This window comes from Rana temporaria, chromosome 10 (genome assembly GCF_905171775.1).
Source record: "Rana temporaria chromosome 10, aRanTem1.1, whole genome shotgun sequence".
Taxonomy (NCBI): Eukaryota; Metazoa; Chordata; class Amphibia; order Anura; family Ranidae; genus Rana; species Rana temporaria.
The window spans coordinates 59,581,373-59,701,783 of record NC_053498.1 but is presented as its reverse complement, the minus strand read 5'-3'; the positions used below and the strand labels follow the sequence as shown (position 1 = coordinate 59,701,783).

Below are 120,411 nucleotides of genomic sequence, written 5' to 3'. Positions count from 1 at the left end.
TGCGATTGAAAAACCGCTGAGCAAATACGGTGTGACATAAAATATTGCAACAACCACCATTTCATTTTCATGGGTCTCTGCTAAAAATATATATATATCATGTTTGGGTGTTCCATTTAATTTTCGAGCAGAAAATAATTATTTTTTACTTGTAAGCAACAAATGTCAAGAAAAGGTTTGGTCTTTAAATGGTTAAACTTCCTTCATCTACACACCTACATTCTTTCCTTTGATAAAAGAAAGAAGAGATACTTTGTTTCCACTTATTATGCTGTTGTATTGAAATTTGGCAGACTGCCTGTATTTTGTTTATCCAGCTGTGAGAACTCTCTGCACTTGTTAAAGAGAACTGTGACATGCTGTTTTGAAGATCGGGAAGGGAAAAAGATTGTGTTTGCGATCCTTAACGATTATTAATCGTGCAGCTTATATATATATATATATATATATATATATATATATTATATATATATATATATATATATATATATACATACATACACAGTAAAACCTTGCGAGCATAATTTGTTTCATAAACATGCTTGTAATCCAAAGCACTTGTATATCCAAAGCAAATTTCCCCATAATAAATAATAGAAACTCAATTGATTCATTCCACAACCATTTATGATCGGTCCTTCAGTTTATAGTCCTATAAAAAAATATATATATATATATAACAATGTGACCAGGTTGTGTAACTATAAAATGTCCATCCACAAATTTCAGCCTCCACAAGGTGTTTAGAAGCAAAATCCAGCAGGAGCTACAGAGTATAAAAAAGAAGAGAGGGGCCTCTAAGTGTAACAATAAGTTGCATAATGTTGTACCTTCATTAAATGTAACCATATTGCTACACTTAGAGGCTCCTCTTTTCTCTTTTATACTCAGTTGTAACATGACGCTACTTGTATATCAAGTCAAAATGAATTAAAAAATGTAGCTTGTCTTGCAAAACGCTCTCAAACCAAGTCACTCTTAAACCAAGGTTTTACGGTACATTTATTCTGTAGAAATATAATCTGTAAACCACTATTCTATTTTTTAAAAGTCTAAATTTAATGATTGTAGGGTTCAAGAACACGGAAACATAAATGTTTGTGCCAATTTGATTTTTGGATCCATTCCCCAGAATAAAATGATTCATAAATATGTTTTTCTTCCAATTATATTTGAATCTTTAAAAACACTATCTATAGAGCTATCTAGAACTATTCTGACTCCGACTGTTGTATTAGTTACTTGTCCCTTGCTGAGACCTCTATGCCTAACCTGTATAAGAAGATACAATCTCCGCAGACAGTCTTTATCAGATAGATGAACTGACCAAATACCTTTTCTCATCCACGAAGATCTTTATGAATGTAGCAGATTACAGCAGTCAAGGAAGTGGCAGATGATTGAAAAGGTAGTATTTGCAGGTCTAAACATGGTAACCTGTTCCCCCAAGCGAGCAGATTAGTATGTGGTCATGAGACAAGCGGACATTTTTATGCCATAAAGTCAATGTGAACAAAAGGGAAATAGATCATAAATTGGGAGGGAACACAGAAAAAGATGCAAAAACCAAAATGACCACAAGATGGCAGTATTTAAACCAACTATATTGAGGCCAATAAACAATGACTTAAAGGGGTTGTAAAGGTTCATGTTTTTTCACTTTAATACATTCTATGCATTAAGGTGAAAAAACATCCGAGGATTAGCGCCCCCGAGCCCCCATTTACTTACCTGACCCCTCAAACGTCCCATACCGTGAACCCGCTGGCTTCTCGGACCGGGCTTCTTGGCTCATTCATTGGTTGATTGATAGCAACGCAGACATTGGCTCCCGCTGCTGTCAATCAAATCGAAGACGTGGCGCGCCAGGGGGCGGGGCCGAGTGATACGATCCATGGGTATGGCCGCAGGCTGTATCACGGGAGCGCGCCCGCAACAACTAACCCCCATAGGAGAGAGCTCCCATGAAGGGGGTTAGTTATTGTGGGGAAAAGCAGAGACAGCCGCTGAGGGACCCCAGAAGACGTGGATCAGGGCCACTCTGTGCAAAACGAGCTGCACAGTGGAGGCAAGTATAACATGTTTGTTATTTATTTATTTTTTTAAAGGGAACCTTTAAATAACAAACATGTCATACTTACCTGCACAGAGTGGCCCCCAATCCTCCTGTTCTGGGGTCCCACGGCGGCTCTCGCGGCTCCTTCCCGCAATAGCTAACCCCCTCTGGGAAGCTCTCTCCTGAGGTGATTACCTTGCAGGCGCGCTCCCATGTAATACACTTGGCGTCCATACCCGCCGATTGTACGACTCGGCTTTGCTGCCCCAAAGCCCACGTCATTGGATTTGATTGACAGCAGCGGGAGCCAATGGCTGCGCTGATATCAATCTATCCAATCAACGCCGAGACTCCGTGCAGAAGAGGATGCCGGGGATGCGCAGAGCAGGTGAACGGGCTCAGGTAAGTAAAACGGGGGCCCGTGATTGCCAGGTGTTTTTTCACTTTTAGGGCCGGTTCACACATGTGCAATGCCAGACATCGCATGTGATTTGCAGCACACTGCTGTTCACATCCCATTCGATGTCTGTGCGATTTCAGCCATACAGATAGTATGGCTGATATCGCACTGCGTTCGGTTCAAACGCGCACAGGACCATTTTTCTGTTCGGACCAGAATTGAATCGCATGGGTGTTCACACATATGCGATCCGATTCATGTCCGAACTGTCAGTTCGCAGTGCGATACACAAGCGGAAATGGGGGTGTCGTTAACATATAATGACACTCCCCAGCAGTTTGCATATGGCAGTGTGAACTGCCATGCGAGTCGGGTTTAATGCGGGAATCCGCAGTGGATTCGAAGGGTTCTCGCATTGCACCAGTGTGAAACGGGCCTAATGCATAGGATGCATTAAGGTGAAAAAACACAAACCCTTACAACCCCTTTTAAAGCTGAAATTCAGTCATTTTTTTCATCTTTACATCTATTTAGTCTTCTGCCCTGGTTTTAACTTTGTATAATATAAACTCTTTCTGTATGTGGAGGTTTTCTTTTCTTTTTCTCCAATGGCAAAGAGAGCCCTGTGAATGAATAACTTTCCACCATATCAGTGGTGTCAAACTCCAAATCAGCACTGGTTGCCATCAAAGGGCTGGTTGTATCTGTAAGACAGATATCTACCTCATATGGGGAGAATCTGACTAATTAAAGATTTCTAAAAGTCACATGTATGTGTTTTGTCATAGTAAAGCCTCGTACATACATACTTTGGATAAGTCTCTATGACCTTGCCACATCTTACCACTGGGATTTTTTCCCATTCCTCCTTGCAAAACTGCTCTAGCTCCTTCAAGTTGGATGGTTTGCACTTGTGATCTGCAATCTTTAAAGTGGTTGTAAAGGTTTGATTTTTTTTTTAAATAACAAACATGTCATACTTACCTCCACTGTGCAGCTCGATCAGACTTCCATCTGACTTTTCCGTGGATTTTGGTCCGAAGGTCGTTGGCCGTGAACTTGGTATGCATACACACCGCACAACATTTTCAGCCAACTTTCACCAAATCACGTGGTTTTTCAGATCTTTACCGCCACCCTTTGGGCAACTTCTTCTATTGTTGTCTGATCTTTAGCATTGGTTCTGAGCATGCGTGTTTGAAATTTGGACTTTAGTCTGATAGACCTGTGTATACACGATCGGATTAGCTGACGTAGGACATTTGTTGCCGAAAAATGTGCATTCACGCGGTCTGATTGTCCGATCAAACAAGTCCGTTGGACCGTTGTAGTCACAAAGTCTGATCGTGTGTATGGGCCTTAACTTTGATTTGAGCACATGATTTATTTGTAGGGTAGCACTACACTATTTCATTCATTACATTATTTCCTAGGTGGTGTGAAATCACTTTTTCTGCATTGCTTGCAACTCACATTAGATAAGCGATTGACTGTGTGGATTGTTTTTTGTTTAACCCCTTCAATACCGAGCACTTCCACCCCCTTCCTGCCCAGACCTCAATTGAATAGAAAATATGTGGTCAGACTTAAAGGGGTTGTAAAAAATCCTGTTTTTTTACCTTAATGCATCCTATGCATTAAGGTAAAAAGACATCTGACGATTACCGCCCCCCATTTTTTTTTACCTGAGCCCTGGAAATTCCCGCTTCGAGAATGCGCTGGATCTTTGCCCGGGGTGCTCGGCTCTTCATTGGATAGACTGATTGACAGCAGCATGAGCCAATGGCTGCGCTGCTATCAAATCCAATGACGCCAGCACCGGGGGGCGGGGCCGAGTCCTGCACTCAGTGGCTATGGACACCAAATACAGGACTCAGGAGCACACCCGCAAGGTAACCCCCTTGGGAGAGTGCTTCCCAGAGTGGGTCATCTGAGGTGGGGAGGAGCCGAGAGAGCCGCTAAGGGACCCCAGAAAACGCAGTTCGGGGCCACTCTCTGCAAAAACAGTGGAGGTAAGTATGGCATGTTTGTTATTTAAAAAAATAATCGAACCTTTAGCCCTGGTTCACACTGGGTACGATTTGGAACGATTTGAGATGCGATTTGACATGTCAAATCGCATCTCAAATCGGCGGCAATTGTCGGCAATGGCACTGTCCTAATCAGTGCGACGCCGCATCTGCAATTTCAAAAAGTAGTTCCTGTACTACTTTTTGCGATTTCGGGCCGCGATTTACATTAAATTGCGGCCGAAATCGCGTCAAAATCGCAGCCGCAAAATCTCGATTTTGAATTCGCAGCAGTGTGAACCTAGGCTTACAACCACTTTAAAGATTGCAGTTCACAAGCGCAAACCATCTAACTTGGAGGAGCTGGAGCAGTTTTGCAAGGAGGAATGGGAGAAAATTCAGTGGTAAGATGTGGCAAGCTCATAGAAACTTATCCAAAGTGACCTGGAGCTGTGATAGCCACAAAATGGGCTCTACAAAGTATTGACTTTAGGGGGGTGAATAGTTATGCACATTGACTTTTTCTGTTATTTTGTCCTATTTGTTGTTTGCTTCACAATAAAAAAAATTAAAAAAAAACTTCAAAGTTCTTCTGTAAATAAATGATGCAAATCCTCAAACAATCCATGTTAATTCCAGGTTGTGAGGAAAATGCCAAGGGGCACTGTAAAAATGATCTGTGCTGAAATGTTTCCCCTCAAACTAAACAAAAACTGTGGATGTTTTTTTTTTATTCTGTCCTGTTAAATGCAGCTGCCCTAAGCACAGGCCATATGTGCCTCCCCCCCCCCCCCCCCCCCCATGGTAAATATAGCCCTGTGCAAACACAATCAGAATAGTTTTACTTCTTCATTTTCTCTATAACAGTTCTGTGTAACTGGCAGTAAAAATCACATTACATTGATCTGTTTCACAGGTAAGATCTAAGACACATTCCCAGAGCCTTGGAAATTGGAAATAATACGGCCCATTTTCACTATAAATGAAAATCCAAAACCTGGGTGTCCTGTAATTGGATTTTAGCTGTAGTTATCGTATGTTATGGAGCTGGAAGACTTTGCAACATTACCTTGTACAGCATTCATCTTACATAGTCAGATGTCTGTCATTGTTTTGTACATACAAATATGTACAGTACCAGGGTATAGGCAGCTCCCCCAGGTCCTCCCCCTTAATGGACAACAAATAGCCCACATTTGTTTTTTACGGTTTTGTTACTGTTTTTGTGGGGTATTTTTTTTTTCTTCTCTAACTTATAGTAAACAGGTATAGGGAATATGTTCACTGAAATAGGATGCGTGGGAATGGGGGGCAAAGGATATGAGAGCACGGTATCGGAAGTGATGGGTAGAATCAGTGAGGTAGCCACATAGGGGTCCCCCTGCTACTTCCCTCTTATTATAAATATTTTACACATGTTTTTGGTTAATGCTTTGTTATAGTGGTCCTCCCCTTGTTTTTTTTTGGTGGTGGTGGGGGGGGCTAGATTGAGAGTTGGGTGCATGTCAGGCTACAGTTGGGAGGAAGACTGGATAAGGTATCTATGTTTCAAAGAGCCCCCCATTTGTCTTATACCTCTTTTTATGCATTGAAAGTCAATATATTTATATTCTGGGGTATATGGCATCCCTCTGGACTTTAAAGCCTCGTACATGCAACCGGATTTTCCGACAGAAAATGTGTGATGACAGGCTGTTGATGGAAACCAGTTGCAGACAATTGCACGGTCGCGCGACGTGGCTCCCAAACAAAAGTGGCGTCCTTTTTTCCCACAAATAGAGCTTTCTTTTGGTGGTATTTGATCACCTCTGCGGTTTTTATTTTTTGCGCTATAAACAAAAATAGAGCGACAATTTTGAAAAAAATTCAATATTTTTTACTTTTTGCTATAATAAATATCCCCCAAAAATATATAAAAAAACAACTTTTTTTTCCCCCTCAGTTTAGGCCGATACGTATTCTTCTACCTATTTTTGGTAAAAAAAAAAAAAAAAATCGCAATAAGCGTTCATCGGTTGGTTTGCGCAAAATTTATAGCGTTTACAAAATAACACTTTTTGGAATTATAAGATAAGAAAATATATTTTGCCTAAATTTTTTATATATTGTGAAAGATAATGTTACGCCGAGTAAAATGATACCCAACATGTCACGCTTAAAAATTGCGCCCGCTCGTGGCATGGCGTCAAACTTTTACCCTTAAAAATCTCAGGTTGCATTTTTTTAGTGACAGAGTAGGTCTAGGGCTAGAATTATTGCTCTCGCTCTAACGATCGCGGCGATACCTCACTTGTGTCATTTGAACACCGTTTTCATATGCGTATGCGTTCGCTTCTGTGCGCGAGCTCGTCGGGACGGGGCGTTTTAAAAAAAAAAAAAATTTTGTTTTCTTATTTATTTTTATTTTGTTTATATTTTTTTTACACTGAAATAAAAAAAAAAATATCACTTTTATTCCTATTACAAGGAATGTAAACATCCCTTGTAATAGAAAAAAGCATGACAGGTCCTCTTAAATATGAGATCTGGGGTCAAAAAGACCTTAGATCTCATATTTAGACTAAAATGCAAGAAAAAAAAAAAAATGTTTTAACTGTCATTTTTTCAAATGACAAAAAAAAAAGACCGGAGTTAGGCTTACCGGTAACTCTGTTTCTAGGAGTCTTCCAGGACAGCCTCTTGAGACCTTGGGCTCCTCCCTCCGGGACAGGAAACACGTACACCCTTTTCTTTAAAGGGCGGTCCTCTAGATCTCCTCCTCAGTTTGCCCGAGAAATACCAGAAGATCCTGAAAGACATAGTCTACTAACACATCGTTAGATCATTTTATATCTTCACCACAATTACAGTTCCTTAACAGACACCGGGTGGGAAAAACTCCGGCTGTCCTGGAAGACTCCTAGAAACAGAGTTACCGGTAAGCCTAACTCCGGTCTTTCTCTAGTCGTCTTCCAGGACAGCCTCTTGAGATGACAAGCAAGAACTTACTGGTTTTTAGGGTGGGACTACTGTCTGGAGGACCCTTCGTCCGAAGGCCTGATCCTTGTCTGACAGCAGGTCCAACCGGTAGTGTCTTGCAAAGGTTGAGTAAGATGTCCAGGCTGCCGCCTTACAGATCTCTTCCGGGGACGCTCCTGCTCTTTCTGCCCAGGAAACCGCCACTGCCCGAGTAGAATGTGCTTTAACTGTAGGTGGTTCCCTACCCCCTAACGTATATGCTTCTACAATCAACATCCTGAGCCATCTGGCAATAGAGGATTTTGATGTTCTGTGACCCTTGCGGGCACCTGAGAAGTTAACAAAAAGTGAGTCACATAGTCTAAATTCCTTTGTGACTTCTAAGTAAAATAAAAGACTTCTTTTAACATCCAATAAGGACAAAAATTCCCCTTCATCATTTTCTGAAGAGGAAAGCAGGGTTGGTAGGACAATGTCCTGAGTCCTATGAAAGGTAGAGGCTACCTTGGGTAGGAAGCTAGGATCCGTCCTAAGAATTATCCTATCATCAAATACAGATAGGAAGGGTTCCCTAATAGAGAGGGCCTGAAGATCGCTGACTCTCCTGGCTGAGGCTATGGCCACTAGAAAGACTGTTTTAAGGGTAACATGTTTCAGAGAAGACTCTTCCAGCGGTTCAAATGGTTTGTTAGTAAGAGCCTTTAGTACCAAGGACAGATCCCAAGAGGGACAGGCTCTAATCCTAGTTGGATTAGATCTTGTCAGACTTTTGAAAAAGTTTTTGACGAAGCGATCCTGTTGAAGAGGTACATCCAAAAAAATACTTAAGGCAGCCGCCTGTACTTTGAGAGTGCTGACTGATAAGCCTAAGTCCGCACCTGCCTGCAAAAATTCTAGCACTACTGGGATGCCAGAATGATTCATTCCTTGTTGTATCTTCCAGGAATTGAATTTTTTCCACACCTTAGAGTATATTGCTCTAGTTACCGGTTTGCGACACCCTAAGAGAGTCGTGACCACTTTATCCGAAAAACCCCGTGCTTTCAATAGTTGCTCTTCAGAAACCAGGCAGTTAGTTTCAGGTTCTTTATCTGAGGATGAAGGACTGGACCTATAGACAGTAGATCTACTTTCTCTGGAAGTGTCCAAGGTGGATACAGGGCCAGCCTCCACAGGCTGGCGAACCATGGCCTCTTGGGCCAGAAAGGCGTGATCAGAATCAGATCCGCGGGTTCCCTGAGAAATTTTTGAATTACCCTGGGAATCAACCTCACTGGAGGGAATGCGTATGCCAGGCTGAAATGCCAAGGATGTGAGAAGGCATCTATCCCCTTCGCTTTGTCTTGTGGGTGAATGGAAAAATATGTTGTAACCTTCCTGTTCTCCTTTGCTGCGAACAGGTCCACCTCTGGTAGTCCCCAGAGTGAGACTATCTGGTAGAAAGTCTCCTGGTCTAGAGACCACTCGTCCTGACATACTACCTGTCTGCTGAGGAAATCTGCCAGGGTATTCAGTGAGCCCTTTAAGTGGACAGCTGAAAGGTGTACCAGATTTTTCTCTGCCCAGATCAAGATCTGTGTAGCTGTTGCCTGGAGGGCTGGGCTCCTTGTGCCTCCTTGCTTGTTTATATAAGCTACTGTGGCAGCGTTGTCCGTCCTGATTTGTAGATGCTGACCCACTAGATAGCCGTTCTAAAAGCCATTCAGGGCTTCAAGTGCTAACAGTTCTTTTTGGTTTGATGACCGAAGAACCTCCGAGGACGACCACTGACCCTGGGTCCAAACTTCTCCCAGGTGGGCTCCCCAACCCCCCCTGCTGGCATCGGTGGTCATTACCAGAGCCACTGGCGGATCCCAGAGAAGACCCTTGTCCAGGTTTTCTCTGGCTCTCCACCACCATAGGTTTCTTTGAATGCTCTTTGGGATAGGTATTGTGAGGTCCAAATCCTCCTTCCTGCCACTCCAAAGTTTGAGCATATGTGCCTGGAGAGGACGCGAATGAAATCTGGCCCAGGGTACCGCCGGAAAACAGGCCGACATCAGACCCAGAACTCGCATAACTTGCCTTATGCTGATCTCCTGATTCGTCTGGAGAAAAGCAACCGCCTGATCCAGTTTGAGAATTTTTTCCTGGGGAAGGAAAATCTTCTTTTCTACTGAGGATATTCTGTATCCCAGGTACATCACCTCCTGTGATGGTTTCATCCTCGATTTTTCTTCGTTGACCAGCCAACCCAGGGAACGCAGGAAAGACAGGGCTACCTTCAGGTCGCTCTCTAACTGATGACCAGACGGGGCTATGAACAACAGATCGTCTAGGTAAGGCACTATTGTTACTCCTTGGAGTCTCAGTGGTGCCAGGGCTTCTGCTAGGACTTTGGTAAAAATCCTTGGCGAGGAAGACAGGCCAAAGGGGAGGGCCCTGAATTGCAGATGTTTGGTAGCAGAACCCAGTCTTACCGCTAGACGCAGGAATTTTTGGCATTCCTGACGGATCGGAATGTGTAAATATGCGTCCCGTAAGTCCACGGTGGCCATATAACACTTTGGGAAGATCAGACTGGTGACTGAAAATATCGATTCCATTCTGAACCGTTTGTACCGGACCCACTTGTTGAGGGGACGAAGGTTTAAAATCAGTCTGTACTTTCCTGAGGGCTTTTTCACCACGAAGACATGTGAATACACCCCCTGACCTTCCTCCTCCTGGGGAACTTCCAACAGAACCCTCTGATCCAACAGGTCCCCTAAAAGGAGACCCAGGGCCTCTGCCTTCTCCCGGTCTCTGGGAGGTTGAGTGACCAAAAATATTGGGGGAGGGGGAACTGAGAATTCCAGCCTGTAGCCGTTTTCTATGAGGTCGTGTACAAACGGACTGACTGTTAATTCTGTCCATTGTGAGAGGAACTCCCCCAATCTTCCTCCCACAGGGACCTGAGTGTCACTGGGTTTTGGGGGGAACCTGAGGAGGGTTAAACAAGATTCCTCCTCTTCCACGTCCCTTTTGGCCCGCCCAATGTTTTTTAGGATGTGAATCCCGGTCTTTCTGGTTTTGCCTAAACCCTCGAAAAAAGCGTTTATTTTCTTTCTTTTTTCTTTCCGGGAAGGCTTTCTTTTTATCTTGTGTCCTTTCTAGTGCCTCCTGGAGACCCGGACCAAATAAGTGATCGCCAGAAAAAGGTAAGCCGCAGAGTTTTAATTTTGATGCGGCGTCACCCGTCCATGTCTTTAACCAGACCGACCTTCTGGCTGCGTTGACCAACGCTGCGGATCTGGCTGCAAGCTTCACCGATTCTGAGGAAGCATCGGCTAGGAAGCCAGCCGCCTTCAAGAGCAACGGGAAAGATTTTAAGATCTGCTGCCTGGATGTACCAGCAGTGATATGCGCTTGGAGTTGATTAAGCCAACACTCCAAGTTCCTGGCTACGCAGGTAGCCGCCAACGCTGGTTTAAGTGCAATAGTGGAAGCATCCCATGCCCTTTTTAAAATGATGTCACCCCTTTTTTACAGCACTACCTTGATAAAGTTGGTCGTGCTTAGATAGCTGGACCTGTTCCTCTCGGATCTCTAGGGTTTCATATATTGCTTTAAGCAAGTCTCCCACATCTTCTAGAGACAGTCTATATCTAGTCCCCCTGGAAGAGTCTTCTTCTTCTTCTAGCTCAGAGCCAGAAGCTGAATCTACCTGAGAGGAAGCCTGGGACCGAGTGGACCCTCCTGCTTCCTCCTCCTCATGCTCATCCCCTTCGACCGGAGTTGCCAAGGACGGGGCACTAGGGGTCCTATATACCGGGGACGGCATCTGCATCCTATCCATCATTCCCCGGAAAGATTTGAAAGTGGATGCTAGCTCATCTTTTACAGATGATAAGACTTTTTGGCATTCTGCCACAGAGTCATCTTTGACCAGACTGGAGATGCACTCTACACATAGAGGCTTTTTCCAGCTGGAACCCAATTTTTCCCCACATACAGCGCACTTTCTTTTAGGGGCTTGTGCTGGCGTTTTGTCCTGAGATTTGACCTAAAATCAAACACAAACACCATGTTTTAGTATAAAAGACAATGCCCCCTGACAACCACCCGTGTGCCAGAAAAGGTAAGTGCTGGGGAGCCCTCCACCACAGGCCCTGCCCAGGGAGGGAGAAAAGGTCCTGAGATAATTCAGACCATGTCCCCCAAGGTAAGTGAAGAGTCAGCCTAGCCCCCCTTACCTGGGAGACGCCGGAGCCGGTGGACCCGGAGTCTGTGGCCTGCCTCGCTTCCTCCATCGGTCCTGTGTCCTTAAACAGCCCGGCTGCGTATGGAACACACCGCTCCGTGTGCCTTCCTTCCACTGCCGCGCCTAAGTCGAATGGGACTAGGTTTCGACAGCGCCCCTTGATGACGCCGTTCCGGTGACGCACTTCCGCCTTGTGGAACGCATCCGTCCCGCCCCTCAGCGCCGCTCCGGAAGAGGATCTGCAGTGCAGAGCGGCATGGCCAGCCAGCGTCTCTCGCCGCCGCCATAGCTGATGTACCGCGCTGTGCTCTGAGAAGGAGACCAACGCAACAGGTACTGGGTACTGCGGGGGGGGATGCCGACATCAAGGGTTCCCACTCTCTCTGAGCTTTAGACAGCAGTGAAAAACGGTGACCTTTCTCTTCCTAGCAGGAGCAGAGGGGTACCAGGCAGAGAGGGAATCCAGCATTTTAAAAGTCCCTTAAAAAACGTGCTCCTTCCCTTCTGGCAGGAAACACAATAACTGAGGAGGAGATCTAGAGGACCGCCCTTTAAAGAAAAGGGTGTACGTGTTTCCTGTCCCGGAGGGAGGAGCCCAAGGTCTCAAGAGGCTGTCCTGGAAGACGACTAGAGAAAAAATGTTGCTTTAAGAGGCTGAGCGGGACTGACGTTTTGACGTCACTTCCGCCCAGCAGAGCTATGGGGACGGGTGAAAGAAATTTTTCCCTCACTCGCAACCCCAGTCAGGTGCCGAATGGACCCGATCGCCTCCGGTAAGCGGCGGAGGGCGCGGGAGAGCGGCGGGAGCCCCTCTCCCGCCACCGATAACGGCGATCTCGCGGCGAATCCGCCGCAGAGACCGCCGTTATCATTTACAGGACCGTTGGCACTAAAGATGGACACCTCGGTTGTGGCAGCAGCTGCTGCCGTTACCGAGATATCCATCTTTAAAAACAGGACGTCATTTGACTATGGGCCAGTAACCAAGTGGTTAAGTGGTTAAAAACGATCGTGTGTGGGCTCCAGAGCCTTTTTCACGACGTAAAAAAAATGGGCATTAAAAATTTAGAACATGCTCTAAATTTTCACGTTGTTTTTAACGTCGTAAAAAATGATTGTGTGTGGACTTTAACGACGTGAAAAAACCGCACATGCTCAGAAGCAAGTTATGAGACGGGAGCGCTCGTTCTGGTAAAACTACCATTCGTAATGGAGATAGCACATTCATCACGCTGTAACAGACTGAAAAGCGCAAATCGTCTTTTACCAACACAAAATCAGCAAAAGCAGCCCCAAGGGTGGTGCCATTTGAATGGAACTTCCCCTTTATAGTGCCGTCCTTCGTCACCGCGCTTTGCTAGAGCATTTTTTTTTTTCACGATTGTGCGTAGGCAAGGCCGGTTTAACAATAATCAGGTTAAAAAAAACTTAGTTTTTTTCTAGACCATTAAAAATGGTCGTGTGTACGCGGCATTCGATTGCGAGGGCATCTCCTGTGCACAGCCCTCTTCAAAATCGCCCCATAGATTTTCAAAACGTTAATCTTCTTCTGGTGAAGCCATTCCCTTGTTGATTTGGATGTATGCTTTGGGTCGTTGTCATGCTGACAAATGAAGTCCCTCTTCATGTTCAGCCTACTAGCAGAAGCCTGAAGGTTTTGTGCCAATTTTGACTGGTATTTGGAACTGTCCACACTTCCCTCTATCTTGACCAAGGCCCCCGTTACAGCTGAAGAAAAACAGCCCCAAAGCATGATGCTGCCACCACCATGCTTCACAGTGGGTATGGTGTTCTTTTAGTGATGTGCAGTGTTGTTTTTGTACCAAACATATCTTTTGGAATTATGGCCAAAAATGTAACCTTGTTTTTTATCAGTCCTCTTCTCGGGTCCCTCTCTGCTGCTCCTGGCCCCTTCCTCCTGTCGAGTGCCCGACAGCATGCAGCTTGCTATGGTGGCACCCAAGTTGAGCTGCAACTTTGTGTCCATTCAGACATGGAGCTGCCGGTCGGCCCCGCCCCCTCTCTCCCCCGATTGGCCAAATGACTGATTGAAAGCTGTGGGAGCCAATGGCGCCACTGCTGTTTCTCAGCCAATCACAGGGGAGAGTCTTGTGGACATCGCTGGATAGAGAGGGGGCTCAGGTAAGTATTAGGGGGTGCTGCCACACACAGGTTTTTTATTTTAATGCAGAGAATGCATTAAGATTAAAAACCTTTTGCCTTTAACCACTTCCCACCCAAGGATGTCATAACGTCCTGCACTTTCAGTGGGGCCATCTGAATGATGCCTGCAGCTACAGGCATCTCTCAGACATCACCGTTTTCTGCCGGCGATTCTGTGCACCATAAGAACGATCATAGCGGAAGTTCCGCCGCTTGATCGTTTTTATAGGTGATGGGAGGGGACGTCCCCCCCCCCTCCCGCCACCATCCGGTGCTTCTCCGGGCTCTCCCGTAGCATCGGGGACCGGGAGAAACGATCCGCCGGCGTCGGATGAGAAGCATAGAGATGACTGGGGACCAGATGGTCCCCAGTCATCTCTATGGCCGTCTGAGGCCCGGGCGCGATGGTATGACGTCACGCCTGGGTACCCGGAAATAAAAGCCGCAATCGCGGCTGTCGGCATGAGATCTGTGAATTTTTTTTCCCGATCTCATGCTTTTCAGCCTGAAGGAGAGATGCGGGGTCTATATCTATACGATATATTCCTATTACAAGGGATGTTTACATTCCTTGTAATAGGAATAAAAGTAATCAAAAAAAATAAGAAGTGCAAAATAAAATAAAAATTTAAATGCCCCTGTCCCCGGTAGCTCACACTCAGAAGCTAACACACACGCAAGTCCTGCCCACATAAGTAAACACCGTTCAAACCACATATGTGAGGCACCAGCAAAAATTCTAGCCCTAGACCTCCTCTAACTATAAACTGGTTAACTAAAAAAAAATTAAGCTTCGCCTATAAAGAATTTTAAGTACTGAATTTTGGCGCCATTCCATGAGTGGGCGCAATTTTAAAGCGTGACATGTTAGGTATCTATTTACTCGGCGCAACATAATCTTTCACATTATACAAACAAATTGGGCTAACTTAACTGTTTTGTTATTTTTTAATTCATGAAACTGTTTTTTTCCCCCAAAAAAAAAGCATTTGAAAAATTGCGCATATACCGCACGAGATAAAAAGTTGCAATGACCACCATTTTATTCCCTAGGGTGTCTGCTAATAAAAAAACATATATAGTGTTTGGGGGTTCTGGGTAATTTTCGAGCAAAAAAAAGGATGATTTGTGCATGTAGGAGAGGAGTGCCAGAATAGGCCCGGTATGGAAGTGGTTAATCAAAAGAGACAATTTAATTTTTTTTTATGAATGTGCTTGAAATGAAGGAAAACATTTTCACCTTGATAATAAAATAAAAAAATCTTCACAATGCCTGCACCGACAAGATCTATTTCAATAAAAGCTGAAGGCCCCTCGCATTTTATTAGAAAGGCATGCTGATTCTGACATTTAAGCCAATCAAGAATTTTTTTCTCCCCATGTTTTCAAGGTATGCTGGGTAAAGGAGATTTCCTTTTAGGGCCAGTTCACACCAGACACAGCGCCGGAAACTGACTTCATGGTGTTAGCTAGAGCCATTGGAATACATGGAAAACACTGTGCATGTATTTTTAGTGCAGAAAAGAAATGCACACAATACTGCGTCTGGTGTGAAATGGCCCTTGTTGATTTGCCATTACCTTGTTGATTTGGATGTATGCTTTGGGTCGTTGTCATGCTGACAGATGAAGTTCCTCTTCATGTTCAGCCTACTAGCAGAAGCCTGAAGGTTTTGTGCCAATATTGACTGGTATTTGGAACTGTCCATTCTTCCCTCTATCTTGACCAAGGCCCCCGTTACAGCTGAAGAAAAACAGCCCCAAAGCATGATGCTGCCACCACCATGCTTCACAGTGGGTATGGTGTTTTTAGTGATGTGCAGTGTTTTTGTACCAAACATATCTTTTGGAATTATGGAATTATTTATGCAGGAGCAATCATTTAAGGAAACAATTTATATTTTCAGTGGCAGATGCCTCAGTTTCTCAAAATGAACGCTACATAAGTGCAAATTAGCTAATAGCCTAAACCAAACAACAAAAACAGTGGGTTGCACATGCCCTCTCACTTGTACAATTACTGGGAGTCAGGGAATAACCACACACAGCTCCTATTTTCTAAGTCTTATGTTTTGTGCTATGACCAGCTTGGCCTTCAAGTAACAACACAACAGATAAATATATAAAGTTCGGAATAATTATTCTGGAAGAAAATCGAAGGCATAATGCTAAAACATTAGAATGGGTTCCAACTCACTCTACCACAAAATGTAAATTTCTTTTGGAAAGATCCCCATCGCTTCCTATAAATGTATTACAATGTCCCCACTTTTCCTCTCTCTCCAAGATGGAAATGTTTTGTGGCTGAAGTTGGGCTTAAAGGAATGTGATGTCACTTTTGTTGCAACATTACAGCAAAAAGAATAGTTGAAGAGCTGGAATAACACATAATAGAAAATGTTCAACACCCATGTCTGTTTCAAGGAAACCACAACTCCATTTAAAAACAAAGGACACATTTAATATATTACAGACCTGAATCCAATAAAATACAACACAAAGTTCTTTCTTTTTTTAAAAGGGTGGTAAATGATATAAAAAAATGTCTTTACCCTTTAAACCTCTTGAAATCCTCCTGAAGTATAGAGGAACCCATGTAGCAGCATGTACCCATGGGGTAGATAGATAAAATGATATTCCTGCATTAATGAGTGAGACAGACTGTCATGAAATCTGTGGCTTTTAAAGGAATATTCTTTACCTGAATACCTGTTATTGAAGTAACACAGGGCTGCCACTGCCGATCTCCTTCTGAAAATGTTTGCCGCCTGGCTGTAATACTTCCAAGTCATAGACCCAGAATAATTCCTTTCCTCTATGCTTGTTCTCACTCAGTGGCTCAAAGTAGTATTTTAAGAAGGCCAGCAAAGGTAACCCTATATACCTATACAATACACCCAAGCATAACCAGTTACATATCAAACATATTGAGAGCCTAGTGTTGAAAATAGGGTTGAAGTATAACTAAAGACTTTTTTTTTTTTAGCTTAGGAAAGAGTGGAGAGGGATTAGAACACCCTGCATGTTTTTATTGCCGTCTGTGCCCGTGTTGGGCACTCTTCCCGTTGGAAAATTCTTTGTCAGGTTTACAGTACCACCAAAAGTAAACATAAAATGCCACATTTTGGGTTGCCCTAGACAGGAACAGAGGGGAAATCTTCCAATTGGGGGACACTCACTTTGGGGGTATTTTCACCAACTTCCTGTTTTGGCTGTGGGATAGGAAGTGAAGGAAAATCTCCCCAATGGAAAGCATGGCAGTGATTACCCTCTCCTTTACTCCATCTAAAATGAAAAAATAAGTTTTGCCTTTAGTTCTACTTTGGTACGCACAGGTCAACTGCACTATGGGAATCACTAGACAGAAAACAGCATAGAAAATGTTGAGTTTCTTTGCATCACATGTTCACAGCGGAAGGGTCCTTTCAAAGTTCCAGGCAAAGGTGGCACGTTCACATATCTTCCACACTCCACTTGTATGCAGTTTCTTCCACGGACTTCTTTTCTGAAATTCTAGCAAAATACTTGTTTTCAAATCCATTAGACCTACAGGACAAACAAAATGTTTGAATGAGGAATCTACTTAACATTTATCATTTATGTTTTGTAAAATAATTCTACAGGAGAATTTACATTTAAAATGAAAAAACTTGTAGACACATAACATTGCATTGAAGTACTTACTATTAAACTATAAATGACTACTGAACCTAGTTAACAAATCAAAGCACGGAATGTGGAACTGCCCTTTAAGTCTGTCTGAAAGTACTTAATTGCACCCAAACAGATTACAGTGCTGGAGGTTTAAAATGAAGGCTCCTTAGGTGTGTACCAACATGTTTGTGTGTTAATTTTATAAAGTGATAAGGTGTTTGGTAGTGGACTAAAGCCAGCCATAGAAGGTTCAAATTTCCTGCTGAACCAGCTGAGATTCAAACCCATGTATGGGCAGGCTGAATGTACCCAAGCTAATTAAACTTGGGTACAACCAGACTGTCGGATTTTACATTTTATGATTGTCATCGGCTATTATAGCTGCTAGTTGTTCCCTCAAGAACCAGGACTGTGTTGATGGGGAAAATCAAGCAAACTAAAAGGATGGATGAATACAGCAAACCACAGATTGCAGGAAAGAATATCACTCCATCTATAGCCAGCCATAGACAGTTTGAATCTCAGCCGGTTCAGCAAGGACTGGACAGGATTCAAACCAAGGCTGATTGTACCCAAGTTGATTTCGATCAACTTGGTTACAACCAGCATTTCTGATTTTTTCATGCGCTTGTAGCCAGCGACTATAGCCTTTAGCAATAGCCACTGTGTTCTCCTGGCAGGGACAGCTCCCCACTGACCGTGTTCATGAGGGAAACAAGCACAATCTTTGGACTAAAGAAACAAGAAGAGAAAATATTTACAACAGGTTATTGGTCTGGCCAAAGCCTAAGTACAACGCATAATGGTAAAGTACAATTCTGGAACAGTTGCAAACCAATAGCAGGGATTGTACAGTACAGAAAACGTATACAGCTACATCTTTAACCACTTGACCTTTGGTAGATTTATCCCCATTCAAGTCCAGGCTATTTGCGATACAGCACTGCGTTATTTTAACTGACAATCGCGCAGTCATGCGAAGCTGTACCCAAACAAAATTGATGCCCTTTTCCCCACGAATAGAGCTTTCTTTTAGTGGTATTTGACCACCACTGCTTTTTAAGTTTTTGTGCTATAAACAAAAAAAAGCAGGGAAAGAAAAGCAATTACTTCCCCACTGACAGGACAGGGCTCTGCCTTGTTTACATAGGAAGGCTCTGTCCTGTTGTAAATTCATGGGATGATCACCAGGTGTCGGTGGTAATCAATTGGCTAGCATCCGCTGAGCAACATCTGCTGTGTTTAATCCCAGCTAGGGCTGCAACTAACCATTATATTCATAATCGATTAATCGGATAATAGCCTTTAAAAAAAAAAAAGAATATTGCATTTTTTAAATTTTTTGGGCCAATTTGTTGTTGGGCAGATTACAAAACACAAATTGCCGCAAAAACACATTACATGCTTTTCTGCAGATTCTCCATTGAAGTATATTGAACCAAAAAAAAACAAAATAGCACCGTTTTGCGTTAAAAAGTCCTTGCCCTTTCCAAATACGCAGCAGCTGAAAAAAAATCATGGATGTGAACGTGTCGCATAGGAAAACATGTAAATGAACTGTATAGTGTTTCTGCAAAAAGCACCAAAAAACAGAGGTGTGACCCAGGCCTGAGATGTTTAGTAACATAATGGGGTTAAAAAAAACAAAAATAAGTACAAAAAGAGCAAATAGTTGCTACTGTAAGGGGTTCATTTTTTTACTGTGGGACAGTGAAAGTAATAATTACAGTAGCCATTTGCTTTTTTGTACTATAAAGGGTTCATTTTAGTTTTTTTAACCCCATTATGTTACTGGCCAATTAATCGATTCTGAAAATTGTAATCAATTCATTTCATAATCGATTAGTTGTTTCGGCCCTAATCCCAGCAAGGCTGGGTCGCCGGCGGCAGGCACACCCCCCTACCCATAAGTCTCAGATCACATACCTAGCACGTGATCTGGCGCAGCCAAGCCACCTTGCAGTCATATATCTATGTTACACGGTCGGCAAGTGGTTAAAGAATAAGCCTTATTACACATTTTTTGCTGCTCGGAAGCAATACCCGGAAAAGAGGCGAAAGAGGCTAGTCTTTCATACCACTAGGGGGGAAAGAAAACTTGAATACAGGTGTAGAAAACTCAGCATCTTAGAGCTCAAGTAAAAGCCTTTCAACAACCTTACAGCTTTATATATACACAAAAACACTGGGGAAGATAAAAAGTACAAAATAAAAATTTAAAGTGGTATTAAATTCAGTTTAAAAATAAAAAATAAGATATGTATAATATACTTTTTTTATACTATGTATTATGATAATTGCTGAATATCCAATTAGTTAAAACTCTAATCTAGACAATCACCCAAAAGTGGCTGTTTACAGACCTTTCCTGGTACTGTTGTAAACAGCACAGCACAGGTCCCATCTATGATGTCATATGTCACACTAGTGTCCTCATTTACGAGAGTGCTCCGACAGAAGGAACAGGAGCAAGGAGATATGCCCAGCAGCTGCCCTAGCTGTATGAACAAAGGGGTATGACTGCAATGCATTAGAATGAAAAAAGGGGCATAATGATGGATTGTTTAACTGAATGTGGGGAGTTCAATGGAACACAAGCCTTTCCAACTTTAAGCTCTAATTTTATGCTTGCCATGTTTGGCTCTGAATGTACACATATTAACGGGTAACAGGGTCAATGTTGACCAAACATTACATAATATAGTGTGTATATGAACTTGCATACCTGTCAACACCGTCCCAGCGGTACCCTGGCCAGATATTAAATCTGTTTAAGGGAGGATTTGAACCCTTATATCTTGGGCGCTCTAGAGAGTAAAAAAAAGAAAAAAGCATTTCATCTCTAATTTGCTGTCACACAACAAAACAATAAAAATAAAATGTGTCAAAGTCCTAACACTAATTTAAACAACGAAAAGAATCACTGAGGTACTCAGACATCTTAGAAGGTAATGCCGAGTGTCCAGTTTGTTTTTACAGTAGGAAAAAATACAGAAAACACAGCAGCCCATTTCTGTGGAGAACAATAGACATAAGAATTCATACCTTCTCCATCAAATCTTTAAATGTTGAATCTTGCCAACTATGGCTTAATCAAGCCACAGTCATCCCATGCCTATGGGGGAAGCTGGCCATACACCGATAGATTTTTTTTTCCCCCATTCATTTAGCGGGATGAATGAAAAAAAAAAAATTGAACAGATTATGCCATCCATACTAAGCCGACAGCCGGTGCCAATGGCTGCCAAAATAACTGAACAGTGCCTGCCTGTATAATTTTGGATGGAGGCGCTGTTCGCCTGACAACTTTGCGACCTCCTCCAATGATTTTGCAAACAAAGGATGTTGGGAGGCACGGTGCTGGCTCATCAAGAACTGGGAACATTCGCTACATTCATGGCCAGCTTAATTTTACATGGTACAGTAAAAAGAGCATGAAACCGTTACATTTTGGCAATTATCTTTAAGCAGCTGTAGAAGAGATCTACCACATTTGAATTTGCTATAAGAACACATTAAAGAAAGCTACCCTCAAGTAAACAATCATTTGCAATCCATATACACATTTGCTGCTTTTTAATATACAGTACATAGAAATAAAAACAGTTTTATACCCAATAGACATGTGCAATTCGTTTTGTTTCTAATTCGTTTTTTTACGAAAATTCGTTAATTACGAATTTTTCGGGGGCGTGGCTTGGCGCTTGATGGCGACGGACGCACACTAGAGAGGCTCCGTGAGGAAACCCGGCTCACAGCCTAAAACCCTGCCAGATCCACGCCAGAAATGGGCAAAAAGCTATTCCAGACCCCGCAGACGCGATCCAAACGTGGCACAGCGGCGGTACCGGCCCGGAACATACCAGACCTCTTTAAAAACAGCGCGGTCTCCAACAGCAGCATGGCAGGCCACAAAATGGCGCGGCCGCAGCGGGAAGAAGACGACTCGAGCGAGGACTCACTCTCGGTGACGGAGGACTCGGGTAGGGGATACAATCACCCCAACCACCCCCTGACTTATGCAGACATGTCAGGGTTTGCAGCGGACATTAAATCCACTTTCTCAGCTGCCATCACCGACCTCAAATCCAACCTGCTTGTCCTCACTGAGAAGCTGACAGCAGTGGAGGCAGGTGGACGGCACAGAGATAAAAGGCTGCAGAGACTAGAGAGTGCAGTGATCTCCCATTCCTCCCATCTTATTGAGATAAATCGGCACCTGGAGGACTTGGACAATAGAGGGAGAAGGGCAAATATTAGGGTAAGGGGGATCCCTGAGTCCGTGGAGAACGTGCAGATCATTCCGGCCCTACAGAGAGTGTTTAACAGCCTCCTAGAGAGACAAGAAGATGCAGCTATTGACTTTGTCCGCGCTCACAGGGCCCTCAGGCCTAAAGGCCCTGATACGGCGCCTCCACGTGATATAATCTGCTGCATGCAGAATTACCCACTTAAGGAGGAAATTATGAACAGGGCACGGAGAAACGACAGTGTTGTGTTTAACGGAGAGACTATCATGTTATTCCATGACCTATCACAGATCACTCTCAGGAATCGCAGGGCTCTGCGGCCTTTACTGGAAGCGCTAAGAGAGAAAGAACTGACATACTCATGGCGATTCCCATTCGCTCTAGCCGTAACACGCGCCGGCAGACAACACGTGTTGCGCACTCCTGCTGACCTTCCTGACTTTTTTGAGGCGCTGGACATAGAACCTGTTGCAGTCCCGGAATGGTACCAGGAGTTTGCTCTCCCTAAAGCTGAGGGAGGCCAGCTTCGTTCCCCGCTCTCAACTCCAGAGAAGAGGCCTACCAAACGCCCTAAACAGAATCGAGGCCACGGTTCACAAAGCGGAACACCTAGGCCCAGGCAAGGCCCGCTTAGGGCTCAAGAGGATGAATAAACGCAAGTTCTGAACGGACTGGATTCTTTTTCTCCCATTTTTTATCTTTATTTTATTAATATTTTTCTCCCACCATATCTCAAGTCAACACCCTTGTTATGCGAACTCCCCAAATATGATCTGGAAAAGCTCTAAGGACAACAGTGAGCTGCCACGATCACCCTCATGCAGGCCTCAACAGACCCCATGGTCATCTTCCGCCATCTACTGGCCATTCAGAGGAATGACGCTTAGTGTAGAGCGACATGAACATGATAACCTACTGACAGTTGCCAATGATGTCTGTTGATGGGAGAAAGCCAGACAGGGTCATACCACGTGACCTAAAGTGGTACAATGCACTCACCACCCAGAAGGGTGGATACCGTACTCAGGGTTATTCCGCTAGCCTGATGACGGAACCACACGGCTTAGTGTTGTCTACTTCACATGGGGCTCCATGAGAAAGTGCCTAGTTAGAGGAAGACACTTTATCCGAAGTAGCATAATACCTGAGATTCACCGTTCTTTATTTTATTTTTTTATTTTGTTCTCTTTTTTTTTTCCTCCTCTAGGTTGCCTGTTAGTTTTGTGTTCTGCTCTACATTGATGGCTGATATACTCTCCATGTCTATGCTTACACCACTGAGTGATATAAGGCCACAATATCTTGATTTACCTACCTATAATCAACCCTCGCAGGGTTTATATGTCACCACTCCAGCCTCCATGCTCCTTGAGTATGAAGGCTGGACATACAGCATTAATCAAAGGCCGGGTTTCCTCTCTTCTTGCCTGAGCTGTGAGAGAGAGTTGTTATAGTTTTTTCAATTTGTTTAAATTTTTATTTTTCCTTTTGCCAGATTTACTTCTGCTACAATAGAACAGCTTTTTACTGACAGTAACGGATTCCACGGACTGCAGTTTATTGGCAGCGACGGTGAATCCTGTGGCAACCTCCTACGGGTGCCACAGCGGCACCCGCCTCCGTTGTTGTCTTGTTGCCACGCTACGACCTCGCAGAGTGGGCCCGCGGTGATCCTTTTTTTACGCTGCGGACCCATTACTTCTAACCTCGGGGTGATCATCACATCCTAATTGAACCCTCTCCTTACCTCACCTTCCCCTCTCCCTCTCTCCCCTCTTTTCTAGCTCTTTCCTCCACCCTGTCTTTCCCCCTGGTCCTCACTCTTATCACTGGAGCATTCGATAGTGAGCGAAACGGCATATCACCACACCAGTACCTGTCTAACCTGTTGTCTCATTTTTCAGATTCTGTCAGATAAGACACAAGTGAACACTCCAGATGGCGTACTCAACACTAGGTAACGGACCCACGATCATCTCACATAACGTTCAAGGTCTGAACATACCAGAGAAACGGACCACACTGCTTAGGGAATTAAAGAAAGGTAAACCACATTTCGCTTTTTTGCAGGAGACTCACTTTCAGACCAATAAGGTACCAAAACTGACTAACCAATATTTCACGATGGCTTTACACGCGACAAATGACCTGAACAAGTCTAAGGGTGTTTCTATCCTAATAAGCAAAAATGCGCCCTTCCAGATGACTGAAAGGCTGACTGATCCAGAAGGCAGATACATATTCGCCAAGGGTAGCTACGCTGGCTCTCCAATTACGCTGGCGAATGTCTACTTCCCCAATTCTGCACATGTGAGCTTTTGCCAACGTATGATACGGGCCCTGACAGGTTTTATGTCCGGTTGCCTAATATTGGGGGGGGACTTTAACATCCCACTGCACCCACTGTTGGACACATCGACAGGTAAAACTTGCATATCCTACAAAATCCTTAAAAAAATAAAATCACTCTTACAGTCCTTACATCTGGTGGATACGTGGAGATTTCTCCACCCAGCAGATAGGGACTTCACTTTCCACTCCATACCTCACAACCGATACTCACGTATCGACCACCTGTACATCTCCCAAAGGGATTTGGCCAGAGTGACCGAGGCTAAAATAGGACTCCAGACCCTGTCGGACCATGCACCCACTTCTTTGACGATCATTGAGTCCACACCCCCGACCTTGTCAGCCTCCTGGAGACTAAACGCGTCGCTCCTGACGGTACCCAGAACTGCTACCTCAAATAACAGACGACATAGTGAACTTTTTCAAGCAAAATGAATCTGAAGAGACTGACCCTATGATGGTATGGGGAGCTCACAAATGCACAGTCAGGGGTGTCCTGATTCGCTTAGGAGCCCGACGCAAGAGACTACAGGAGGCTGAAATTACTAAACTACTGAGCACAATCTCCACGTTAGAGGCCAAACACAAACAATCTCTGTCTGAACAAACGGCCTCAGAGCTGTTAGAGGCCAGGCAAAAATTACAGGCTGCTATGGCCATCAAAACAAAGCGCTTCCTCTACTTTAGGAAAAAAATATACTATGAGGCAGGAGACAAGTCAGGTAAATTGCTGGCGAGGGCCCTACGAGATCCTCACTCCTCCGCTCATATTGCTGGGATCAGGAATGATTCCGGTGCTCTGGACGTTAGGACGGAGGACATTGCGAGACACTTCCACGAATACTACACGAAATTATACAACCTGCCACCGCAGCACAGACCGACAGGGGTGGAGGGAGATAGGAGTCAAGCCATATTAGACTACTTAGAACAAAGCGGCCTACCCAGACTGTCGGCAGATGCTACATCCGCCCTAGAAGAACAGATCTCCCAAGCAGAAATACACGATGCCATCAAAGCCTTGAAGTCAGGGAAAAGCCCGGGTCCCGATGGCTTCACCTCGATTTACTATAAGACCTTTAGCAATATCCTGGTGGGCCCTATGCAGAAGGCTTTCAACTCCCTAACCAACCCCAGACCCCTCCCACAAGATTTTCATGCTGCACACATCACGGTCATCCCGAAAGCAGATAAAGACCCTGAGGCATGCGCTAGCTATAGACCCATCTCCCTCCTAAACATCGACCTGAAATTACTGGCGAAGATCTTGGCAAACAGATTGAGGCCACTCCTACCCAATGTAATAGGCCCGGAACAAGTGGGCTTCATGCCGGGAAGGGAGGCGAAGGATAACATCATTAAAGCCCTCCTGTTGATGCAGGCTTCCCGTACGCAACATGTCGAAAGCCTTCTCCTGTCCACCGACGCGGAGAAGGCTTTTGACAGAGTGTCATGGGACTTTATGTTTGCGACGTGCGCCCACATAGGCCTCAGTTCACGGATGATGGCGTGGATTACATCCCTATACCACCACCCTTCTGCCAGGGTCAAAATTAATGGGTCATTATCAGACGTGATAGAGATTCGGAATGGGACACGTCAGGGTTGCCCACTGTCCCCTCTACTGTTCATCCTCGCCCTAGAACCATTCATCCGTACGGTTAATAAGGACAACGCAATACAAGGGATCTCGGTGCGAGGTAGGGTGTATAAAACAGCGGCGTATGCGGACAACCTCCTTTTCTTTGTAACGGGTCCACATATCTCCATCCCAAACCTTCTGAAAGCATTTGGCCACTATGGGTATCTCACCAACCTCAAAATAAACTTGACAAAATCAGAAGCGATGAATCTTACGTTGCCTGACCTGACTCTCTCCAAAACACAGACCAATTGTCCCTTCAGATGGGAAAGCAAAGCCCTAAAATATCTGGGAATATGGCTGACTCCATCCCTAGCATCACTATACGACGCAAATTTCACACCACTACTACTCAGAATAGAGGCAAACCTCAAGCTGTGGAATACAGGATACTTTTCGTGGTTTGGGAGGGCAGCCATCATCAAGATGGTGATGTTGCCCAGGCTCCTGTACCTTTTGAGGGCACTGCCCATAATTCTACCTACCAGATTCTTTAAAAAACTCCAGACCGCTCTTCTGACCTTTCTATGGTCACATAAAAGGGCAAGGATTAAATTCGCTCTCTTGACCAGGCCAAAGGAAGGGGGGGGGTATGGGATTGCCGGACTTCAGGAAATACTACATAGCGGCACATGTTACTAGAGTGGTGGACTGGCACTGTCACAAAAGGGCTAAGGATTGGGTGACTCTGGAAGAGGATCTTAGTCCTTGCCCTCTCCTTTTTTCCCCCTGGAACCCTGGAGTAAGAAAATCGCGCTTGCTGCTCCACCAACCCCTTATAGCTAATACCCTGAAGGTGTTTGACATGGGGACAAAATGTTCCCCCATTTCATCAGTAAAGGGCCCGCTCACACCACTCTCAGACAACCCAGACTTCCAGCCAGGAGTTGGTACGCGGACGCTTAGCCATCCACTTTCTAAAGCACAACTCAAGGCTGGAGACTGCTTTAAAGAAGGGACATTTCTGGAATACCAGACACTTAAACAAACCACCGACCTGCCTACCCTACCGTTCTGGACGTACCTACAAATACGTAGCTATACTTGTGACAAGATGAACAAACCGCATTTCACCAGACAGTTGACTGATCTAGACGAGGTCTGTCTCAGAGGTGATCTCCTGCAAAGAACGACGTCAGTCATATATAAGTGGTTGCAAATATCCTCTACTACAACAGAGGATAGATTTCAAAAGGGATGGTCCAAAGCATTAGAGAGGACTATCTCAGAAAGACAGTGGCGAAATGCTTGTATCCTTGCACACAAATGTTCTATTAGCACGAAAATGCAGGAAACGTCCTACAAATTACTCACGGACTGGTACGTTACACCAGCTAAGCTGAATTCCTGGTATGCTCAGACACCTAGCGTCTGCTGCAGATGTGGAGAGGGAGTGGGCACGCTGATACATATCTGGTGGTTTTGCCCTTGTTTAGCTAAATTTTGGCAACAGGTCAAAGACCTAATCAAACAAATCACAGAGACCAGTCTGGAGCTGGACGCTGCGTGCTGCCTACTCCACATCTCTACCTTTTCATTGCAGCGATATAAGAATTCGCTGACGAAACATTTGCTGAACGCCGCCAAAGCCCTGATACCGATTCTTTGGAAGACCCCGAAGGCGCCCACGGTTAAGCAGTGGCTTGGAAAGATATCGGAGGTCTGTGAAATGGAAAACACACTTGCGCAAGCCTCGGATAGTGTAGAGAGATTTCACAAGACTTGGTCCCCCTGGTTTGAGTTCCGCTTCTCTGAGACGTATGGGACACTTCTGGATGGCTGCTGAGCACCTGAGAGTTGCCCTCTAGCCACACGACTAGGTGCTGGTGTGGTAGATTGCCTGATATAGATAGTGAATGCTCCTCACCTCACTGCTCCTCTCCCCTCCCCCCCCCCTTTCTCCTTCATCACTGACCCCCTCCCCTGCCTCCTTCCCCCTCTACGGCCCTATCTATCCGGCCCAGCAGGATGGTTAAGCCCAACCTCAGGGTATGGTAGTGAAGAGTACACACCAAAAGTTACGGATGTCTCTTTCACAATACAACATTGTTTAACTTTGTATTGTCGAAGCTTAACCTATAGTTTACAAATACTGTTATGTATTCAAACATTTGAAGACCGAATTCACTTTCAATGTTGGTTGAGTTTAGCTTTAATACATATCACATCAAGGAACATGATGCCTATAGCTCACCGAAACAGTCCTGATTGTCAACTGTGGATGTATAAAAATTGTGTGTAACTGTCATTATCATCCTGTACTGTTATGTTGGCTGCATTTGCTATTCTGTTCTTTTCTGGAACACTAATAAACTTGGAATGTTTAAAAAAAAAAAATTACGAATTTTTTATTTAGGAATTTTCGGACTTCCGAAAATTTGAATTTCCGAATTTTTTTTATTTACGAATTTTCGTATTTACGAATTTTGGAAATTCTAATTTTTTTCACTTTTTCCAACTTTTCACTTTTTCCAATTTGGAATTTTTCGAAAATCGAAAAAAATCGAAAATCGAAATTTCGAAAATCGAAATTTGAATTTTTCAAATTTGGAATTTCTCAATTTTCGAATTTTTCAATTTTCGTATTTCCGAATTTCCAATTTTTAAATTTTAGAATTTATCAATTAGAAAATTGAAAAATTTCGAATTTTTCGATTTTCGGAATTTCCAATTTTTCAATTTTCGAAATTTCGAAAATTTAAAAATTCCAAAATTTGAAATACGAAACTTCGAAAATTTAAAAATTCGAAATTCAAAAACTGAAAAAGTCGAATATTGAAAAATTAGAAAATTCAAAATTCGTAAATTTCCGAAATTTTTTTCTTTTTCGTTTCATTCGTTTTTTTCCGTTTCATTGGTTTTTTGCTTTTTCGGAAATCAGAAAATGTCCCGAATTTAAGAAAAAAGCAAAAAAACAAAAAAAATATATATATTTTTTGGAAATTTTAGAATTTCCGAAAAAAAAAAAACTAATGAAACAAAAAAAACGGAAAAAAACGAATTTTTCGAATTTACGAAAAAAAAAAAAAAAAACGAAAATAACAAACGAAAAAAACGAATTTTTTGGCAGTGCAGGTCTAATACCCAACAGGAATTTTATTAAAAGGGAGTCCAGTCTTTATATGTATGCACTTCTACTCTGTCTCTACAATTGCACTATACACGACTGTGCAATACTTTCAGTTTCATGAATACAAGGGAGTACTGCTAAATGTATCAATAAGATTTGCGATAGGCAACAGACAAGAGTTGCACCCAGATTCTGTAAACTAAATGTACCCAGTCACCTCTTGCCGCATTGTACCTTTCATGGTTCTGAAGATTGCTACAGTTCAGTTTTTTTGGGGACATTCACCTTTTTTGCTCTGTTCTTCATTCTTCTTTTTCAGGAACTTAGCCATTGGATCTCCATCCCTTTCCTGTTCACGTAACATGCGATCTAGGTCGGTGTCATCAATGTATCGAGCCAGAGGCTTTGACATCTCGTGAACTGCATCTTCCACGTTTTGACGCTTCTGTTTCTGCTGCACCAGACTGAAAGAAATTGCACATGGTCACCTCACAATTTTGCTGCCTATTGCCTGCATCATAGCTGCTTGCAGTAATAAAAAGTATTAGGTCTCATACCCTTTGCCCCACTGGGCATACTTCTCATCACGTTTATCTTGTATGGCTTGTTTCTGAAGCTGCTGCTCACGCTCTGCTTCCAAGTCTCTCCGTTTTCCGCTTTTGTCTCTGAAAACCGTTTCTGTATTTCTTGAATCCTCTGCACAGAAAATTACATTACAAATTTTGAGAAAAAAGCCATTATAAATATAAAAAAACAGGGAAAAACTTAACTGCTCATTGAACCCCAGCCTTTGTGTAGTTTTCCCAATTGTGAATTCATCTCTTTTTCTACTTGGAGATTTTTTTTTGTCAATGTCACTGTCACAGGGGTGAGGGGTAAACTGCTCAGTGCTGTAAACAAAAGGCCTTGCAATTGGTACTTATTGAACTGGGAAAAGTGTCCATCATCCGGAATCAGAAACTGACCCTAAGAATAGCTATAGGTGATTTGCATTTCTTTTCAGCCTGTGATCTGCTGAACTGAAAAAGGGATCGCTCACAGACTTTAATTGTGTATATTATATGTGCTATATAAAATTGTTTAATGTATTTATTTATAAATGTTTATTCAGGCATTTATTTAGAGCCGGTTCACACACAGGCGGCACGACTTTGGGGGCGACTCGGCAAGGTGATCGCAAGACGACTTGAGAGGCAACTTGCAAAATGACTTCTGTATTGAAGTCAATGCAAGTCGCCCCCAAAGTCATACAGGAACCTTTTTCTAAGTCGGAGCGACTTGTGTCGCTCCTATTAGAACGGTTCCATGGAATAGAGCGGACCGCGACTTGTCAGGCGGGTGAGTATCGCCTGACAGGTCGCCCCTGTGTAAACCGGCTCTGAGGGGTGATATTGAGACTATTGCATGCAACGCCCAACGTGATGGATGTAACGGGACACTCCTTGTTGGTCATTACAAACAAGGAATCAGTCTCTGACCAGTCTGATAGAGCTGGAGAACAAGTCTGTAAATAACATCTACAAACCCTTATTTGCCCTATGCCCACTGACAATCTGGTAGCTCTAGATTTTCACATAATACAATTTTATTCTTGTAGTCCTACAGTGCCTTGAAAAAGTATTCACACCCCTTGAAATTTTCCACATTTTCGCATGTTACAACCAAAAACTTAAACGTATTTTATTGGGATAGACCAACACAAAGCGACACAATTGTGAAGTGGAAGGAAAATAAAAAATGATTTTCATTTTTTTTCACAAATAAATATCTGAAAAGTGTGGTGTGCATTTGTATTCACCCCCCCCCCCCCCTTTTTGTAAAACCAGCTTTTGCAGCAATTACAGCTGCAAGTCTCTTTGGGGATGTCTATACCAGCTTTGCACATCTAGAGAGTGGCATTTTTGCCCATTCTTCTGTGCAAAATAGCTCAAGCTCTGTCAGATTGGATGGAGAGCGTCTGTGAACAGCATTTTTCAAGTCTTGCCACAGATTCTAAATTGGATTTAGGTCTGGACTTTGACTGGGCCATTCTAACACATGACTATGTTTTGATCTAATCCATTCCATTGTAGCTCTGGCTGTATGTTTAGGGTCATTGTCCTGCTGTAAGGCGAACCTCTGCCCCAGTCTGAAGTCTTTTACAAACCAACAGGTTTTCTTTTAAGATTGCCCTGTATTTGGCTCCATCTTCCCATCAACTCTGACCAGCTACCCTGTTCCTGGTGAAGAAAAACATCCCCACAACATGCCTCCACCACCATGTTTCACAGTTGGGATGGTGTGTTCAGGGTGATGTGCAGTGTTAGTTTTCTGCCACACTTTAGTTCTCATCTGAACAGAGAACCTTCTTCCACATGGCTTCTCAAACTGCAAACTTCTTATGGCTTTCTCTCAACAATGGCTTGCTTCTTGCCACTTGGCTGCTGCTCTGTTTAATTCTCTCCTTGCCCGGCCTGTCAGTTTAGGTGGACGGCCATGTCTTGGCAGGTTCGTAGTTGGGCCATACTCTCTCCATTTTTGGATGGTGGTTTGAACAGTGCTCCATTAAATGTTCAAAGCTTGGGACTTTTTTTTATAAAAGTGGTTGTAAGCCCTTACAGACCACATTAACCTACAGGTAAGCCTAGATTAAAGGCTTACCTGTAGGTCCAAGAAATATCTCCTTAACCTACACGGTTAAGGAGATATTTGTCTAAAAAGGGGCACCAATGTCTACGGCGCATTCACGCCATAGACAAAGGTGCAGGTGCACTGAGCGTGGTGTTCGTGAAGGCGATCGTGCCATCACTAGCGGCTCCCGTGCGCATGCACGGGAGTGATGTCATCGCTGCTCTGGCCAGTCACAGCGCCAAAGCAATACCCGAAACTCACTCCGGGAGAGATGGCGGCGGTGGAGGAGGTGATCGAGGACCGCTTCAGGGATTTCGATCCCAGGTAAGTAATTCATAAGCCTTTCTCTTGCAGGGGTTTCTTTAAGAGGATTTACTTCCTCTTTAACCCTGCTTTAAACTTCTCTACAACTTTATCCCTGATCTGTCTGGTGTGTGCCTTGGCCTTCATGATGCTATTTTTTCACTAAGGTTCTCCAACAAACCTCTGAGGGCTTCATAGATTCTCAGATATTTTCTTGTAAAAAAATGTTGAAAACCATTTATCATTTTACTTCCACTTCACAATTGTGTCCATTTTGTGTTGCTCCATCACAAAATCCCAGTAAAATACATTTACATTTTTGGTTGCATATCTGGTTTATATCTGGTATTTTAATGAGACAAAACATGAGGGAAGTGTGCAAATATTCCAGAGATGTACTGAATAGAGGAATTTTGACTTGCTCTACCTCCAGGTGATTGGACACTGGCAGTTTTGCTTGACATGCTTTTCCTGGGCATACCCCTAAAACCTTACCCACTATGAGAGCTCTTTAGCAGGCAATGCAGAGTAAAGAGTACAGCATATTCAAAGAAAGTCAGTATGCAAAAAACGGATATGTGGCGCATGATCCAGCAGAGCAACCAATGAATAAAATGAGGTATATGCAATTCTAATACTAGAGTCCAATAATAAAAGTGTCCATGAAAGTCCTGGATCAATGAAATGTAGTACAAGTGGCTGTGGGGGACACTTAGCGGCAGCACCTTAAAGCAGAAGCATTGCTCTGAAACGATCAAAAGAAAAAACAGAGTGCGCCAATCTGAGTGCAGTAAGCCCAAATTTAATAGCTGGAGTAAAATAAAATAAATATACATATACAGAATGCCTACTCACAAACATGAAGTAGATGGTAGGCAAAGAGACCAAAATGGGGAGATGTGGGTGATCAGCAAATTAATGTGTGCCTGGAGTCCTGCAGTAGTCTTGGCTGGCGGGCATCCAGAATGTAGGCTGTAGCAGATGGATTGAGCAATCCAATCTGCTACAGCCTACATTCTGGATGCCCGCCAGCCAAGACTACTGCAGGACTCCAGGCACACATTAATTTGCTGATCGCCCACATCTCCCCATTTTGGTCTCTTTGCCTACCATCTACTTCATGTTTGTGAGTAGGCATTCTGTATATGTATATTTATTTTATTTTACTCCAGCTATTAAATTTGGGCTTACTGCACTCAGATTGGCGCACTCTGTTTTTTCTTTTCAGCATATTCAAAGACGCTGGGACATCCCAGAAGAATGAATAAGAAGGGTGGGCATTTTTGTCAGATAATGCACCGCTTTGCAGAGAAAATTGTTGCAATTACAAATGCTCAGGCATTCTCACATTTGTTTTGTTTGTATTGGTATAAACACAACAATGTGGAGAAGCCAAATCTGACACATTTCATGAAAAACTCAAAATGGACTGGACAAAATTATTGGTACCCTCAATTTAAAATTTGGTAGCACACCCATTGGAAACAAATAACTGAAATCAATTGCTTACTGTAAACATCAATGAGTTTAATACCTCTACTGGAATTTTGGACTGCCCCTGGTCCAGGTCTCTCAGATTGGAAGGAGGGTTCCATTTCCTAAATGCCGATTTGCGATTGCTCCACAGGTGCTCTATGGGATTTAGATATGGACTCATTGCTGGTCAGTTCAGCACTCTCCAGCATTTCATCTTAAATCATTTATGGGTGCTTTTTGATATGTGCTTTGGGTCATTGTCCTGCTGTAAGACCCATGACCTCCGACAGACCCACATTTCTGACATTGGGCCCTACATTGCACCCCAGAATTCTTTGGTAGTCTTCAGATTTCATAATGCCATTGCGCATGTGCAAGACATCCAGTGCCTGAAGCAGCAAAGCAATCCCAAAACATCAGTGAACCTCAAAATGTTTGACTGTAGGGACCGTATTCTTTTCTTTAAAGGACTCATTTATTTTTCTTAAAAAAATTAAATTTTATTTACCGATGTCTGCCTGCGGTCAGAGTGTGCGATGTAGCCGGGGAGGAGTCCTGTAGTGTCTGGACACCTTGCAGCTCAGCCTCGTTCCCGCTGCCCCTCTAGCATCCATCTCTGTTCTCACCAGCTGCTGTAGCAGCTCTGCCATCTTCCACTGTGGTCATACAGTGATCGTGCTTCCTGCATTTGTGCCCAGCCTTTCCCCTCCCTGATGTAGCACGGCTTTGGTTATGGTAACCGCTCCCAGCTGTTGGAATCTGGAAGAAATACTTTGGCCTGGGTTGTGTCCACAACGAGGCCTAAGTATTCTAGGAGAAGGGAAGGTTGAAGAACTAACTTTTGAAAGCCGATTGCCCAATCAAAACCCTAAAGTATTTGAATAGTCCTTTGGAGCTGACTAGGGAGGGTCAATTCAAAAGAAGGTAATCTAGGTACCCCGTTACCTGAATTTCCTGGGGTTTCTAAAAGCATAAGAAGAGGTGAAAGTAATTTTGTGAATACTCTGGGTGCAGAGAATAAGTGACAAATTGCAAGTGCCAATAAGGAGGGTAAATGCAAATAAGCATCTTAGATGACTACCGATGCCAAGTATTCCCTTTTTTCCAAACGGGCAATAAATAAGCTTGTTGATTCCAGGTGAAACTTTGGAACATGTAGGTACTTGTTTAGGGATTATTTTTTTGTCCAGCATAGGACAAATACCCACAATGGGGTTTGGCACCATAAACAGGTTTAAATAGTATTCTTTGAACCTGTCTTCCTGAGGAACGGGAATGACCACTCCATGGGACAACAGATAGTTCAGGGAGGTCTGCAGATTTCAGTTGGCTTGAAAGAATAAAACAATGAGGGACTAGACTAGAGTTTGAACCCACAGGTCTTGGATGTCTGTGACCCAGCAAAAGAGAAACTGTAGAAGACATCTCCTCACTCTTAGAAGTGGGGGTGCCATTTTCCTTGAGAAGAGGGTTTTTGGTAGACTGTGTTCCAGGTCTTTTGCAGAAAAGGAAGGACTGAGTTTTGGCTTTGTAGATGAAGCCTGAGGAGAGCAAAGGGGCACTCTTCTTTTTGAAGAGGTAAAAGTCCCTGAGGAAGGGGTTGTGGGAACCTTCCATTGCAACAGTTTTCCTCCTGTGACACTGTATTGAATCTGTCACGTGCCCACCAATAGATGTTCTGAGGCAACGTTTGCAAGCAGTCTCAGCTGTCCAGGTCTTTAGCCATAAGATTCTTCACATATCGACATTCTGGAGAACCGTGTAAGGACTTGCTCTAGGGCAGCGACACAAAACAGTAAGGCAGAGGGCAGTGTCTGCAAGTGCTCCGCACCAAGGTCTGACCCTAGAAGACAGCCCTAGCCCAATTACCTGCGGTCTGGCAAACAGAAATGATAGAAATAGCTAATGGCACAATGTAACCTGTAGAGAGCTTTTGATAATGTACCAAAGTTTTTGTCAGCAGAATCTTTAAAATGAAGGAACATCTTTTATAGGCGCAGTAAGATGTTTAAGAATAATTCAGCAGGGTCTACTAAGAACAGACCACTTTTTGGCAAATAATTTTTCCAATGGCAACAGTTTGGTAAAGATTCTCAGAAAGGTGAAAATCTTTTCAGGATTAACACAATCAAATTTCCAATTCTACTTATTCATGAATGGGGATTGTTTTTTTTAGACTTCGTGATATCCAAGGTGGCATGGAGAGACTGAGGAAATTCTAGTGCTACAATGTCAAAGCTTTTGCGCACAGCAGAAGGGAGCACATCTACACTGGTAGGCACACTGCGTGATGCAATAACTTGCAAGTGTACGAGAAGCCGGAGGTGAGAAATCTTCCACAGCCTCCTCTAACACTGCCTCTGGATCCCCTTCATTCCCCTCAATGTCTGCATCCTCTAGAGGTGGCATTTCACAGCAGAGACGGCAGGGGTGGAGAAGGAGCTTGGCTCTTTTGTGCTCTGGACAGTGATTACTGTATTGTTAGTTTTCCTTGGTTGGGTAGAACACTTGTTGCATGCCTGAGAGAGCTAGAATGGAATGCAGAGACTAATGTCAACCACTTCAGGTCTGCCCTAAAGCAGTTTTACTGCTACAGGGCGTCACGTGTGCACCAGAAACTTATATATAAGTGACGCTTCTGGGTGGGGGGGGGCGCACATGCAGGCCACCGGTGACTCGCTTCTGCGGGTGTACGGTACCCGATGTCCTCCGGCACCCACCGATCATTAGGCAGAACAGCGATCTGCCTATGTAAACAAGGCAGATCGCCGTTCTGATCAAAGAAAGAAAGAATGGAATTTGTGTCCCTGCAAAGCATGGAATACATTCCATCTCTTCCCCTAGTAAAAGCACCTCACACGGTATAGTAAAACACATTAGGCACAGTGCTGAGCCTTTGATCGCCCCTGATATTAACCTCTTTCCAGCCTCCCACCTCATTAGAACAGCAACAGTGCATATTTTTAGCAGTCACTGGACCCCAAAAAAATTCAAAACGTCTGCTGCAATATCGCAGTCCTGCTATAAGTTGCTAATCGTCGCGATTACTAGTAAAATATGCCATCGTTTGAGACAGTATAACTTTTGAACAAACCAAAAAAAATGTAACCCAAAATATGTAGCAGAATACAGATTGGCCTAAATTTGTGAAGAAATTAAATTTTTTTCAATTGGATAGGTTATATGGGTACAGCGTTGCATGACTGCGCAATTGTCAGTTAAAATAACAGTGCCGTATCGCAAATAAATACTTTTCCCGAGGTCAAGTTGTTAGAATAGTGTCCTGCTTTGGTGCAAAAGAAGCATTGAGACTCAGAGGTCTGAGGGTTTTGCAGGCCTTTGGCAGAGCGAATGTTCGTCTTTTGCCGAGGTTCCCTTGTGCCCGGTTTCTACAATTCTTATTGGTGAGGACATTTCCCTTGCAGAATAGAATGCGGAAATCCAGTGCGTTTGGGAAGGCGTACGTAGAAACCTGGATGTAGACCATCCTGTAGGGAAGTCCTCGAGTCAAAAGGGCAGAAGGGAGTGTCAAAGTACATTATAAAGGGCTCTAGGCAGAAGTGGTGGTAAAAATGTGACTAAAGAAAAACATCTGACTATGCTCTGAATGGTGGAATTTTACTGTTTAACACTATACAATCACAACTTTTGAATTTCCTAATAGTATTAGGAAGAATATGAAGTAAAATGATAGAAAAAGGACCAACTCACATATGATAGCATGTAGTTGCCATCATCCCATAGTACTAAACATGAAATCGAAAATACCTCATAGAGTGGGATTGTGTAGGCAACGTAAATTAAATTGATCAAAAATATATATGAAAAAATATATAAATTTATTACAAAAATACATACAGCATATACAAAAAATTGTTAAATATCTCGAGAATTACATAAATATACATAATACAAAACAGAACATAAATGATGCAAATACTGTCCGGCATACGGTACCATCACCATTTGGGAGGTAAGTTTGTAGCTGAAAAGCCGACGCGTTTCGAATGCTACGCATTCTTCATCATGGCATAAAACAAGTAATGCATCTGAGATAGAGCGAAAAAAGTTATATATATTAAATATATTCACATTATAGCATTGTATTCTCTTCGTTGAAATGTAGAAGCAGTACATATACATCCTCCTCATCAAATAATGAAAAGACACAAAATATCAATGAAAAAATCTCACCTATTGCCTAAAAACTTCACGCCCAGGGGTGTGGGGCAAGAGGCCCCCTGGTGTTCTGGGACCAGGATGTCTCCTATAGCAGGTCGCACCATACAGACAGTTCCCTATTTGAATATCACTCATAGAGTGGGTAGAACCAATTGGTTCAATTTTGGGTGGTGTTAATAATCCTATGTGAGGGAAATATCAAAAGATTGTATCAGAAAATACCAGTGTTGAGCATCAAATCATTGGTTGGAGATAATACTCCAAACCATGATGAACAACATTGACTATGAGAGAATGTGCCTAAAAATATTGAACAATAGACAGTGCTATAAGAAAATCACAGTAGCAACTGTGGATAGGTTCAATGGGGAATTTTATGAACTCGTTGACAACTTTTACAGTAATGGCAGCATTATCAAAGATGTCTGGGACTTCATTAGAACACAGCACCCACGACAACCGACCATGTATTCCCTACCAAAGGTGCACAAAAATTTGCAGGATCCGCCGGGACGTCCAATCATATCTGGCAATGGATCAATATCTGAGGGCGTCAGTCAAGTAATTGACCAGTACCTCCGGCCCCATGTACTTGATCTACCATCCTATACTAGGGATACAATTCATCTTCTTCAGATGCTGGAGGATTTAACTATACCCCCAGATGCTATCCTAGTAACGATAGATGTAGAATCACTTTATAACAGTATTCCGCATAAACTAGGTCTAGAAGCCATCGAGCGGGTACTCAAACAAAGACCAACCACAGACTGGAAATTTAATTATTTCATTCTCACTATGCTGGATTTCATTCTTCAGCATAACACCTTTCTTTTCCAAGGCTCCCACTACCTCCAGGTACAGGGTGTTGCTATGGGGACGTGCTGTGCACCCTCATACGCAAACCTGTACCTGGGGGAGTGGGAGCGGGAATTTTTGTTGGGTGAAAATGCGTCTATGTGCGCTGCCAACATTCTTGTTTGGCAGCGGTACATAGACGACATTTTTATTGTTTGGGACGGTCAGGAAAGTGAACTTATAGAAATGTTGAGGCTGATGAATATCAACAGCTTCAATCTTTTCTTCACCATGTCATACAACGACACAGAGGTCAGTTTTTTGGATATCCGTATCTTCAAAGAATTGGATGGTACTTTGGGTACATCCTTATTCAGAAAAGAGACGGCGGGAAACACTCTGCTTCACGCAGAAAGTTTTCATCCTGAAGTCCTGAAGAAGTCCATTCCGTACAGTCAGTTCCTTCGGCTTAGAAGGAACTGCTCTACGGATGCTGACTTCCAAAAGGAAAGGGACTTATTATCTGAACGCCTCTTGACAAGAGGCTATACCAAAACTAGCCTGAAGAAGGCTTTCAATAGAGTGAGGGATACAAATAGACGGTCCCTCATCTTTAAATCCAAAAATGTCAATAAAAAGGAAGAATCTAACACTAGAGTCATCATAAATTTCTCCAATGAACACCAAAAAATCCGAAAGACGATCTCCAAATTCTGGCCTATCCTGACAGAAGACCCAATCCTAAAAAACTTAATTACCAACCAACCACAGATTACCTTTAAAAAAGCACCTTCTATAGGTTCATTGCTGGTCCAAAGTGAGTACAAAGGGAATAGTAAAAAAGATCCTTGCAAAACTTTTGGCACCTATCCCTGCGGGGCATGTGCCCAATGCTCTGTTATAGGGAGGAGAACCACACTGACACTGCCCAATGGGGATACCTTCTCCCTGAAACATTTTGCTAATTGCAAAACTCGGGGGGTGGTATACCTCATGCAGTGTCAGTGTGGTTCATTTTATGTGGGCAAAACCAAACAAGAACTACATAAGCGAATAGATAAACACATGCACTCCATGCGCATTTGTAATCTCTATCTTCCATTGGGTCGACATGTAGCCAAGTACCATGGCTATCATATGCCTAATATTAATTTTACTGTGTTAGATCGTATACATATTCCCTTACGTGGGGGTGACTGGAACAAGATCCTACTGCAACGTGAAATGCGTTGGATTAGGTATCTGAGGGCCACCACACCCCCTGGCCTCAACGAAAGTGAGAGCTTTAGGCCTTTTCTGGAGGGATTCTCCTCTGGCAAAACTGATTAGAATTTTAATCGGGAAGGAAGAACTCTATCCCTGGTTTTGATTCCCTAACAGACTTTTCTCTCATCTTTTACCAAGTTTCCCTCTCTACCCCATTGTAGTGAGGACATTTGATACTTCCAGGTTAGGGCCAAATGTCAAGTATGACACTTAGAAATATAAGGGGGTTTCTTTGTTTTTCTTATTATTATTATATGTATATAACTTTTTGGAATTGTTTCTTTACAATGAATATGTTGTTCTGACTCAACGTTTCCTTCTATTGAATTCTGCTTCTATGCGGATTGGTTGGAAGGTAATTGTTGCTATAAATGTGGATATGGGCAAATTGTTCCTTTATCTAGCCAATTTTTGCTTCTTTGGCTTCTATGGCCTAGGGGTGTGGAACATCGGCCACAATCTGGTCGAAGGGACGTGGGTGTCTCTGGGGCACATCTGCAGGTTGCTTCCATCCTTTCCCTATTTGTTTGACTCATCAGCTGCCAGGGGAGACTTTTGGCTTTGTGCCAAAATGTCACCAAATTTACTCTAGGTGAGATATCATATCCTCCTAGGTAAATACAAAAGGCAGCTGTGGCTTTTCACTCCACAAGTGTCTCCTAGTGGTTCTTTCAAGAACTGCAGGAGAACAGTGCCCTACCAAGTTACTCAAATCCGGGCTGTATTCGTTTCATCTCTTTATACAGTGAACGTTGTCACAACCTGAGCGTTTTATCCTCCCACCAACCCCCTCCTTCTTTAATTACATTGCTGTGATTTGGCCGTTTTTCTCACTAAAGAAACATGCCAGATTCCTAATAAACGTTCAGGCCCTTTTTCAAAATGGTTTCCGGGGAACTTCCGGTTCCGGTTGAGATGTCTTTGACATCTCATAGATAACTAACCAATTAAATGGCCGCAGTAGCACTTCCGTTTTCGGAAGTGACGCCAATTGACTGGCATTCGAATCCCACTACCAAAATGGCCGCGGCGATACTTCCGGTACCGGAAGTGACGCCGACACACACAATCAATGACGGCGCTGTAATGCGCCTCTCTACAGCGGCGTTTTTGAAAGCAGGAGGGAGCCACACATGGTTTCCAGCAACTCCAAGCTGGAACAATGGATATGGTGACAAAGGGGAGGATCATAGCACCTGAATAGAATTAAGGTAGGTACTTAAAGCGGGGGTTCACCCTTAGAGGGCACTTTTCCCCCTTAGATTCCTGCTCGTTATTACTAGGGGAATCGGCTATTTATTTTAAAATAGGTGCAGTACTTACCCGTTTACGAGACGCATCCTCTCCGTCGCTTCCGGGTATGGGCTTCGGGAATGGGCGTTCCTTCTTGATTGACAGGTTTCCGAGAGGCTTCCGACGGTCGCATCCATCGCGTCACGATTTTCCGAAAGAAGCCGAACGTCGGTGCGCAGGCGCAGTATAGAGCCGCGCCGACGTTCGGCTTCTTTCGGCTACGAGTGACGCGATGGATGCGACCGTCGGAAGCCTCTCGGAAGGCTGTCACTCAAGAAGGAACGCCGGCTCCCGAAGACCCATACCCGGAAGCGACGGAAGAAGATGCAGCTCGAAAACGGGTAAGTACTGCACATATTTTAATATAAATAGCCGATTCCCCTAGACCGAACGAGCAGGAAGCTAAGGGGAGATTTTTTTTTTTTTTTTAAATGGGTGAACTCCCGCTTTAAGGAGGGCCAGGAGGGTTAGGTGGTGTCATTCCCTCTCCACATCCAGGAGAGCAAGGAGCTGTTTTTTCACCTCCAAGGGGAACCTATCTGGGAAAACCATCCATCATCCTCAGGACTTATTTATATCCAGCTCCATTTGGATACAAGATCTCAAACTACTTGTGGTGAGTTTTTTCATGAATGGTTTGGAGTATTATCTCCAACCAATGATTTGATGCTCAACACTGGTATTTTCTGATACAATCTTTTGATATTTCCCTCACATAGGATTATTAACACCACCCAAAATTGAACCAATTGGTTCTACCCACTCTATGAGTGATATTCAAATAGGGAACTGTCTGTATGGTGCGACCTGCTATAGGAGACATCCTGGTCCCAGAACACCAGGGGGCCTCTTGCCCCACACCCCTGGGCGTGAAGTTTTTAGGCAATAGGTGAGATTTTTTCATTGATATTTTGTGTCTTTTCATTATTTGATGAGGAGGATGTATATGTACTGCTTTTACATTTCAATGAAGAGAATACAATGCTATAATGTGAATATATTTAATATATATAACTTTTTTCGCTCTATCTCAGATGCATTACTTGTTTTATGCCATGATGAAGAATGCGTAGCATTCGAAACGCGTCGGCTTTTCAGCTACAAACTTACCTCCCAAATGGTGATGGTACCGTATGCCGGACAGTATTTGCATCATTTATGTTCTGTTTTGTATTATGTATATTTATGTAATTCTCGAGATATTTAACAATTTTTTGTATATGCTGTATGTATTTTTGTAATAAATTTATATATTTTTTCATATATATTTTTGATCAATTTAATTTACGTTGCCTACACAATCCCACTCTATGAGGTATTTTCGATTTCATGAAGTAAAATGATAAACTGGTGAAGAAAGATTTCACCTGAAGGCAGCACCCTATAACCCAGGGTGGATGAATATCCACCCGAGTCTTGTACTGTACTGATTAATAAAATTATTTTCCTGATGCAATAAAAAAATATTGCACTGAAATAGTTAGATTATAAGATGCCTGCAATTGTAAGCCTTAATTTTCTACTCCATTCACCTAGACTCTCTGTATGATGTACACCCAGGGGGCATATCCAGCACAGTTTTGCCAATGTCCATTAACCTGAAGGTTCCAGCCTATAACTTGTGGTCTATTAATACTCAGCTTGTATCTTGTCCTATTAGGGTATGTTTTTTTTTTTTTTCCCCTTTTTGCTCAGGCACACACTAACCACAGAAGGAAAGGCAAAAGGGTTTGGGTTTTCAACAAGCAGCAACTCATATCAATCTGCAGTTTTCCACTCACTTTCTAGATTTTTGTTGTCTTTCCGAGTCCTCCTCTCCTCTTCCTTCTCTTCTCTCAAAATCTCAGCAGAGATGAGGCCAACTCTTCCACCAGAAAGCATCTGAAACATTCACACATGTGCTGTCAGAGCTGGTTTGTATGTTTTTTGCACACATTTAAAAAATAATTGAGGCCTGAAGTTTAGTTAAACCCTCCCCACCCTCTCACTGACCATTTAACATTTACTACACTCTGGACAATAAAAAAAAAAAAATATATATATATATATATATATATATATATATATATATATATATATATATATATATATATATATATTAATTATGACACACATTAGCATAAGTTAATTAAGCACACATTTTCTACAAAAAAAAAAAAAAGGACACTAAAGTTAAAATTTAGGGCAAACAAATGCCATATATTTTTGTGGGCGGGCCATCCTACAAGGATTACAACAGGAATACGCACTATGCCTAAGTGCACATGAGGCATGGGATTTACGAACCCAGATTGGATGGTAGGGTGCGAATTAGTGATCAGGCCCGTCTGTCGCCCCCCCCAATCAATGGAGCACCAGCTGCCCCTGACGTTCACTGTACTCCAATGGCCTCCACCAGATCTCAATACAAAAGAGCACCTTAGGTGTGTGGTGGAATGGGAGATTTGCATCATGGATGTGCAGCCGAACAAATCTGCAGCAACTGCGTGATTCTATCATGCCAATATGGATCAAAATGTATGAAGAATGTTTCCAACACCTTGTTAAATCTATGCCATAAAGAATTAACGCAGCTCTAAAGGCAAAGGGGGTCCAGTCCGGTACTAGCAAGGAGTACCTAATCTAGTGGCTAGTGAGGAGATTAATAAATTGTATTTTATATATACACCTTATTTTCCTCGAGTATAAGCCAAGTTTTCCAGCCTTTTTTTAGGGCTGAAAAAAAAACCCTCGGCTTATACTTGAGTTAGTGTACCTGAATTCTTGACAGGCGTCCATTTTTTTTTTTTAAAAGTTGCTGCTTCCACCTGGCGTTCCGTGATAGGCATTTGACACTGTGTTCCACCTATCACGGAGGTCCTCTCATCCTCATGCCTCAGTTGTAGATAACGATAGAATTGGGATCTATTTAGTGCAAATTCCTCTCTAAGATCTGTAAATGATTTAAAAATTGCTCCTCTATATAGTTGTGGAATGTAACGTATGCCTGCCAACTCCCAAGACCGAAAGTCCTTAAGTTTAAAGAGTTCAGTCAAGTATTTGTTGTTCCATATTGGTGTAAATGAACATATACCTGTTATGCGTAGCAACGTCCTGGTGTACTTCCATACCGAATTCAATAGCTTAACAGTGGGCAACGAGCTCGAAATGTGCGTAAGTCCTGCCTCTAGATGGGAAAGCGCGGTCAGCTCCGAGCCACAAGGCGTCACCAACAAGCGGATAGGATCTTCTGCGTCCTCGCCACCCCAGCCCCCGAGGTGCTGAAGCTGCGAGGCCACAAAGTAGTATCTAGCGTGAGGAACCGCCATACCACCCTGATCCTTGGCTAGCTGTAAAGAGGAGAGACCGATACGAGCCACCTTGTTGCCCCATATCAGACTCCTGAATTGGGCATCTATTTGAGCAAACCACATATGGGGGATCCATATCGGGGCGTTATGAAATATGTAAAGTAGCTGCGGGGCCCAAATCATCTTGACCAAGTTAGTCCTTCCTGTAACTGAAAGAGGTAACTTAAGCCAGGCTGAGCACTTTGCCCGAAACTTTCGTAAGAGTGGGGCCAAATTAAGCTGGAGATATTGGTTCGGGTCAGCCGTAACCTGGATGCCTAGATATTTGAATTCCTCCACTAATTGTATATCTCTAGCACACTCGGGTAACCGATGTGTCAGGGGGTCAAGCGGTAGAAGCACCGACTTATTCCAATTTATACTAAACCCTGACAACTGCCCGAAGGCGGCAATCAGGGACATCACCTTGCTCAGGGAGGCTCCCATGTCCCCAAGATATATTAGGGTGTCATCCGCATATAAGGAGACTATGTCCTGCCTGGGTCCTCTGCAAAAGCCTACTATATCTCGTGTGGCTCTAATATGTATGGCCAGTGGTTCTAGGGCCAAGGCAAACAACAGGGGTGAAAGAGGGCACCCCTGCCGCGTGCCTCGAAAAAGTCGAAATGGTTCGGAAAGCTCGCCATTTACCCGCATCCTGGCCATTGGGGCGCTATACAATAGTTGAACCCACTTAATAAATGTACTACCCACTCCAAATCTCTCCAGGACCTCCCAGAGATAGGGCCACTCAACGCTATCAAACGCTTTAGCTGCGTCCAGCGAGAAAATGGCCCGATCTCCGGGATTGTCAACTGGCACCTGCAAATTAAGAAACAGTCTGCGCAGATTCTGGGCAGTAGACCTGGTTGGGATTGATCCCTGTGCACCACCTGTTGGATGCACTTGGACAATCTGTTAGCGAGAACCCTTGCAAGTAATTTAATATCGAACGTTAATAAGGAAATCGGCCTATATGCATCCGGTGACATTGCATCCTTGCCAGGTTTCAATATCACTACTATGATAGCCTCACTCATAGAGGGGGGGAGCACACCAGTTTCAAGGGCACAGTTATAGACTTTCAGGAGCATTGGTAGAAGCTGTTCTGAATATCTCTTAAAAACCTCAGCAGGCAGACCATCCGCTCCCGGTGCCTTGCCGTTCTGTGCATGTGCCAAGGCTTCCAATAGTTCATCCTCAGTCAACGGGGCGTTCAAGAGCGCCGCGTCGGATGGGGACAACTTAGGAATGGGATACCTATCCAGAAAGGAAGAAAGCTCCCCCTGGGTAGGCTGTACCTTAGACGTATACACATCCTGAAAAAAATTAGAAAACGTGTCTAGGATAGATCGGGTGGAGTAACACGTGTTCCCCCTTGCGTCCTGAATTGCCAATATATGTGAGGTGGGCTGCTGAGACTTGGCCAGCATCGCCAGCATGTGTCCTGTATTCTCTCCTTCTTCAAAGTGTGATTGCTGTAAAAAGAACCTTTTGTTTTCTGCCAGTTGTAGGGAAAGCTGCTCTAACAATGACTGGGAAGCCAACCAGGATCTCTTAGTAGAATCATTAGGATTTTCTATATAGGCGGCTTCCAGCCTTTGGGCTTCAGTTAACACGAACTTTTCCCATTCTTTGGTTTTAGTTTTGATCTGGGAGATGACCCTAATAAATTGGCCACGTAAAAATGCCTTGGCCGCCTCCCACACCGTACCCAGTCCCGCAGAGTCCATATTATGAATAAAAAACTCCTTCAACAATGCCGGGATTGGATCAGGGTGCGGTATGAGAGACAGCCAAAAGGGATTAAGTTTCCATAGACAATTTCCCCTGACAGCCCCTAATTTAACGTCTACTGTGATCGGGGAATGATCGGAAATTTGCCTGGGATGATATTGGGAGGACAGGACCAAGGGCAACATCATGTTAGTACCAAGTACCATATCAATTCTCGACAAGCCTCCAACCGATGCCGATTGGCATGAATATACTTTTGCCTCCGGGTTGCGCACCCTCCAGACGTCAGTAAGGCCCATTTCTATCAGAAGGCGGGCAAAGGGAGTAGGGCCCGTAGGCCCCCCCCCCAGCCCAGCAAGACGTGAGGCCAGTTTATCCTTCGTGTAATCTAAGTAATTGTTAAAGTCCCCCAGGACCATTGCAGGTACCCCTGGATATTTGGCCACATAATCAGCCAGCACCTTAAGTATGCTAGATGAGTACGGGGGGGGGATATAGAGACCGGCTAATATACACTTAGTCCCATAGAGGGAGCACAAAATAAATACAAAACGGCCCTCCGGGTCGGTTTTAACATCCAAAGGCGAAAACTGTGTATCCCGCTTAATAAGGATGCTCACCCCTCTCGAGTACACTGAACCGGTGGCGTGGTACTGGTGACAGAACTGTCTAGCTACGAACTGTGGTGTAGAGGTCGGGGAGAAGTGAGTCTCCTGCAGGCAGACCACGTCTGCCCCGAGCCGTTTGATCGTACGTGTCACCGCTAAGCGCTTAACTGGGCTCCCCAATCCCCTAACGTTCCAGGACATGAATCTAGTTACCTTAGCCATAAGAGAAAAACAAATCTGAGATTAAACCAGGATATTACAGAGCATAAATACCCAAATAATAGGAGCAGTAAGTAGGCAGTTCGAGGAGGTTCCTCTCATCCTCGGACAGTTTCCCAGCAGACACTGTGTTCAGTGTTCCGCCAACCACGGACATCCTCTTGTCCAAGGATGAACAAAAAAAACGTGAGCTAGACGATTACTGTGGTTAGTAGCTGCCCCCTCCTTCTTTGACAAAAACAAAGGCTAACCACATAACCATGGCAACTTTCTAATGAGCATGTTAAAAAAAAAAACACACTCAAGCACTGGCCTCATGTTGGAGAAATGGGCTTCATTCATTGTGGGAAATGCAAATTACTGACCACCACCCAAAAACTGGTAGATCCAGGTGGGAATATTATGAACATCTCAAGTCTATGGGTAGCCAAAACCACTTACTTTGGAATCTCCACTTCTCTGTGAGCTCGAGGAACCTTTTTCTGACTCAGCTCTGCTAGGTGGAGGTAAACTGTCTGGGTCTCTGCAATCTGCCCGTCGAGGGGGTGACAGGTTGGAATCGGAACCCCTCTTCTGGGCATGCCTTGGGGGAGACAAGTCTGAGTCAGAGTTTCTTTGTCGATCTGTAAAAAAATTAGTAAGGTGCAAAAAAAAAAAAAAAAATAAGTTATAAATCTGAGAACTAAGGCCATGGAGTTCCCACCAAATACTACAGACCGCACAAATACAAATGAACATTTTAGGTCTGAAGATTACTAAAAATATCCAAAATTACATATTTTATGAAATCAGAGACCCTGCAGAATAAAAAAGGTGGTAGTTGCAATTTTTCAATAAATTGAGCTACTGTTTATAAAATCTATATTTTCAGTAAAAAATTCTAAGTAAATGCGTTTGTGTGTACTAAAATGAATACCCACATTTTTAGTAAAATATAAAGAGGTTGCAAACATGGAAAGAGATAAAATACGCGACGTTCAAAACTGCCATGAAACAAGAATTTATGATACCCAAAAATACTTTACAGCTCATCAATTTAGAGTTAAAGATGACGTAAACCCGATTCATGAAATTTGAGCTGGACACACATCTGCAGTATTTTGTTATCTCTTTAATGAGCCAAGTCCTGTAGCTCTCTCCTGAATGGTTTCTCTGTTATCAGCCCGATAACTCCTGACAAATTCTAGGACCCTTTAGACAAAAGCAGCCTGAATCTTCAGTCTGGGGAGTTTGCTAAAATAGATCAGCAGGGAGTAGGTACTATTACAAAACACCTCTGAGAGTCTCTGCCTATGAGGAGAGGGGGTGTGTGCCTTTCCTCCAATCAGTAATGTTAGCTATCTTGACTGTATGCCCAGACATCACACTCTGTTAACCAGGAAGAGAAAATCTAACACAATTTCAACTTTAACAGTACACACATGTGAACACAGCAGATATACATGTAAAATCTATCTAGGGAGATTTGTTTAATCCCTGTGTATCACTTTTCACTTCACTGGGTATATGGAGGGTTTACATCCACTTTAATAGTGAATGATGGACCTAGAATTATTTTTCTCATGCTGGTGTGCATGGTGACATTCAATACGCATAGTGCACTTGCCATTTTTGCACACAGGCACCCCTTATGTGTGCATTTGCAGCGGCTGATCAAATTCTGGTTTTCCAGCAGAACCATTTGATGGAAGCCAGTCTAGTGATCAGCTTCTGTTGAACAGAGAGGCCACACAAAAACAAACTAAATTCGTCCAGTTCTGCTGAACCGGCCGAACATCGATCCATGTGTACCAAGCTTAAAAGTACTTGATATTAAGGCGGGGGTGGGGAGTGGGGGCTTCAAGAGTGGGACTTCCTGACAGGCTTCCTCCTTCGCCCAGGGACCGCTTAGGCGATACGTCATATCTCCTACAGTGGCCCCTCCCTGTAGGCGATCGCCTGGGACCTGTGAGGCAATCGCCTGACCAATCACAGTGCGCAGCACTGCTTGAGAATGCGCAGTGAGTGCCCAGCCGTGAAGCCGAAAGCCGTCATGGTTGGGTGCCCACACTTAGAATGAAGACGCCGGCTGGAGAGGGTGGAAGAGAAGCGGAACTCCGGCCGGCGCGTCGCTGGACCATTGAGCAGGTGAGTGTGTTTATTAAGAGCCAGCAGCTACACTTTTTGTAGCTGCTGAATTTTAACAATAAAAAAGCCTGGAACTCCCCTTTATTGTGAATAAGAAAGCAAAATATGAACTAGAATTTGTGTGGTCCAAATTGAAAACAATTCCTTTTACTACCACTTTTTAAATGCAGTGCTGCCGCTGCCATTTTAACCAATCCTTGTCGCTTCATTTGCCCACAGTTTACATTATCTCTAAATCCTGCACTAACATTTGACAACAGCATTGACAGGCAACATAAAAATATCCCTTCCTTAGATGTACTCTGTGCTCAGCCCTGCTTTACATACTAACACAATGGTTCTCAACTCCTGTCCTCAGGACCCACTAACAGGCCAGGTTTGCAAGATAACTGAAATACATCACAGGTGATAAAATTTGCTGCTCAGCGACTGCAGTATTCTAGTCTGCATCTCCCCAAGGTAATACTTAAAACATGGCCTGTTAGTGGGTCCTGAGGACAGGAGTTGAGAACCACTGTATAAACAGAATAGTGTATAGTGAGCATAGAGGAAGGGTTATAAATGTCACTTGAGCACAGATCACTCCCCCATTAGATGGAAGCCAACACCTTAGTTATATAATTCTTGAACAGCCCTGATGTCAGAGTGGCACCCTTAGTTATGAGAGCTCTTCACTGGTTGTCATCTACTATCACTGTCTTGCAGAGGAAGCCTGTGATCTGCTCTATATGTGATCTGTCAGAGGATTTGGTACAATCTGGTAAAAAGCACTGCAAAGAAAGTAGTTAGAAGCAGACTCTCTCTCTGTCCGGCGTTGTGATACAATAGTGAGCTGAGAGCAGCTTCCACAAACGCTGGTGTCCCTCTAATTTTCCCTGTAACACTCGCATAGCCCCTTAATCAAACTGTCCTGCAGATGTAGTTTCTAGTAGAGGGTTGAGACTAATCATTTACCGCTGTTGGGTACTTACAATGATCAGCTTGGTGCTGTAACTGCAGTGTGAGCTAGAGTTTGGCATACATTTTTTAGTGTATCTAAATCTGCTAGTATATTTAACACGCCCCTCCAATCTGACAATGCTGCTGTCCAAAGGTGTCCCTGTCCTCCTTTAACCAGAGTGGAGGCACGCTAATATCACCAGAAAACAGTTTTTTTAGGCTTGGTTTGAACATACGCAGTGCAAGAAACGCAGCGAATCCTGTGGGTTTCACAGCAGTCACATGAACCGCAGGGGGTGTCAATGTTATGTCTACCCGCATTCCAAACTTGGCTCTGAAGAAGAGGTGGATGCCCCTCGAAATGCATCAACTTTCTTTGGATTTTCATCCCACCCAAGTTTACTGCCCAGCAGATCTTGCTGGATGATGCACATGAACATAATTATCTGCTTGATTTTACCACTCGTTTGTGAGTATGCAATTTTACCTTCAAATAAATTTCAGTGTTATAAAAAGGTAATGCGCAAGGCTGCTGCATCCTCTGTCCTTGTTTTCTTTTAGAGTTTGTTCTGGGTTCCTCCTGACCTGTTGAGAGTAGCAGCACAGCTGATACGTGGCATGATTTGTGAAGATCGCCATTCCCATTTACCCCACGGCAATCTTTTGAGCGCCGGAGCATTTATTTATTTTTGTATCGATCACTGGTTAGATCACCAGGTGAAAACAAAGATGGGGGGGGGCGAAAGAAAACACCCAAAAACGAATGCAGACACCACATCTAATGATTGATAAGCTGCAATATTTTACATTATTGGGTCTTGGTTTAACCACTTGCCCACCAGGTTAATTCTGGCACTTCTCTCCTTCATGTGAAAATCACAATTTTTTTGCTAGAAAATTAATCAGAACCCCCAAACATTATATATTTTTTTTTAGCAGACATCCTAGGGAATAAAATGGCAGTCATTGCAATACTTTTTGTCACACCGTATTTGCGCAGCGGTCTTACAAGCGCACTTTTTTTGGATAAAAATCACTTTTTTGAATTAAAAAATAAGCCAACAATATATATTGTGAAAGATAATGTTACGCCGAGTAAAATGATACCCAACATGTCACGCTTAAAAATTGCGCCCGCTCGTGGCATGGCGTCAAACTTTTACCCTTAAAAATCTCGATAGGCGACGTTTAAAAAAATTCTACAGGTTGCATTTTTTGAGTTGCAGAGTAGGTCTAGGGCTAGAATTATTGCTCTCACTCTAACGATCGCGGCGATACCTCACTTGTGTGGTTTGAATACCGTTTTCATATGCGGGCGCTACTCGCGTATGCGTTTGCTTCTGCGCGCGAGCTCGTCGGGACGGGGCGATTTAAAAAATTTTTTTTTGGTTTTCTTATTTAGTTTTATAATTTTTTACACTGAAAAAAAAATAAATAAATAAATAAATTGATCACTTGTAAACATCCCTTGTAATAGAAAAAAGCATGACAGGTCCTCTTAAATATGAGATCTGGGGTCAAAAAGACCTCAGATCTCATAATAAGACTTAAATGCAAAAAAAAAAAAGTAATTTTTTCAAATGACAAAAAAAAAAAATGTTTCTTTAAGAGGCTGGGCGGGACTGACGTTTTGACGTCACTTCCGCCCAGCAGAGCTATGAGGACGGGTGAAGGAGATTTCTCCTTCAGTCCCGTCCCCGCTCAGCTGCCGGACACATCCGATCCCCTCCGCCGCTACCGACGGCTCCGGTAAGCGGCGGAGGGCGCGGGAGAGCGGCGGGAGGGGGGGCCCCCTCTCCCGCCACCGATAACAGCGATCTCGCGGCGAATCCGCCGCGGAGACCGCCGTTATCGTGTACACCACCGCCCCCTGAAAAGATGAATATCTCGGTTGTGGCAGCAGCTGCTGCCGTTATCGAGATATTCAACTTTAAAAACAGGACGTCTTTTTGACATGGGGCGGTGGTCAAGAGGTTAATACCGCTTTAAGTCCTCAACTGGTTAAAGTGATATTAAACCCTATTTTTTTAAATATTAAAAAGAGCTTATATACTTGCCTACTCTGCAGGAATATTGAAAAGCCGTGTCTTACCTCTTTTTTGAATCCCCTACCAGTGCTGTCTCCTCCTGCAGCAAGCCATGTTCTGAAGGGGGCACTTGGGTGGGCGCACTCCCAAGAAGCGTTGTGTGCAACTATAGACACACATAGCGGAGCTCGGCCACGCCCCCTGCTCCCTCCTCACAGGATATGACCGACAGCATCAGCAGGCTATGGCTCCCGATGCTTTCAGAGTCTGGGGGAGGGGGGGATTTGTCACAAGTGGAACAATTTTTACCTTAATGCAGGGAATGCCTTAACATAAAATGCCTTAAAAAAAATCACTTTAGAACCACTTTAAATACATTTCAACAAGATCATGAAACCAGTTGTCAAGGGATGGACTATCTGCATATCCAGAGAAACTTTTCCAGAAGCGGCTTTCTAAAGGCATAAGTGTTAGTATTCCTTGCATGTAGTATAACACTATTAAAACCACTGAAATGAAAGATATAAGCACCCGCACCTTTTCTCTGTCTGTCTTGTGTGGGTCTTTTCTCCATCCTTCTGGGAGGGGAAAGGTCAGAATCAGAATCATGACGCATGGAGGAATGAGGGGATGAACGACCAGATGGCAGGCTTCTATCTGCTCCTTTCTTTGGAGAAGAATCAGAGGAGTGCATTCTGTTTTTCTCAAGCCAGGAGTCTTGTCTATTTTTGGTAGAGGATGGACTTTGAGAATGCTTTTTCTTACTAGAAGGATACGAGTCAGAATTGACTTCATTTTTTCCCCAACGCTTAGCAGAAGAATCTGGGGAGCAATATCTATCGCGCCTTAGAGAGGAATTCATCGGATAATCCTTTCTCAACACTCTAGAAGGGGAACATCTTCTGCCATCTTGTTGGTGTTTTTTAGGTGGAGAACGCCTGCCTTTCCGCGGTGGGGACAGGTCCGGAGAGCCACGCCTTCCTTTCCGCGGTGGGGACAGGTCCGGAGAGCCACGCCTTCCTTTCCGTGGTGGGGACAGGTCCGGAGAGCCACGCCTTCCTTTCCGTGGTGGGGACAGGTCCGGAGAGCCACGCCTTCCTTTCCGTGGTGGGGACAGGTCCGGAGAGCCACGCCTTCCTTTCCGCGGTGGGGACAGGTCCGGAGAGCCACGCCTTCCTTTCCGCGGTGGGGACAGGTCCGGAGAGCCACGCCTTCCTTTCCGCGGTGGGGACAGGTCCGGAGAACCACGCCTTCCTTTCCGCGGTGGGGACAGGTCCGGAGAGCCACGCCTTCCTTTCCGTGGTGGGGACAGGTCCGGAGAACCACGCCTTCCTTTCCGTGGTGGGGACAGGTCCGGAGAGCCACGCCTTCCTTTCCGTGGTGGGGAGAGATTAGAGCCACTCTTTGCTTTCCGTGGTGGAGAGAGGTCTGGAGAGCCAGGTCTTCCCTTTCTTGGTGGGGAGAGGTCATTAGAGCCACTCCTTCCTTTCCGTGGTGCGGAGGAGTCTGGAGAGGCATGCATCCCTTTCCTTGGTAGAAAGGAATCTGGAGAGTCCTGTCTGTCTTTCTGTGATGGAGAGAAGTCCGGCGAATCATGCCTCCCTTTCCGTGGTGAGGAGGAGTCAGGAGAATCATGCCTCCCTTTTTGTGTTGGGGAAGAGTCCGGAGAGTCATGTCTGCTTCTCTGAGGCGAGGAAGGGTCTGGTGAATCATGTCGGACTTTGAGAGCTGCTGAGGCATCTGGTGAGACTGAATCATAATCAGTCATTTTGAGTGATTCTTCTAGATTTGCCCTTTATGCAGCAGAAAGATAAAAAAAAAAAAATTTTAATAACAAAAATGTCAGCATCAACAAGAGTCATTCTTACAGCACTTTTTCATTTCATAGTATAATACAATCTGTTCTCTTTTCATGATCTGGTATTTTTATTCATACAAAAGTGTAAATGGTGTGTTCCCATCTTCTACCATTGAAAAACTTCTCTTCTGCAGCAGTCAACCAGTGTACCATTTGGACAGTCTGCTTTAGGGACTCCTTCAAGACAGTGAACACACCCCTGTTCACTCGTTCATCCATTTGCTCATTGTACATAGCTTTCCACTCTATAACTGTGTGCTTGATTTACCCATTTCTAAGGATTCTTAAGCTTCATATGTGCCTGTTAAAAATTAAAAAGTATCTAAAGCCCAATTTCTTTTAAGTGTCGGATAGTGTGTTTAGGGATTAGAAACCCTGTATGGTATTTATGCATGAAGTGTCTGGTGCTAGATGGATTTGTCTACGGGTATTTATGTTCTGGTGACAATTGTCTAAAGGGGCATTTTTTCCACTACTCAGATATTTCTAAATTGTAGGCCTGAGGTGACGTGCCATATGCAATTACTCTATCTGGTTCCCATCGGCATCATTCCAATATATACAAATGATCAAAAACGGGAGAAAAAGAAGGGAAAGGCTTTATATATTCCTTTGAGAACCACTTCCAAACCATTTACTATAAAAATAGCAAGTTGTATTATGTAGTACAATAAAACAGTTACAATCTTACAGTGGGGCATAGACCTATCTGATCCCTAGACAATAGATAGCTTTGATGTCCATGCCATTTATACCATACTGGGTCCCCCTTCTGTCTCATTTGATGCGGTTTGTTCTCGTGGGCTGGTAGGTGCAACTTTGAGAAAGATTTTTCCTTGCTTTTATGATCATATTTTTACACATATATCCTTCAGATTGAGAGTCATAGCTGTGTGTACATAGAATAATTTACAATACACCTGTGGTCCCGAGGAAGCAGGGCTTCCCACAAAACACGTAGACCAACGACGTATTAATCCAGGGCTTGAAAATTCAGTTTACCAAACGCGAGGGTAGATTCCTTTCTGGAAAGCACAGTAATGCCCTGTACATTTATTGATAGAGCAGGTGGCTTGCAATGTGATCCCCAGGCCTGGGGATCTATTTGCATTCCACTTGCGCTCCAAGCTTCATTTTGAAGCCGATTTCCGGTTCCTTCGGCATCGCCATTACATTGGCGGCACCGCTGAGGGGACAGGTGCAGGAGAGGTCTGCTCTCCTCCGCTGAGGGAGACATGAGGAGAGGTCCGCTCTCCACTGCGTGAAGAAGAGGTCTGCCAATGGTGCACATCCCTACACCCACCCGCCCACCGTACACCCGCGATTTGCAGATATTTATGTACCAGACCAAAGCATGGAATTTGTTTTGGGGTGTAATTGCATGTATGCTTATGACGTATGTGAGAAATAACGTGTTAATATGACAATTGTGTGTAAAACAAACAAAAAAAATTATATATATATATATATATATATTTTTTTTTTTTTTTTTTTTTTTTTTTTTTCTTAATTCTCTAAAGAATTGTGGGGGGAAAAAATTACAACTTCAAAAAACTCAACATGCCACTTACTAAATACCTTGGATGGTCTACTTTCCAAAAAAAGGTAATTTGGAGGGTATTTGTACTGTCCTGACATTTCAGGGCCTCAACAAATGAGGTAGGCAGTCAGTACATAAGGATTGATCAAGTTTCAATGATACATAGCATAGCTTGTAGACCAACTTTCACAGACTTAATATATACTAATTTGGGCTAATTTTACCAATCATATGTAGCAGTATACATTTTGGGCTAAATTTAAGAAAAAAGTTACTTTTTTGCAAAATTTTATAATAGCAATAAAAAAAAATTGCGGCCGCGATGTCTGCTGGGCACCCGCGATTGCCTGTCACTCAGCAGAGACATGGATCTGTGTGTGTAAACACCCTGGGGAGCGCACCCGGAAATATCCGTAATCACGGTAAATGGCCACTGATAGCGGCCGTTTACCACGTGATCACTGTCAATTGACAGAGCGATCACAACAACAAACCAGCATAACGTCCGGTTCCTCTCCCCTCTCTGTACCGAGTGAGAGGAGAGGGTGAGAGATCGTTTGCAGCAGTGCTGTGGGCTGGATCTGTAGTGCCCACATCGCTGCTCAGTGCACCATCCAGCCACACCCATACTCCTCCTTCCATACTCTGCAATACTAATCCGTCCATGATGAGTCCATCCATACTCTGCATTAGGGCCCTTTCACACATGCGGACCGTATGTCCGCATTTTCATCTATCCGTTGCGGATGAAAACGGGACATACATTGGTCCCTATGTGATTACGGGTGTCAGAGGATGACCATCCGCTGACACCCGGAGCGGATCATTACTGATCCGCCCGTGTGAAAGGGCCCCAACTCGTCCAGCCATCCTCTGCAACGCTCAGCCGTCCAGCCATCCTCTGCAACGCTCAGCCGTCCAGCCATCCTCTGCAACGCTCAGCCATCCTCTGCAACACTCAGCCATCCTCTGCAACACTCAGCCATCCTCTGCAACACTCAGCCATCCTCTGCAACACTCAGCCATCCTCTGCAACACTCAGCCATCCTCTGCAACACTCAGCCATCCTCTGCAACACTCAGCCATCCTCTGCAACACTCAGCCATCCTCTGCAACACTCAGCCATCCTCTGCAACACTCAGCCATCCTCTGCAACACTCAGCCATCCTCTGCAACACTCAGCCATCCTCTGCAACACTCAGCCATCCTCTGCAACACTCAGCCATCCTCTGCAACACTCAGCCATCCTCTGCAACACTCAGCCATCCTCTGCAACACTCAGCCATCCTCTGCAACACTCAGCCATCCTCTGCAACACTCAGCCATCCTCTGCAACACTCAGCCATCCTCTGCAACACTCAGCCATCCTCTGCAACACTCAGCCATCCTCTGCAACACTCAGCCATCCTCTGCAACACTCAGCCATCCTCTGCAACACTCAGCCATCCTCTGCAACACTCAGCCATCCTCTGCAACACTCAGCCATCCTCTGCAACACTCAGCCATCCTCTGCAACACTCAGCCATCCTCTGCAACACTCAGCCATCCTCTGCAACACTCAGCCATCCTCTGCAACACTCAGCCATCCTCTGCAACACTCAGCCATCCTCTGCAACACTCAGCCATCCTCTGCAACACTCAGCCATCCTCTGCAACACTCAGCCATCCTCTGCAACACTCAGCCATCCTCTGCAACACTCAGCCATCCTCTGCAACACTCAGCCATCCAGCCATCCACATCCATGGCTCATCCATGCCATATCAGCGCCTCAAAGTGTAATTAGATAGTCAAATTAGACTTGAAATTTATGCCCCTAGAACGCCTGCTGGGCCTCTATGTGGCCAGGCTGTGTAAAAGTCTCACATGTGGTATCCCCATACTTGGGAGGAGTAGCAGAATGTATTTTGGGGTGTAATTTGTGGTATGCATTTGCTGTGTGAGACATAACCTGATAATGGCAATTTTGTGAAGAAAAAAAAAAAAGAAGAAATTACTTGATTTTGCAAAGAATTGTGGGAAAAAATTACAACTTCAAAAACTTCAACGTGCCTTTTTCTAAATACCTTGGAATGTCTACTTTCCAAAAAGGGGTCATTTGGGGGTATATGTACTTTCCTGGCATGTAAGGGTCTCAAGAAATGAGGCTGTCAGTACTTCAGGTGTAATCAATTTTCACAGATTGGCACCATAGCTCGTGGACTAACTTTCTCACTGACCAAATAATATACAACAATTTTGATTATTTTTACCATAGATATGTAGCAGTATAAATGTTGGCCAAAATTTATGAAGAAAATGTTGCTAAATGTTAACAGAAAAATATATTTTTTTTAACAGAATTTTCAGCTGTGATTAAATTCCACCAAAAGAAAGCAATATGTGGGAAAAATTACAAAAATGTCATGGGTACAGTGTTGCATTACTGAGTAATTGTCATTCAAAGTGTGAGAGCACCGAAAGCTGGAAATTGGTCTGGTAAGGAAGTGCCCAGTGGTCAAGTGGTTTAAAGGCTTACATATACCCAGTGAAGTCAATAGCCTCAGATGACCAGGCCATTTTTTTGCGATACGGCACCGCGTTACTTTAACTGACAATTGCGCGGTTGTGCGATGCTGTACCCAAATAAAATTGAGGTGTTTTTTTTCCCCACAAATAGGAGCTTTTCTTTCGGTTAGGGCTGCAACTAACTATTATTTTCAAAGAACTGGGGTGTATAATTTAGTTAATATCTAAAGTTTAAAAAAACTAAAAAGCTATTTATTCTTAAAAATCTGTGGTAAATCTAAATAACCAACTATATGATTAGGGAGCAAAATCTCTAATCCACTGAGAATAACTGACAGATTAAATATACTGTATATATTATTAGAGCAGTGGTTCTCAACCTGGGGGTCGGGACCCCCTTGGGGGTCAAATGAGGATTTGCCAGGGGTCACCAAAACCTGGGCTGTTCATGAAGCCTGTGGCTGCACACTCAGCCTCTTCTCAGCTGTCCATTCAGTTTACGGCATGGCTGGGGGACAGGGACTAGAGGTCAGCTGACTGGTGAGGAACGTGAAGTGGGAGGGGCCGGAGGAGACCCCATCTCCCGATTTTGGCATAGGTGTCACTGCTGCAAGAAACCACAAAGTCGGAGACACAGCGAGTAACACTGCCTGTGATTAGAGTTGCCTTTAAAAGTCCCCACTACAGTTCTCATAAGCAGATGACCTTGATCAAGAGCACCTAAGTTGGCTGATCCCAACTCTCCGCCAGCACTGCCACTGATCCAAACTCTCCGCCAGCACTGCCACTGATCCAAACTCTCCGCCAGCACTGCCACTGATCCAAACTCTCCGCCAGCACTGCCACTGATCCAAACTCTCCGCCAGCACTGCCACTGATCCCAATCCCCCCGCCAGCACTGCCACTGATCCCAATCCCCCCGCCAGCACTGCCACTGATCCCAATCCCCCCACCAGCACTGCCACTGATCCCAATCCCCCCACCAGCACTGCCACTGATCCCAATCCCCCACCAGCACTGCCACTGATCCCAATCCCCCCACCAGCACTGCCACTGATCCCAATCCCCCCACCAGGGAGTAAGAGAAGGATTAAAGATAGATAATACATGGAAGGGAGAGGAACAAAGAAAATGAATAAGAGAAAGAACAAGAAAGACAGCTAGAGAGGGACAGGGGAAAACAAACAAGAAATTAGGCTAGAGAGATTTTAATTTCTTGTTTGAAGAAGGAGAACAAAGAGTGGAATCCTAAATCGTACCATAAGGGGTTTTAATACTGTACGAGTGGAAGGGAGCCATAAACGTCCGTGAGTTAGGGGCGCAAATTACTTGTCTTGCCTTGGGTGCCGACAAACCACGCTAGGAAAATAATTTTACTGTTAGGGGTCCCCACAACTTGGGAAATTTTATCAAGGGGCCACGGCACTAGAAAGGTTGAGAACCACTGTATTAGAGGGTGAATCTGGTAAATATCAGATATCATTAGAAAACTTTTCAGACAGTGTATGCGATTTTCATTCAGAAATGACATTCACTTTAAAACTGAATGTTAAAAGCAAGCAAGCAAATTTCAAACAACATTCTTTCATTCAGTGAATGTACAAAGATTTTTGCTGCAAAAACACATTACATGCTTTTCTGCAGCTTCTCCATTGAAGTATATTGAACCAAAAAAAATCAGTTTTGCATTGAAAAAAGTCCTTGACCCTTTCCAAATAGGCAGCAGCTTCCCATAGGAAACCAAGGTAAATGAACTGGTGTGAACCAGGCCTAAAACGTTTAGTAACATAATGGGGTTAAAAAAACAAATTAGCCCTTTATAGTACAAAAAGAGCAAATAATCGCTACTGTAAGGGGTTCATTTTTTTTACAGTCAAACTAATATTTACAGTAGCGATTATTTTCTCTTTTTGTACTATAAAGAACAAATATTCGTTTTTTTTAACCCATTATGTTACTGGCTGATTAATCGATTATGAAAATGGTAATCGATTTCATAATCGATTGAATTGTTGTTTCGCCCCTACTTTTGGTAGCATTTGATCACCTGTGTTTTTTTTTTTTTTTTAAATATATAAAAACATAAAAATGATTTTCACAAATAAAAAACTGATAATTGGCATGTGCGTATGTATTCACCCCCTTTGTTATGAAGCCCATAAAAAGTTTTGGTGCAACCAATTACCTTCAGAAGTCACATAATTAGTGAAATCATGTCCACCTGTGTGCAATCTAAGTGTCACATGATCTGTCATTACATATACACACCTTTTTGAAAGGCCCCAGAGGCTGAAACACCTAAGCAAGAGGCACCACTAACCAAACACTGCCATGAAGACCAAGGAACTCTCCAAACAAGTAAGGGACAATGTTGTTGAGAAGCACAAGTCAGGGTTAGGTTATAAAAAAATATCCAAATCTTTGATGATCCCTAGGAGCACCATCAAATCTATCATAACCAAATGGAAAGAACATGGCACAACAGCAAACCGGCCAAGAGACGGCGCACACCAAAACTCGCAGACCAGACAAGGAGGGCATTAATCAGAGGCAGCACAGAGACCTACTGTAAACCTGGAGGAGCTGCAGAGTTCCACAGCAGAGACTGGAGTATCTGTACATAGGACTACAATAAGCTGTACGCTCCACAGAGTTGGTCTTTATGGCAGAGTGGCCAGAAGAAAGCCATTACTTTCAACAAAAAACAAAATGGCACGTTTTGAGTTTGCGAAAAGGCATGTGGGAGACTCCCAAAATATATGGGGGAAGGTGCTCTGTCTGATGAGACTAAAATTACCTTTTTGGCCAAAGAAAACGCTATGCCTGGCGCAAACCCATCACATCACCCAAAGAACTCATCCCCACAGTGAAACATGGTGGTGGCAGCATCGTGATGTGGGGATGTTTTTCAGCAGTTGGGACTGAGAAACACTGGTCAGAGTTGAGTGGAAGATGGATGGTGCTAAATACAGGGATATTCTTGACGAAAACCTGTACAACTCTGTATGATTTGTGGCTAGGACGGAGGTTCACCTTCCAGCAGGACAATGACACCAAACAAACTGCTAAAGCAACACTTGAGTGGTTTAAGGGGAAACATATAAATGTGTTGGAATGGCCTAGTCAATGCCCAGACCTCAATCCAACAGAAAATCTGTGGTCAGACTTAAAGATTGCTGTTCATAAGCACAAACTATCCAACTTGAAGGAGCTGGAGCAGTTTTGCAAGGAGGAATGGGCAAAAATTCCAGTGGTAAGATGCGACAAGCTCATAGAGCAGAGGTCTCAAACTGGTGGCCCTCCAGCTGTTGCGAAACTACAAGTCCCATCGTGCCTCTGCCTGTGGGAGTCGTGCTTGTAACTGTCAGCCTCGCAGTGCCTCGTGGGACTTGTAGTTCTGCAACAGCTGGAGGGCCGCCACTTTGAGACCCCTGTCAGAGACTTATCCGAATTGACTTGGAGCTGTGATAGCTGCAAAAGGTGGCTCTACAAAGTATTGACTTTAGGGGTGTGAATAGTTATGCACATTGACTATTTCTGTTATTTTGTCCTATTTGTTGCTTGCTTCACAAAAAAAAAAAAAATAAATAAAAAAAACACACACACACACACAATCTTCAAAGTTGTGGGCATGTTCTGTAAATTAAATGATGCAAATCCTCAAACAATCCATGTTAATGCCAGGTTGTGGGGCAACAAAACACGAAAAATGCCAAGGGGGTGAATACTTTTGCAAGGCACTGTATAGCCAGGTGAAGAAACACAGCCACCTCATTTTAGTGCCAAGTTCCCCCTCTTTTTTTACTGTCAAACGGCAGAGCCTTAGTGGGCAGGAAAGGGTCTGGCACTTGCATTTCACAGCTAAATGATAAGGGGTACAGGAAGGATGGTGTGGGATTTAGTGGCAACTTGGCCAAAAGCCAAGACCCTGTGTGCAGCCTGGGTCTGGTACCCAGAGGACTCCACATTTACATCAAAATTGATTTGAAGATTAAAGCAGGCACTTGCAGGGAATCCAAGGTATCTGCAATTCATTTGTTAGTGGTATAAAAAAAAAAAAAAAAAAACACATCTGAAAACGCTTGTATGGTAAGCCAGGGGTTACGTATGGTGGTCATAGAGGGGTCGCATCGGTGTTCCACAGGAGTTCTGATGTTTCTAGTTGCTGGGCAATCTGCAAAACCCGATTCTGTGACATTTTATTTCCTTTTTTTAATAGTGAAGACTGCAGACTCACTTGAGGACCACCACTCTGCAATATCTTAAATTCTGCACACTATTGGTATAGGTCAATTTATTAATTTTATTAAATAGTTTTGAACATATTAGGACAATGATAACAGCACTGCAACACACAATTTACCTTGATTCTGAAGCAGGTGATCCATCAGCTTCAGGAGCCTCGTCATCTGTAATAAGATAGACATATTATTCCTCCACTATTAAACATTACTAACATAACATTTAGGGTGCAAGGATTAAGCAGGAGCAGCTTATGTACAGTATATAGTTAAATAACAAAAACGTAATACAACATAAGCTAAGCTCTAGGCACACAAAGCCCCATTCACACTTGTGTGACTTGTAATGCGACTTTGGACCCCAAAGTCCCATGACAAGTTGCACCCCATGTTTGCCAATAAGTACTGTTCGCATCTGTGCGATTTAAACTCGCAGCAACTTTAAAGTATTTTCTGCACTACTTTGGTCTCCATTTTAATGCGACATGAAAGACACTCCCTCACCTTGGCAGTTGGATCTTAAAATTATAAAAATTTCTATTCAAAAGGTACATTAAAATCAACTGGGACAAGATATTGCTCCTGCCAGGTTCAGCTACCTCACTCTTGTATAAAACAAGGATCCCGATCTGGTTCCGATGGGGTGCTCAAAGAAAAAAGGGTAGGCATAGTGCTCTCTACAAGTTAAAATAATATTTCTTTATTAAAATAACACTCACATAATATTAAAATCTGTCTGGCTTATCTGGTGTAATCAGGCTTAAAGGAGAAATTCCTGAATGTCGCGGTCACAATTAAATCTCCCTTGTCTCCTGGATGCCAGCATTACGCTCGCACTGACTGATCTTCACGTTCAGCCAAGCGTTACGTCAAAAAACTTCATCAGGGGTATTGGTTTTCAATGCTTTTTTTCCAGAAATTGAAGTGTGATGCATGTTTTTTTTTTTTTTATCAAAAAGCTTTTATTTGAGCAGAATAACAACGTACAGGGCATACAGAAAGCATATGGGTACAGTACATGTCCGGTGGTTACAGGTAGAATATAGGTACAGGAGTGTCAGCAAGAGGTACACTGAACATAGGTGACATGGAACGCAACAACATTTTAAACCCAATTGCCCCGGAATGTAGATACATTGCAACAGAGTTAACTGTCAGGCCACCCGCGCCCCTCCCAGTCTCCCACTCCCCTCCATACGACCGGAGACTCCGAGTGTTTTTTATCCCTCCTGAGTGCAGGTTGCAGAGGAGTTCAGCCACTTCCCCCAAATTTTTTCGTACTTGGCCGGGCAGCCCCTATGTGAGTAGACCAGTTTCTTGTACGGCAGTACACTGTTGACCTCTGCCAGCCAGTGGGACAATTCTGGGGGTTCCGACCTCATCCACACCCGTGCTATGACCTTTCGGGCTATAAATAGCGTCTCATGTAGGAACACTGTAAGGGATTTATTTATGCCGACACCTGGGAAAATTCCCAGCAGGCATGGTTTGGGCTGTAGAGTGATAGGGGACCCCATTTTGTCATGGAGGAATTTTACCACCTGTTCCCAGAAGGCCTGAACCTTAGTGCACTGCCAAATTAAGTGGAAGAAGGTGCCCGTGTCCTGAGTACACATTGGACACGTAGCAGGGAGGTCCCTCTTGTACCTGGAGATCCTTAGAGGTGTATGGTATGCTTTATTCACGATAAAGGTTTGCGTAAGGCGGTCTGACAACTTTGGGGGTGATGCATGTTTATATACAGCACTTTTATAAGGCCTTTCACACTTGTATGACTTGAAGCAATGCCTGTGTAATCTTGAGGTCTATGAACCTCAAGTCGCATCAAAGTCAGACTAAAGTAGTGCAGATATAAACAGTACTCATTGGAAATCATGGGGTACGACTTTGCAGTCCCAAGTCGCAGGACAAGTCACACAAGTGTGAAAGGGGCCTAAGTCACACTTGTGTGATTGCATTTTGAGTTCTTCATTATCAGCTGTAAACTAGTTTTGAACATTGTCTGTCTTAACAGAGCTAAAACATTTCTAAACTACCCTCCTGCATTGTATGTTAATGAGATATAGCTCACTGTGGGTGTGTGGGGACAAGACACTGCAAAGGTGGGTACAAATCAATCAAAATGTGGCCAGTTTAACAGTGATTTGTGTGTGCCCCCTCTCGTTCAGCACAAGTTGATTGGTAGATCAACTTTGTGTCAAACGGCCATGCTGGAAAATTTTCATCGATCAGCACCTGCAGCCAATCGGCTACAAATGCTGCTCAGTGTATTCTGACAGTGAAGGTTCCCCACTGTCAAAACACAATTTTGCAGCAAGGAAGATTCCTCCATTCAATTTTCTTGTGTGGATATGGGGGGGGGGGGGGGGGGCTGGAGTCCATTTGGCTTTTTTTGTGGGTTGTAAAAAAACAAAGTTTTTTAAAAATGTCATTTAAAACGATCGTGTGTGAGCTTCAGAGCATTTTTCGGGTTCTGAAAAACGGTCAAATTTTTTTTCCCCAACATGCTCTATTTTTTCAGCTAAATCAGCCCCAAGGGTGGCGTCATCCGCATGGAACTTCCCCTTTATAGTGCCGTCGTACGTCACTGCGCTTTGCTAGAGCTTTTTTTTTTTTAAACGATCATGTGTAGGCAACGCCGTTTTAATGATGAAGTTGAAAAAAAAAAGGTTGTTTTTTCTAGAGCCTGAAAAACGTTGTTTAGAACCCGAAAAATGATCGTGTATACGCGGCATTAGTGAATCGCTTCTGAGCTGAAAACACATTCTCCTATTGGCAAACATCACTTCCTGAAAGTGAGGGTGCACGGTGATCAATTTGATACGTTTTGGCAGCTGTCAGGTCCCAAATCCAGTGATTCTTGAAGATTAAACAGTAGCAGTTTTTTCTGCTCTGAAGTAACAGCTGTTTGTTTGACCATAACCTGTGCAAGATGTAATTAACCCTTAGTAAGTATGTCACCAAAAAATACATTTCTGTTGCAGAAGACACCTCAAATCTGTCTTGTAATATCATTTGGAATTCTGGGAAAATCAGGGAGTAAATTACTCAAAACAATAATTTTTTTTTTTCTACACCTCCCAAAAATGTAAACACCTCCAGATTGGCACATGCTGCACTGAATTTCACAGAAAATGACAGCTGCCGATTTAATTTTATTTAATTTCAAATGTTTACATTTACAATAAGGCTCGTGTAGCAATTGTATATGCCATTTTTCATTTTCTATATTCTTTTCTCATGAAAGTGGAGGAAGTGGCACCAAGACTGCTAGGAAGCCCACTGTGGTCTTCTGTGATGAGACAGCCCTGGACCACAAGATTCCTCCTGGGAGGATATGTCTATAGAGGGTTCTCAATTGTCCACAGTTTCTTCATGCTGTAGGGAGGGGCATAAAAGTAGCCATGTTTGCATCCAATGCATCCTAAACTAGTTAGAACTCTTGACAGCTGATCCCACAAACCAGAAATGGATGTGGAAAATCAGACACAAAGGAACAGGAGGATAGTGCCCCAGAGACAATTGAAAAACTACACAAGGACAGCGGGTCCAGAGCTAATTTTACCTTTGCAGGGCAAACTGTGTAGGGCTTCCTCTCTACCTGTTAGAGGGATTAGGGAGCATTGTCCTTTGAAACGCTATATAGGGAGCAGCCACTAAGCTGAGGGGAGTGTCGGCACAAGCCAAAATACCCAAGTGGCAGTCAGGCCAGGTGAACAAGTTCCCCCAAGTACTCACTGTGCCTTTGTGCTAAAGCTGCTGTGCAAGGGATGTGGCAGAGAAGTTGAAGTCCCCCTGTTCAGTAGCAGCTGCAGACCAGCAAAACCAATCTTTACCCATCAGGATTCTTGAGTCCTCTCCAGGGAAATAATTGCTCTAAACCTGTAAAGCACCCTGCCACTGATGTCACCTGGTATACAGTAACAGAGTTCTTTACCTGCAGAATCCAGCCCTGGCAACATTACAGGCCATCTCTGCTCTTGCATGCAAGGTCAGGGTACCTTCTGGCCATAGTGACCATTCCAGGTGAAACCCTCCTCTAACCCTGCAGCGGTGTAAGGAAGAGACCAAAAAATAGCGACTAAAGCCCACAAAAGGAGATCTTAAAAAGAGACATTAGGCACATCCATCACCTAAGGACACAGCTAAAAATGGAAGCTAAGCTGGTAGAGGTTGAATCCTGGGCGAGGATTCCTGCCTTTTTTGGACCGTGTCCATTCTCCTGCAGGTGCCCTATGATGAACTATTAGGAAAGACAAATTTGAGGTCAGTTTGATGTTGCATTTACCTTGGATCCGCCTCCACTTGTTGCTGTTCTTGAATTGTTCCATTTGTTTCACTTCCTCCGGCCGCTCGTCTACAAAATCTGCCACCTAAAAAAGCATATGACCGTTATTTACAACATAACATACTAAAGACTATCTCCAGATTTGCAAGATTCTGTATATTTATCTTAATAAAACACTTTTTGCATTAACAAAAACTATAGAAAAGAAAATCATGTGCCCAAAAACGCTGAATTTTATTTACCCAATCAAACATTAAACCATTTAAATCCCAGCTCCAGGAAACTTGAAAATTCTCCCTTGCAGTGTGAACTGCTAGTTTAGTCTAGGGGAGAGAACAAGCAGTTTTACTTTCTTGATCCATTGCTTCCCTGGCCGATGCCACTCTCCCATGGCCCAGCGCTGGACTATCCCTCTGCCTCCTCAAAACCAGTGCAGGGCTATGGACCCTTCATTGGTCTTAATGATGTCAGAACCTTAGACTATATAAACATGCCCTTCGGACTAAGGTCCTACGCTTTGCCCGTGGGAAAATACGATTGTGGGTACGAGGCTTAAGCCTACCTATTGCATGGCTCAACTTTCATCCTATGCAAGTGACTCCCTGTAGTAATCTCTACATGTTCAAAGATTGGCTACATTGATTAGAGTGCTGGTTGTGAAAACCAAAACAACTAATCACTGCAAAAGATCTGCAAATTTTACTTTGCTTTATTCCAATTCTTCCTGGTTAAGCTTTCCTGCTTCCTTGATCCCTTTAATGCTAATAAGACAGGAGGTGAAGATTCAGACCCATTGACCCAGTGGAGAGGTAACATAGGAAGCTGCATTGCTGATCCAGGATACAAGTTTACCTTACAAAGTGAAAGCGATACCAACTGTAAATTAAAGTGCTGCACACCCCCGATTTAACTTGAGAAAGGAAAAAATTACCCGAGGGGCTTTGAATTGCAGCAATAAGTAGAAATTTATTAAATGGAAGTTACAAAAAAAGTATAAAGTTTATTGGATGAAAAAACATATAAAAGTGGAAAAAAACATCCGATAGGACATGAGCTCAACGTGATGATTAATTTATGGGCAAAACACTGACACATTTTGACCTTCGTAGCAATGGTGGTCTTCTTCTGGGTGAAAAAGATTTTTTATCTATATATATCATTATGAGGATTAGGGGGTGTTGGGGCGCTTACCAATAAATATACAAATATCTAGGAAAATAAAGTGCAATGTGCTCACTAATAATATATATATATAAATTATTGATCAATGAATATACAGTGATAATGTGGGGGGGGGGGGGTATTGTTGCTGTATTTTGTTTTTTTTCAGTATGCCATCTGTGATGGCACAGTTTTTTGTATGTTCCCGGTCATGTTGACCGACAGTTCACCTTGGTACTTTGTCAAGGTATGTTTTGTTCTTTTTGTATGTCTTATGCAAAAACCTTTAATAAACAGAAATTTTCAAAACAAAATATACAGTGATAATATCAATACAAATCAATTATGTGCAGCAATAAGGTGCATATAGTGATAAATAATAATAAAGTGCAAGAGGGCTACTAGCGTCCAATGTTTAAATCAATAAAGCCAAGTCCAAGTAATGATAGAGTATATATTATTATTTATCACTATATGCACCTTATTGCTGCACATAATTGATTTGTATTGATATTATCTCTGTATATTCATTGATCAATAATTTATATATATTATTAGTGAGCACATTGCATTTTATTTTCCTAGATATTTGTATATTTATTGGTAAGCGCCCCAACACCCCCTAATCCTCATATACTATTAGTGTGCAAACATTACCTAGTTGTGGCCGCTGCCTAGTTATTAGTCCACCATAGTTATATCTTTGGTGGATTTATATTTATTATTTAGTAGCTATTCTCATTTATTAGTGTGGTTTGCGCATTAGTTTTCCCCATTTCGCATATATTTCATTATAGAATCTATGCTTGCAAATCTTCTTCCCCCTGAAGACGACCGCCATTTCTACAAAGGTCGAAACGCGTCGGATTTTGCACATAAATTAATCGTCACAATGCCATATGAATTCAAATTGGCTGTATTTATTTATGCATAAGCTTTTATTGATGTTTTTGGAGCTCATGTCCTGATTCCTATCAGATGTTTTTTTTCCCACTTTATATGTTTTTTCATCCAATAAACTTTATACTTTTTTATAACTTCCATTTAATTAATTTCTACTTATTGCTGCAATTCAAAGCCTCTAGGGGTAATTCCTTTCTCCATAAGTTTACCTTAGACCTACGTGAATCTGTGGCCAGGCTATGGACATATCATATTTGACAATTCCTAACAAGTATTAAATGAGCTTTAAATAATGTCCTCGATGGCCACAATAGCTACAGGTTCTGTGGAAAAATTAAACCTCAAACATCACAGGACAACCACTGAAGTCGTTTAACTTGTTTTCTCAGCAGCGCAGCTCACTCTCTCTTTCCAGCAGTGATTTATCAGGAAGCCAGCCTTCCAATATCTAATACAAGCACATAAATGGTGGTCAGAGAGGGGCAGTGTAAGTTAAGCTGCTTAGAGAAGGACTTCAGTACTTCTGCTTAGACATTTGAAGATGAATTGTGCCCACAGTGCTGTCAGCTACAGGGGTCAGTAAGTGCTTACTTTAAAGCGGTTCTCCACCCTAAAGTGGAGTCCCGCTGATCGGAACCCTCCCCCCCTCCGGTGTCACATTTGACACCTTTCAGGGGGGTGCAGATACCTGTCTAAAGACATGTATTTGCACCCACTTCCGGCCCGGCATTCACGGGCAAAAGATGGGCATTCCGTCACATCCCGTCACCCCCCTCGTTGTGTGCTGGGAACACTCGGCTCCCAGCACACAGCGGGAGTCAATCGGCGTGCGCGGCGCGACTCGCGCATGCGCCGTAGGGAACCGGGCAGTGAAGCCGCAGCGCTTCACTTCCTGGTTCCCTCAGCGTGGATGGCGGGGGGAGCAGCAGAGAGACAAGCGATCGCTCGTCCTCTGCTGCGATCGGCGCTGGACTCCAGGACAGGTAAGTGTCCTAATATTAAAAGTCAGCAGCTGCAGTATTTGTAGCTGCTGGCTTTTAATATTTTTTTCCCATGGCACATCCGGTTTAATGCTCATGTGCTGCTTGTTAAGAATATGTAAAATACCTGAATGACCATAGCATGCCCAGAGGTTCTCTTTATGAAGAGAGTCAAAAGATGTTTACCACGGGTTGGTCCTCTTCCTCTTCGACCGCCTCCTCTTTGGTCTTGCTTTCTTTCTTCCAGTCTTCAGCATCATCGTCTACTATCCGCATACTGCAGGAAAAAATAAAGAATAATGACCAAGACACTACAGGAATTATATCTTATGTTTTAGTTGGTGGTACTAAGTAAGGAAAGCAAGCATATCCCTGAAGACGCACCTATACTTTAGTAGAACTAAAGGCAATACACCAAGTACATGAATGCCGTATTGACTGCTAAAGTTCACATGCTATATACTATAAGGCAGGATTCTGTAAAACCTCCATGCCAACTTATATATCCAGGGGGAGGGGGGAGAACTGTGTGCCCTACTTCTAACACAGGACAGCTTCAGAACAACAAGGAATAGCAGGAGGAAGAACAGAGTGTTCTCTCTACTCTGGGAGGCACATTGTTTTTTATATACCCGAAAGAAAACGCCTCTCAGTACAGGAGCTCAGCAATGGTGGCCACAGAATTCATCTCAGGACAGGTACTAAAAAAAGGGGGGGGCATTCCTCTCAGTAAGGGAGTTTAGCAACGCCCCCCCACATTCCTCTCAGTAAAGAGGGAGCCCAGTAACGGGGGCCCCCCCACATTCCTCTCAGTAAAGAGGGAGCCCAGTAACGGGGGCCCCCCCACATTCCTCAGTAAAGAGGGAGCCCAGTAACGGGCCCCCCCACATTCCTCTCAGTAAAGAGGGAGCTCAGCAACGGGGCCCCCCACATTCCTCCCAGCAAAGAGGGAGCCCAGCAACGGGGCCCCCCACATTCCTCCCAGCAAAGAGGGAGCCCAGCAACGGGGCCCCCCACATTCCTCCCAGCAAAGAGGGAGCCCAGCAACGGGGCACCCCCACATTCCTCAGTAAAGAGGGAGCCCAGTAACGGGGCCCCCCCACATTCCTCTCAGTAAAGAGGGAGCCCAGCAACGGGGCACCCCCACATTCCTCTCAGTAAAGAGGGAGCCCAGTAACGGGGCCCCCCCACATTCCTCCCAGCAAAGAGGGAGCCCAGCAACGGGGCCCCCCCACATTCCTCCCAGCAAAGAGGGAGCCCAGTAACGGGGCCCCCCCACATTCCTCCCAGCAAAGAGGGAGCCCAGCAACGGGGCACCCCCACATTCCTCTCAGTAAAGAGGGAGCCCAGAAACAGGGGCCCCCACATTCCTCTCAGTAAAGAGGGAGCCCAGTAACGGGGCCCCCACATTCCTCTCAGTAAAGAGGGAGCCCAGCAACGGGGCCCTCACATTCCTCTCAGTAAAGAGGGAGCCCAGCAACGGGGCCCTCACATTGCTCTGAGTAGAGGGAGCCCAGTAACTGGGGCCCCCCACATTCCTCTCAGTAAAGAGGGAGCCTATCAGTGTGTCCCCCACATTCCTCTCAGTAAAGAGGGAGCCTATCAGTGTGTCCCCCACATTCCTCTCAGTAAAGAGGGAGCCTATCAGTGTTTCCCCCACATTGCTCTCAGAATAGACGTGCTGTAACTCTATATGACACTCGTATCCCCGGCCATGGACGGATAAGAAGCGGTATTATAAGTCGGCGTTGCTGTGAGGAGCGGAGGGGGATGAGCCTGCTCCGTCCTCTCCATGTCCTTCCCCGGCTCTCACCCTTTCCCCTCCAGCCTCTGCTTCCTTCTTTTTTTCTTCTTGGCCGCCCCATCTTCCTTTCCTGAGCGCCCTCTTTCCAGGTATCGCTTCAAATACTCCGCCTTGGAAACCCCTGAAACCTTTCCTTCGTGCGCCGCCATCATGGCGTAGCCGGAAAATCTCAGACAAACACTTCCGGGTGAGCGGCTACTTCCGGTGTTGTGATGAGATGGGGGAGGGATGAAGTGGTGAAGTTCAGTGTGTGGGAGAAGTTCTTATTTTGGTGTCTATGTGAGACGATTTGACTCGGAAATACCGCTGTCTCTCACCACATATAATGTATACTCACAAGTCACATAATGTATACTCACAAGTCACATAATGTATACTCACAACTCACAAACATGGAAAGGGAAGACGTCTTCCTCAGCTCTCTTCTGACAGACACCCTCCTGTTGTGTCACCAGAGTGGGATCAGCATGCAGACAGTGAAGTCTACAAAGTCTGTACAGCAGCCCTGCAGGCTTGTTGTGGGTCAGAGATCTGCCAGCTCCTTCTTTCATGTCTTGTCTGCGGGCAAGTTCTGAAAGCAGAGGTCCTGGAGAATACAATGGTGGTAGTTTCAGTTTTTACTTTGCACAGCTATTTATCAAATGCATATTTTCAGGAAAAATACATTAAAATGAATTTGACTGCAAACACAATAATTTTAGATTATTTTTGGTAAAATAGGATTTATAATATAATATGTATAAGGTATAATGTGCTAGTATGCATTGTGAACACATTATGAATACCTTTGAACAAAGCCCTCCAGGGGCACACACACTGTCACCACTGACAGGGCTTCCATCTTCCCTGGTCTTCCTTCCAGGTTCACAGGCTCCGGCTGTATGAGTAGCCAGAACCACAATGACATCCCTCCAGAGCATGTGGGACGCTATGCTGGCTGCATCCAGTCTAAATATCTCCTAAATGATAAACATTTAGGAGATAGTCATTTTACCTACAGCCTTATAATAGGCTCACCTGTAGGTAAGTGGACTTCACTACCGCTTTAAAGTCATATTAACCACTTCAATACCAGGCACTTTTGCCCCTTCCTGCCCAGGACAATTTTCAGCTTTCAGCGCTGTCGTACTTTAAATGACAATTGCGCAGTCATGCAACACTGAACCCAAACTGAATTTTTATCATTTTTTCCCCACAAATAGAAATTTCTTTGGTGGTATTTGATCAGTATTTCTCAGTTTCTCCATGAAATTTTGTTTTCCCCTTTATTGACGGGCACTGATGAGGCGGCACTGATATGTAGAATTGATGGGCACTGATATGCAGCATTGATAGGTGGCACTGACAGGTGTGATGGGCACTGATGGACAGCGATGATGAGGTACTGATGTGTTACTGACAGGTGTTACTGCTGGGCACTGACAGACACTTTAATGGGCACTGATTGGCACTGTGGTGGGCACTGGCAGTCTTTTATTATGGGGACACTTCTGGGCACTGATTGGCACATCTGATGGGGTCTGTGCTGATAATCAATGTGCTGATTATCAGCACAGACCCCCCTGACAGGGAGAGACGTGATCTGCTCTCCCTGTCAGTGCAAATCGAGGAATGCCGTTTACAGGCACTTCCTGGTTCACGTGATGATCAGCTGTGATTGGTCACAGCTGATCACGTGGTAAGAAGCCTCTGGCAGAGGCTTCTTATCGCGATCGGAGATTACGCCACAGTCGCGTTCGCCGCATAGCGCACCCCGGCATGTTATCCTGCTGGACGTAATACGACGCCCAGCAGGATAACAGAACCACTTCCCGGACGTCAATATGTTATTGGCCAGGTGGGAAGTGGTTAAAGGTAATTTTTTTGTTTGTTAAATAAACATGTTATACTTACATTACTTTGCAATGCTTTTGCACAGAGCAGCCTTAATCCTCCTCTTCTCCAAGTGTCCCCATAGCAAGCCGCTTGGGAGCGAGCAAGCTTTGCTCACAAAATGGGGTTTGGCCCCACCCTCTGCTCCCTCCTTACTGGCTGTGATTGACAGCAGCGCTGGCCAATAGAAGGCAGAGACCCAGGAGAGCAGCCACTCTCATGCACATTGCTGGACTGCGATCGGCCTTTAGGTAAGTATTGGGGGGCTGTGGGGGGAGTTGCACACAGAAGGTTTTTTTACCTGAATACATAGAATGCATGAAAGTGCAATATCTTCAGCCCTTAAAACCATTTTATCCACTTGCTTACTGGGCACTTAACCGCCCCTCCCCCCCTGCCCAGACCAATTTTCAGATTTCAGCGCTAATGCACTTTGAATGACAATTGCGCGGTCATACAACACTGTACCCAAATGATTTTTTTTTTAAAAGACAGAATAAAAAAAAAAAATTATATTTTGTTATAACATTTTGCAAACAGGTAATTTTTCTCCTTGATTGATGTACGCTGATGAGGCTGCATTGATAGGCATCGATAAGGCGGCACTGAAAAGCATTGATAGGTGGCACTGGTGGGCACTGAGAAGTGGCACTAATAGGTGGCATTGATAGCTGGCAGTGATGGGAACTGATGGGTGCCAGTGATGGGCACTGGTAAGTTACACTGATAGGCAGCACTGCTTGGCACCAATGGTGGGCATTGATAGGTGGCACTCGTGGGCACTGTGGACACTGACAGGGGGTACGGATTGGCACAGATGAGGCAGATGTGCCTCCTTCCTCTTTGGGACCATTGTCCCTTGCACATCACGTGATCAGCTGTCATTGGCTGACAGCTGATCACGTGGTAAGGTGCCAGGATCAGCACCTTACTCGGATCTGTGATTACCCGAGTCTCAGTGACTCGGGTGATCACCGTGTGTGAGGAGCGTGCGAAGGGGAGGACATTTATTTACGGCCTCCTGGCACTTGGGATCCGTGCTGTGGCTGTCATTTGGCTATAGCGCCAACCCCTAGTGGGTAAAATTGTGCACAGGGGGTTAGATCCCCGGGCATTGAACAAGTCAATGCCGTTCACAATAGGCCTCCCTGGTGGATTCACACTGTCATCTATATACCTCCTGGTAGCATATTAATTCACGGGGTTTATTTTTAAACACAGCTTCTTCCTCCCAGTGTGCCATAAATAAATTGGCTACACTGGGAGCGAAGCGTGCCCCCATTGCTACCCCTCTCGTTTGTAAGAATTGTTTGCCATACCAAAAATAATTCTTTGATAGACAAAAGGTCAAACAATCCATCAAAAAATTCTGATGTCTTCTGGATAGGCCCGATGACTAGAGTTGAGCGGACACCTGGATGTTCGGGTTCGGGTCCGAACCCGAACTTTAAAAAAAGAAGTTCGGGTTCGGGAACCCGAACCCCATTGTAGTCAATGGGACACAGACTTTTAGAAAAAAAAAAATGCGCGGAGGTCCCCGCAAATTCAATAACCAGACCCTTTAGGTCTGGTATGGATATTAAGGGGAACCCCGCCGTCAATTTAAAACAAAAATGACGTGCGGTTCCCCCTAAATATCCATAACCAGACCCGTTATCCGAGCACGTTGACCTGGCCGGCCGCAGAAAAGAGGGGGGGACAGAGTGCGGCCCCCCCTCTCCTGAACCGCACCAGGCCACATGCCCTCAACATGGGGAGGATGTCCCCATGTTGATAGGGACAAGGGTCTCGTCCCCACAACCCTTGCCCGGTGGTTGTGGGGGTATGCGGGCGGGAGGCTTATCAGAATCTGGAAGACCCCTTTAACAAAGGGGACCCCCAGATCCTGACCCCCCCCTGTGTGAAATGGTAATGGGGTACACTGTACCCCTACCATTTCACGAAGGAAGTGTAAAGTCTTGTAAAAAAAACACACACACACACCGTAGAATAAAGTCCTTTATTAATAAAAAAAAAGAAAAAAACTCCAGCGGTGATAATCCACTCGTTCCCGGCTTCCTGCTTCAACGTTGTCCTGATCCTGCGACGGCTGCAGGTGATCTCCAGCGATGAGAAGATCCAGCGACGGGTGATCTCTGCTCCAGCGATGAGAAGATCCATTCATCCGGAGCGCAGCATCCCCGACCTCCTCTCACCGCTGGACACAGCCCAACGAATGACGCGCTGAAGCTGTGACATTACTTATATAGAGGAGGTAGGGCCACCCGTCACGTGACCCCGCACCCTCTGACGTACCCTCTGCTACGTCACTGGGTAAGCCCCGGCTTCCCTCTTCCTGGGCTTCCCCAGTGACGTAGCAGAGGGTGCGGTTCAGGAGAGGGGGCGCACTCTGTCCCCCCCTTTTTTCTGCGGCCGGCCAGGTCAACGTGCTCGGATAACGGGTCTGGTTATGGATATTTAGGGGGAACCGCACGTCATTTTTGTTTTAAATTGACGCCGGGGTTCCCCTTAATATCCATACCAGACCTAAAGGGTCTGGTTATTGAATTTGCGGGGACCTCCGCGCATTTTTTTTCCCAAACTCCGATCCCGGACCCAAACTTTTTCCAATTATTCGGGTCCGGGTTCGGGAAAAACCCAAAGTCCGTACCGAACCCGAACTTTACAGTTCGGGTTCGCTCAACCCTACTGATGACTCTAATGCCCACTTGACCGAAGATAGAGCGTCCTCATGGCTGAAAATCGTATACAACAAACTAACATCAGCCGTAATCAAGAGGCAAGTGGATGAGAAAGTCAAGGACTCCAGAATTTGTATGACATGCTTAAGAAATGTTGTATGACATGTCCTTAAGAAATGCTTCGGTTTTATTTACTAATGGCTGGAGGAAGGTGTCTATATATTGGACCAGTCTGGATGTGAACGAGTCAATGCCGTTCACAATAGGCCTCCCTGGTGGATTCACACTGTCCTTATGGACCTTTGGGAGGAAATAGATAATGGGTGTATGGCAAAAAAAGGGGGTCTAGGTGTTTTCTCCTTTCCACTAAATAGTGGAGCTCTCCATTATATTCAAGCATGGGGTCCTTTGCCATTATGCTATAAATATTGATGTCACTGAGAAGATTCTCCATTTCATTCTTATAGTAAGCTTTACTAAGTACCACCAGCCCCCCTTCTTTATCGGATGGTGGTATGACCAAATCCTTCCTGTCTATCAATGATTGAGTACCATTCTTAATATAGACCGGGTCATTGATCTTACAAACCTTTAATAATTCCAAGTCTTTCGCAACCATATTACTGAAATCCTCAAGATGTTTGGTATTAGTTTTAGGAGGGTTGAAGACGGATTTTTTCCGTAAGTTAGAGCAATGTCCCGGAACAACCGGTACACTCACCGTTCTAGTAGAGGGGGTATTCAGAAAGTATTTTTTAATGTTCAGAGTCCGAATACATTTTTTTTTTTTTTTAAATGTTTTTATTAATTTTCAATATGTAAATAAACATACAGTGGTTCAACAATCAAATTCAAGTCGAGTATTGTGATACATATACAATTAGTCAATTTCAATAAGGAGAAACAACAATTCTAGTCACTGAAAACAAATAACAGTGTATCATATTTTAGAGAGAAATGGAGTAGGGAAAGGGAAGAGAGGACAAGGAAAGGGGAAGAAGCTTATGAAATGAAGTGTGGCAGCAATAAAAAGAGTCAAATAAACACATAAAATACCATCTCGTGCGAAACTTGATGAAACTTATTCCATAAGGAACAGATGAAAGCCGGTGAGGTCAATTGATAGACAATAACTGAAATTCACTAGATTCTGTGAAGTTAGACCAGCATGCCCATTTTTTATTGAAACTGTTAGAGGAATCGTTCGATTGATGGATTAGGTTTTCCATATCTGCTATATGTTGAACTTTTTTTCTGCTCCATATATGGTGGGATTGCATTCTTATTAAGCCCTTTTGGAGAAAAATTCACAACCTAATTTCTAGTATTACTACCTACACCCCTGATTACACGGCTGAGCAATACTTACTGCATCTTTCTTCCCTACCCCATTCAACATATAAAAACTCAATTGTTTTACATCTCATAAATGCGGCCAGGCTTTGCATCCCAATTAAATGGTTGCAGTCCTCCCCCCCTACTATTTCTGATTGGATAAAAAAAGTTCAACATATAGCAGATACCGAATACATTTTTTAAGATTAACGTACGTTTGAAATTTGTTTAAATGAAGAGTAGGGGAAAATTTAAGACCCTTATAGAGTACTTTAATTTCCTCATCACTGAGGGGTGTGCCACTAAGATTATAAATACCTGCACCTACTGGGGTTTCACTCTTTTTAGTTCTCCTGCCTCCTCTCTTGCTTTTCTTTTTCTCAAGAGTGTCCCTTCCTGGGTTGGCTGCTGAAGGTGGGTACTCCGCCTTCCTCCAGGATTCAGGGGAATAAATGGAGCTCCCCTCCCTGTACCTCTCGTGGTCCCATGAAAATCCCCTCCTTCATGAGCACCACGATTAGCCAAGGGGGCAAAACAGTTATACATGGGTAATTGATTCCCATATTGTAACGGGACTGGTCCACTATTACCATAACCATCATGATAATTAGATGTAGAATAACTCTGATAATGGTTAGAACGATCCCCCCTATTCCCATATGAACCCTGATGTTCATTGGGATAAGTAGAATTGGACTGCTGGTTTTGGTATCCACCATGAGGGGTCATCACCTCTATATGGTGCATTATGCTCCCGATTTCTATAAGGTGATTGGTTGTAACCCCCCCCCCCTATTTGCCACGTCCTCTTTTATTTTTCCCCTTTTAGTAGAGGCTTCCTGAAAGTGGCCACCACTCTGGGGTGTTCCCATGACAGGATAGTCTAAATTATCATAAACATACACTCCATGTTCCCTCGGGACTGGGATTGGAGTATTGGTTCGTTGTATACGATTATCAGCCATGAGGACGCTCTATCTTGGGTCAAGTGGACATTAGAGTCATCAGGCCTATCCAGAAGACATCAGAATTTTTTGATAGATTGTTTGACCTTTTGTGTATCAAAGAATTATTTTTGGTATGGCAAACAATTCTTCTTACAAACGAGAGGGGTAGCAATGGGGGCACGCTTCGCTCCCAGTGTAGCCAATTTATTTATGGCACACTGAGAGGAAGAAGCTGTGTTTAAAAATAAACCCCTTGAATTAATATGCTACCAGGAGGTATATAGATGACCTCGTTATGATCTGGGATGGAGATAGAGTTAGTCTGGATCATTTTGCCTCCAGATTAAATGCAAATATCAAAAATATTGTTCTCACATGGAATATCAGTTCGGAGAGATTGGTCTTTCTGGATCTGGATCTTATGAGGGATGGTGATAAGATCTAGATGACTACTCATTTCAAGGCCACAGAACGGAATTCTTTTATTTCCACTGAGAGCTGTCACCATACCAAATGGCTGTGTAACATACCGAGAGGGAAATTTGTATGCCTGAGGCGAAAGTGTACTCAGGAAAGTGACTATATCTCTCAGTCGCAAACCTTATCGTCTAGATTTCTGGAGAAGGGATATGACAAGAGTCTGTTGGATAGTGAGATTCAAAAAGTTTGTAACCTTGATAGGAGGGTACTTGTTCCTAATGTACCTAAAACTGAACAGAATGATCGTATAGGAATACAGATGATTCTGGATTACAATATACAATACAGAAAATTTGAAAGGATTGTCCAGAAACACTGGCCAATCCTAAAACACGATAGGATCCTATTAATTCTGAAAATAAATAGAGTATTCAATTTTCTGACTGGCTTTCATGCATGCGGTGGGTGTCCGGCCTGCAGACAAGCCAAAAAGACTATTAAAAAACGTAAAGAATTTGTGGCAGCTACTACTGGGAAAAGTTATAAAATTAAGATCTGATTACTTGCCACACTACAGGAGTGGTGTATGCATTACAGTGTGAGTGCGGCCTTCAATATGTTGGGAGGACTTCCAGACCCCTTCATGCGAGGATTGGAGAGCACGTCACTAATATTAAAAAGAGCCTTGTCACGCATAATGTTTCAAAACACTTTCGGCTCTTCATAACCATAGCCCTGCTGGGCTGCAGTTTTGGGCGATCGAGAAGGTTGCGAACCATTGGCGTGGTGGTAATTTTATAAGGCAGCTTAGCCGGCGAGAATCTTTTTGGGTATATGAACTTAAGGTCGGGGTTCCTTTGGGGTTGAACGTTGAGTTCAACCTCAATTGTTTTATCTAAGACCATTAAGATATGCCCCCCCACAATTTTTCCTTCTGTTTTATTCTTTTGTTCATTTTATTTTATATTTATTCTTATTTTTATTATATGTTTTTTATCGTATATGCTGCGTGATATGTGTTTGTGTATACAGGTCAGGTGGTTGTGCTGATATCCATTCTATTTAAAACACTCTAGGGGTATTATCTCCTTATTTGGCCTTTAAATGTGTAGTAGAATTTTATATGGGGTTTTATTACTCTGGGGATGAGGTATCGGTCTGTTCCTTAAGTTATGGCTGTTGTTCATCTGAATGCCCATATATGACAACACTTTTTTCTGAGGAGTTCCCCTTTAATGTCCCCTTGATTCCAATCACCAGTATGGACCCATGAGGTCCTGTTATTTTGGGTCTGGGAGGCTATGTATATCGTTGTCTTCTGACCTTATTTATTTTAATGCCCAATATGCAACACCCTGTCAGGGCTGATGTGTGCTAATTAATGCACATATTTCCTGTCTAATTCTTGGCGGCGTCTTATGTCCCCATTATCCCGTCCCTTTCGGCCTGTGGCAGTTTACTTTAGGCAGGGGGGCTAGCTTTACATTGCTTTCCCACGCAGCGTCTTGTGAGCCGACGCGCTGGGATGCACCCTCCTCCCTCACATGATGCCATGATGCCGACGCAGTGGGCGGGGTGATGTCCGCGTCTCCAGCACATCATGTGACCACACATTATCATGTGATGGAATGACTGTGCCGTCCCCATGACGTGACTGTGGAGGGCGGTTAATTTCCCTTATGTGATCACCGCCATAGTGCTCTAGTGCATCAGTGATGAGGGCAGGTTAGTAAACAAGGAGGGAGTGTTGGCTAATCATAAGGCTTGTTGTATTTCCCAATGTGAATATCAGCCATTATCAGTAGCACCTGTAAAGGCAATCATTCGGTCGGGAGGGGGCAGGGCTTACATTTGACTGAACCAGGAACTGCATTTATTTATTGAGCAGTGACACACGGTCCCTTAATATACTTGCTGAGGAAGTCCTTACCAATGGACGATACGCATGCAGGGGGGGGGGGGCTATGTGATGTCAGGACAGCCACCTACCTGGTTCTTATCTGTATACTACATGTTCTCAATCTGTGCACTGGGATACAGTGCCTGTTTTCTGAGTAGCAAAAAAAAAAGTGTTTACCTATGGAGACCCCTATGTATGATCTTTACATGAATGTCTATGAGCATGTTTGGAGGCCATTAACAAACTGAGACGATAGTGTGAAGGATTATGTATGAATACAGCTTCTCATCTTTACATTTACCCTGGTTAAGGGAGTGTTTGCATAACCTGCTGTTTGTTCAGAGGTCCATTTGCTAAAGGTGAGCGGCTTGGATCTATGGTGGAGGAGAAACGGACGCACATTGATTGTTTTCAAGCACCCTGTCCACCACTTAAGGAGTTTTCCTACCTTGCTCTATATTGTCATCATCTTCTGGCCTCAGCATTCTACATCCTTGGACTTATTCATGTGTTTGCTTTAGTTTCTTAGCACTGCACTGCTTTTTTTCAAATTTATTCTGTACTCAAGGACTTTTTATATCGACCTCTTTGCGCCGTCTGATTTTCTTTATCTTTCTACAGACTCACCTGTGCGATCGGTGACAGGATCCACCAGCCCCAGAGGTTGATAGAGATTTCCAGGAGACCAGATGGACACCGGAGTCTCTAATCGTCAAAGGCCAGGCGCAATGTTATGACATCATGCCCGACCTCTGCATTCAAAAACAGTGACGCTTCGGCTGTGAAGCAGTGATTTTTTTTTTTTTTTTTATTCTTCCTAGCATAGTGGTGAGATATGGGGTTTTATTTACCCTATATCTCACTGTAATGCAGTCCTGTCATGCCATATTTATATTACAAGGGATGTTTACATTCCTTGTAATAGAAATAAAAGTGATCCAAATTTTTTTTTAAATTAAAAAAAAAAAAGTTATTTTTACAAGTTCCCCTGTCCCCGAAGCTAATGCATACATAAGCCCCACCCACATATGAAAACAGTGTTCGAGCCACACATTTAAGGCGCTGCCGTGAACGTTAGAACGAGAGCAATAATTCTAACCCTAGACCTCCTTTATAACTAAAAACATGCAACCAGTGTGTAAAAAAAAAAAAGTCACCTATGGGTATTTAAGTACCAAAGTTTGGCGCCATTCCACGAATGTGTGTAATCTATTTACTCAGCATAACTTCATCTTTCACATTATACAAAAAAAATAATGCCAACTTTACTGTTTTAAAAAAAAAAAAAAAAAAAAACTTGTATGAAACCTTTGTTTTTTTTTTTTAAAAACACGCATTTAAAAAATTGCTGCACAAATACCGTGCAAGATAAAAAGTTGCAATGACCGCCATTGTATTCTCTATGGTCTTTGCTAAAAAAAAAAAAAAAATACATAATGTTTGGGGGTTTTATGCAATTTTCTAGCAAAAAAAAAGATGATTTTTTTTACATGTAGGACCGAAGTGTCAGAATTCCCCTGGTCGTTAAGATAGAAGTCTGTTGTGGCTGAAGGCCACAGGCAGATCAGGAGAAGATGCTGTAGGGCAGGGATATGCAATTAGCGGACCTCCAGCTGTTGACAAACTACAAGTCCCATCATGCCTCTGGGTGTCATGATTGTGGCTGTCAGACTCTTGCTATGCCTCATGGGACTTGTAGTTCTGCAACAGCTGGAGGTCCACTAATTGCATATCTCTGCTGTAAGGGGAAGAGATAGAATCATACTTATGGCCTCTACAGTCAGAGCTAGAAATCAAATGTTCAATACCTATATGAAATCCTCCCATGATTGAGCATAGCATGGACTCTAGCAGGTGGACAAAATTCAAGGTTGTCAGGGTCAGGTACCTCAGAGGGCACACTGCATCAAATCCATTAGTAGAGGCAATTAGGAAAGTAGGGGTACAGAGCTAGGACTTAAACCTGAAACCCCTGCAGTGTCCGGCGATGACTTCCTGCTGAAGCACCTGGAATGCTGGACAGTTTCTTAGTCAATTCCTTGAATGATCTGGTCTTGAACCTTAAACCCTTTGCTCCTCCCATGAACTTCCAAATTTAAGCTAGGTCTCTACATTCCTTTTGGTCAGATTATTATGCTCTCTCCAGCCAATATCTCACTTTGGTCTCTCCTGCTGCTGCCGTCGTAGCTTCACTACCGACCTTTGGTTTGTTCCTCTAATGCAGTGTTTCCCAACTCCAGTCCTCAAGGCACACCAACAGGTCATGTTTTCAGGATTTCCCTCAGATGAAACGGCTGTGGTAATTACTAAGGCAGTGAAACTGATCAAATCACCTGTGCAAAATAATGGAAAGCCTGAAACCATGACCTGTTGGTGTGCCTTGAGGACTGGAGTTGGGAAACACTGCTCTAATACACTCCTGCTTATCCCAACCTGCTACCATACATTACTGACCTTTGGCTTGTCAACTGACTACACTTCTGCTTGATCCCTACCTGCTACTGAACCCTGGCCAGCCCCCCCCCCACTTATAGAGAATTGGGTTTTCTTTGCAAAGTAAAACTTCACAAAACGCAGACATTTCATGGCTGCAGGTTAGGGTCAAGCAGGTCTCTTAGTGGATGTTATTTTATATAAAAGTTTATAAATCTTGTTTGCTAGTACCAGTTTTTACTATTTTCCAGAACATTAAAAAGGTGCAACAGGTTGCTTGTGTTGTATAATGGCTCATTCCTTAAAACACACACACACACACACACACACACACACACACACAATTCTCATAAAGCTTCAACTTCATCTCCTAGTTATCCCCTGCACTGCCCAGTCAATACCTGAAGCCATATCACCTGCAACTATGGGAGCCATGTATGGCCATCCTATATTCAGGGTGAGAGTCGAGCAAGGGTGAGAGTCGAGCAAGGGTGAGAGTCGAGCAAGGGTGAGAGTCGAGCAAGGGTGAGAGTCGAGCAAGGGTGAGAGTCAGGAATTTATAAATGGCAAACCCCCTCCAATTGTGGAAACTAGCGGTGTTGCTAGACAGTACAGGTCAAGCCAAATAAAATGCATACACAGAAGTAAATTTACATTTTAAAGCATCACAGCTCTGTCAAACAAGCTTAAGGGTTTTTATTAACGAAAACAAATCTGAATGCACAAGCTTATGCCAAATTGCTGTGATAGTTCTGCATCATACTGCGGTGTATAATAACTCAAAAGTTTAAAAAAAGGTTACTTACTAGATGTTCCTTTCTGGAAAGCTTTAAAAGCCCATATTGAACTTTCAGTAAAAATCCACTAAACATATTTCAGGTATGAAAAAAAAAAAAAAAGTGTACAAAGTCTTATATCTTGCTTTATTTAGAAGGCAGTTTTAGCCTGGATAGAATAGCCTCCCCCTGTGGTGTCACTGCAGCAGTATGTACCTCTTGCTGAGTACAGATAGAACTCTCCAAGCAGCAGGAGCTTTGCCGGTTGCAGTCTAAGGTCTCACGCAGCAGTGGGCATGTTGGAAAGATTTTTGCATAGCTTTTGTTTTGATGCAGCCAAAATGTATTTACATTAAAACTATAAAGTTCAATTTGGTTTGAATTGCACAAACACATGTATAAATTAGAATGACATGGCTATCACAGGTACCGGGAGCTGCAACAGATGTACTTAATGGCACTGGAATTATTCAATATCCACATCTATTTTACTTGTTTAGGCCAATGTACAACTTTCCTCAGAAATGCCAAGTTGCTTTGCGTGTCAGTAAAGTAAACAAATTTTCCTCTACACTTAAAGGTAAGACCATGCTGCTGTTATCTACAGCTGTAACAGTTCAACGCTGTAGTTGAAAATAATTTAAAGAAATAGAACCATATGGTGCCAAACATCAACTTTACGTAAATAACCAATACTGACCTTTTAGAATTCAAAATAAGCCCAGCTCTGTTGGGTTTCATAAATATGAGAAAAAGGATTACTAATTTTTTAAATTTTCTCCATGGTTTAAAATAAATGCGAACGAGTTCTACATTCTAAGAGCACACAAATTAAAAGGATGATTTTTCAGCACATAAATTGTTATAAATGCATCCTCTGCTGGGCTGTAGGAGTCACTGCCAAATCTCTTAACATAACATTTTGGGCGTCACAAACAATTTTTTTCCCCCCATGGACATCTGCTGTACATTTGGACATAGAGGTAGAGACTGGTACACATCTAGTCCAACTGGAAAGGTCATTGTAGTAAATGTCCTTGAGATACTACCGATTTCCCCCCTCCTGGGTTTCAGCATTGTGTGCGACATCTAGGAGCGGTGACTCGTCAGTCTCTTCATAGTCTTCTGTTTTCATATCATTGAGGCCAAGATCTTCATTCTGATCAAATGATCGTTTATACTTCTCCACCGTCATTTCTGGATCTTGCTCTGGTGCATAGACATTCTGCAAGAGAAGAGGAAAATACCCAATCCACATGGGGAAATAGAGGCTCCTTGCAGAGCAGACCTTTTAGTACACAAGAACCATTTTGCCAGGTCCTTTTCTTAACATTCCTATAGTGGCCACCAAACTGCAGCCCTTTCACAGAAACAAAATGGGGCTGTGGCTTTAACCACTTAAGCCCCGGACCAAAATGCTGCCAAGGACCCAGCCAAGTTTTGCGATTCGGCACTGCGTCGCTTTAACAGACAATTGCGCGGTCGTGCGACGTGGCTCCCAAACAAAATTGGCGTCCTTTTTTCCCCCACAAATAGAGCTTTCTTTTGGTGGTGTTTGATCACCTCTGCGGTTTTTATTTTTTGCGCTATAAACAAAAATAGAGCGAAAAATTTGGTAAAAAAAAGCAATATTTTTTACTTGTTGCTATAATAAATATCCCCCAAAAATATATATATATATAAAAAACAAAAAACAAAAAAAAAAAAAACACTTTTTCCCCCTCAGTTTAGGCCGATCCGTAATCTACCTATTTTTGGTAAAAAAAAAAAAACACACAAACACACAATAAGCCTTTATCGGTTTGCGCAACATTTATAGCGTTTACAAAATAGGGGATAGTTTTTATTGCATTATGATTTATTTTTACTACTTATGGCGGCGATCAGCGATTTTTTTCGTGACTGCGACATTATGGCGGACACGTCGGACAATTTTGACACATTTTTGGGACCAGTCATTTTCACAGCAAAAAATGCATTTAAAATGCATTGTTTACTGTGAAAAAGACAGTTGCAGTTTGGGAGTTAACCACAGGGGGCGCTGATGGGGTTATGTGTGACCTCATGTGTGTTTACAACTGTAGGGAGGGGGGTGTGGCTGTAGGTGTGACGTCATCGATTATGTATCCCTATAAAAGGGATCACATGATCGATGACGCCGCCACAGTGACGAACGGGGAAGGTGTGTTTACAGCAGCTCTCCCCGTTCTTCAGCTCCGGAGACCGATCGCGGGACTCCAGCGGCGATCAGGTCCGCTGGTCCCGCAGCTTCGGACCCACGGCTGGACAATAGCACAGCACGTACATGTGCCCAGCCGTGCCATTCTGCCAACGTATATGTGCAGGAGGCAGTCCTTAAGTGGTTACAAAAAAAAAAAAAATGTGGACACTAGTCTATGCAGCTCCAAGTGGGACCCACACTGTGGATATTGCTGGATTAGGGCTGAAGATAATATTTATTGAAGTTGGCCTTCTCTCAAATGTACAAAGTAAAGCAGACCTTTAGCAAAAAGTTAGTTGTCCTTTAAGCTTGTCTTTTGTGGTTCTTAGTAGGGTTTCTATACGCGTTTATCAAAATATTTCAGATGCTTTCTATAATCTTCAAACAATGTTTATACTCAAAAAAAAAAAAAAAAAAAAAAAAAAAAGCAGAACAAAACCCCTAAACCAAATGTGCCACTTCATTAATTGGTCACTATACAGCATGCATCACTAACTTTTTTTTTTTTATATTTTGTCTGAATCGCAAAAAAAAAATAAAAACACAACTTTCAAACAAAGTAAAATGGTGACTGGCTTGGAGATAGAATACAGAAGGTAAAATAAGAACTTCTCTTGTGCATCATTGGGTCATTGATGTATTAAAAAAAAAAAAAGAAAAAGAAAATGCACAACATAGCCAGGTTTTATCAATCTGTGTATGGGTAGGTGATGTACCAGTCTGATAGTGTTTGGAAGTTTACCTGAAGGTAGCTGTTTCCAGCTGCATCATCCAATATAAAATGAACTCTCATCTGGCCTTCTAGGATCTGTAAGCAAAAACAGACAAACTTCAGTTTGAACAAAATGACAGCAAGTTATACACACACACACACACACACACACACATTTCTTGCTTAGAGACTGAAGGCACTCCTGTCCAGTCACATGATCTCCCCAGAGGCTGGCTTCAGCAGAGAGGAGCGCTCACCAACAGCTGCAGTGCCTATTCAGTGATGTCACACAGCAGGGCCGGAGTGGGACTCCTTTTCAGCCCTGGAGTTTCATGCCTTAGACCAGCCCACTTTAGTTCACGACTATTAAAATAATGTAATTAAAACCTCAAAATATAAGTTTGCAATGGCGCACTGTTCTCTACAGCCTGTAATTCATAGTATTTTCAAAAAATATTTCCACACGGACCTGTCCCGCATACACGGACCTGTCCCACTGACCTGAATATGATTTTTTCAAGAACAGAACAGGAGATCTTTTTTTAAATATTACTTACCTATATGAAGAGCTTTTACAAGTAATATCATTTAAAAAAAGATCAGTAACAGCTCCACACAGTGCACTGACCCACTTTAGCAGCCTCAGCCTTGGTGTGCGGTCACAGCAGGGCAGGCACTGGCAGTCAGAGAGGAGCCGAGGAGAGCCACCTGAGTGGGGATGTGGTGACGCGGCCAAATTGTAATTCCCGCCGTGGAGCCTGCAGCGCCTATGAATGACGTCACACGTCCCACCATTGGCGCTGCAGGCTCCAGAAGGCAGGGCAGCATCCGATCACATTGTTAGCCCCGAGCCGAGCGTCTGGGAGTCAGGAACAATCTGATGCCGAAAGTGGCCGAGATACCTTCGGCATCAGGTCCTGACTCCCAGACGCTGGGCTCGGGGGCCAACAATGTGATCGGATGGCATATTTCACCGGCCCGCAACCCGACCAGCCCACCGGGATACTTCCCAGTTCTCCCGATTGGCCAATCCGGGCCTGTCACACAGGCTTACTTCAGGGCATCCATTGTTGGATATCCCTCCTCTACATTGAAGCTGGGAGCCATTTATGCAACTGGACCGGAGTGCCCTCAGAATAAGTATAAACACATTTCCTTTACAGAGTAGTTCGTATAGCACTTAGAATGAGGGTTGAAGCAGGTTTGAGCCTGGGCTCAGAGGGGATTTGTGAGGGAAAAACCTTCGATATGTGGGGGTGTCCAGGACCAGACCGAAATATTCAAAATGCAAAAAGGCTAGAGAGCAGGTTTTTGAAACAACCAGACAAATGAATAACTGTAGCATCTAGATTGTCCTGTACAAGTTTTCAGATAGCTGGGAGAGGAGTCCTTCAGGAGAAGGTCATCCACATAACCTGTGACCTGGGTGCCCCGAGTTCTACAGGGCAAGAACTCTCCAAGACTCTCGGCACAAGAGATAGGTAAAAGTTCAGTGTGCCACTGCGAAGCACAGAAACCACTCAGAGGAAGATAATTGGGGATATACAGATAGGCTTTTCCACATTAGCAAGCATGTTACGGGAAGCTCCCTCTTCAAATACTGTATTTATCTGAAAACGGAGGGTAAACAGTGCCTGCGCGTTATACGCTGATATGTTTAATCAACTGTATTTGTGCATTGGTCTTTCAAATACAAAAAAATAACCCCTAAAACTGTAAAGTTGGCAAAATTTTTGTGTATAATGTGAAAGATGTTAAGCCGCGAGAATCGTGATCTTTATTCTAAGCAAAAAATAAAAAAATCGTGATTCTTATTTTAGCCAGAATCATGCCGCTCTACTGTGGAGTGCGCTCATGGAGTAGGGCAAGTGTGTCCAGAAGGGGATTGCAGTAGCTGGGTGTAAACCATCCTGTAACGAAGCCTCATGGTGAAAGAGTACCTTATGAAAAGGGCTTTAGGTGAAGTGGTGGTAAAATGTGCGAAGTCACACTTTGTTATTCACCCGAGACTAACCTCTGAGTGGCTGAGTTTTAGCACCAAATCTGAAAACTTTACACCAAAGGGAATACAAATTCAAATATAGACAGTCTTTTACAGCAACAGTCAGATACAGGCCAAGTTTTGTGTGTGGGGATAGAGTGTTATGGAAAATCTACCCTTAGGAGGCGAGGGGCCAAAGTATTAAACTCTTACCAGAACTAAAGAATACAAGGATTAGATTTATTCATATATTCCAAACAAAAAAAAGAGGAGGGAGTAGGAACCCAGAGAAGTAGACAGCATTGCTGCAACCAAGGTTGGTATCAAGTAGCTAAATATGCAATGCACTGAAAGGAATGCAAAAGTATCCCTTAAACAGGAAAAATGCGACATAAAATATATGAAAAGATGTACAAAAGTAGAGCTGCGCGATTAATCGCGAAAAGAACGCAATCTCGATTCACCCCAACACCCCCATCCCCCACGATCTCCAGGCCGGAAAGTCCCCTGGCTTCGGCCTAGCTCCGGAGCGGTGGCCATCTTTGTACACCCGGCGGCAGCTGACTCGTCAGGAAATTACGTTTCGTTGCCGCCATCTTGCTCCACCCCACACTCCTGCACAGTAATGTTAGCGAGAAGGGGGCAAGCAGACATCTTGTTACACCCAAAGTTTTAAATTTCAGTTATTTTCAAACACAAAAATTTCTCACTTCCTGATTCTCCTCAGTAAGCTTTCCACCATCATCCGAGCGGTGGAAAGTCATTTAGAACAGCTTACTGAACACCTTACTGAGGAGGAACAGGAAGTGAGAAATTCAGACAAAGAAAAAAAACATTTAGAAGGGAAATTGAAGGAAAAGGTAAGTGAACCAACAATGCACTAGCTTAAAGGAACCTATTTAGAAAATAAAAAATTAACCTTTACAACCCCTTTAAATATTTTTTTTTAAAGCGTCGCCTATGGAGATTTTTTAATTACCGCAATTTGTCACCATTCCACAAGTGTGTGCAATTGTAAAGCGTGACATGTTGGTATCCATTTACTCAGCATATCATTCACAATATGCCAAAACTAAATTTGGGCCAACTTTCCAGTTAATTTTATTTTTATAAATTTAATTGAAGCAATATTTTTGGTAAAAAATACACCTTTGAAAGACTGCTGCGCAAACAGTGCGACATAAAATATTGCAACGGCCACCATTTTATCCTCTAGGGAGATCTATCTAATGTTTGGGGTTCCAAGTAATTTGCTAGCAAAAAACAAAAAACAAAATACTGATTTTAAAAACTTGTAAGGCAACAAGCGTCAGAAATAGACCTGGTCTTGAAGTGGTTAAAGGAATAAAATTGATCTGCCTCAAGCAAACTGACCATAATAAAAAAGTACCTGATCAATTTTCTTGCCAAATGCCTGCAGCTTTTCCATCCTATCCGATGTACAGCTGTCACCGAGGGTGAAAGGGTTCTTGCAAACAACCTACAGACAAAATCCATTTATTCACAAAAAATATTCAACACTGATTTCATGGATGATATATCTGAGTATAAGTAATGAAGAGGGATGAATGTACCAAATCTCGGATGTCTTTCAAGAGTCCCTCCAGAGTTGTGAATTTTCCTCCCAAAGCTCCCATTCCTATTTCAAATTCTAGCTCTGGGATACTAATACTGCAGGTTTCAGACTGTGGAGATAAATACAGTACATTATTTTCAAGCTCTTTAATTATAGATGTTAAAAACACATAACTACAACTACCGTTAACCACTTGGTGACTGAGGTTAAAACAAATGCGAAAGGGGTTGTAAAGGTACCATTTTTTTCCTAAATAGCTTCCTTTACCTTAGTGCAGTCCTCCTTCACTTACCTCATCCTTCAATTTTGCTTTGAAATGTCCTTATTTCTTCTGAGAAATCCTCACTTCCGGTTCTTCTGTCTGTAACTCCACACAGTAATGCAAGGCTTTCTTCCTGGTGTGGAGTGTCGTGCTCAGCCCCTCCCTTGGTTTACAGGAGAGTCAGGAAGCCCACTAACACACAGCTCCTTTCTAGACGTAGAGAGCGTCCTGACTCTCCTGTAGTCCGAGGGGGTGAGCACAACACTCCACCCCAGGGAGAAAGCCTTGCATTACTGTGTGTAGTTACAGACAGAAAAACATGAAGTGAGGATTTCTCAGAAGAAATAAGGACATTTCAAAGAAAAATTGAAGGATTAGGTAAGTGAAGGAGGACTGCACTAAGGTAAAGGAAGCTATTTAGGAAGGAAAATCAATAAAAATATTGTACCTTTACAACCCCTTTAATGCCTAAACACAATTCTGCACCTCTCGCTCAGGAAAAAAAAAAAAAAAAAAAAAAAAAACATACACACACACACTAAGTGATACACATGTGATAAGTTTTAAGTTTGTACACATAGGTCTCAAACAATAGTGTGAAACACCCCACACCAATTATTTAATATTTTAAATAATGTTTAGTACTGGTTGACTACTTCCCTTTCCCCTACTTAAAGTACCTACCAAAATACCAAATATATTTTGACATACCCAGAAAAGTAGTATTTACATTTTTATCATTACGTTCAAAGTTTTGTAACGCACACTTAGGACCGGTTCACACATTCCCGCACAGGAACGCGATGGGCTAAATTTTCAGCACACAAAATAGTGCATGCACTACTTATTAAAATGCACCAATCGGATTACATGGTACAAGAGTACCATGCGATCTGGTGAGGGAAGATGCACTGCGTTTGCAACCTTTGTTTGGGCTGTTCATTTTCCAACGATACTCGCTGCGGTCCCAGATGGAATGAGTTTTGCATGCCGTCTGAATCGCAAAGAAATGCATGGCATGGTGTGAACCGGCCCTTAGGTCACTTTACAATATGATCATACATACCTTTAAAACATCCCTGGTAAGGTCAGATGGATCAGTGATATGAAGTGTAATTTTTGTGCCAAGAGATTCAATGGCACCTCCTGATTTTACCTGAAATAAATAAGCATCAACATTTACTAAAGCCTTCTTCTGCTTCTTTTTTCAGGTTTTCACTGGTGTAGCACTTTAACCCCTTGCTTCTATAGCAGTTTTTGCACACATTAAAAATTGTAGGCCTTAGGATTAACTTAAAACCCCCAAAAAGCATAGCAGAGAACATGCAGAATAAAATGGTGGCACTTTCCCAATTATTTTTTTTTTTTAGTTCTCACAATATTAGTGCAATGTTTTACTAAGCTCAAATATTCAGTAAAAGATCCAAATACTACATTTCATTGCAAATGAAAGAGATTACTCAATTGTAGAAGAAATATAAAAATAAAAGCGCCTTTATGCAACAGCATTTTTATATTAGAGGTCGACCGATATATCGGCCAATATTTGGTGTTTAATTAAATTGACATCGGCCGATTTTGCTGGGAAAGAAAGCCGATATTTCAGCGTGATTAAACTTCAGCATGACTTGCTAAAAAGCTTCTGTAATAGAAGTCAATGCAAGTTGCCTGAGAAAATTCCCCTGAAACCAACTTCTCCCTCCTGGGCAGCCTGCCAAGTCGGAGATAAGAATACAATGTTTCAACTTCAATGAACTGAAGAAGTTCAGTTTAACCATTTAAAGACTAAATCTTTTTTGACACTTGTTGCTTACAAGTAAAAATCCTGTATTTTCTGCTAGAAAATCACTTAGAACCGCCAAACATTATATATTTTTTATAGCAGAGACCCTAGGAAATAAAATAGCAATTGTTGCAATATTTTATGTCACACGGTATTTGCACAGCGGTCTATCAAATGCATTTTTTTGGGGGGGAAAAAAATACACTTTAACGAATTTAAAAAAAAAAACGAAACAGTAAAGTCAGCCCGTTTTTTTTTTTTTTAGTCCAAAAAGTTTTGATTACCTGTTTGTGTATTTAAGATAGATATATTTTTTTTAATCTAAATTATACATACAAGTGCACTGATTGGAGGCTTGTTGTGTTTAAATGCAAGACATTTTCTGTATCACTTATTACTTAGAGTAATAATGGAACTTCCGCTTTTCCAAATCCTCCCCCCCTCCGGTGTCACATTTGGTACCTTTCAGGGGGGAGGAGGGAGCAGATACCTGTTTAATCCAGGTATTTGCTCCCTCTTCCGGGCATAGATCACTGTGGTGACCTACGCCACACCTGGAGCCTACTACGCCCCCCCCCCCGCTGTCTTCTCGGAGACGCATAGGTCCCAGAAGACAGCAGGGACCAGTGGGATCGCGCATGCACAGTAGGGAACCAGAAAGTGAAGCTGCAAGGCTTCACTTCCTGATTCCCTTACCGAAGATGGCGGCGGCAGCAGCACCCGAGGGAGAAATCGACTTCGGGTGCAGACATCACGTGCGCCCAGGACAGGTAAGTGTCCATATATTAAAAGTCAACAGCTACAGTATTTGTAGCTGCTGACTTAATTTTTTTTTTTCCAGCGGAACTCCGCTGCTTTCACACTGGACTGTCATTCTAGTGGCGCGATTTGGCTGCTAGCGGGGCGCTTATATCACAGCTAGCGGGCCGATGAAGGGGTTAAATGCTCTCGTGTAGCGCCACTGCAGAAGTGCTTTGCAGGCTCTTCTGCAGCGGTGCCATTCATTTCAATGGGCAGGAGTGGTGGAGGAGGAGCAGTATACACCGCTCCAAAGTTGCTGCTTGCACCGCCTCAGTGTGAAAGCACTCAGGCTTTTACACTGAGACTGCAGGGGAGCCGTTTTTGCAGGCACTTTACAGGCGCTATTTTTAAGCCCAAAAGCGCATGAAAATTACCCCAGTGTGAAAGGGGTCTAACTGTTAGATTTTATGAGATGAAGGGGGGGCGGGGGGGGAAAATCGGCATCATATGTCGGCTGCCGCAATTTCTAAGTATCGGCATCGGCCAGAGAAAAACCCCATATCGGTCGACCTCTAATTTTTATTGTGACAGCTTCTACTTACCGAGACATTTGGGGTCTTTCCTGCATGCCACTTAAAACGGTCAGAGTGCAGAGCTTGGGAAACCCAATGTATTTATATCTATCCCCTATAAACCCCACTGCTGCCAATAGGACATTTTAGTGGCAAAAAAAGGGTTCAATACAAGTATAATCAAGCAGCTACAAAATGACATGACTACATTCATAACCTGTTGCAAATTAACAAGCTATGCAATCACAGGTTACAAAACAAAGTTGGCTGGTAGCAATGCTCCAAATGCACTCTGTCCTAAGCAAATGACCAGATCTATAGATTTTAAATGAAAAAAGCTTACCTCATTTGTTCGATGGCCACAAGCATCACAGTTTGTGGCCATGATAATAACTTCCTTGAAATGTGGGATTTCTAGCATTCTGTCAAGGAGGATAAAATTGGATATACACAAAGCCATCTTCTCATTTTCAATCATAACACCTTTTACAGAGGAAAAAAAAAAAAAAAAAAAAAAAAAAGCTTCCGCCCCCTCCACAGCCCAGTGATCGTTGGAGGGTGGCAGAGGCACCAGCACTATGCAGGCTGAAGGCAGAACCGAGTGATCTGCCATGTTTGATCGCTCAGTTCTCAGTCCTAGAGCCAGCAGTGGACTGACGCTGCATCCACCTAGGGGAGTGTTACTTTTCTAAACCCATGCTATTTTAAAACAAAAGCATTATATAAATCATACTCGGAAGTCAAAACATCACTGCTTCTCACAGTTGACTCATCCATCTGGAAAAAGAAATATCACACCTAACGGATCAGTAAATATGATGAACTGGTCAAAACATTTGGTGGGCCCTTGCAGCAAGGTGAGAGCATACTAATAATAATAAAAAATTAAAAAACACCACACACACACACAGCGCTGTAAAGGATACGCACTAACTTCATGTTGGTGGCTGCAGGAGCATTACATTCTGGACAATTGGTTTGGAACTGAAGCACCTGTAACAAATCAAGATATCTGTAACATCTGGTGTTATTATAGTCCGTCTATTATTGAGAAAAGAGCCACAATATTCAAGTAGAACTGAAGAAAAAAAATAAAATGCCATTTTGGATAAAAAGTAAAAAGGAGGGTTTTAATTTTGACCCTTACGTATTTATTCACCCAAACCCCTTCTCTCCATAAATGTTAAAATATTTTGTAATATGCATTTATTTTGTCACCGTTTATAAAGTCAAGATTATGCACCCCCACCGGTACGGACCCTCCCGAGCACAGGAGCCCAGACTCCAACCAGAAAGCAAAGTGGGAGGACTGGAGCCTCAAAAAAAAAAAAAATAAATAAAAAAAAAGGTACGGGAACCAAATGTCTGCAGGACAGCCCTGAGAGATCACAGCTTCCCACAGGTGTTCCTGCCTGGCCAAAGGAAACACGAAAACTGAAGAGTGGTTGGGGGCCTACTTTAAAGACTTTTAGGTAGATTCAGTAAGAGTTAGGCCGGCTTATCAGTAGATAAGCCGACCCAACTCAGAATCTGCGCCGACTTTTGTTTAAGTGTATGCTCAAACACAGATACGCTTAAACATATCTAAGATAGGACGTCTTGCGCCGTCCTATCTTAGATTGCAATATTTCGGATGGCCGCTAGGTGGCACTTCCATTGCGGTCGACGTAGAATATGTAAATTAGTAGATACGCCGATTCACGAACGTACGCCCGGCCGCCACAGTACATTTACGCCGTTTCCGTAAGCCATTATCAGTCCTAAAGTTATTTCATCTATTAGATGGAATAGCAATGTTAAAGTATGGCCGCCGTTCCCGCTTTGAGATTCAAAATTTCTACGTCGTTTGCGTAAGTCGTCCGCGAATAGCGATTTACGTCCACGTCAAAATCAATAGGCCCGTGCGGCGTACTTAGCCGCAATGCACACTGGGAAATGTAGGCGCCCGCGCAGTAAAAAAAAAGTCAAAAACGTAAGGTCAAGCCTTATTAACATAAAACACGCCCCACTTACACACATTTGAATTCGGCGCCCTTACGCACGCTTTAGGCTACGCCGCCGTAAATCAGCAGGCAAGTACATATTGAATCATGTACTTGCCTAGCTAACTTACGGCGGCGTAGCCTAAACACACTAAGCTACGCCGCTGCAAGTTTAAGCATATGTACCTGAATCTACCTATTTGTGAGGAGTTTCCTGCCGTCTGGTGGAAGGAGCCATGATCTCAGGTGCCATCCTGCACACACAGGCACTCTAGGCTGACAAGCTCACAAAGATGCAAGTTTTGTGGTGCCGTCATATGGAGTTCAAAGGAGGCAGCAGGTCACAAAGTTTACTTCATCACACATACAGGTATGATGCAATGGGAAGACACATTTTAGTCTCCAAGCTTATTTGTACCATATCTGTTGAGCTGGGCAATTCTGCATACCGCTACACATGTATGGTGTGAAGAGGTCACCCTATGTACTCTGCTCAAAACATACATATGGGGTGCAGAAGAAAATGTTTGCATGTTGCTCAGACATGGTATGACTGAATACATAAAACTTATACCTGCCTAAGGCTATCTATATGGAGGACCTACATTTGTAAGGTAGAAAATATTTATTTAATAAATATATATATATATATATATATATATATATATATATATATATATATATATATATATATATATATATATATATATATATATATATATATATATATATATATATATATATATATATATATATATATATATATATATCTCTCTTGTAATAGAGATGGTGATAGAATGAGCAACAGGAAGGAAGGGCAGCTTTAGAGATGGAAACAAGGCCAGACAGTCCTTTCTGCACCTTGCTCTACATTCATGGACCCCACTAATGTGCATCCCAACCCCTCCCACTGTTCTTTACAAGCAGCCAAAGTTTTCAATGTGTCTTTAGCAGTAACCAATGGAAAGCTGTTCAGCCAGATCCAACCTATCCCAGACAGTACACTACCTTACCTCATCACGGAGGTCTTCAGCATCATCCTCACTTTTCTCTTCAGAAGTTTGCTTCTGGTCAATTGTGCTCTGAAAAAAAAATAATAAAACAAACCTCCACTATAAAACATTTTCAATTAAAAAGATGTGTAGAAAATAAAATAATCTCCTGAAAATGGCAGGTGTCTGGCTGACTTTGTCAGTGACCCAGAACAAGTGTGCATCAAATAGACAGTCAATACTTCCAAGTTGCAATATATATATATATATATATTAGTAGTGGAAGATATCCCCGTCAAACATTCCCTTCTTCCCATAAAGAAAATCACCCAATATTCCACGAGGAGGAATATTCCTGGGATCGCCAAATAACCCACACATGAGCCAAAGCTTACTGCTGGAACAAGAGAGACTTTAATGGTACAACACCTAGCTTATATGTAGTTACAAAACTGTTCCAATGACAATCTCCGCCCCCCCTCACACAGTGGGGGCTCCCATACAGATTATAGGCAGACACTTTGGAGCCGACCCTGTAGACACATTTAAGGGTAAACACAGGTCTTCTTCACACACACACACACACACAATAGATCAATTATCCTTTAAAATAGGGAGCTGGCTGGGGATGGGACATTAACATTTCAACAGTCTGTTAGGCAGAGGAATGAGTCACACATGAAATCACCTTTTACCTCCAACAGACACAGCATTAAACTAGCAGGGAGAAATAAACTGAAGCATATAGGCAAAAAGTCCTTCACAATATATATATATATATAATCACACACACACACACACACACACACACACACACACACACTATATATATATATATATTAATTAGAGCTGCACGATTCTGGGCAAAATGAGAATCACAATTTTTTTGCTTAGAATAAAGATCACGATTCTCTCAGGGCGTAAAAGATTTTACATTTATACAAAAAAAAAAAAAAAAAAAAAAATGATATATATATCCAAAAAAATTGCATTTAAAAAGACTGCTGTGCAAATACAGTGCACCATAAAATATTGCAACAACCGCCATTTTATTCTCTAGGGTCTCTACTAAAAGCAAAACAAATATGTATAATGTTTGGGGGTTCCAAGTAAATTTTCTAGCAAAAAAAAAAAAAAAAAAAAAGATTTTAACTTGAAAAGAGCTGTCAGAAAAAGGTCTGGTGTTTAAGTGGTTAAATGTTTTTAATTTACATACAGAAGTCAATTCCTTTGATGTACAAGTCAATGTGATACAATGTTTAGACTTAACATTCCACTGATAAAAGAATGTTTTCAAAACTTAGCAGGCTGCCCAGACTTGGCCAGACTTAGACTTTTGAATGAATGAATGACTTGTATAGCGCTACACATACGAACTAAATCGCCTCTGGGCGAGAGGAATTTTTTTTGCATACCAAAGTGCAGAGAGAAAATTATTTTCGCAATGGGGATCTCTCTCTCTCGATCTCCTCAGGTGGTCTGGTGCTAGAACACTTGCTGTCACAAGGAATGTAGACATCCCTTGTGATAGACATAGGCAGTGACTGGTACTCTATATGGAGAAATCTGGGGTTAAGATGACTCCAGATCCCTCCTCTGCACTTAAAAGCATTTGATCACACCAATATCAGTGTGGTCAAATGCTTTCCATTTTTTACACGACCCCTCCAGCTGCCAATTAGCCACTGATTGCTTTTACAAGAATCAACCATTGGCGTCAAACCCTGCTACGGGAACACACACAATATGCCCTAGCAACCTACTATGCCTCCATGCCCGTTTTATAAGAACGTGTTCAGAAATGTTAGTCCAAGTACAGGTACACTTTGCGTAGCTTAGCTCACCTCAATTCCTAGTAAGGAGTCCTGATCTTCGCTTCTCCTGTAATGTGTTACTGTGAGTTCTTCATCTTTGTGAGGAGCAAAAGGATTCTCAACAAAACTGTTCCCAGAGGGGTCATCTAGAATCTAAGAAACAAATATTTTATGTACCAAATTTTGTAAAGGCATTATAAAATCATCCAGCCTGCATAAAATGTGTATTGATCATATACATTTCTAGGCGTCATTTATAGCTCTATAGTATAGAGTAAATCTTCACATACTGTCAGTTTGTATCAAACACGAGGCGAGGCACAGCACAGGTTAATGCCATGACCTCCTTCTGTAGTACAAGAAAATTTCTTGTGAATAAACCACGTATCCTACAACCCCTGGATCTTAGTCTAGTGCAGACGAGAACTACACAAAAATTATGACACAGAAAATGTAAAACTCATGAATATCTACTTAACATAATTTAGAAGTGTACAATTTAAGCAATAGTAAAGCCCCCCCCCCCCCCCATTTAAAAATAATAAACATGTCATAGTTGCCTGCTCCGTGTAATGGTTTTGCTCAGAGCAGCCCTGATCTTCCCTTTCTCTGGTCCTTTTCAAGCTCTCTTGGCCTCTCCCTCCTGGCGAGTGCCCCCACAGTAAGCCGCTCGCTATGGGGGCATCTGAGCCGAGGCTCCATGCGTCAATTCAGACACAGAGACATTGTTCAGCCCCGCCCCTCTCCCCCAACTGGCAAACTGACTTTAAATGACAGCAGTGGAAGCCAACGGCGCTGCTGCCGTGTCTCAGCCAATCAGGAGGGAGAGTTCTGGACCACCCAGGTACTCCAAGCACAATCACTAAAGGGAGATCAGACTCTGGCAAGTATTGGGGGGGGGGGGGGTGCTGCTGCACTCAGAAGTTTTGTAAACTTAAATAAAATAAAAACCACACACCCCTTCTGCCTTTAGAACACAGAGGGTGGGAGGTCACATCTTGATTGAGGGCTGACCCGCCTCCCATAAAAGCATGAGGACACAGACTATAATGGATTTCAAGAGTCAGGGACTCCCACAAACAAGATAACACTTCTGTAAATGCTACAACAGTGTTCTATACTACACATGCAGCAATCAACTAGGAGGTTCATCACACCTGTCACCTTGCCAGCACCCTAATCATCTTACCTGGTACCCCACTGCCACCTTGCCAACAGCCTACCTCTGGTCATCCTCACAGCGCCCCCCCACTGCCAGCTTCTAAACACCTGCATTGACAAAGCAGCACATTGCAGTGTTGAAAGGACAAGAGTCTCTTCCCCCACAAATGTGTTGTGGTGGGTAACATGGTGTGGGGATGAGGGGGCATATTGATATATGGAACACTAAATTAGCAATAAAGATGCCACACCTGGTGGATGATTAAAGGGTTACTAAACACACAATAATAAAATCAGTCTGTATGCAGTAAAGCATCTTCGTTATACGCCTCCCTTAAGCCACGTACACACACAATTAGATTTTCTGCAGATTTTTGTCTTCAGATTTACCAAAACCATATAATATGAGGTCAAACCTTAAGAGTTTCAATTTGTATGCAATCAGGCAGGTTCCTTGCACTACATGGTTTTTGTAAATCCGAAGACAAAAATCTAGTGCAAGGACCTGCCCGATTGCATACAAATTGAAACTCTTAAAGGTTTGACCTCATATTATATGGTTTTGGTAAATCTGAAGACAAACAACGGCAGAAAATCGAATAGTGTGTATGGGGTCTTAGTGTGGAACCTAAGGGGTTAAACCTCTGCACTGCATAAAATGGCTGTTTGATCCCGTCTTCTCTGATCTTCTCCTTCCACTGACTCAAAAAAATAAAAAATAAAAAAAATAAAAAATAAATGATGATTTTTACAGAGCCTATAGAGTCAGGCTGCACATACTCAGTTTGGTGTGCATTGCTAGAGCATTTTTTTTCCCCCTTGGGGAGGGTCCATGTGATCAGCACATGCCCAATAAGCACTGTCCAGACACAGGTCAGGGGTCCTAAACCCTGATGGGACAATTGTGGGAGGAAAAAAAAATCCAAGCTTTACTAAGCACTGATTGAAGTCACGTGGCCACTTTATACAGCTGACTGGGCAAAAATATAAATTGATATTTTTTTTATTTACTAAAATAATTGCATTTCCACGTTGTGTACTGAGAGACCAGATATAGTGCATGCAGGTTCCAGGTTTAGCAACACCACAGATGGATCAAATCTCAGCTGGTTCCGTAGGGAACAGCAGAGATTCAATCCATGGGCAGGCCAATTGGATCGACTTGGGTGCAACCAGAATGTTGGATTTTTAGCATGTGCTTGCCAGCTGCTATAGACACTAGCAGTAATTACAGTTTTCTCCCAGCAGGGATGGCTCCCCATCCCCCCCCCCCCCCCCCAGGAGAATAGCTCCAAAAGAGGGGATTCTCCCCATCAATACGGTCTGTATTGGAGGAAATCAACTGATTTTCCTTTCCAGCAACCCATGGTTGCAGGAAAGAAAAATTGCATAACCTATGGCTTGCTTTAGCCAAGTTCTCAGTGAATTATTTTTTCAAATAGAAGAGCAATTACTATTACATTCTGAGCAATCCTAGACTTGTCTACTCACAAATGTGAAGGGCGTTTCCCCAGCCTTTAGAGACTCAAGTTTTGCAATGAACTCCTCAATCTTGTTTGCGATTTCAGCATTTTCAGCCTATGGTGTAACAGAAGAGATATTACTCAGATGCATGTTGCTTATGTACGGATAATGACAGACTGCTTGACTGAAGGGGAACACAAAACAAGGTTAGAACAAGTAATTAAATCTATAAATTAGACAAGATTTGTTACACTTGGGATCACTTGTTAGCCTTGGGTTACTTCAGCACCGCTATAGCAGAGTAGAATGCCCAATCCCTAAAAACCTTAACAGATAACAGCATTTGTATGCTTAACATTCTACAGTCACTGCCCAGCACAGTGCCTACTTGCCTTCATGTTCCCGTTACTAATAAGCCATAGGCACCAGCATAGAGCAAGGTACAGGGAGTCTCTAGCAGACTTCTTATTTCCGAGAAGCCACGTCCATACACATCAAAATGTCCTGTACTGAGAAATAGGACGGCTGCTTTGGCTTCCTGTCCTCCCTTCTAGCTGCCGTTTAGAAAGCTCCAAAGCCTTCCGAAATATGTACTGAGCAAGAGACACCCAGTATTTACAATAGGTGGTCAGAAAAACACTCTGACAAGTCACTCAGATTATTTTTTTTATGAAATACAGACAAGACCAATGAGTAATGTCTACGCTACATTAAATTCAGAATTGTCATTTTGGCATTAAAGTGGTGTATAAAAAAAAAATAAAATAAAAAAAAAAACACCCCTGCAGGACAAAGTCATAATAAGTTAGGATGCACCGCATCCTAGCTCATTATGAAATACTTGCCTTCGACCAAAGCTGTTGCAGCTGTCCCCACACACCGCTGTGACTGGCTTTGCGGGCTCTAGAACCACGATTGGCTGGAGCCACAAAGACGTCCCACCCATGCATGCGTGCAAGAGTTGCCGGTCGCGGCTCCTTAAACGCCACAAGTGAGCCGTTTCTTCAGTGCGCATGTGCCAAAGACATTGGCACATGCAGATACAGCGAATCTCCTAAACTGCAAGTTTAGGAAATATTCATGGTACCTACAGGCAAGCCTTATTATAGGCTTATCTGTAGGTAAGTGGTGCAACAGGGTTTACAACCCCTTAAACAAAAACAAAAAAACAAAAAAAGGACTCCATAAGAGAGACTGGAGGTTGCTGCTGCTAAACTCTCCATGTGAACCTTCAAGGTTGTCCAAGTTGCTGACCGGTAATGACAAATTTTCTGACAATCATTTACAGCATGCTTATCCTAGGTCAGCTACTCAAGAGTCAGACACAGCCAGGCAACTGGCATTTCAAAACGAGGGGAACAATGACATACAAAAAAAAGTGGAGAATGGTCTCTAGAAGCATTTTAACATCCTGTGAAAATTAATTCTGTAGGCACTTGTTAAAAAGTGGTTGTAAACCCTTTCCACGGTTTAGGAGATATTTGCAAAAGAGACTGGGCGCCGATGTGCGCCGTAGACAACACCGATTGTGCCATGACGGGTGGCTCCGGCCAATCACAGCGCCGAGATACCCAGAAGGAAGAGGGTGAAAGATGGATGCTTCGTGGAGGCATGGAAATTGGGGACATCGCAGGCTTTAGTTTAAGGCAAGCGACACATAATGGGCTTGTATGCGATGTATAGTAGCCCATTATGCTTTAACTTTGCAGGGAAACAAAGAGGAAGTAAAACCCATCAGGGTTTACTTCCTCTTTAAAAAGGTGTCTACTTCAATTGTGAATACAAGCTTTAGAAAAGCAAATCCTGCATGGAGACCTACTTTATATGTACAGCACAACAAATGTTTATAGCAGAGGAAAAAAATCCATCTACAGCACTGCCCCAGTGTGCAAAACTCAAAAGGTTGCACAGTTAGGCTGGGTTCATACATATGCAAGTTGGATGCAGTAAAACGTATTTATTGACAAATTCTTCACCACTTGCCACCCAGTAGTAATTTTACTGCTGGCATCCCTTGGCACTTACTGGTTTACAGACACAAAATGGTCAGAAATACAGACTTACCCTGCGGAGTGGCTGCTCCTGCTGTAAACCCGAAATAGTTCTTTCCAAGAGTCCTTCAATTGTTGTAAGGGCTAAAGAGAAAATAAATAAATAATTGTATGTTAGCTAGGACTAAATACAGCTTCCCAAAATGTAGGCACTAGATCTAAGAATTAAAGTGGTTGCAAAAGTTAAATAATTATTACTGCCAGCCCCCGTTCTACCAAGCAATCCTACACTGTGTACATGTTTCCCCCCCAAAAATTGTCCCTGTAAAAGCCTCCCCCACCCACCCCAAATTTCTTCCCTTCTGCCAATGACATAGCCATGGATCTCGTAGAATGGGCCCCAATTCTAGAAGGAATGCAACCTGACGCTTTGTAAGCTTCACAGATAGCTTCTCTAATGCATCTAGCAATAGAGCTTTTAGACGCTTTGGACCCTTTCTTGGGGCCACTGAACACTAACAGCTGGGAGGAACGCCTAAACCCACTGTATTTCTCTAGATAAAGTAGAAGACCTCTCGTTACGTCTAAACAAAATCTTTCCTCCTCCGCATTTTTCGGAGAGGTACAGAAACTAGGCAGGACTACTTCCTGGGACCTATAAAAGTTAGAAGATACTTTGGGTAAATAGAAAGGATCAGGTCTAATCACTACCCTGTCCTCTAGAATCCTCAGGAAGGGATCTTTACAGGAAAGGGACTGCAGATCAGAAATCCTTCTCCGAGGTAATAGCTAAAAAAGGAAATACATTTCAGGGAAGCTGCATGCAAAGGCTCAAAAGGAGCCCTTGTTAGAGCATTTAACAACAAAAGATAGTTGCCAAGGAGGCACATGTTTGACGACCATGGGAGCATGTCTAGACCTGGCTGAAAGGAACCTCCTGACTAATGGATCTTCCGCTAGCCTCTTGTTTGAAAACACAGACAGGGCCACAACCTGAACCCCAAGGGTGCTGACAGATAGTCTCTTCTACACTCCTCTGTGTAAAAAATCCAATACACAGGGAGTGGAAAAAGAAGCTAAACTGGATTTCCTTTGCCAGGAATTAAACGTTTTCCAAACTTTCCCATAGATTCTTCTAGTTACCAACTTGCGGCTGTCCAGGATAGTTTGAATAACTTTCTCTGAACACCCTTTCAACTGTAAGATGCGCTGCTCAGCCTCCGGGCCGTCAAATGGAAGGTCTGAGGGTTTGGATGCAATACTGGTCCCTGATGGAGTAGATCCTTCTGATCTGGTAGAGGCTAGGGAAGATCCACAGAGAGAGAGAGAGTCTTCAGAGAGGAAAACCAACTCCTCCTGGGCCACCAGGGGGCAATCAGAACCACTTCTGCCCGATCCTGAATAATTTTTTTAACCATCACAGGTAGGAGGGGAAAAGGAGGGAAGGACATAGGCCAGAGCGAAATCCCATGGGAAGGAGAGAGCATCCCGTCCAAGGACCCCCGTCTCTCTCTAGTGAGAAAAATGCCGGCAGCCTTCTGTTGAGATTGGAGGCAAAAAGATCCACTGCAGGAAGGCCCCATCATAGCACAATCTCCTGGAACGTGCCCTGATGCAACTCCCAACAGCTGGGACTGACGCGCACTCTGCTCAGAACCCCTGATGTATTCTCTGAACCCCTGATGTGGACTGCTCTGAGGTGACATTGATTTCTGCCCAGGACAGAATCTGCTGTAATAGCGTTAGAAGTGACTCCGAACGAGTGCCCCCTTGTTTGTTCAGGTATGCCACCGTAGTGGTATTGTCTGAAAAAAAATCAATAGGTCTTTCGAGCCGAGCCTCTCTTGCAGAGCCAAGAGAGCTTTCCCTACAGCTAGTAGTAGTTCCCTGGAGAAAAAAAAAGCGGCAGAATTTTAGATTTTCTGGAACAGGGGAATTGACCCCTTCTGTTTCCCACATGGAGACTAGATTCAACATGGCTTGCCGTCTTTCTTGGTTTCTCGGCAGATGAGTACTTTTGAATTCCAACCTGTAACCCCTTTCCAACGTTTGAAGGATAAAAGGAACTGTTGGAAATCTCTGCCCATTCTTTGACGAAATGGGGATTTTGGAGGGGCTGAAGTAGTAAAGGGAGTCCCTTTTGCTTATCTTTGTTAAAAGACCACTTTTTCTTCGCCTGTTGGTTCCAAAATTAACTTTGTTCTGGAAACCGTGAAAAGGCTTCTTATTCTGTGGCTTATTCTTTTGAGAAGGGAACCGTTTACTCTTCTCAGAGGAACTAGCTAGGACCTCCACCAAGGAGGAACCGAATAAGAGCTTGCCTTCAAAGGGAATGCTGCAGAGCATTGGAGACCAGGTCCCCCCTCCCAAGACTTAAGCCAGATCGCTCGCCTGGCTGAATTAATGAGCGCAGAAGACCTAGCTGCAGCTTTCACAGAGGATGCAGCTGCATCAGCCAAGAAGGCTACTGAATGGGAGGGACTCCCCAATTTCCTCTTTGGGGGTGTCGGATGAAAAGAGATCATCCAGACACTGAAGCAATACATCCAAATTCCTAGCCACACAGGTGGATGCTACAGCTGGCCCCAAAGACAAAGCTGAAGCATCCCAGGCCTTACGCAGCAAACAGTCGGCCTTCCTGTCCATTTGCTCTTTAAGGACTCCTGAAAGGACAGGTCTGACTTTTTAGAAACCTGTGACATAGGGGCATCTACCTTAGCACATTTAAAGAAAGTCTGTTTAATTTTCAGGTTGAAAAGGAAATCTTTTGTTCCCTTTAGACTGGAACATCCTCCTTTCAGGTTCTTTCCATTCTGAAAGAATCATATCTTGACTGGTGAACTGGGAAAGTCCTTGATTTGCGCCCCTGAAGACCCCTATACATTATATCCTGCACAGATTGAGATGCCACAGCAAATCCAATCTGTTCAGAGGCATAAATTGATTTTAAAAGTTCATCAATATCCTCTGCTGGAAAAAGAAACTTGGGGTTACCCGCCTCCCCCACTGATGCAAAATCCCCATCAGATGAGGAGCTTGGGTTCTCCCCTTCTTCCGGATCTGAGGTATAGTGTGAATCACTGATCTCGGACCAAGGGGGCCAACTGAAGCTGAAGGCTCTTGAGTTCTGGGACCAGAGGAAGAAGGCCCCAGACCTACTGCCCTGTCATTGAAAGGCCAGAAGGAGGCTAGCACCTCCTTCATAGAAAACATTAACTCTTTTAAAGAGGTAGTCTCCGAACTAGCCCTAGATGGAATACAATCTTCACAAAAAAGCCCTTTATATCCATCAGACAGCCTGGCTCTACAGTTTCCGCATTTCTTTTTCATCTGTCTATCCTAGAAAAGAACAGAAACAAGAGCCATAAGAAAAGAAGGCCCATACAAAAAAAGTTCCCAGCTGCATAAATCACAGACAAGGGCTTACCTTGGGGGCAGTATGGGAACCGGAGGCTGCTGCTGGTTCCATCCGAGAGGGTGCTCCCTCCTCAGGCCTGTCCTCAAGCTCCATTGGTGAGTGGATATTGGCCGGGGAAAATAGGCTGCTGTCCCAGGCAGCATGTCCTCAGTGTACTCCGCCGTGTTCCTTATGAACACAGCGCCGGAAAGGGTGTCAAGTAACTTCCGGTTCCGGCGTCATCTTGCCACGTCACCGGAAGTCCTCTGACGCCATTTTGGTACACCTCAGTGAAGCCGAGGAAGACAAGGCTTCCACCAGGCAGAGATGGAGAAAAACCCGAAGGAAGTTGCCACCACCTACACAGGTAAGCAAGTACCTCCAACAATAGGGAACCCTTCTGGCCAACTGAACACACCCAGGACTTGGCCACAACCAGTACTGGATGTTGCCAGAGCAAGGGGGGGCGGGGGGGTCTGCCAACCACAGTTCCCAGACCATGGGGGGGGGGGCCAATCATCTCTTAAGTAGATGTCATGGAAGGTGCGAAGGGGGGTATGGGAAATGTGGAGCGTAAAGTCAGGATACCTCAACTGTCAGACTTTGCTAGTCATCATGGCAAGAAGGATTTAGCAGGTCCTGGTAAGACAACAAGGAGGATAAAATCAGGGGCGTAACTAAAAATCACAGGGCCCCATAGCAAAATGTTGTATGGGGGATTTTAGAGAAGTTAGAGGTTGAGGCAGCAAGATTTGGACAGCCATTGGACATGGGTCCGAACGGATAGTTCAGAGTCCAGGATTAAACCTTGGCCAAATCATCGGATGGGCTGATACACGTCAGGTCTCATCCCAGAATGAGAAGAGTGCTTATCCATGGCTCAAGAAAGACCATGCAAGGGAGTGAACAACAAAACTCAACTGTAGTCAAACAATACAAGTACATTTATATCCAGGAGAAAAGAAATGTACACACAAGGGCTGCTATGAAGACAATTTATGGATGTTACAATATTCAACCCAATACCAGAAACACAATTTACAAGCAGACAAGATAATTACCTCCTTTCTGTGTACAAGCTGGAATCTCAAAATCAATCTCAGGGATACGCGTTGTTGCATAATCCGTTTTTACCACCTCACGGTTGATATCCTGTCCAGAGAAAAAAAATTATGTGCAAAAGTCACATTGAACAAAAATAGAGACATACAACACATGTTGATCTTTCATGTAAAAAAAGCTCTCATTTAAGACTCTCCACATTTATCATACTAGTCAAACATAAGATGGTAGTCAATTCGGCAAAAAAATAAATCCTACTTGACATTCATGGGCTCACAAAGAAGCCGAGTCAACAGTCAGAAACCCCATTCCTCATCCATGGAAGACTGATGAGCAAAACCCGTATGATGAAAGACGTTTTTCTGGGACGAGTTCACTCACCACACTCTTCTTGTAAATGAGAATTTAAAGTGGTTGTAAACCCACTTTTTGTACTTTTACCTACAGGTAAGCCTATAACAAGGCTTACCTGTAGGTAAGGAGAATATCTCCTAAACCTGCACGGTTTAGGAGATATTCCCCTCGCAATGCGCTGCGGCGCATGCGCAGGGGGGGGGGGATCTACGGCGAAAGGACCGGCTGCCGCCGGACCTTGCCGAGTTTTAAATCTCCCGCACGCGCGGGAGTGACGTCATCGCCGATCCAGCCAATCACAGCGCTGGAACGGCGATACCCGGAAGACACGCCGAGGCAAGATGAAATCTCGCTTGGCGTGGACCAGGCAAGTGTTACACACCTCGTTCCGAGGTAAGTATTTCACAATGAGCTAATATGCGGTGCATATTAGCTCATTATGACTTTTGCCTTAGAGGAGAAAAAAAAATAAATTAATAATAATAATTTGATGCGGGTTTACAACCGCTTTAATGGAAAGAACTTGGGATATTTGGGTGACTACCAGGACCCAAAATCGGCAACTTAAGAAAAGAGGATCCTGGTAGCAGCAACTCAAGATTAGTCCGTACCACATCCACCAGGATGTGCAAGACCGTCCTGGACCCTGCAATTCTGCCTGGGAGGACTTGTCCACAGTGGATTCCTGATCCTCAGGAGCTTTTTCATCCTGAGATATTTTCTCAAAGGGGGGGGGGGCGAGAGAGGAGTGCCCATATTTGCATTCAAAGCCAGCAAATCAACCAGGTGTCCCAACTCTGTACAGCTCCAGACGTACTGTGCTTGGGAACCGATGAAAATGGTGCTCGCATCCTCTTCCACTGAGATTCGAAGGAATATACACACTAAATTATAGGAGTGTGTCTATAGGGGAACATTTGACCATTCTACCAGAAGTGCATTTGTGAGAGCCAGGCACTGATGTTGGATGAGAAGGTCTGACTTGCACTCCAATTCATCCCAAAGGCGTTTTAATCGGGTTTATTACTGGGTACAGGCCAGGTAAGTTCCTCCACCCCAAACTTGCTCATCTCTGTCTTTATGGACCTTGCTTTGTGCACTGGTGGGCAGTCATGTTGGAACAGGAAGGGGCCGTCCCCAAACTGTTCCCACAAAGTTGGGAGCATGAAATGGTAAAGTGGTACTAAAGGTTCACACAAAATTTATATATATTATTTTTCATACTTGCCTCCACTGTGCAGTTCGTTTTGCACAGAGTGGCCCTGATCATCCTCTTCTGGGGTCCCACTGCTACTCATCCTCGCAATAGCTAACCCCCTCTGGGAAGCTCTCTCTCCAGGGGGTTACCTTGCGGGCACGCTCCTGTGTCATTCACTTGGCGTACATAGACGCAGAGTGTATGATTCGGTGCCGCCCCCATCATTGGATTTAATTGACAGCAGCGGGAGCCAAGCTGCTATCAATCTAGCCAATACAGAGCCGAGAAGCCGTGGGGCTCATGCTCACAGAAGTTTGGGGCTTAGGCAAGTAAAACGGGGGCTCATGGGGGGCCCGGAGAACGCAAGGTGTTTTTTCACCCTCATGCATAGGATGCATGAAGGTAAAAAAAACACGAGGCTTTACAAACCCTTTTAAGTGTTCCCTCCACTGGAACTAAAGGACAAAACCCTGCAAGACCACCCCCATACGATGACTCCCCTCCACCAAATAATTTGGACCAGTGCACAAAGCAAGGTCCATAAAGACATGGATGAGCAAGTTTGGGGTGGAGGAATTTGACTGGCCTGCACAGAGTCCTGACCTCAACCCGATAGAACACCCTTGCGATGAATTAGTGTGGCGACTGCGAGCCAGGCCTTCTCGTCCACATTATTGGTAGTCAATTCAATATTGAACCCTAAGAACTAAGACACTATTAAAAGGTAATGTGCGTGTAAAGGCAGGTAGGGGTGTGTGTGTGTGTGTCACTTCACTCTTTCTGCAAAATTGTGTTATGACCCTAATCATATGTAGATCAAAAGTTAGGTCATGTTTAATAATGATATTTCAGGCTTCATATTTAAAGAATGTCCCCCCTCCCCTTTTTTCTCTTTAGGACCAGGATCACATTCCCTCTAGTCAGCATACACAGATCCTTACCCTCTTATTCCCAACGTTCAGTGAATATCGGACACCTTGTTCCTGGATCCGCCCAGCAGACTGGATCTCTGTGTTGGTCCAACTACACGAGTCACACGTGAATGAACTGACAATGATCTCTTTGAAGAAGGGAACTTTGGTGAAGAGCAGTCTTGTCATTCCCTGCATGGAAAGCACACAATTCTATGAGAAGCGTTCAGTGTCCTTCACATCAATATGAGCACCAACATTAGAATTACACTGTAAAGCAACCCAAATACAGTGAAACCTCAGATTACATTTCGCAATACGAGCACTTTTTTTAAAGAAAATTTGGACTGTTTGCGAGTGTTGTCTCGCAAAACAAGCAGGATTCAAGTCACAGCGGTGTGCAGTACCACATTCGGCCTGAGGTGCGAGAGCGCTGGAGCCGACCGAAAACACTCTGTCCCCGAGCCTTTCCGAGACTCTCTGGTGCCCCTCACCTCTGGCCATATGCGGTACTGCATGCCATAGAAGTCCATGCGGAATTAATTATTTTCATTTCCATTGACTTCTATGGGGAAACTCGCTTTGATATGCGAGTGCTTTGGATTACGAGCATTCTCCTGGAACGGATTATGTTCGCAATCCGAGGTTCCACTGTATGACAAAACTATGTTAGCTGGCTATTAAAACTGCACAATTAATGGAAAAGAAAAAAAACACACAAACCACCTTTAACCTTTACAACCCCTTTAACTTGACATTTTCCCCCTTACCAGAAACCACGCCTGCGGATCAGTCTCACTAAGCGTAGGGTGATGGGTCTCTCCACAAACCAATCAGGATATAGCTGCCAGCGTTCCAAGGATGACTCGGAATTAAGACAGAAACCTTCATAGTGCAGTATGTGTTCAATTTAAAAGGACATTTTAATAAGTAATAGATGCTATAATTCGGCGTTATTGTCCTGGGAGCAGCGGCATCCCCAATTGTCTCTCCTTACTTACTGCGTGCCCGTGACGTCATCACGTTCCATCCATCGAGACAGTGGCGTTACAAGCGCACAGGAAGTAAGAAGACAATTGGGGATGCTGGTGCGCCCACAACAATAACGCCGATTTATAGCATTTCTCTAAGTGTATCTATTACTTATTAAATGTCCTTTTAAATTGAACATACTGCACCACAAAGGTTTCTGTCTTAAAGTGGGGGTTCACCCTAAAACTACTTTCTAGTATTACAATTTCCCGACACATTACAATTATGCCTATTTTTTTTTTTATGCTGTACATACCTCGGTACAGCTAGTTCACCCGCGGCTTCCGGGTTGCGAATCCCGCGGGAGTGGGCGTTCCTAACTTGCTGGTGATTGACGTGATGACCAAAAACTAGCTCCCCCCGTCGCGTAAGCTGCTTCACGATTGCCGAAAGAAGCCGGACGGTGAGTCGGCGCTATACTGCGCCTGCACACCGCCGTTCGGCTCCTTTGGGCAATCGTGACGCAGCTTACGCGACGGGGGGGGGGGACGCAGCTTACGCGAAGGGGGGGGGGGGGGTTCTCGTTTTTGGTATATCTGCGTGCGGCGGACAGCAGGATGTAAACCCAATTCATGAAATTTGCAGTGGTTTTTATCTCTCTTCAAAGCACGGTGTCCTGTAGCTCTCTCCTGCCCCATTCTTCTATTATCAGCCTGATAACTTCTGACAATTTCTCCAAGACAGGGGGAGGTGCTATTAATAGAAGGGGGAGGGGCTATAAATAGAAGGGGGAGGGGCTATAAATAGAAGGGGGAGGGGCTATAAATAGAAGGGGGAGGGGCTATAAATAGAAGGGGGAGGGGCTATAAATAGAAGGGGGAGGGGCTATAAATAGAAGGGGGAGGGGCTATAAATAGAAGGGGGAGGGGCTATAAATAGAAGGGGGGCTATAAATAGAAGGGGAGGGGCTATAAATAGAAGGGGAGGGGCTATAAATAGAAGGGGGAGGGGCTATAAATAGAAGGGGGAGGGTGCTATAAATAGATGATCAGACTGCTAAACTATTCACAGGCAAGCTCTGTATGTGTGGGGAGGGGCCGTGTGCCTTTCCTCCAATCAGCTGCCTCACACTGTCCAGCAAGAATCCACTCCTAACAGGACATTCACTTTCTAAACAGTATATAAAGCTGAACACAGGAGATATGGGTGTAAAACTTATGTAGGGAGATTTGTTTCATCCCTGTGTATTATCAGAGGCTGGTCACCTCACTGGTGGGTATATGGAGGGATTACAAAGCACTCCATGTGACCAAGGCCTAAACACCCCACTCAGAGTGTCCCATCACGCACACCATATATGATGGCAGATCTAACTCACATGTCTGATGGTTCTATAGGAACAGACCCCCCTTGTACACGCTCCAATCACAGACGCCAGCTCCCCGGCTGTCCTATCACAGCCCTCCCCCTGTACTGTCTCCTCCTCTTACATTCTGGTAGCAGTTCATGCACAGGGATTCGATCTGCTCCGTTTGCTGCTCCTCGTCCTCCGCACTGATATCCCGGAACAAGGCGGACACCGGCTCTGGGGCGCTCAGGACGGACATGCTGACGGTTCTCTGCTCGGCCTCCAACACGCTTCTTCCACCGCACACGTGACCAACCCGGAACTCCCCGGCCGCCCCATACATGTAACTCAAGACCGCCCACTTTTAAAGGGGAACGATCTTATTTTTATGTCGGCAATAGCCAGAGGACGCAATAATGCCTCCTGCGCATGCGCAAGATCAAAACCTTGCAATCGAATAATCATGATGTGACCGGGGGAGGAGCCGAGCACACAAAAATGACTGAGTGGGCGATACCTAACTACCGACTGTTTGTCTGACAGATGTCATGTGACAGGGAGGGGCCATCTCATCCTCCGCCTCTGTAGTAGCAGGCCGTAGTCACCATACAGTGTGGGGGGGGGGGGTTGTGTCTGGGTATGGGGGGTCACTCAGGGGTGTCTGTGGCTATAGATGGGGTGGGGGGGATTGTGTCTGGGTATGGTGGGTCACTCAGGGGTGTCTGTGGCTATAGGAGGGGGGGGGGGGGGGGTGGGGTAGACGGATGTCAGTCCGGGGTAAATCGTACAAGTGTGAAGATCAGGAATCCTTCCATCACTCTCCATGTGCTTTTGTCATTCAACTTCTCTGCAAGATGTGATTGATGTGCAGTGGAACCTCGGATTGCGAGTAGCGCGATTAACAAGCGTTTTGCAATACAAGCACTGTATTTTTAAAAATTGTAACTCGGTTTGTGAGTGTTTTCTCGCAAAACGTGCAGGATTCAGGCCAAAGCGGTGTTCAGTACCGCGTTTGGCCTGAGGTGGGGGGCGCCAGAGCCGAGCATTTCCGTTCGTAAAATCCCGAGGACAGCACGGCCGACTTCTACAAATCTCGGGAACGGAGTCTTTCCGAGGTGTCATGGGCCTTTCCGTCCGTTTCCGAGGCTCTCCGGCGCCCCCCACCTCTGGCCGCATGTGGTATTGCATGCCATTGAAGTCAATGCGGAACAAATTATTTTCATTTCCATTGACTTCAATGGGGAAACTCGCTTTGATATGCGAGTACTTTGGATTACGAGCATTCTCCTGGAACAGAATATGCTTGTAATCCTCCATTGTTTTTCTAAATTATGGGTTACACAAAATTCTAAGAATAAGTTAAAGCGCCTCATATTTTTCTGCTTTATCTTTATTAATTTCATACGTGTGCATATATATTAATCACTGAAATTAAATAAAACATTATTTGTTTAGCATAATTTAAATAAAGATACATTGCATCCTCCAGGGACCTAGACCAGGGGTAGGCAACCCCCTGGCACTGGAGGTGTAAAAGGAGGTGTATTGGTTGGACAGATGAGCAGGGGGAACAGAGGTGGGGCAGAAGGGCAGGGTAGACAGATGTGCAGGAGGTACATTGGTGGGGCAGATGAGAAAGTTGGTTACAGTGGTGGGGCAGATAAGCAGATGGGTTCAGTGTTGGGAGAAAGATGTGCAGGGAGGTACAGTGGTGGAGCAGATGAGAAAGGGGGAACATTGGTGGGGCAGATGAGCAGGGGGTTACAGTGGTGGGACAGAAAAGCAGGGCAGTACAGTGGTGGGGCAGATGACCAGGGGGTTACATTGGTGGGACAGAAGAGTAGGGTGGTACAGTGGTGGGACAGATGAGCAGGGGGTTTCAGTGGTGGGGCAGATAAGCAGGGGGTTACATCGGTGGGACAGAAGAGTAGGGTGGGACAGAAGAGTAGGGTGGTACAGTGGTGGGACAGATGAGCAGGGGGTTGCAGTGGTGGGGCAGATGAGCAGGGGGGACAGTGATCTGAGGTGTGGAGTTGCAGGAATTGGGGCTGATCTGAGGCGTGAGCGTGCAGGATGTTAACTTCTCACTACTACTTAAGTAGTTTACAGCATTTATGTTATTTTTTTTTTTTTTGCGATTGAGAGTGTGAAGTTGACATTTTTTTCCACTGCCCTACTGACACCGACCACTGCTCTACTGACAGCGTCCACTGCCCCACTGACACCGTCCACTGACACCAACCACTGCCCTATTGACACCAACCACTGACACCAACCACTGCCCTACTGATACCAACCACTGACACCATCCACTGCTCTACTAACACTGACCACTGACACCATCCACTGCCCTACTGACACCGACCACTGACACCATCCACTGCTCCACTGACACCGTCCACTGCCCCACTGACACCGTCGACTAACATCAACCACCGCCCTACTGACACCAACCACTGCCCCACTGGCACGTCCACTAACACCAACCACTGCCTTACTGACACCAACCACTGACACCAACCACTGCCCTACTGATACCGACCACTGACACCAACCACTGCCCTACTGACACTGACACCATCCACTGCCCTACTAACACGACCACTGACACCATCCACTGCCCTACTGACACCGACCACTGACACCATCCACCTGCTCCACTGACACCGTCCACTGCCCCACTGACACCGTCGACTAACACCAACCACTGCTCTACTGACACCAACCACTGACACAACCACTGGCACGTCCACTAACACCAACCACTGCCCTACTGACACCAACCACTGCCCTACTGACACCAACCCCTGACACCAACCACTGCCCTACTGACACCAACCACTGACACCATCCACTGCTAAACTGACACCGTCCACTGCCCCACTCACACCATCCACTGACACCAACCATTGCCCTATTGACACCGTTCACTGACACCAATCATTGCCCTACTGACACCAACCACTGCCCCACTGACACCAACCACTGCCCCATCCCCCCACCCCCTTTCCCAAAAGCACTGTGAAAAAATATATTTAAAAAATAAAACCCCACCCCCATCATTGTAAAAAAATAATGGCACAAAAGAGTTGATTCTTCCCAGGGTGGCCAGCAGCCTTGGGAGAATGGTAAGTCTGGAGCACGGCAGTACAGAGACTCTCTGGGACAAAGCAGTGGTCACATGGTTTCTCAGGAGGAGCATCGACCTGAGCAGCAAGAATTTTGTCACCCAAAGGAGAAGTGAGACTGGTGCGAACCGTAGCCAGAATACGATCAGGAGGACTCACAGGAACCGTAACCGACTCTTGGAAGTGGAGGAAATATGTTGTGACAAGGCATCAGCCCTTACATTCTTAGTACCGGGTAAGAATGAGACAATGTAATTAAAACTTGACAAGAAAAAAGCCCACCCCGCCCTTCTGGGAGAGAGGCGTTTAGCCTCAGACAAGAATGTGAGAACGGCACAGTGGTACCCTCGGGGAGATGTCTCCATTTTTTCAGGGCTAAAATTATCGCCAACAGCTCTTTATCACCAATCTTGTAATTTCACTCCGCAGGTGACAGTTTCTTGGAAAAGTAGCCACACGGATGCATAGCTCTCTCAGATCTAGGACGTTGAGACAGAAGGGAGCCAATTCCAGTCTGAGAAGCATCAACTTCAATGATAAAAAGCAACTTAGGATCAGGATGTGCCAACAGAGGGGCAGAAACAAAGGCAGGCTTGAGACTCTTAAAGGCTTTAATGGACTCAACTCTGTGGGTTACCATCCTCTCTGGTCATACCAGGGATGAGAAGTTACGAATAAACTTCCGATAATAGTTGGCAAAGCCAAGAAAATGCTGCAGAGGATGTAAACCCACGGGTCGAGGCCACTGTAGGATTGCTGAAAGTTTCTCTGGGTCCTTTGAAAAACCAGCAGTGGAAATGACATAACCTAGGAATTTAACCTGTTCACAATGGAATTCACACTTCTCATGGACATGAAGCTCTTGGCAGCAGAAGTGGAGCGTGCGGGAACGTCTAATACCCTTTTGAAGGAAGCCACAAATTCTGGGTAACTCAGGACCATGGGTTTTTGCATCTCCCATAGAGGGTTTGCCTAGGCCAAGGCGCTCTCAGAAAGCAAAGATATCACGAAACCTACTTTGCTTCTGTCCGTGGGAAACGCCTGGGCAGCATCTCAAAGTATATCTCAACCTGGTTGAGAAACACTCTGCATTGAACTGGATCGCATGGGGCGTGGTCTCTTATGATGTCACAGTCCCATCATGCCCCGGGACTGTGACATCTTAAGAGGCGGGGTTATTTCGGGTTTGTACAACGCGTTTCCAGGGCCTGGGAGGTTACAAATTCCTGGTCCTGGACAACGTGTTGCTGAAGCTTCCGTCAGTCACAGAAGGAGCGGTGGAGAAGGTGGCCATCTGACCGATGCGTTCAGACATTTTTTTAGTCCGCAGCCCCAAGGTATGTCCGGTTCCAGCAACCATCGCCAGCGTCTGATTCACATGGTGCGGGAATACCTAGGGGCAAGATCAGACTTGGACACCTTTCCCACCGAAAATCCTCTGGCTTACTGGGTCTTGAGGATGGATCACTGGCCAGAGCTTGCACAGTACGCAATTGAGCTACTGGCTTGTCCTGCATCCAGCGTTCTTTAAGAACGCACATTCAGTGCTGCTGGAGGCTTTGTAACCAATCACAGGGTGCGCCTGTCCACCGACTGGGTCGATCGGCTGACCTCCATAAAAATGAATCAGTCTTGGATCACCACCAGCTACCAAGCACCTGATGCTGATGTAACCAAAGAATTATTTTATGAACCTAATGCACACGATAATTTTTCGGCTTGTAAAAAACGTTTTTTAAAAATGTCATTTAAAATGATCGTGTGTGGGGTTCACATAATTTTTCGGCTTCTGAAAAACGACAAAAAAAAATTCGAACATGCTGAATATTTTAACGACGTTTTAAACAATGTCGTTTTTCTGGTTGTAAAAAATGATCGTGTGTGGGCTAAAACTACGTGAAAAACCTGCACATGCTCAGAAGCAAGTTATGAGACGGGAGCGCTCGTTCTGGTAAAACTAGCGTTCGTAATGGAGTAAGCACATTCATCACGCTGTAACAGACAGAAAAGCGCGAATCGTCTTTTACTAACACAAAATCAGCTAAAGCAGCCCCAAGGGTGGCGTCATCCACATGGAACTTCCCCTTTATAGTGCCGTTGTGCATGTTGTACGTCACCACGCTTTGCTAAAGCATTTTTTTAAAACGACTGTGTGGGCAACATCGTTTTAATGATAAAGTTGGAAAAAACAAAGTTTTTTCTAGATGCTGAAAAACTTCGTTTTTTACAAGCGGAAAAATTATCGTGTGTACACGGCATAAGATCCTTTCAAGACTGCCTATGCTGATGCTGAGTGACTATCCTGTTATGCTGAGTGACTATCCTCTTCCTCCTCAATGTTCATGTTGATGGCTTGTAAGAACATTTTTGGTTCTGGGTACCGCTACCAGTGGCTAAGGCACAATTTTTCTGCCCCTGTTTAACAGGGGCGTGTATGTTGACGGGACATATATGGAAAGATTCTTAGATAAGCTCAGATGTTAATCCAGTTTACTCATCTTCTATCACACAGATCTATTGAAAGATTATATGATCTCCAGGAACATCTTTGTCCTTATTTTGGATCATCAGTTAACTCAGGTAGCGGACTTCTGGCACTATATACATCTCAGCCCTATTGAATAGGTTATGCATAATTATCATGATTATTATTCTTCATCCTAGGTTGACGTTCCCATTTCTGTTAGCCTCAGTGCTCTTATCCACCCTCTCCTAGGGACTGGGGGGTGATCTGTCGTTGCTGGCTATTTTTTCAACACAGAGGACATAAACCTCTGAGGCCGAGTACTCACGAGCAGACATGTCCGATGAAACCGGTCCGCGGACCGTTTTCATCGGACATGTCTGCCCGGGGATTGCCCGGGGACTTCTGTTCGATGGCTGTACACACCATCGAACAGAGGTCCGCGCGTAAACAATACGCGGGGCGTGTCCGCGGTGTCGCCGCGTCGATGACGCGGTGTCGTCGCGACAATGACGCGGCGATGTGGGCGGCCTGCCTTTAAAATGCTTCCATGCATGCGTCGAAGTCATTCGACGCATGCGAGGGATGGCGGGCGGCAGGACATGTACGGTAGGTCTGTACAGACGACCGTACATGTCCGGGCGGACAGGTTTCCAGCGGACTGTTTTAAAGCAAGTCCAGGAAACAGTTGTCCGCTGGAAACCTGTCCGATCCGCCCGAAAATGGTCCGCTCGGGCCTACACACGGCCAAACATGTCTGCTGAAACTGGTCCGCGGACCAGTTTCAGCAGACATGTTTGGTCGTGAGTACGGGGCCATAGGGGTCATGAGATGCAGTTCCTTTTTCTTCTTGTTTTTAAAAGATTAATGGAATGTTCATATATGACACCATCAGAGCATATGTAAGTGTACCAAATACTGAATATGATATCCATCACAAATGTGTAAACTTTAAAAAAAAAAAATGGTTTATTGACAGTTAATGTTTTCTTTAATGTTAAATCAACACCCTTGAAGAAAGAATTAAATTGAAACGCGTCATGTGAAGGATCACATTGCTCTATATGATGATGTTCTTAACCTAATATGTTAAATAAATACTTCTGTTGCACTTTGATATACTTCAATACTTTTTGTATAGATATTAATGCCTTCAAAGCCCGCTTAGGGGCAGGGCCAGATTAAGAACATCATGGGTCTGGTGCTGAGGATTTTGGTGGGGCCTTTTATAAATAATAAATAAATGCGTGGCAATGACATAGCGCTGCACAAACTGTTGGCGCTATATAAATCCTGTATAATAATAATAACGCAGCCAAGGCAAGTGACCAAAGGCACAGAACCCAGAAGGAAGACCGGGTGAAGATGGAAGTGCCCAGGCCCCGCCTGATTCATCACAGCGCAGCACTGGAGGGCTCAGTCTGAAAATGTAAGTGTACACTAATGTGCTAATATGCTGTGCATACTTGTACATTGTGGCATAACCTACCCCAGGGCCTCTAAAAAGTAGTAATGTCAGGAAAGTTTACTACCGCTTTAATATCACAGGATCCCAGGAGCCTCTCATGGGGCCCCTACTGACCCAGTGGCCCTTGGGCAGTGCCTAAGTGCACAGTTGCCAATATTTTAAAAATATTTTCAGGGACACTTTTTTATATAAGTGCTATATTTAGAGTAGCTGAGATCCCCGATGTTCCTCTATACATCATAGTAGTAATCACAAAATTAAATGAGTACTAATAATGGGGCAGAACAAATATGAGAACTGAGAAGATTTCCTTTAGTTGAACTAACAAAAGTGTGTCCATTCTAGAGCTGGTAACATTGAGGATATTCAGTATAATTTTAAAGAACTGTTTTTGTGGGTAAGCGACATGGGGAGGAGTATGGACCATATATAAGTGGAAAGTATGTGCAGGTGAGGGAGAGGAATGTGGAGGGTCTAACAGTGGGCACTATGTACAGGAGAGGAGTGCAAAGGGTAAGGCAAAAGGCAATATGTACAGGAGAGGAGTGTGAAGGGTATGACAATGGGCAGTATGTACAGGAAGATTGTGGGGGTATGACAGAGGGCAGTACATACCAGAGAGAAGTGTGGAGGGTATGATGGGGCAGTATGTACAGGAGAGGAGTGTGGAGGGTATGACAGTGGGCAGTATGTACAGGAGAGGAATGTGGACGGTATGATAGTGGGCACTATGTATAGGAGAGGAGTGTGGAGGGTATGACAGTGAACGCTATTTATAGGAGTAGAGTGTATGACAGTGAACGCTATGTATAGGAGAGGAGTGTGGAGGGTATGAGGCCCTGTACACACGAGAGGATTATCCGCTGGAAACGGTCCTCCGGACCGTTCCCGCGGATAGATCCTCTGGCGGATTTTGATCTGATGGTTGTACTAACCATCAGATCGAAATCCGAGCGGAATCCATCCGCGGTGACGTGTTGCGCCGTCGCCGCGATGATGACGCGGCGATGTGCGCGACGCTGGAAGGTAAAGACTTCCCACGCATGCGTCGAATCATTATGACGCATGCGAGGGAGGGGATCGGACGGATTGATCCGGTGAGTCTGTACAGACCACCGGATCAATCCGCTGGACAGGATTCCAGCGGATAGATTTCTTAGCATGCTAAGAAATTTTTATCCGCTGGAAATCCATCGGCCCGAAAAATATCCGCGGATAAATATCCGCTGGGCCGTACACACCACAGGATCTATCCGCTGGAACTGATCCGCGGATAAATACCAGCGGATAGATCCTCTCATGTGTACGGGGCCTGACAGTGGGCACTATGTATAGGAGAGGAGTGTGGAGGGTATGACAGTGAGCAGTATGTACAGGAGAGGAGTGTGGAGGATGCGACATTGGGCACTATGTACAGGAGAGAAGTGTATGACAGCAGGCACTATGTACAGGAGAGGAGTGTGAAGGGTATGACAGTGGGTGCTCTGTATAGGAGAGGAGTGTGGAGGGTATGACAGTGGGCA

General features: G+C 44.0%; 2 protein-coding genes across 5 annotated transcripts; both read right to left on the bottom strand.

Moving 5' to 3' along the window:
* Positions 1-16,246: 16,246 nt before the first annotated feature.
* BUD13 (BUD13 homolog) lies at positions 16,247-71,202 on the bottom strand. 4 transcript variants are annotated; one of them, XM_040325369.1, is made up of 12 exons: positions 70,980-71,202; positions 69,353-69,443; positions 66,123-66,207; positions 61,957-62,002; positions 52,667-53,482; positions 52,227-52,627; positions 47,038-47,219; positions 42,485-42,584; positions 29,333-29,471; positions 29,061-29,239; positions 20,187-20,268; positions 16,247-17,353 (listed from the first exon to the last, which is right to left on the bottom strand). In XM_040325369.1, the coding sequence occupies exons 1-12, from the start codon at positions 71,120-71,122 to the stop codon at positions 17,260-17,262; spliced, it is 2,358 nt and encodes a 785-aa protein (XP_040181303.1). In that variant the 5' UTR covers positions 71,123-71,202; the 3' UTR covers positions 16,247-17,259. The 4 variants fall into 4 exon arrangements, with proteins under 4 accessions (XP_040181303.1, XP_040181305.1, XP_040181304.1 ...); XM_040325371.1 differs by having other exon boundaries at positions 52,706-53,482; XM_040325370.1 differs by having other exon boundaries at positions 52,227-52,978; positions 53,057-53,482.
* Positions 71,203-83,239: 12,037 nt separating this feature from the next.
* On the bottom strand, positions 83,240-112,186 carry ZPR1 (ZPR1 zinc finger). Its single transcript, XM_040325367.1, has 14 exons — positions 111,971-112,186; positions 109,539-109,700; positions 107,045-107,135; positions 102,660-102,730; positions 100,623-100,709; positions 98,001-98,123; positions 96,178-96,246; positions 94,109-94,175; positions 93,526-93,596; positions 91,153-91,242; positions 89,823-89,933; positions 89,639-89,728; positions 86,298-86,363; positions 83,240-84,559 (listed from the first exon to the last, which is right to left on the bottom strand). The coding sequence occupies exons 1-14, from the start codon at positions 112,169-112,171 to the stop codon at positions 84,380-84,382; spliced, it is 1,479 nt and encodes a 492-aa protein (XP_040181301.1). The 5' UTR covers positions 112,172-112,186; the 3' UTR covers positions 83,240-84,379.
* Between the last annotated feature and the right edge of the window lie 8,225 nt (positions 112,187-120,411).

Coding starts and splice junctions, on each gene's coding strand:
- BUD13 (XM_040325368.1), bottom strand. CDS start 71,122: ATGATGGCGGCGCACGAAGGAAAGGTTTCAGGGGTTTCCAAGGCGGAG. Junction 69,444..70,979: donor CAGAGGCTGGAGGGGAAAGG/GTGAGAGCCGGG, acceptor TTTTTCCTGCAG/TATGCGGATAGTAGACGATG. Junction 29,472..42,484: donor AGACAACAAAAATCTAGAAA/GTGAGTGGAAAA, acceptor TTTTCTGTGCAG/AGGATTCAAGAAATACAGAA.
- ZPR1 (XM_040325367.1), bottom strand. CDS start 112,171: ATGTATGGGGCGGCCGGGGAGTTCCGGGTTGGTCACGTGTGCGGTGGA. Junction 96,247..98,000: donor ACTCCTTACTAGGAATTGAG/GTGAGCTAAGCT, acceptor TTTTTTTTTCAG/AGCACAATTGACCAGAAGCA. Junction 89,729..89,822: donor TGAAAGACATCCGAGATTTG/GTACATTCATCC, acceptor TTTTGTCTGTAG/GTTGTTTGCAAGAACCCTTT.